This window comes from Pelophylax lessonae (genome assembly GCF_965119305.1).
Source record: "Pelophylax lessonae genome assembly, chromosome: 4".
NCBI classification, from domain to species: domain Eukaryota; kingdom Metazoa; phylum Chordata; class Amphibia; order Anura; family Ranidae; genus Pelophylax; species Pelophylax lessonae.
This window is the reverse complement of record NC_138771.1, coordinates 491,266,252-491,410,430: the sequence shown is the minus strand read 5'-3', so window position 1 is coordinate 491,410,430 and position 144,179 is coordinate 491,266,252. Positions and strand designations below refer to the sequence as shown.

Genomic DNA, 144,179 nt, shown 5'->3' with positions numbered 1-144,179 from the left:
GGATGCTGTAAACTTTACTATGTATACCCTTAGCTCAGATGTAGGCATCCTTTTTACAAAATCTATATATTAAATACATAAGTGGGACTTTAATTTTCAGCACAAACCATACCCATCATATCATAAAAGCTGTGTTCTAAAAATCTGGACACTTAATAAAATTGAAATATCAACTTTTGTAGATCAGCATACAATGTATAATCGCTGACCACATCTAATAGCCTTTTAGATTGTATTTTAACAATTCCAAGATCTTAGCAGAAAAGCAACAATGCGTTTCATGGACAGCGTCCGCTTCCTCAGGGCCAAAGTAGTCAGCAATTCCCAAATGATGGTAGTCAGTTGTTCTTACACAAATCTGTGATAGATACAGTAGCATAGAATCAATCCAAATAGTATATGGGCGTAGTGCTGCTAAACACAAAAATGAAACCTTAGTCCAAACTAGCAAATAAAATTCCCCCTATTTGTACAATTACTGTGTGGGGACTCCCCTTTTACAAAATGAAATCAAAAGTAATGCATATACTTATATATAATAATTTATTTTGTATTACATTGTTATTCATTTTGATTTAATCCTATGTAAGGGGAGTACCCACACAGTAATTGTACAATGGGGGGGGGGGGGGAGGCAGTGGGATTATTATTTGCTAGTTTGAAATAAGGTTTCATTTATATTTTAAGTTAGTGGAGGCACATGAATAAATTCTGTTACAACATTGAATGAATATCAAGATAACATCATGTCACTTATATAAAATAAGTACATACCTACTGTATTTGAAAAAAAAAATATATATATACACACTATATTGTCAAAAGTATTGGGACGGCTGCCTAAACACACATGAATTTAATGGCATCCCAGTCTTAGTCCGTAGAGTTCAATATTGAGTTGGCCCACCCTTTGCAGCTATAACAGCTTCAACTCTTCTGGGAAGGCTGTCCACAAGGTTTAGGAGTGTCTATGGGGATGTTTGACCATTCTTTCAGAAGCGCATTTGCAGGGGAGGACTGGGAAGGGGGGCAGGGTGGCAATTGCCCCCCGGGCCGCTCTGATTCTGGGTAAAAAGGCCGCACTAAGGGCTGGATTAATGTAGGGGCCAGACACTGAATAAGAAATAGCAAAAAAGGGGGATATATGGTGCAAGCAGAATGCCAGTGATCCTAGGGCAGTCTATGCTTGGGCTAGGAGGAGGAGGAGAAGGGGGGTTTTATAGTTCCAGTGAGAGTCCAAAAGGTTCTGGTCCATTTGGATGGCTGCTGGCGGTTGAAGAGAGAAGCAACTCTGTATGAAATACAAGGGGAGAGAGAGAGACCCAAAGGGCCGATCTAAGTGTAGCTGTTTAAAACCTTTAATGTAGGATAAAAGCAATATATAACTCACAAAAGTGAAGGGGTAACAGGCATCAAGTTATATGTGGAGGTCCTGGGCATTTCACATCCAGGGGGTCCCTTGGAGTCCTTAGCGAAGCCGGTCCTGGTGCAGGGGAGCGACGGTCTCCTGTGGGGGACAGGAGACAGTCCTGGTCCGTAGCTGCAGTGGGTTGCTGTTCCACGCGTGGAGGGGCCGTGATGTCACTTCCTGGTGTGCAAAGCCTAGGACAATCGGGGACGCATTGCGGAGCATGCACTCCTTTTTCAGGCCCTTCCACATGCAGAACAGCAACCCACTGCAGCTATGGACCAGGACTGTCTCCTGTCCCCCACAGGAGACCACCGCTCCCCTGCACCAGGTCCGGCTCCGCTAAGGACTCCATGGGACCCCCTGGATGTGAAATGCCCAGGACCTCCACATATAACTTGATGCCTGTTACCCCTTCACTTTTGTGGGTTATATTGCTTTTATCCTACATTAAAGGTTTTAAACTGCTACACTTAGATCGGCGCTTTGGGTCTCTCTCTCCCCTTGCCAGACACTGAGTACAGCTGCCGGTCGCCGCTACACAATGTTATATTTGCAGAGCTGCAGCGGAGCTGTATGAGTGTGCAGGGTACGCTACTGCACCCAGTCGGCACAATACTAACACAGTCCCTTCCCTGTCAGGCATAGTGATCTCTGCCTGACAGGAGCTTCCTAGGCCCTGGTGTAATGTCATATATTTTTTGGTAAACCTCCTTTGTTGCTATTAACATTTAATTATGTTACCACATTGCATCATGTTTGTCTTGCTTCATAACATCAATATCCATTATAAAACCAGGTGGGCATGAATGGTGAGCTGTTTCGATGGTTCAATGGGCCACTTGACTGGACTTGCCCCCTAGCCTGAGGCTGCCAGCCCTCCCCTGCGCATTTGTGAGGTCAGGCACTTGTGTTGGACGAGGAGGCTGGGCTTGTAGTCTCCACTCTAATTCATCCCAAAGGTGTTCTTTTCGGTTGAGGACAGGACAGTCAAGTTCCTCCACCCCAAACTTGCATAAACCGCTGTTGTCGCCATTAGGTAACCTGCCCTGAGAAATGTCATGCAGCCATTACTGGATTGCATGTATACAGGGAATGGCGGCAAAGAGGCTGCAGGAGATCAGGGTTGAGGTCAGACCAGTCAAGTTTCTCCACCCCAAACTCACTCATCCATGTCTTTATGGACCTTGCTTTGTGCACTGGTGCGCAGTCATGTTGCAACATTCACACTGCAATGCAGCCTAAACATGTTTTGCAGTGCACTGGCCCAAATTGCACTGCAATGTCAGGCAGTGCAGTATATCGCACTGCCTGGTGCAGTGAATAAAGTGTTCTACACTTCAAACTACACTTAAAACTAGAGGAAAACCTTAAAATACATGAGGGGTTCTTTACTGTCAGAGCAGTAAGGATGTGGAATTCTCTGCCACAAGCAGTCGTATCAGCAGGGAGCATCGATAGCTTAAAAAAACTATTAGATGGGCCCCTTAAAGACCACAACATAAGGGGGTATACGATGTACGGTTAACATCAAACACACACACACATCATAGGTTGAACTGGATGGACTGATGTATTTTTTCAACCTCACAAACTATGTAACTATGTAACTTCAAATAAAGCTGGTGCAAAACTAAAAAAAAAAGAAAAAAAAAAAAAGAAAAAAGGACAGAGTGGTGAGCTGAATCGTGCACCACATTGCCCCCTAGGCAGCCAGCAACTCAGAGCAGCCGAAAACATTGAATCGCTGCGACTGCTCTGCACTTCAGTGTGAATTCACCCTCCTTTCACACTCCAGCTTTGCAGTACAGGGACTGTAAGAGGCTGATACAAAACAAAATTCAGGTACCTACACTGCTTGCATTTAAAAAAATAAATGTATTTATTGAGCTGAATTAATTTGTGTCTTTTATACACCAATCAGCCAAAACATTATGATTACTGACTGGTAAAGGGAATAACATTGATTATCGTGTTACAATGGGTGGGATATATTAGGCAAGAAGTGAAAACTCCAAAACTGCAGCTCTTGTGGGATGTTCCCGGTCTGCAGTAGTCAGGACCTTCCAGAAGTGGTCCAGGGAAGGAAAACTGGCAAACTGCTGACAGGGTCATGGGTGACTAAAGGCCCGTACACACTTGACGAAAATCGGATGAAATATCCTCAGATTTTTCTCTCTCAGCAGTCATAAGTAACCCTTTTTAGTTGACAGTGCATAATGTTCGCGAAATTTCTCGTCCGATTATTTTTTGGGACGTTTGTTCATAGAGTGTGATGTAAGTACATATACGTGTGACCCCAGGGCCACGCCTTTGAGTGTCTGTATTCTGACATATCAATATTGGTGTATAGACTTCTATCCCCTGTATACTGAATGTGGGGATAGATGGAAATAGATAGAGAGAGAGAGAGAGTCGGTGCTCAGTTCATAGTGCAATGAATATAGATACGAATGATCCATTTCTGTTGTTTTTTTATGATAAACTTCCGGGTCATCAGCAACTTCCGATCATGCGCTGTCTTTCGTATCCGATTTTTCTCGGACGTACTGCATACACATTAAACTAAAATTGGTCGTGCTGGGGATGGACGATACAAATTTTGGTGTTTGTCCCTCCTTTTTTTTTTCGTTGAAAATGTCGGCATCAGCTGCTGAAAGTTGTGTACACACTAGCCGAAAATCCTACGATTTTACCTCGGATGGGAATATTCGGCAGATTTTCTACTAGTGTGTACCCCACTCAAGGCTCACTGATGTACATTGGGAGCAAAGGCTGGCCTCTGTGCTCTGATCCAATAGAAGATCTACTGTAATTGAAATTGCTGAAAAAGTTAATGCTGGTTCTGATAGAAAGGTGTCAGATCACACAGTTTGTTGTGTTTGGGGTTGCGTACCCTCAGATCAGTAAGGGTGCCCATACAGCCAAAAAGTGCCTACAATGGGCACATGGGCATCAGAACTGAACCACAGAGCAATGGAAGGTGGTGGACTGGTCTGATGAATTCAAGAATGGTTTGAGGAACACGACAATTAGTTTGAGGTATTGACTTGGCCTCCAAATTCTCCAGATCTCCATCAATTCAAGCATCTGTGGGATATGTTGGAAAAACAAGTCCGATCCATGAAGGCCCAACCCCACAACCTACAGGACTTAAAGTGATTGTAAATTATCACTTTGTAAAACAACCTATCCAGTTTAAAATAGAAATGAAAGGTTTTTGTCTATACAGTATTTCTATCTATCTATCTATCTATCTATCTATCTATCTATCTATCTATCTATCTATCTATCTATCTATCTATCTATCTATCTACCTATCTATCTATATAAACCAACATTATAAATACCTTTTTTCCCTTTTTTTTTTATACATTTTTACGTTCCCTCTGTTTTCAGCTCCATAAGAGCTGGGGGAGGAGAAGCAGCAGTACACTGAGCTTCCCAGTGAATGGCTACGAAGCGCAGGTGTGTCAGAACAATTCTGATCATTAGAGAAGAGCAGACTGAGTTCCCAGCACAGCTAGAGAACTGACCACAGTGTGTGCTTCTGCCTAGTGTGGTCAGTCTTTAACAGGAAAGCAGAGGCACTGGCAGGAATACCAGGGATTTCACACAAAGGAAGCAATACTAAGAGAACAAGATACTGTCTCATACAAGTCACAGCAGGCACATATCAGGAATATGAAGTGTTGTGGTAAAAGTGTTATTAAACTCAGGAGCCTGCATTCATTATATCTGGTCTCCCACAGTACACAGAACATGGAAATGCAATTATTTTAGTAAAAATAAACTCCTAAATACCTTTTCTCATCAGCAGTTAGAGCAGTCTTGTGATTTCTATTAGTGTTGGGTTAAAGCTTGTAGGAATTTTTATTCTCCCCTGATTGTCCTATGAGACTGCAGGACCCCTGACCCTCTGTCTGGACAGTGCTGATTGGCCCTGTGCCGATTACATGCACTCTCCCAAGAAAAAAATAAAAATATCTAGCACTACACACCAAACTGAGCATGTGTAGCATGCACCCAAGACTCTTTACTGTCAGCAGATGGATTGGGGACAGTAAAAGATGGGGAGGATCAGAGAAGACCGGATTAAACAGCCTTTTTACACAATGCAGAGGATTAACCCCTTAGGTTCCACAGCGAGTATAACATGCATGCTTTACTGCATATACAGACTGATTTTACTGTTGAGGGTTTATTAAGACTTTAAAGTGATTGTAAGTGATTTTCTGGGGTGCCCTGGCACCCCTTGTGGCTCCTCCTCTTCATCGGGTGCCCCCACGGAGAGCTGCTTTCCATGGGGCACCCGTGCGGGCGTGCTCACAAGTCCCGCTGCTGCGTCCATTGACACAGACAGCAGGACTCAGCCCTGCCCACTGCTCTCTTGTCACTGGATTTGATTGACAGCAGCGGGAGCCAATGGCTCCTGCTGCTATCAATCTATCCAATGAGGACCCAAGACAGCTACTGGAGCTGATGGGCTTGTGCTTGTGCTCGTTGCTGAAACGTTCGGGTTCAGGTAAGAATAACGAGGGGGGTCTGCGGGGCAGCAGCAACCAAGAAGGTTTTTCACCCTAATGCATAGAATACAAAAAGGTGAAAAACTTTGAGACTTTACAACTCCTTTAAAGAATCTACTACTGACAGCTTGGTGCCAGATACCACAGCATACCTTCTGAGGTCTAGTGGAGTCCATGGCTTGTTGGGTTATGGGGGGTGGTAATAATGTTATGGCTGACTGATTTATCTGCCAAGAGTCCAGTTTTAATATTTGTTTAACCACCTGCCGACCGCTCGCCGCAGATATACTGCGGCAGGCTGGCTCGGCTGCGCGAAGCGCCGTACCTGTAAGGCGGTTTGCGGAATTGCTCCTTGGGGCACGCGCCCACCCCCATTAGGAAGTATGGAAGCCGATCCATTGGGCCGGCTGCCGCGATTGCTGCCGGGCACCCACGATCGCTCCCTGGGGAGAGAGAAATAGTTTGCTGTTGTAAACACAACAGACCAATGTTCTCTCTGGAGTGAACACAGAGTGCCTGTGATCCCCTTATTTAGGATCACAGGAATCTGTGTTCATTTCACAAGTACCTCCCCCACACAGTTAGAAAACACCCCCTAGGCTCACACTTAACTCTTTGATCACCCCTGGGTTAACCCCTTCCCTGCCAGTGTCATTATTACAATAACAGTGCATATTTTTAGCACTGATTACTGTAGTAATGTCACTGATCCCCCCAAAAATGTCAGTTAGGGGTCCGATCTATCCGCCGCAATGTCGCAGCCCTGCTAAAAAATTTTGCCGCCATTACTAGTAGAAAAAAAAAAATAAATAAAAATGACATAAATCTTTCCCCTAGTTTGTAGACGCAATAACTTTTGCGCAAACCAATCAAAATACGCTTATTGTTTTTTTTTTTTTAACCAAAAATATGTAGTAGAATACAAATTGGCCTAAAAGGATGAAAAATGTTTACATTTTTTTTTAAGAATGTCATATAGCAGAATGTGGAAAATATATATATATATATTTTTCAGAATTGATGCTCTTTTTTTGTTTATAGCCAAAAAATTAAAATCGCACAGGTGATCAAATACCACCAAAATAAAGCTCTATTTGTGGGAAAAAAAGGACATCAATTTTATTAGGGTAAAGCATCGCATGACAGCGCAATTGTGAGGTAAAATAACGCAGTGCTAAATCGCAAAAAATGGCCTGGTCATTAAGGGGGCAAATCCTTCCGGTCCAGAAGTGGTTAACAAAGAAATTCTTAGAGACTCCATTGCCACGGCATTGGTCACATGGTGTCTCGTGTAAACATTCAGGGGTGAATGCCATGACTCAGTGGCAGTGCCCATGTGATGTCACCGCTTCCTTGTGAACTAATGGGCAGAATGTAGCTGATTTTCCCGTGTCACCTATGTTGGGTGACAGGTCCACTTTATACATAAAATCCAGTGCTGGAAAGGACACGACACCTCCCCCACTCAGCCTGCGCTGGCTGCGGCCAGGGGATTAATCTGGGGCTCCAAATCCGTCTCCTGAGTGCAGGAAGAGGAGGAGGGGGGGGAGAGCAATCTGCAAAAAATAAAACACATTTACTTGCACACACATATTTATTTATGTCTCTTATTGTTACATGTAAGCTGGGTGGAGACACCAAATATTTGGCAACATTAGAAAAGAATCTTCCTCCCGCTGCAGCTCTGTGTTTAGCTGGATTCTCAGCATAGAACTATGAAATGGGATCCTCAGAAGTTCTGTTTACATTAACATATAAACCAGGATAACATGAGCAGGATTTGCAAATGATCCAAAAAAAGGAGTGCTGGAGGTTTAATAACAGATATTTGGGCCCTCGTCACACGGGACACATTGCTGTGCACTCTGGGAAGAGCTACAGATAAGACAATATACAATGTATCCGCAAAGTATTCATAGCGCTTCACTTTTCCCACATTTTGTTATGTTACAGCCTTATTCCAATATGGATTAAATTAATTACTGTCCTCGGAATTCTACAACCAATACCCCATAATGACAACTTAAAAGAAATTTGTTTAAAATATATGCAAATTTATTAAAAATAAAAAATTCAAAAATGCCCATGTACATAAATATTCACATCCTTTGCTCAACACATTGTTGAAGCACCTTTGGCACCAATTACAGCCTCAAATCTTTTTGCGTATGATGCTACAAGCTTGGCACACCTATTTTTGGGCACTTTCTCCCATTCTTCTTTGTAGGACCTCTCAAGCTCCATCAGGTTGGATGGGGAGCGTCGGTGTACAGCCATTTCCAGATCTTTACAGAGATGTTTAATCGGGTTCAAGTCTGGGCTCTGGCTGGGCCACTCAAGGACATTCACAGAGTTGTCCCATAGCCACTCCTTTGTTATCTTGGCTGCCTTAGGCTCGGTTCACACTGCAAGTCGTGCGACTTGCAGTTCGACTTTGCCAGGCGACTTGAGTATTACTTTGATAAAAGTATAGAATAGAAGAGAATAAAAGTCGGATAGAAGTCTCCTTGAAGTAGTACAGGAAACTTTTCTGAAGTCGGAGCGATTTCAGTAGTGTTAATTAAGACAGCTTTCATTGACTAACGTGGGATTTAAAGCAGAGTTCCGGGCACAAAATCGACCTAATCGATTTTGTGCCCATCCGCTGGATCTTCTTCACCTGAAAAGGAATTGGATAGTTAGGTATATTTTTTTTTTTACTCACCTTGTAATTGTAGATAGAAAATACTCACCTATTCTCCACTTCCTCCCTCTGTGCCGCGGCTCCGCCGTCACTTCCTGGCTTGCAATGATTCCTGGGAGCTGAACGTCATCGCTCCCAGGAATCAATGCGACGGCACCGGCCTCGCTCATCACTTCCGGGGCGACGCCGCATTCCCTGCTAAACAGCTTCTGGGCATGCCCAGAAGCTGTGGAGGAATGCGGCGCCGCACCGGAAGTGACGAGAGGGGCCGGTGCAGGCGCATTCTGGGAGAAGAAGACACGGAAGAGGACGCAGAAGAGGATCGCGCCGGCTTCAGCTGCCCACAACAGAGATGGCAACACTGGAGAAGAAATTTTATAAGTATTTCTTCTTGCAGGTAAGTGCGAACCGGGACAGATCAGAGGCTAGCCATTGTGGAATGTACTAGCCCTGACTGTCCCGGGGGTATGTTTATTGAAAAAATGTTTTCGTGCCCGGAACTCCGCTTTAACATGTCACGCGACTTGGGCTCTCATAAGTCGGATCCCAAGTCGTGGCAGTGTGAACCAGCCTTTAGGGTCGTTGTCCTGTTGGGAGATGAGCCTTCGCCCCAGCCTTTTTTACTCTCTCTTTTTTCTCGGGATTTTTTCTTTCCTTATTTCCTTCTCTCACTTATGTCCTTGCATTTTTTAGCAATCTAGGTTCCATTTTCATTGGTCATGTTGCAACACTTTCTGCACTTTTTCACTCCTTGCACCCATTTGGGACCTTGTTCCCACTTCCAGACACTATGGCAATAGCATTTTGCATGGCATCACTGTTATACACTATTGACTCTTCCATAGGTGCGCCTGCAGGCTGTGAGCCTGCCACCACTGACCACCATCTTATTTTCATTTTCTCCCAGCTGTGCCGTGTTCGTGCCTTGCTTGCCCATATTTGTATGCCCCAACAGTTCCTGGGAGGGTCGCACTTTCAGCCGAGTTCAGCATTTTCATGTCTGCCTGTACCATTAGATCTGAGCTGTTTTGTAAGTGTATGAGATTTGGGTTTTTTCCCCTTTTTTTCAACTACTATACAACATTGGTACTTTTTGATATATATATATCTTTTGCAGATACGCATCAATTACCTGCTCCTGATGAAGTGGAATATGTTTCACAGAAATGCGTCGAGCTTATTCTGATGCAATTTATTTACATGTACTTAGAGCAAAATACACAACTATTTGCGCAAGACTGTGCGACTTTGGGATATACATACCAGCTCACATCTTTAGTGTCTTTTATTTAATACCAATATTTCATCATTATTTCTGTCAGATGTCATATTATTGTCATTGCAAAAAAAAAATATGTTTTTATTTCATTTGCCCGTGTCACATGCCCTCATTTAAAGTCTCAAATCCCCTTTTTCCTTATTCGCCCCAGTCCAGAGCGCTCTGGAGCAGGTTTTCATCAAGGATGTCTCTGTACATTGCTGCATTTGTCTTTCCCTCGATCCTGACTAGTCTCCCAGTCATTGATGGTAAAGGGGATAATATATGGTATTAAGAACTGGGGTATGTAAACTTTTGATCAGGGTCATTTGGGTAGCTTCTGTTGCCATTATGATTTAAAAAGAGTAAACACAGTTGATTGATAATACATGGCTTCAGCCAAACACTAACCATGAGTGAAAGAAAAGTTTTTGTTTTATCATTCATATTCTTGGAAAAATGGCCAAGAAATCATAAATCCTGCCAGGAAATGTAAACTTATGAGCACAACTGTATATGGAAGGGGATATGCAAACTGTGGCCCTCCAGCTGTTGCAAAACTACAGGTCCCATCATGCCTCTGCCTCTGTGTGTCATGCTTGTGGCTGTCAGAGTCTTGCAATGCACCATTGGACTTGTAGTTCTGCAACAGCTGGAGGGCCACAGTTGGCATATCCCTGGTATATGGTACCAGTTTAATTTGTTCAGAAAAGAGTCACCTTGAAAAGATTGCCTTTAAACTGAGGTCAAGTGCTTTTGCCTAGGCTGAAATTATGCCATCAATCTGCTGCAGGCAGGAGTAAGCATTTCCTCAGTCTCCTCTCCTCCAGACTGGTGAGAAGCTGCAGAAGGACCTGATCTGTGCCAGACATTTGTGAACACCACCAAGAACTACAGGGGCACCAGGATTTATATGATTGTGTCTTCTCAATCCAAAAAACAGTTGGTGACCCTGGATGATAGTTGTACAAAGATGGAGATAAAATAATTTTTTCAACATTTTTTGTATCAGAACCCCTGATACAGCCTCATGTCCCCTCCTCTGTGTGTGTCTCGGCTCTTGGGGTTGATGAATCGTTCACCTAACAGCCAGGAACGGAAACCGAAACTCTACATTATACACACTGATGTACTGCTCCTGCCTCAGCATAAATCTGTATCGTAAAAAACACTATTTCAAAATAAAAATATTAACTCTAAACGCACAGCTGCTGTATGATTGATAAAAAATCAACTATATACTGTATATTATGCTTAAAAAAAGCAATAGTGCCACTCAAATGTGCAAAAATATATGCCCATAGCAAATTATGGGTGAATCTGATAAACACAAATAACAAATGTGAATTAATACTTCTGTGATCAAAAATAACAGTGCAAAAACACCTAAATCTCATGTAAAAAGTGAAAAATCCTCTTATATATCAAAAATTATATCAATACAGATAGTAGAAAGAAAGTCCCAATTGCTATTAAACATTATTTCAAATTCTTAAATTAATGAGAAATCTTGAACCAATGTGAAAAAATCTTAGAATGATCAACACACCACCACGTGAATCCATCAACAGCTGAATTAAATGAACTCACCAGAGGTATATGCTGGTAAAAAAAAAAAAAACAGCCAGTAAAGCCTTTCCCTCTGGGAGTAATGTTCTGCAGTACCCCTAGTAGTCTCTTTCTCATAGGACCATTAAACTGTCCATCCAGGGATTTTTTTCTCAGAGAATAAGTGCAGGAACTCCCCCTTTCGGGAGTTCCTCCACCTATTCTGTCCCCACCCCTACCTACCTCTGAGCACCGTTCCTTCATTCCACCCCCTACTCACCTCCCAGCACTGCCACTTTTAGAGAATATAGAACCAGTGTTCCCTTTAAGGTGCGCGCGTGCGCGGACGCGCAGTGGAAATTACGTCCCGCGCAAGCACCTAGTTAGACGGCGCAGCCGCAGACGGAGCGGCCAGGGAGCAGAGCGTGCACCCCGAGAGCACGCCCATCGTGTGACAATAGCGAATGAAAATTCGCTATTGTCATACGGGTCCTCCTCCTGGCCAATCAGGGAGCGGGTCCTCCCGCTTCCTGATTGGCCGAAAGGCCAACTTCATGCCATTGGCCGAGGAGGAGGCGCCGGGACTCGGGAGGATGGAGACGCGGGAAGCTGGAAGCCGGGGACTGAAGACAGAGTGCCGTGACCGTCCGTGAGGTAAGTGCACGGGGTCGCGGGGGGGCATTGCTGTGGCACTCTGCAATTTATTGGGGGCATTGCTGTGGCACTCTGCAATGTATTGGGGGCAATGCTGTGGCACTCTGCATTTTATTGGGGGCATTGCTGTGGCACTCTGCAATGTATTGGGGGCATTGCTGTGGCACTCTGCAGTTTATTGGGGGCATTGCTGTGGCACTCTGCAGTTTATTGGGGGCATTGCTGTGGCACTCTGCAATTTATTGGGGGCATTGCTGTGGCACTCTGCAGTTTATTGGGGGCATTGCTGTGGCACTCTGCAATGTATTGGGGGCAATGCTGTGGCACTCTGCAATTTATTGGGGGCATTGCTGTGGCACTCTGCAGTTTATTGGGGGCAATGCTGTGGCACTCTGCAGTTTATTGGGGGCATTGCTGTGGCACTCTGCAATTTATTGGGGGCATTGCTGTGGCACTCTGCAGTTTATTGGGGGCAATGCTGTGGCACTCTGCATTTTATTGGGGGCAATGCTGTGGCACTCTGCATTTTATTGGGGGCATTGCTGTGGCACTCTGCAATTTATTGGGGGCATTGCTGTGGCACTCTGCAATTTATTGGGGGCAATGCTGTGGCACTCTGCAATTTATTGGGGGCATTGCTGTGGCACTCTGCAATTTATTGGGGGCATTGCTGTGGCACTCTGCATTTTATTGGGGGCATTGCTGTGGCACTCTGCAATTTATTGGGGGCATTGCTGTGGCACTCTGCATTTTATTGGGGGCATTGCTGTGACACTCTGCAATTTATTGGGGGCATTGCTGTGGCACTCTGCAGTTTATTGGGGGCATTGCTGTGGCACTCTGCAGTTTATTGGGGGCATTGCTGTGACACTCTGCAATTTATTGGGGGCATTGCTGTGGCACTCTGCAGTTTATTGGGGGCATTGCTGTGGCACTCTGCAATGTATTGGGGGCATTGCTGTGGCACTCTGCAATGTATTGGGGGCATTGCTGTGGCACTCTGCAGTTTATTGGGGGCATTGCTGTGACACTCTGCAATTTATTGGGGGCATTGCTGTGACACTCTGCAATTTATTGGGGGCATTGCTGTGACACTCTGCAATTTATTGGGGGCATTGCTGTGACACTCTGCAATTTATTGGGGGCATTGCTGTGACACTCTGCAATTTATTGGGGGCATTGCTGTGACACTCTGCAATTTATTGGGGGCATTGCTGTGGCACTCTGCAGTTTATTGGGGGCATTGCTGTGGCACTCTGCAGTTGATTGGGGCAAGCTGGTCACTCTGCATTGACGTCCCCCCCCCCCCCCCCATTGCTCAATCTAAAGGTTTGCGCTCAGAAATTTTTTTATTTGCTCAGCACAGTAAAAAATTAGAGGGAACATTGTATAGAACCAAGTAAAATTTTTGGTTCTAAGTAATTTGTATCGAATTTGTTAATGATAATAAGAAAATCAATAAAATAGATCCCCTGTAGCCAACAACAATAACCTAACAGCAACAATAACCCCCCCCAGCAACAATGGACCACCTGCAACAAAATAAACCCCCTCCCCAGCAACAGTAGACCCCTGGCAACAAAAACAGATTTCCCTGCAGACAGCATCTATAGACCCTCCAGAAGCCAGCTACAACAGACTGCTCCCTCAACAGTAGATCCCTCCCAGCAACAATAAATCCCCACCAGCAACAATAGACCACCCACTGCAAAACTAGATCCCTTACAGGGACAATATATCCTCCAGCAGCAACAATAGACCTCCATCGGCCCCAGTAAACCCTCCTGCAGAAACAGATCTCCTCCAGCAACAATAGATCCCCCAGAAGCCAGCATCAATAGACACTGTAGCACATCACAGAACCCCTTGCCATTACATACATTAAGTGCTGGAGGTGCCGGAACTGCATTCCCCTGAAAAAAAGCCCTGCGTCCATCCATATATCAGGGGAGAAGAGAGAAGCGTTCCCATGTTTATTTGAATTACATTGTAGTGTGTCTTCACTGACACCAGTATATTGTACAATCTGTTAAAAACAAAATAAATAAATAAGTGGTGCACTGTTTTCAAATGAATGATTGTGCATAAACATCAACAACATAATCAATATTCCTGTGCATTAGTGAAAAATGTGTTCCTTAAAAAATTAAAAATGATATATCAATTGTCCATCAGTCCATCGTGATAAAGTGCTTCAATCAAACAAAAATTAGCAAAACAACAACCTTTATTCCCAGGTGCTTGTAATCCACCATAGTGAGGTGCTCCACCTAAAGGCATGCCCCTGAGGAAGTCACGTGACTAGTGACGCAACACGTCGGGAGGAGCCTGTGATGTAATTTCTGGTGTCTCCAAGACTCGGAATAGCGGTGGGAGATTAGCAAGCTGCATTGTCTACAGATTTGTTTGTGTTTTTATTGGCAAATACACAAGATGTTATAAATGTGAGTGTAATCATGATGGAATTTTAATAACTTAGGAACATTTTTTACATACTGCACGATGAGAAGCTTCCATTTTATTTAAGCACCATTGTGGAAGGAGCCATATCCAATGCATTAGGGAAGCCATATGCAGAGGAAGACCAGAGGGCTGTATATTCAACTTACTCCATTGAATCACTATAATGTGATTGTTTGATCTATGGAAGGTGAGCGCGCATTGCACCTAGAGGTGAGTAAACGGTGACTGGAATTTAAGGTGGAATAGTCACTGATATAAGTTGTTTGGGAGCAAGAATTGACCTTTGAGTGGAGCACCTCACTACAGTGGATTACAAGCACTTAAGAAAAAATATTGTATTTTTCACAAATTTTTGTTTGATTGAAGCACTTTATCATGATGGACAGAAAATATTTTTCACTAATGCATGGGAATATTGCTTATGTTGTTGATGTTCATGCACAATCATTCATGTGAGAACAGCGCACCACTTATTTATCTATTTTACTTTATTACAAGTTAGTTGAGTACTTGTTTAAGTGGTAGCAGCAATTTACCGTTTTTATTATCAATATAGCACGGTTGTTTATTTCTATAGCAGCGCATACATTTTTGATAACAACTGTTTAAAACAAAGTCAGCTTCGGCCGCAAACTTTGCCCCCCGTGAATCCCAAGCTGTCAGTACGTAGTGACGTCACATCCACAGGCCCTGCCCTGCATGTTTCGTCATTAGACGTCTTGCAGGGAATGTCCAATGACGAAACGCGTAAGAAAGGGCTTGTGGTTGTGACGTCACCACGTACTGACAGCTGGGAGTTTGTGGCCACTATATGTATTTATATGAGTTTTGATACATAAGATGATTTTACACTTCGATATGTGTTCACATGAGATTTAGGCGTTTTTGCACTCTTATTTTTGATTACAGAAGTAATAATTCACATTTGTTATTTGTGTTTATCAGATTCACCCATAGAATTCGCTATGGACATATATTTTTGCAGATTTGAGTGGCACTAGTGGTGTTTTTAAGCATATTATACATCTGAATCCACTGACACTGTGCAGTCTCTATTTCCCTATATACAATGAGAACAAAATAACAGAAAATGCACATATTGCAACCTCTCTATACATATGTTTACATCTGTTGTCCTGCACTGACATAGGGAATGAGGCACACATAACTTCTTCTGTCTCTCTCTCTCTCTCTCCTTGTCCCCTATACACTGAATAACAATTACCCCCAGCTCCTCTGTAGATATAGGCCATGGGTGTCCAATCTTTTGGCTTCTCTGGGCCACATTTAGTGTAGAGAAATTTTCTCGGGCCGCATATAAAATATATACTATAGTTAAGGTATATAAGTAATAAAATGCCGCCGCGCCCTTCCCGCACTGCCGCCCCCCCCCCCCAGCACTAATTTAACGCAACTAGAGGATGATCTGCCTACAGTTAGTTGGAAGATGCTGACGCTGTGGCCATGCCTCCAACCCGCCTTCCTTCCTCCCCAGCAAAAAAATTAAAAATTGGCAGGGGGCAGTGGGCCGCATTGCCTGCGGTTCTGGGCCGCACGCGGCCCCCGGGCCGCAGGTTGGACATGCCTGATATAGGCACTTCAGTCTGCTGCAGGCAGGAGGAAGTGTTTCCTCACTCTCTTCTCCCCCAGTGATCAGATTGCAACGTTGTACCTTGGCAGCAAGATGAGAGGCTGCATCAGCGGCTGATCCATCTATGTCAGATATTTCTGAACGTAGCCAAGAATGGCACAGGCACCAGGAATAACATGGTAGACATGTGCGGTTCGTTTTGTCCTGAATAAATATTCGGACAACTTTTTCATTATTCGGAAATTCGGATATGTCCAAATATCCGGATTACAGTATAAACAACTTTTACTGAATGCTCAGAATAACAAAACGAAACTCATCCGAAAGTATAAAATTCTAATTGAAATTCGAATCTAATTTTACATAGAATTCCATTTGAATTCGAACTGTAAACATATTTCTGAAATCAAAGACTGTGTGTGTTATTAGAGTGCCATTTCAAAATAATGCTGTTTTTGTTAAACCAAAGATGATTTAATCAGATATTATAATCATTTAAAGATCTTTATTTTGTTTGTTCACTTTGCCGCATTCGAATAAAAAACAATTCAAAAATTTTCTATTCAACCGAATCAAAATGTATCGATTTGAATGTTTCAAAGTGTAAAAATCATTAAATTCGAAGAAAATTTGAAGACATAAAACAAAGTCCGAATATGAATTCTCAATACGAATCTCGACTAAAAATTTAAGGAATCAACCGAATTTAATGAAACAAAATAACTAGATTAAAGAAGCTAAAACGAAACAATTTTTTTCTTCATGCACATGTCTATAACATGGTCATATCATCTCTAAGCCGCTGTTCTGTTGATTGCTGCAGATCATCGGATAATGCCTCTGATGATCTGTACATGCACAGTAGTGACATCACTCCAGCTGATCTGCATGATGTTAACACTTCACATGTGCAGATCGCCGGAGGCATTATCCGATGATCAGCAAAGTGCAGAGGCAGAATCTGATCATCCGATTCTGCCTCGCTTTCTCTGCACATGCGCGAGACATCACCGATGACTCTGCGCTTTGCTGATCATCGGAAAATGCCTCAGACAATGCCTGTTGGGCAGATCAGCTGGATTGACATCACTACTGCGCATGCGCAGATCATCAGAGGCATTATCCGATGATCACCAAAGCAATCGTTTGATTCTGCCTCGCTCTCTCTGCACATGCGCGAGACATCACCGATGACTCTGCGCTTTGCTGATCATCGCAAAATGCCTCAGACAATGCCTGATGGGCAGATCAGCTGGATTGATGTCACTACTGCGCATGCGCAGATCATCAGAGGCATTATCCGACAATCAGCAAAGCACAGAGGCAGAATCTGATCGTTCGATTCTGCCTCGCTCTCTCTGCACATGCGCGAGACTTCACCGATGACTCTGCGCTTTGCTGATCATCGGATAATGCCTCAGACAATGCCTGATGGGCAGATCAGCTGGATTGACGTCACTACTGCGCATGCGCAGATCATTGGAGGCATTATCCGACAATCAGCAAAGCACAGAGGCAGAATCTGATCGTTCGATTCTGCCTCGCTCTCTCTGCACATGCGCAAGACTTTACCGATGACTCTGCGCTTTGCTTATCATCGGATAATGCCTCAGACGGTGCCTGATGGGCAGATCAGCTGGATTGACGTCACTACTGCGCATGTGCAGATCGTCGGAGGCATTATCCGACGATCTGCAGTAATCGACAAAACACCGGCATCTCAGTCCACAAAGTAGATAGTGACCCTGGATAATGCGTGAACAAAGATGGCGCCTTCTTTCTGGAGAGAAAAGCAGATAAGGGCCTTGTCAGGTGTCGCACTATGAAAGAGCAAGAGGTATTAAATACCTGGAAATGTTACACTGACATATAATTTAGTATGCATTCCTACATGTGCCTCTTCATACGTTGACACATATTGGAATAAGGGCCAGCTCACACCACAGAAACGCAGTCCAGATGCTTTTCTGCATGCGCGTTTTTGGTGCGTTTTGATGCAGTCCAGTGCTTTTTTTATCCCTTTTTTTCTTAACCACTTCAGGACTGGAAGGGTTTGCCCCCTTAATGACCAGGTTTTTTTTTTTTTTGGCACTGTGTTATTTTAACCAAAAATTGCGCAGTCGTGTGACGTTGTACCCAAATAAAATTGATGTCCTTTTTTTCCCACAAATAGAGCTTTCTTTTGATGGTATTTGATCACCTGTGCAATTTTTATTTTTTGAACTACAAAAAAAAGGAAAAGTGACAATTCGGAAAAAAAAAACGGAAAATTCCTATCATACTTACCGTAATTTTCCTTTCCTGATAGTCTCCATGGCAGCCTACGTGTGGGTTAACCCCGCCTCCACTCCAAGGGTATAGGACCCCCCTCCCATAAATTTCAGCTCTCAGGTACAGCAGGTGTTCCATATCTTAGCCGAATCCAAGACGAGAGGGTGGGTACTCCGGCTGCCATGGAGACTATCAGGAAAGGAAAATTACGGTAAGTATGATAGGAATTTTCCGTTTTCCTGTCTGTCTCCATGGCAGCCTACGTGTGGGAAATAACTAGCTCACTCCACACGGGTGGGAATGCTTTAGCAAAGAACATTTTAATTCATGCTATTTGCAGACAAAACAGTCAAACCAAAATTAACTGAGGACAGAGAAGCAGGCTCTACACAATAGTGGGTCATAAAAGTATTGACTGATGACCACGAAGCCGCTCTGCAAATCACATCTGGAGCCACGTGCCGCGAAGCCGCCCAGGAAGTAGAGATACTCCTTGTAGAGTGCGCCGTCACCGCCTCCAGAGGAGCCAGCCCCTCAGCTCTATAGGCCTGTTGGATAGCTGCCACTATCCATGAAGCGATAGTCCTAGATGAAGCAGGTTTACCTCTGTTCTTTCCCCAGAACAGGACAAAGAGGTTGTCAGACTGCCTGAATGGTGCAGTTGCTTGAAGATAGGCTTTTAAGGATTCTCCTACATCCAACGGATGAGGATTGGACTCATTAGATGAACGGAAAGTAGGCAGGACAATCTCCTGATTCTGGTGAAACACTGAGGTGACTTTCGGATTTGAATTCAGCCTGGGTATCAGTACTACCCGATCCGGGAAAAAAGTCAAGAATGGTTCTTTACATCCGAGAGAACTTAATTCAGAGACCCTTTTAGCCGAAGTAATGGCTACCAGGAAGACAGTTCGGATGGTCAGGTCCTTGATAGAAGAAGAGGAATCTATGCCCGATTTGGGGAGGGCATTTAGGACAAGAGGTAGATCCCATTTCAGGAACCTAGGTCTTCTCTGAGGATTGAGCCTGATTGCTCCCTTGAAAAATTGTTGAATTAGTGGGTGTTGGGCCCACATGACCCCGGAGAAGGCCGATAAGGCTGAAACTTGAACTCTAAGAGTTGCCACTGAAAGGGGCATATCCAGACCAGCCTGAAGAAAACTTAGTATTTCTTGAATCCCAGGGACTGAGGAAGACATACCTTCAGGATATGCAGACTCCATGAATCTTGCCCAGATTCTACAGTATACTTTATTAGTACTTGGTCGTCTAGCATTCATCAAGGTGGAAATGGCTGTAGATGGGCAGCCGAGCGATTCCAACCTTTCCCTCTCAAGAACCAGACCGTCAACCGGAGAATTGCAGGACAGGGGTGCACTGATGTTCCCTGAAGAAGCAAGTCTGGTCTGAGGGGAAGACGGACCGGGTCCCGGTAACTCAGTTGTAGGAGTAGCGGAAACCATGGCCTGTTCGGCCAGAAAGGCGCCACCATCTCTATCTCCACATCTTCCGCTTGAAGTCTTTGCAGGAATTTGAGAATGATGGGTAATGGAGGAAAGGCGTAAGCCCTGCTGAACTCCCACCTGTCGGTTAGTGCATCTGTCCCGTAAGCTTGAGGACACTTGCCTCTCGTGACATACTTCTCCAACTTGTGGTTGCAAGGGGAGGCGAACAGATCGACTTCGGGAGATACTCCCAACGACAGAATCCATTTGAACGACTCCACATGGAGCGACCATTCGTTGTGGTTCAACTGGACCCTGGACAGAAAATCCGCTTGAACATTCTGTGAACCTGGGATGTAAACTGCCGAGATGTTTACTAGGTGAGTCTGGGCCCAGGACATGATCGGGTCTAATTCTCGTAGCAGAGAGAGACTCCGTGTCCCACCTTGTCTCTTCACATAAGACACTGCCGTGGTGTTGTCCATCCGAATCATTACAGATTTCCCCTCTAGCAGGTGTTGGAAAGATCGAAGACCCTGGTAGGCTGCTCGGAGTTCCAGTATATTGGAGACTGGAGTGTGTCTCTGAAAAGACCATCTCCCCTGTGTCATCTCTGTCAGACAATGAGCCCCCCAACCTGAGTTGCTGGCGTCTGTTGTGATTATAGTCCATGAGACTGGAACCAGAGAATGACAGTTGAGCAGATTCCTGCGTTGCAGCCACCAAAGAAGACTGTATCTCATGCTGGAGGAGATATGAATGTACTGATCTTTCTCTTCTGTGTTCCATTGTTGTAGGAACCCTTTTTGGAAGGGCCTCATATGCCAGAGAGCCCATTTGACCATTGGAGCCGTGGACACCATGGTGCCAATGATTTTGAGGCATTGAGAGGCTTTCAGCCGAGGAGAGGAAAGAGCCGGAAGGATTCTCTCCCTCACTACCGGTATCTTCTCTAATGGGAGAGAGATTGAATTCTCGACGGTGTCGAATTGCGCCCCAAGATAGACTAGGCGCTGAGTGGGCTCCAGCTGACTCTTTTGTAGGTTTAGCAGCCAGCCAAACTCTTTGAGGGTCGATATGACCTGATCTCTGTGTGCCAATAACTGATCCTTTTCTTGAGACAGAAGCAGAAGATCGTCTAAGTAATGATGTAGACGTATACCTTTCAATCTTACGAAGGCTACCACTGCTAGAAGAACTTTGGTGAATACTCTGGGTGAGGTAGACAGGCCGAAGGGTAGGCAAATGAATTGCAGATGCTGATTCTGAACACAGAAGCGAAGATATTTGTGGAAGTCGGTTGCCACAGGTACATGAAAATACGCATCCTTTAAATCTATTGAGGCGAGCCAATCTCCCGGCAGTACTGCCCTTTGAATAGTTGAGAGTGTTTCCATCTTGAATTTTTCGTTCTTTATGAACTTGTTCAGGTATGTGAGATCTATAACAGGTCTCCAGGCCCCGTTCTTCTTCTGGACTAAGAAGAGGGGTGAGTAAACCCCTTGAAATTTTTCTTGTTCCGGAACCGGAGCTACCGCTCCTTGAGCCACCAAAGCGTCTACATAGGCGAGCAAGACTTCTCTTCTCTCTTCTAGACAGGGTAAATGAGTTGAGATGAATCTTGGAACTGGATCTGCCAGAAATGACCATCTGTGGCCTGTAGAGACCGTCCTGACGGTCCAAAAGTCCGTGATTGAGGCCGCCCAGACATGCTGAAAATGGAGAAGACGTGCCCCCACCTGACATGCCTGGACGGGCCCAATCTCAAAAAGATTTAGTGGAATCTTGTCCAGCAGGCGCTGGATTTTTTGATGACCTCCGAGTAGAGGATTGACCACCTCTCCAGTTTCTTCGGAAATCTCTATTAGGCTTGTAAGAGCGTGCATCTCTTGATCTCTCCGTGTATTGCCTCCTAGGTTGAGGCTTCTTCTGACCAAATAGTCGTCTGTCCTGCGGGAGGAAACCTGACTTTCCGCCAGTAGCCTTGGCAATGGCGCTGTCTAGTTTGTTTCCAAAAAGGGAAGTACCCTCAAAAGGGATCTTACACCATGCCTGTTTAGAAGCTGGATCTGCAATCCACGGGCGAAGCCACAAGGCCCTCTTTGCTGTTACTGAGGATAGCATCGATCTGGACAGAAGACGCAGAACATCAATAGATGCTTCTCCTAAAAACACTGAAGCCAGCTTGAGTTTGTGAATAGGGGAACTTTCTACGGCTTCTTCCGAGAGACTTCCAAGTTTGGATTCTATATCTGAAACCCAGACTTCCATGGCTTTAGACATTGTTGCTAATGCCATCACAGGTTTGCAGGCCGCGCCGGCCGTCACAAAGATCCTCTTTAGGTCCAGATCTATCTTCCTATCCAAAGGGTCTTTGAAAGAGACCGCGTCATCTAGTGGCAAAGTGACATGCTTTGCTAATCTTGTAACTGCCGCATCCACAAGAGGAGCAGATTCCAGACGGGCGACATCTTCAGGTTTAAAGGGATATAATTTCCCAAGTTTGGAGGATAAGGAAGACTTACTATCCCCTTTACTCCATTCTTCAGTAATCACCTCTTGTAATTCAGAGAGGGAAGGGAAGTTGATACGCTCCTTACCAAGGTGCTTGAAGAACTTCCGCTGCTTTTTCTGAGGAGACACAGGATCCTCCCATCTGAGAGCTTCTTTAATGGCTCTGATCAGGGGTGAAACTAGAGCGAAATCAAAGCCGCCTACAGCCCCTTCTTCTTCCGAATCACTGTCAGATGACTTTGCAGAAGTAATACTCGGTTGAGAGGGGCCTTGATCTTCCTGCACTTCCGCTGGAGAACTGGATGTGGTGGGACCAAGTGGTGGGACTGTACCCCATTCTTTCAGGGACTGTTGTACTATTCTCTTCACTAGAGATTCCAATCCTTGATCCTTTTGCCCCCTCTCACCGGCTGCATGAGCAAAACATGGCTCACATAGGGACTTGTCCTCCGGGACATGCGCCCCACAACCCCAACAGGCTCTCTGGTGTGTGCGGTGACTCTGGTATCGTGTATGGTGTCTGGGGGAGGAATTAGAGCGTCTCCCTTGCTGCCTACTCCCTGATGGAGATTCACGGCGTTTAGATCTGGAGGATGAACTCCCACGAGGTCTGACAGGGTCTCTTTCTTATGGTAAATCAGGCCTGGAAGAGCTGATAGAAAAAAAGAGAAAATCGGGGAGACACTGGATTTAGCCATGACCTAGGGACCAGCAAGCCCTCCCCGCCCCCCCCTCTGAAAAATGCCAGCACCCACCTGTTGTGAGAGGGCTGGCCACAGGAGGGCGGTGACGCAGGATCCATACTTCAGGCCAAACAACCAGACTGATAAAGAAAGGTAATACATATCAGACACCATGTCAGTGATACATTGTGAGGTGACAACCCTCCGCCCCCCCCCCCCCCCCCCTCTGCAGTTAAGTCTCCATTGCACATACCTGTAGCAAGGAATCCAGAGACACTGGGAAGCTGCCGCAACGCCCACAGTACATTCCCAAAGTACAGGGGAATCGTCAGCTGTTTAAATCTCCCGCCGGAATGACGTCAGCGGTGATGCGGCCACGATCGCTAATGCGCATGTGCGAACCAAGCCTCGACTTCGCTCGCGGCGCACTGCGCATGCGCGGGACCACAAAGCATCTACCGATTGGACGCTAGAAGCAGAGGAGGAAGAGGAAGGGCTTGTTGGAACGCAGGAAGGGTTTGCTGGAACGCAGGAAGCGTTCCAGCGCCATTGGGCCAATACAAACAAATTGTACAGTGATAGGAAAAGAGACAAACAAAGTGTACATAAATAACAAATACCGCTGCCATGAAGGAAAGCAATGCGAATCTTCAGACCCATGTCAGAGAATGCCGATCAAGCTTCAGTCAACCGCAGAGAGCAGGGGATTTTAAATGTCACTCACTCGCCCGTGGCTGGGCTCTGGACATGCAGACACCATCCAAAGTATCCTAAGGTAAGCTGGACGTAGCAAGACATCAGAAGTGTAGGTCCTTGGAGGAGGACAAAAAATGAACACCTGCTGTACCTGAGAGCTGAAATTTATGGGAGGGGGGTCCTATACCCTTGGAGTGGAGGCGGGGTTAACCCACACGTAGGCTGCCATGGAGACAGACAGGAAATATATTTTTCACATTTTGGTATCTAATGTCCCAAAAAAAAAAAATTTAAAAGTGAACATTTTTCCTCATTTTAGACCAATTTGTATTCTGCTACATATTTTTGGTAAAAAAAAAAAAATCCCAGTAAGCGTATTTTGATTGGGTTGCACAAAAGTTATCGTGTCTACAAACTAGGGGAAAGATTTATGTCATTTTTATTTATGTTTTACTAGTAATGGCGGGGATCTGAAATTTTTAGTGGGACTGCGACATTGCAGCGGACAGATTGGACACCTAACTGACTTTTTTTACTCTTTTGGGGGGGACCAGTGATATTACTACAGTAAAATATGCATTGTTACTGTAATAATGATACTGGCAGGGAAAATCTAGGGGTGAAAAATGGGTTAAGTGTGAGCCTAGGGGAGTGTTTTCTAACTGTTTGGGGGAGGGACTTGTGAAATGAATACAGAGACCTGGGATCCTATATAGAAGGATCACAGGTTCTCTGTGATCATTCCAGAGAGAAGAACAGTCAGTTGTGTTTACAACAGCTGACCGTCCCTCTCTCTCAGCGGGGAACGATCGTGGGTGCATGGTGACAATTGCGGCCGCTGGCTCTGTGCATCGGCATCCCCACTGCCTAGTGGGCGCTGGCGGCGTGCGCTTGTACCCCAGCAGCATGCGCGCGACCAATGTAGGACTACGTCGATTTGCACAGGAGAGGCTGCCTGCTGAAGTAAAGGTGCGGCGGGTGGTCTTAATGTGGTTAAAAAAGGACATGTGTGTTCCAGTGCGTTTTTGGAACATTCCAGTGCGTTTTTGATGCGTTTTACAGCGTTCCAGTACAGTTCAGTGCAAGAAAAATGCAGCATGTTCTACTTTTTTGGTTTTCTGGAACTGGAATGCACTGGAACTGCAAGCACTGGTGTGAACTATGCCATTTAAAACCATATAACCTACTATCCATGCGTTTTTTATGCAGAAAAAAACGCACTGGACTGCCTGTGGTGTGAACCTGCCCTAAGTGTGGTTTTTCTATGGACATTTTTTTCTGAGCCCTCATTGCACACCTATACTAAACTATATTAAAAAACACACATGACATTTTATTTTTCTCTGCTGTACAACAATGAAGGTGTCTATACATGTTTATGTTGTAGTTCAGTTGGTTGATGTGTGTTTTTTCTGATTCATTGCAATTAGGGTACATAGGAAATTACTGGACTCTCCCCCAAAACACATGAGCAATGTGCGTTTCTGTACATTACTTGTACAGGCGTGAATAGGCAGAAGGGATCCACAGCTATTTGTTGAAAAATCGCTTGTGTTTCCTCGCGGTTGCGGTTGCACGGTCACAGTAGCCCATTCAAATGAACATACCCGCTGAAAACACAGGGAAAAGGTCCCTGCGCCTTTTCAGAAAGCATGTGTGCAGGAAAACCGCACAGTGTGCGGGAGACTGCGCCACAGTTTCCAGTGTGTGGGAATGCCTTTAGGATCAATAATACCCCCATGCATCTCCTGAAATGCATTGCGGTTTTCTTCTGCGGGTGTGGAAGGCATGAGATCATGCGCCTCTCTACAGCCCGCACTAATGGGAACCTAGCCTGAGCGAGTTGTCTGCTGCAGATCGCATTATTTTGTTGCTGGGTTCTCCTCGCCAATAATTTGCTGCATTGTAAATAGTAATAAAACCTTTATCACATGGCATTTCATTATGGCATTTTCACCACCCGTATCGTTGTGATTATTAAAAAGGAATGACATTGTGAATTTTCACTTTGCTGATATATTGACAGTTTGGCTAAATTCATTGGTGTCAATGAGTGCCGGTTCACACATATGTGATGTCAGACATTGCATGTGATTCAAAGCGCACTGCCGTGCAAATCACATGCGATGTCTGTGCGATGCAAATTCAGTCATACAGATTGTATTGCTGAATTTCAGACCAAAGTCGCACAGGACCCTTTTTTTTGGTCCGCACCAGAATCGGATCACATGGGTGTTCACACCTATGAGATCCGATTCATGTCCGAATCAACAGTTCGCACTGTGATTATTTTTAAAGAGCAAACAGCAGCTTTTATTTTTAAAGCTTTTGTTAACCTAAAAAATAAAAAAATTAAAGCATGTTGTACAGCACAGTGCTTTACTGTGTAATTTGGCCCCTTCTATCACCTAAAATACCTGGCTGATCCTGCCTGGCTATGTCCTCCCCTCGGTAAACTGACCACGGTATACCATCGCTGCTGAGCCTCAACACTGTGGTCAGTATACGTGCCTCCGTCATTCGCAGCCCTTCTGTGCTCCTCTGTCCTCTCTCCCCTCTCCCTCCCTCCCTGTCTGCTCCTGTGTCAGTGCCCCCCCCCCCCCCTGCTGCTGTAGTTTCATTTAAAGTTTCATATCCTGTCTACAGTCTGTTTAATAATCCTGTGTGCCCCTATGTCTGTGTTTTATAAAAATACAGAAATTAATTCTTTACAAGTTTTCAGAGCGCCACTCGTCGCTCACGTGACCCACCGCCTCTCTCCTCCCCACCCCCTCTCTCCTCCCCACCCCCTCCCCTCCTGACCGACATCAGTGAGGAATCCTTGGCCCCACCCGCTGCAGGCAGCTGTCAGATGGGGAGAGGAGAGAGCCAACGGGTCACGTGAGCGGCGCTCGGCCCTCTGAAAACTGGTAAAGAACGGCTTACTTTTTTAAAATACATACACAGGCACACAGGGTTATTAAACAGACCAGAAAGGATGGTATAAGGTAGCATATCAACCACTTGAAAAGGGAAGTTGAGATTCCAGGGGGAGGGCATTTGCCCCCCCTTGACCCCACCTGTGGACGCCCATGGCACAGCGGGAGGGATTCCCCAATCACCACTGACTGTGTTAATGAGGGAATTGTGCGATTTTCTTTGCTTCAGCCCGTGGTTGAAGAAAAAAATAATAAATAATGTATGAACAGCTTATAGGCTAGTACACACTATTCGTTTTTTTTTTTCCGTTCAACAAAGCAGGGCTAAAAAAAAAAATAAATTACAGCTCCGGAGGAGCCACTATACTAACCATTCTATGTTAGTACAGCAATCTCCCTTGCTATTGTGTTCTGACAGCGGGGTGGCCTCCCCCACCAGAACATTCCGGTCAGCGCTCTCAGCCATTGGCTGAGAGTGCTGATCGGGAGTCGATCGGGAGACCTTTTTCGGTCATGCCTCATCGATCGGCTGCAGTACACACGGGCCGAATGTGTGCTGGTTTCTATTGAACTGACAGCGTCTGCCTGACATTCAGCCTGTGTGTACTGGGCTTAAAGTGTTACTAAACCCAGGAGCCTGAATTCACTATATCTGGTCTCCCACAGTACACAGAATATGGAAATGCAATAGTTTTAGTCAATTTAAATTGCTAAATGCCTTTTCTCATTAGCAGTATATATAGAAGTCTTGTGACTTCTATCAGTGTCTGGTAAAAACTTGTAGGAGTTTTCATTCTCCTCTGACTGTCCTATGAGGCTGCAGGACCCCTGACCCTTTGTCTTAACAGTGCTGATTGGCCCTGTGCTGATCACATGCACCCTCCCAAAAAAAAAAAAAAAAAAAAACTCTCTAGCAATACACACCAAACTGAGCATGTGCAGAGTGACTCCAAGGCTCTGTATTATCAGGAGATGGATTGGGGGTAGTGGAAGAAAGGGAGGATCAGAGAAGACAGGATCAAACAGCCTTTTTGCACAATGCAAGGGATTAACCCTTTAAGTTCCACAGTGAGTATAACAAGCATGCTTTACTGCATATACAGACTGATTTTACTGTTGTGGGTTTACTAACACTGTAAGGATGAAATTTGCTGTAAATGGCTCATGTACTAGGATTAAGCCTCGTACACGCAATAAAATTATCGGACGAATGATTGTCTGCTTCTTTTTTTTTTCGCATGCTAATCTCATATTGAAAACCAATAAGTTTCTAAAGTTAGGAAAATTCTCGTACGACAGAATTCAACTTCGGAAGTGATATATTGTATTGTATTGTATTGTATTGTATTCTTTTCTTTTCTGATAGAAAACATGCGTGATAAAAAAAACTAGATTTTTTTCTGATAAAAAACATGATTTTTTCCGTACAAACACTATACTAATTACAGGAAAATCATTTGTTCTGTTATTGTACGAGAAAAAAATGTTGTGCCTGTCCCTTCGGATATTTTCCGCATGAAATGTTGTGATCGGCTCTTGAAAGCTGTGTACTAATAAATAGATTATCAGGCGATCACTCCGAATGTGTTTTTTTTTTTTTTTTGTCCAATATTCTCATTGTGTGTACTTGCCATTAGGGAAGCTCCTTTCAAAAACCTTGGATTTGTTCTTGTGTTAAAAACAGCCTCTAGTCTAGCAGCTGGGAATATGACAATAGAAACCAAGGAACTGGTTACAGTAAAGCTGGCCATACACTAGTAGAATTTTGTCAGAAAATCTTTTATATGAATGTTTGTTTGATTTTTCAATCATTAGTCGTGATGAGAATATTCAAAGGGAAAGTTTTTCTCAAACGGGCAAATTCCTAACAGTCAGGGCTGGCCCTATCATGGGTCCCACTGGGTCCATTGGACCCAGGCGGCACTTTGGGAGAGGCAGCAAATTGACCCCCAAGGGTTTTTTTTCTAGTGTCATCAGTTTGCGGCGCCTTTACGGGCGGCATTTCCCCATCTCATACTCCCCCGGCAGTGCAAACTGATGAGTATGAGAAGGCGAAGCGTCTCCTCCTGGGAACTTCTTACATGTAATAGTGCTGTGGGCAGTGCTTTAAGTGGCCCAAAAGAAGTGCCGGTACTCTATTATAGCCTATAAATTCCGACCCCCCCCCACCCCACATCAGGGTCCCCACAGAGCACCCCCCCCCTGGCCTGGGCTGGGACTCCGGAGCAGGGGGACTCACTGGTGGTGACTGGTCTGGCTCTGGAGTGGGAAATATTCTTGGGGGGACAATTGAGGGCGCAGATGTCCAAAATGAGCGTACTGGTACGCTAAGGCGCACGAGAGGTGGCGGTATGCTCAAGAGCCATATTTGGAAGTGGCGGTACTGAGTACCAGTGCATACCGGCCCACTTAAAGCACTGGGTGTGGGCAATGTCAGACATCAGCGCACTCCATCTCACACAGGGCAGGCTGGATCTTCTAGGGCGTTGGCCGCGGCAGACACAGGAGTGTAAGGAGGACTTAGGACAGACAGTGGGTGTTTGGTGGACCAGTCTGGTGGTGAGTTATGGAAAACGATAACAGTATATATAATATATTCGAAATGTTATATTTATATAAAATAATGGATGTGGGGGCCCTTTGGAGGGCATGAATTTTTTTTTTTTTTGTGGAGGGGGGCAGCATTTCATTCTTGGACCCAGGCGGCACAATTTTGGGGCCAGCCCTGCTAACAATGTATGTAGTTTTGATTCAGGAAAGATCATTCACTCTAAAATTAAGTGCTGGTCCACACTAGCGCGACTTGTCAGGTGACTTGTCAGCCTGACAAGTCGCGCTCCCTGGCGGTCCATTGACCGCTACAGGACCCGTTCTAATAGGAGCGACACAAGTCACTCCGACTTAGAAAAAGGGTCCTGTACTACTTCGGGGCGACCTTGGAGCGACTTGCATAGACTTCCATTATGTGAAGTCCCTGCAAGTCGCGCCGAAGTTGTGGTGCATGGTAATGCACAAGTCACCCCCGAAGTAGTAAGGAGTCGTGTCGCCCCAGTGTGAACCGACTCTAAATGTTACAAAACAAATTAAACTGACAATTATCAAATCATCGAATGAACTGATCAGAATTTTCATAAGAATGTTTATACGAGCATTCCTTCACAAATCTACTAATGGCCGACTCAAAGAGTAAGCAGTATTTGTCAACTTTGTACCACGAGGAACCCTTTAAACAGTGAACTGGTAAGACAAATATTACTTCTACAGGTGACAGTACATTGGGGTGATCAGTAAGTTGCAGAACCTTTTAAATAAAAGAAAAAAAAAAAGTATTTGACTTCCCGACAGAATTAGTTTGCAACACTCCCCTGCTCTTTACAGCAGTAAGAATTGAATGAACATAATAATTGTGGCCAGAAAAGAAACACTGACTATGAATATCGTGGTGTCCCCTTGCAGGAGTTGTCAGTGCAAGTGTCCCAGTTTATTGGGGGGTCAATGGAAAAATTCCCTCTCACATTAGTGGTCACAGGGGGGAAAGCACCTATACATTGGTGATCAGGGTTGAAGTAACCCTTTACACTGGACATCAGTGGGAAGTTGCCCCCTACATTAGTGGTCATTGTGGATGTAAAAAAAAATCTGCCACAGCTCAAGGAACCCCTAGCACTCTCTGGATGAATCCTACAGTTCCATGAAGTCCTGCTTGAGAAAGCCAGAATTAGAGTAAGGGATTATATTGTGGTTAGGGTTAGTGTAGGATTTGGAGTTGGGATAAGTGGGTTTAGAATTAGGGGTAGTGTTGGGGTTACAGTAAGGGATAGTGTTTGGGTTGGTGTTGGGTTTAAAGTTAGGGTTAGTGATGGTATTAGAGTTAAGGGAGGTGTTGGGGTTAGAGTTAGGGTTGGTATTAGGGTTAGAGTTAGGGGTAGTGTTGGGGTTAGAGTTTGGGTTGGTGTTGGGTTTAAAGTTAGGGTTAGTGTTGGTATTACAGTTAAGGGTAGTGTTGGGGTTAGAATTAGGGTTGGCATTAGGGTTAGAGTTAGGGGTAGTGTTGGGGTTAGAGTTTGGGTTGGTGTTGGGTTTAAAGTTAGGGTTAGTGATGGTATTAGAGTTAAGGGAGGTGTTGGGGTTAGAATTAGGGTTGGTATTAGGGTTAGAGTTAGGGGTAGTGTTGGGGTTAGAGTTTGGGTTGGTGTTGGGTTTAAAGTTAGTGTTAGTGTTGGTATTACAGTTAAGGGTAGTGTTGGGGTTAGAATTAGGGTTGGCATTAGGGTTAGAGTTAGGGGTAGTGTTGGGGTTAGAGTTTGGGTTGGTGTTGGGTTTAAAGTTAGGGTTAGTGATTGTATTAGAGTTAAGGGAGGTGTTGGGGTTAGAGTTAGGGTTGGCATTAGGGTTAGAGTTAGGGGTAGTGTTGGGGTTAGAGTTTGGGTTGGTGTTGGGTTTAAAGTTAGGGTTAGTGTTGGTATTACAGTTAAGGGTAGTGTTGGGGTTAGAATTAGGGTTGGCATTAGGGTTAGAGTTAGGGCTAGTGTTGGGGTTAGAGTTTGGGTTGGTGTTGGGTTTAAAGTTAGGGTTAGTGTTGGTATTAGATTTAAGGGTAGTGTTGGGGTTAGAATTAGGGTTGGCATTAGGGTTAGAGTTTGGGTAGCGTTGGGGTTAGAGTTTGGGTTGGTGTTGGGTTTAAAGTTAGGGTTAGTGTTGGTATCACAGTTAAGGGTAGTGTTATGGTTAGAATTAGGGTTGGCATTAGGGTTAGAGTTAGGGGTAGTGTTGGGGTTAGAGTTTGGGTTGGTGTTGGGTTTAAAGTTAGGGTTAGTGTTGGCATTAGGGTTAGAGTTAGGGGTAGGTAGTGTTGGGGTTAGAGTTTGGGTTGGTGTTGGGTTTAAAGTTAGGATTAGTGTTGGTATTAGAGTTAGGGGTAATATTGAGGTTAGAGTTAGGGTTAGTGTTGGTATTAGAGTTAGGGGTAATATTGAAGTTAGAGTTAAGGTTAGCATTAGGATTAGAGTTAGGGGTAGTGTTGGGTTTAGAGTTAGGGATAATGTGTTTAGAATTAGTGCCAGGTTTGGAATTAAATCTAGAGTTGAGCATTCATCTTAGGGTTAGAGTTATTGTTGGGGGTAGAGTTAGGGTACACATTGCAACTGGAATTAGGGTTAGTGTTGAGTTTAGAGTTGGGGTTTGGGGTAACAATGGGGTTAGAGTTGGGGTTTATGTTGGGTTTAGAGTAAGGGTTAGTTTTATCATTATCTCAGGGCTGACATGGTGATTTTTTTTTCTATCTAAGCAGTCCACATAGAGGCTAATTTCTTTTACACAGGATTTATTGAAGGTTTTTCTTTTTTTGTACAGAGAAATAAACATAGACTGCATAAAAAAGGCAATAACTGTATGAAATGACACAAATAACAACATAGTAAAACAAGTCACAAAACAAGGTATTTTTTAGTAGCAAAGGCATAAAAAAATAACCACAATTAGCAGCAAGGTGGCCAAGGTAGGGCCGTAAAGAGTCCCAACACATAGAGACTAATTTTAAATGAGTTCACAAAGGCTAAATCTGCTGCAAGATAATTTTCAGACAAATGATATAATAGTAACTAAAGCGTGGTAAAGTAGCTATTGGAATAAGACGCAGGCACCTAATGCCACCAATTTTGACAAGGAATACCCTGGCAAAATCTTATGCTGGCTCATCCTATGGTGACAACAATCCCTCAGGTTACATATACAACAGGAGATCATCACCAGTCTTGCCTGAATTTTGCCAACGCAGGAGTAGATACTACAACTCATCACAAAGCATTCAGTGAGAGCACTGGGGTATATGATATAACTATATACAGTAAATATATAATAATAATAGTGTGTAACTGTGGTTAGAATGTAAGCTCCTCTGGTGTAGAGACGGATGTGACTGGCTCAGTGTTCTCTGTACAGCACTTCAGAATATGTCAGGGCTATATAAATGTATAATAATATTGTGTGATGGTGGTGAGACATTAGAATGTAAGCTCCTCCAGTGCAGAGGCTGATGTTACTGGCTCAGTTTTCTCTGTATGTCACTGCAGAATATGCCAGGGCTATATACAGTAAATGTGTAATAATAATAGTGTATGACATTAGAATGTAAGCTCTTGTGTTGCAAAGTTATGAGAATGTCTGAGTGTTCTCTGTACAGCACTGAACAATAGATCAGAGCTATTTAAATGTAATATTAATGCCCCCCCCCCCCATGATGGCTGATTCAAGTGTGTTGGTTAAACAGAGTATGTCAGAGTTATATAAATGGATAATAATTTTAGCGTGTGACTATGGTAGGACATTAGAATGTAAGCTCCTCTGGTGCAGAGTTTTGTGAATGGCTGGGTGTTTCCTGTTCAACACTGCACAATATGCCAGGGTTATATAAACATTTATTAATAACATCAATAATAATAAGACTGTGGTAGGCAGGGCCAGGACAAGGGGTGGGCAGGAGGGATGGCTGCCCTGGGCACAATAGTTTATTGCAGGGATGGCCCTGCCCCTATATAATAAAATACTCTGTTGCTTAATTTAATTAACACCAGTGCTGGGTGATACCCCACTTCCTAGGGGGGTATTGTGATGAATGATATTAAGTGCTAATTGTGCAGACCAAGTACAAATGGATACCAAATTCTCTAGTGCTAAGTGCTAGACAGTGGGGTGTCCAGTTACTCCTGGTGAAACGTAAATCAACCGGGTCCCGTGCAGGTGTTCCAGTGCGTTTACCTGTGGCCCCCCACTAGGTATTGCATTCACCACATGGAACTCCCCTTTCAACAGGGGTGCAGGCTGTGTATACTCAGTTTCTGGTCCTGCTTGCAAAGGGTCCCTTTTTTGGATATCCAGGGTGTCTGTTGCCTCAGTAGCTTTAAGTCCCCCTCGGCATCTACTGGGTCTGGCAGGCTCAAAATAAAAACAAAGGATTCCCCATAGTGTAGTATTTCAAGACTAGGAAAAAAGTGCAGATAAATTCACAGTTAGAAGTATGAAGTTCACAGTTCAGCGGGGATAGCCGGAACGCTTCCGCGTTCCACGGACCGGATCCCCTAACCGGAAGTGACGTGTGACGCTATACTCCGCCCTATGCATTTCGTTTCACGTTTCGTCACTTCGTACTTCTAACTGTGAGTTTATCTACACTTTTTGCCTAATCTTGAAATACTACATTATGGGGAATCCTTTGTTTTTATTTTGAGCCTGCCAGACCCAGTAGATGCCGAGGGATATCCAAAAAAGGGACCCTTTGCAAGCAGGACCAGAAACTGAGTATATCAATTTTGATAAGTATCTGATTCACATATTATAAATTGAGCAGCAGCACTTGCACAAAGCATGCAGCACTTTCTTAGGGGTATCAATAGACACCCAGCAAGCTGACACTTTCTCTCCACTTAGCACGGTGCACTGTCATATAATCTTTGTATTATTGTTTATGTTTACTACAACATGGTGATTGGTGGATTATGTATCTAAACAATCTCAGTTTATACATACACACAATCTGTGCACCAAGTCACTTTACTCCCATTCCCCTTGAGCAGATAGCGCCACATACCAACCCCTCACTGTACTTATCTTTGTACCCCTAATACCTCGGGGGTAGGTTGGTGGCAGCTTACACCTGACTAATTTACCTAGGCCCTCCATAGCGCTGGTTACACCCGGTTTTTACCTGACTGGCTCAGTGTTCATTGTACAGCACTGCAGAATATGCCAGGACTATATAAATGCCTAATAATGTATGACTGTAATAGGGACAGTAGAGTGTAAGCTCCTCTGGTGCAGAGTTTTGCGACTTGCTCAGTTTTCTCTGTACAGCACTAAGGAATATGTCAGAGTTACTGTATATAAATGTATAATAAAACTGACTATGGTAGGACATTAGAATGTAAGCTCCACTGGTGCAGAGTTATGAGAATGGCTGAGTGTTCCGTGCAACACCGCACAATATGTCACAGTTATTTAAATATGTATTATTATTATTAATAATAATCATATGACTGGTAGGACATTAGAATGTAAGATCCTCTAGTACAGAGTTATGTAGTGGCTGAGTGTTCCCTGTGCAACACTGCACACTATGTCAGAGCTATATAAACCTTTATTATATTTACTATTATTAATAATAATAATAATATTATTAGTAATAATAATATGACTGTGGTAGGACATTAGAGTGTAAGCTCCTCTAATGCAGAGACTGATGTGACTGGCTTGGTGTTCTCTGTACAACACTGCATAATATGTCAGAGCTATATAAATATATACAAAAATAATAATGGAATCTACCTATACATTAGAACAACAATAATAATAATAATAATAGTAACATAATCTACCTATACATTACAATAATAATTTTAGAATCTGCCTATACATCACAATAATAATATCATAATCTACCTATACATTACAATAATAATAATAGAATATGCCTATACATTACAATAATAATAATCATAGAATCTGTCTATACATTACAATAATAATAGAATTTGCCTATATGTTTCAATAATAATAATAATAGAATCTGCCTATATATTACAATAATAATAATAATAATAGAATTGGCCTATACATTACAATAATATCAATAATATAATCTGTCTGTACATTACAATGATATTAATAATATAATCTCCCTATACATTACATTAATAATATATTCTGCCTATACCTTACAATAATAATAATAATATAATAATAATAATAATAATATAATCTGCCTATACATTACAATAATAATAATAATAATAATAATAATAATAATAATAATAATAATAATAATAATAATAATATAATCTGCCTATATATTACAATAATAATAATAATAATAATAATGATAATAGAATCTGACTATACATTACAATATGAATAATAGAATCTGCCTGTACATTAGAATAATATAATCTGCCTATACATTGCATAATTAATAATAATAATATTAGAATCTGCCTATACATTGCAATAATAATAGTAGTAATAGAATCTGCCTATATATTACAATAATAATAATGATATAATCTGCCTATACATTACATTAATAACAATAATAACATTATAATCTGCCTATACATTACAACAATAATAATAATATAATAATCTGCCTATACATTACAACAATAATAATAATATAATAATCTGCCTATACATTAGAATAATAATATTATAATCTGCCTATACATTACAATAATAATAATAATATAATAATCTGCCTATACATTACATTAATATTATAATCTGCCTATACATTACAATAATAATAATAATATAATAATCTGCCTATACATTACAATAATAATAATAATATAATAATCTGCCTATACATTACAACAATAATAATAATATAATAATCTGCCTATACATTACAACAATAATAATAATATAATAATCTGCCTATACATTAGAATAATAATAATAATATTATAATCTGCCTATACATTACAATAATAATAATAATATAATAATCTGCCTATACATTACATTAATATTATAATCTGCCTATACATTACAATAATAATAATAATATAATAATCTGCCTATACATTACAATAATAATAATAATATAATAATCTGCCTATACATTACATTAATATTATAATCTGCCTATACATTACAATAATAATAATAATATAATAATCTGCCTATACATTACAATAATAATAATAATATAATAATCTGCCTATACATTACAATAATAATAATAATATAATAATCTGCCTATACATTAGAATAATAATAATATTATAATCTGCCTATACATTAGAATAATAATAATAATATAATAATCTGCCTATACATTACAATAATAATAATAATATAATAATCTGCCTATACATTAGGATAATAACTGTCTATAGAGATGGGATTATGATGTAATGATGATTATTTGTTACATTGTATGAGCAATGATTGGATACATTGTAGGTGTGCAGTGTGCCCCAGCACCCCGGATGTGTCACCTCTTGTTAATAATCATATGATGCCCCCCCATGATGGCTGATTGAAGTGTGTTGGTTAAACAGAAGAGAGGAGGGGGGAGCCCTGACAGCCCAGCTCCCCCCCCCCCCCCCCCCTGCACGTCATCCATGAGATGGGCGTTTGATTGCTCTTCGGAGCAGAGAAGAAAAGGCTCCGGCTCTCTCCTCTCCTCTCCTCTCCTCCTCCTCCTCTGCCTTTTCTCTTCTAAACCCAACTTTTACCAAGCTCCCTGTTGGCTGTGTGCGGGGACCCTGCATGGGGGTGCAGAGGGGGGAGCTCCTAGGGGGCTGCAGTCTCTTCCCTACAGATTAGGTGCCAGGGACCCCCCCCCCCTCTTTTCCCTGCTATAGGGCCCAGCCTGTGCACCCTCTGAATGTAGGATCCCCCAGACATGGGGGTGCAGCTAGTGACTACCAGGGGAGCCCACTAAGCACCCCCCCAGCATGGCACAAGTCAATCCTGAGAAGCAGCTGTGACCCCCCCAGGACTGCACCAAGGATCTGCCATGAAGCTCTTCGTCTCCTGCCCCGGTGACCCCTGTGTGTGGAGGTAAGATTGGGCAATCAATGCCCTCCCTGCCCCCAACCCTAAAAAAATGCAGACCCCCCCCCCCTCCCCCTATTAACCCTTGCTGTCCTGGGATCAGCCTGTACAGGGGACATTGCAGCCATTGTGCAGTGACATGTTTGTAGAATACATGTTATATAAATATGATGTTGCTGTCTGTGGATGGGGGGTTGTTGTGTCCTAGAAGAAAATAGATTTGTACACAGAGCTTGCTGGGGATCTATTATGTAATGCCTTGGGGGGAGGGGAAGGGGCAGTTTTTAGGGTTAATCTGAACTGGGCTTGACTTTTGTAAGGAAGGATGGGGTGGGGAGAGGAGAGGTGCCTATTGTGTATCTACTATCTGCAAGAAATATTCTCCCAAAAATTGCTGCATCCCCCCCTTCCTGCAGGAAAAATGCTTAACCCTTGAGTGGCCCTGGTGGGGGAGGGGCATGCATGAAACTTGTAGCACTGAGGCCTCTTGCAGGGGATTAGACATTAACTGCCTTTATGGCTCTCATCAGGCTGGGCTGGTGGAAGATTCCAATGGCAACCTTTAATCGGATTGAAGTTAGTTTGATTTAACCCCTTCCAGGGCTTGCCAAGCCTCTTACTGCAAAGACCCCCCCCTCCCCCACAATGTAGAATGGGGAGGATGTTTTACCTTCCCCCCCCCCCCCCCCCATCTGTGGCCCATAACTTTAGGGCCTATGGCTTGTGAATGCTACCTCTGGACAACATTCAGGGTACCCCAGTAGAAGAGGGGAATAGGCAGCTGAAGGTGATTTTTATTGTTCAAACATAAACAGGCCCTCTTTTCTCTCTGTCTCTCTTGTCTGGGTGGAAATTCAGTACAGTAATCTGAACTGAACGGCTGGGAGCGGCGCCCTCTGCCGGCTTTGCGGCGTCAGAGCAGGTATCTGGGAGCTAAAATAGATTACAGGGCTATTCTATTCTAGGGGGAGAATGTGGGAAGGATGGCAAGCTGTGTTAATGGATGAGCTTCAGAGGATGCCTATGGATGGGGGTACAGGCATAGCATAAACATTACATCTATTTTATATAGATGTATGGGGGTATATAGATATATGGAGTCCACATATAGATGTATGGGGGAGGGGGTATATAGATGTATGGAGTCCACATATAGATGTATGGGGGAGGGGGGTATATAGATGTATGGAGTCCACATATAGATGTATGAGGGAGGGGGTATATAGATGTATGGAGTCCACATATAAATGTATGGGGGAGGGGTATATAGATGTATGGGGGAGGGGTATATAGATATATGGAGTCCACATATAGATGTATGGGGGAAGGGAGTATAGTATGGGGGAGGGATATATAGATGAATGGGGGAGGGGGGTATATAGATATATGGAGTCCACATATAGATGTATGGGGGAAGGGAGTATAGTATGGGGGAGGGATATATAGATGAATGGGGGAGGGGGGTATATAGATGTATGGAGTCCACATATAGATGTATGGGGGAGGGGAGTATATAGATGTATGGAGTCCACATATAGATGTATGAGGGAGGGGGTATATAGATGTATGGAGTCCGCATATAGATGTATGGGGGAGGGGGTATATAGATGTATGGAGTCCACATATAGATGTATGGGGGAGGGGGGTATATAGATATATGGAGTCCACATATAGATGTATGGGAGAGGGGGTATATAGATATATGGAGTCCACATATAGATGTATGGGGGAGGGGGTATATAGATATATGGAGTCCACATATAGATGTATGGGGGAGGGGGTATATAGATGTATGGGGGAGGGGTATATAGATGTATGGGGGAGGGGTATATAGATATATGGAGTCCACATATAGATGTATGGGGGAGTGCGGTATATAGATATATGGAGTCCACATATAGATGTATGGGGGAGGGGGTATATAGATATATGGAGTCCACATATAGATGTATGGGGGAGGGGGTATATAGATGTATGGGGGAGGGTTATATAGATGTATGGAGTCCACATATAGATGTGTGGGGGGTATATAGATATATGGAGTCCACATATAGATGTATAGGGGAGGGAGAGGTATATAGATATATGGAGTCCACATATAGATGTGTGGGGGGTATATAGATATATGGAGTCCACATATAGATGTATGGGGGAGGGGTATATAGATATATGGAGTCCACATATAGATGTGTGGGGGGTATATAGATATATGGAGTCCACATATAGATGTATGGGGGAGGGGAGTATATAGATATATGGAGTCCACATATAGATGTATGGGGGAGGGGAGTATATAGATGTACGGGGGAGAGGTATATAGATATATGGAGTCCACATATAGATGTATGGGGGAGAGGTATACAGTGTAGATAAATAGAGTCCACATATAGATCTATGGAGGAGGGAGAGGTATATAGATATATGGAGTCCACATATAGATGTATGGGGCGGGGTTATATAGATATATGGAGTCCACATATAGATGTATGGGGCGGGGGTATATAGATATATGGAGTCCACATATAGATGTATGGGAGAGGGGGTATATAGATATATGGAGTCCACATATAGATGTATGGGGGAGGGAGAGGTATATAGATATATAGAGTCCACATATAGATATATGGGGTATATAGATATATGGAGTCCACATATAGATGTATGGGGGAAGGGGGTATATAGATATATGGAGTCCACATATAGATGTATGGGGGAGGGAGAGGTATATAGATATATGGAGTCCACATATAGATGTATGGGGGAGGGGGTATATAGATATATGGAGTCCACATATAGATGTATGGGGAGGGGGTATATAGATATATGGAGTCCACATATAGATGTATGGGAGAGGGGGTATATAGATATATGGAGTCCACATATAGATGTATGGGGAGGGGGTATATAGATATATGGAGTCCACATATAGATGTATTGGGGAGAGGTGTATATAGATATATGGAGTCCACATATAGATATATGGAGTCCACATATATATGTATGGGGGAGGGGGTTATATAGATATATGGAGTCCACATATAGATGTATGGGAAGGGGGTATATAGATATATGGAGTCCACATATAGATATATGGACAATGTACTGTTTTACCAGGACCTATACAGCTATATGTAGATTCCATACATCCTTTTCATGGCCCCCCATGTATCCATACATGGCCACCACACATACATACACAGACCCCACATATCTATAGGTGGACATTATTTATCGATATGTAGACTCCATACATATATACATGACCCCCACAGATCTTTACATGGCAACCATACATATTCAGACACCACATATCTAGAGGTGGTCCCCATGCATCTCTAGGTGGACCCCATACATCTGTAGTTGTACTCCATGCATCTATAGGTAGACCCTTATACATCTGGGTCTACAGAAAATTACTGTGAGCCTCCAGATGTTGCATATCTATAGGTGAACTCTGTGTATCTATACAGTACAGTGCCCCATACATCTGTACATGACCCCCCGTGTGCCTATTTCTGGCCAGATTGTACTGCATAGATGTTTGTGGTCCATGTATAGATGTGTGGGGCTATGTATTACATAAATGCATAGGGCCCACCTATTGATGTGTGAGGGCTATGTTTTGTATAGATGTAGATGTGCAGGGGCCATGTATAGATGTTGGGGTACATTTACTGTATAGATGTGTGGGGCTCACATATTGACATGTGGTGGCTGTGTAAAGATGGCTTGGGCCCATGTACTGTATAGATGTCTGGAGGCAATGTGTAGATGTATAGGGTCCATGTACTGTATAGATGCTTGGGCTCCATGTATAGATGTATGGGGCCATGTACTATATAGATGAATAGGGTTCACCTATGATGTGTCAGGCCGTTTACCTTCTAGATGTGTGGGGCATTTACTGTATAGATGTATAGGATCAGTATATCCTCTAGATGTGTGAGGCCCTGTACTGTATAGATGTATGGGGTCTGTCTACCTTATAGGTATGTGGGGCCATGTATAAGGTCTTTGTACTGTATATATGTATAAGGCCCATGTAATAATGTGTGGGACCCTGTTTAAATGTGTGGGGTCTATGCAACATATGCTCTCCCATGGTGTTTATAGCTAGATCAGTGGTCTCCAAGCTGCGGCCCGGGGACTAGATGTGGCCCTTTGCTTGCTTTTATCCAGCCCTTGGGGCACTTTTTCATTAACTGATACCAACAATGGGGCATAATTCCCTTCACTGACACCAATGAAGAGGCACAATTCTTCCATATAACACGAACGATGGGGCACAATTCCTCTCAATGACACCAAAGATGGGGCAAAATTTCTCCTAACGAAACTAAAGATGGGACACAATTCCTCCCAACAACATTAATGATGGGGCACAATTTCTCCCAATGACGGGAAATAATTTCTCCCAATGTCAATAAAGATGGGGCACAATTTCTCCCAATGACACTAACCATGATGAGACACAAATCCTCTCAATGAAACCAATGATGGGGCTCAATTTCTCCCAATGGCACTAATGATGGGACACAATTTCTCCCAATGACACTAAGAATGATGGGACACCATTCCTCCCAATGACATTAATGATGGGATACAATTTCTCCCAATGACACTAACAATGATGGGGCACAATTCATCCCAATGAAATCAACAATGGGGCCCAATGACACCAATGATGGAACACAATTCCTCCCAATGATGGAGCACATATTCTCCCAACGACACCAACAATGGGGCCCAACGACACTAATGATGCAATTCTTCCCACTCACACCAATGATGGGGCACAATTCCTCCCACTGACACCAGCATTGGGGCATTGTTTTTTCCCACTGCCATTGGGACCTTTTCTACTCCCAGTGGCCACAATCTGGTCCCCCTAAAGTCTGAAGGACCGTAAACTGGCCCTTTGTTTAGAAAGTTTTGAGACCACTGAGCTAGATGAAAGATAGTCACTCTGACCATCTCCCAGAAGAACATCTGGGAGAAGACAGAATCTTACTATGAGGTTTCAGATGTTTATATCCACATCAGAATCTGATGGTTTATTCCCCAACTATGTTTAAAAAAATGTTTATATGTTCTCCTGTCCCTGTTTGTGGCTTGTAGACATACTCCAATGTTATGTACACACAGGCACTTTATCCTATTTGTTACTACAGTCAGGAGACATCGGTAAGCATATACCAAACTTTAGCTGGCAGTTAAAGCCTTTAGGCTCCATGTACACGGGACGTTGTTAAAAGTCCCTTGAATGCTGGAATTTTTTTATTTTTTTTTAGGACGTTTAAAACGTCCGTTGTGTCGCGTTTGCACCAGCGTTTAGCGGGCGTTTGCGTTTAAAACCGTTCCTAGAGGTAAAAAAAATCATTCCCCTTTAAAATGGAAAAACACGAGCGCCAAACGCGGGTCATCATGTTCGGTCGCGTTTTTGCGTTTGAAAAGTCGGGAAACACACGTTCGAACCCAAATAATTGCGTTCCAAAAAACGTCCCTGAACTCAACTGCCTGCAAATGACTGTGAACGACTCAGTGTACATGGACAGATAAGATAACATGTTGGTGGGTTAAGCCCCCGTTCACACTGGGGCGACCTGGCAGGCGACCTGGTCGCCTGACCGGTCGCCGTAGGTCGCCTGGCATAGAGAAGCTGTGGACCCGTTCTAATAGGAGCGACACAAGTCGCTCCGACTTAGAAAAAGGGTCCGGAGCTTCTTTGGGGCAACCTGGAGCGACCTGCATTGACTTCAATGTTATGAAGTCCGTGCCGGCCGCTCCGAGGTCGCGGTGCGAGCAGCGCGCCGCGACCTGTGAGGTCGCCCCGGGAAGTCGGATCGCCCCAGTGTGAACGGGGCCTTAGGCTTCTGAAAAAAACGCCCAACTGCTCCTAAACGGCCGTTTACAAGTTGCAGTGTACATGGAGCCTTGCAAAGCTCGGCCCAGTGTTCCTCTTACAGCTTGCTAAATGCCTGTTTAAAGCTGTAAATGCTTTGATGTTCTGTAGATTAGGGTTTGCATTGCCTTTTGGGTTCCAAGTTTTGGAATGGGCTTTAGACATTTCTTTTTAAATGCTTTGTAAATTCTTGCTGAATTAGACTAAAATTTACAAGACTAAAAAATGCCTGTAGATAAATCCAACAAAAAGCCGGCAACTCGGTGCTTCTTCTTAAAAGATCCTTTATGGATGCACAACAGCAAATACAATGTCCATAGATGCTAATGCGTTTCGGCCTCAGCCTTCCTCATAGCATGCATGGAAAATAATAAAAACCACATACTGTATATATGTTTCCAAATGCAGCCACTCCCATGGACTGGGGTGGACTGACCAATTAAAATCCTGAAAGGTGTATAATTAAAGCCATGTGAGAATGATCAACCTGCGAACAAAGATCCTCATATAGCCAGACAATGCTGAAGAAACAAAAGAAACATTTAAACCCATAATGCACAATATGCAACAATGGATGAATAACAGAACTTAATCGTGTCTTCACATCATTTATATGGCGGTAGAGCTTGGGTGAGTCTTGTATATAAAAAATGCCTGTGTCTACTCGATTTTCCATGGCTGCCAAAAACTGCCAACTGGGCTACAAGAAACGCAAACCAAGCTCCTGTTTACATCAGTAAGGGGAAATCTCAATGTTTGTAACATGAGCAAATTGCTGACCACTCCGGGCTCTGGTTATATGACAAGATCATCAACTCCCCATCCCCCTCCATAAGGCTGACCATGGAATCTTCACAGTGAAAAAGGATCTTGAGTCATCTCCTATTTACAAAATATTCCACCGCATATCAGGAGCAATACATTTATATCAATAGCAGATAATACCGACTCAGTACTTCTACCTTGTAGCACTGGCCCCCCTTCCGGCCAGGAAACGATCTGCTTTGCATGTTCTCCCTGTGCCTGCGTGGGTTTCCCTCGGGTACTCTGGTTTCCTCCTACACTCATGTTTGTAGGTTAATTGGATCCTGTCTAAAGCTGGATACACACTATACAATTCTCTTTAGATTTTTTCCTTTAGATTTACCAAAACCATATAATATGAGGTCAGACCTAAACACTTTCAATTTGTATGCAATCAGGCAGGACCTTGCGCTACATAGTGAAGGTAAATCTAACAACAAAAGTTGTATAGTGTGTGTCCAGCCTAAGGCCCCTTTCACACCGGCTTTCCGATCCGGTCCGCCTTTTCAGGCGGGCCTGATTGGATGCTCCATGCATCTCTATGGAGCAGAGGATGTCAGGGGTGACATGTCTGCTGACACCCGCTACTTTTCAATCCGATCCTATCCGTGAAATCCAGGCGGATGGAAACCCTGAAGGATAAGATCGGATGAAAATGGACAGGCGGTCCGTTTTCATCAAATCTCCCATAGAGGAGAGCGGGGATCTGACAGGTCCGTCTCTGCAAAAGCGGAGACGGAGCTGTCATCCGCCTGCTCAGCGGGGATCGGCGGAGCAAAACTGAGTCCGCTGGGCGCACCGCCCGTGTCACAGGACCCTTAGGGCTCTTTCCCCCTGATCAGTTTTTGCCTTACATTTTCAAGAAAAAAAAATGCATGACCATTAAATCCCACAGAGCTGTATGGATCTCTTCATACAAGTCAGTTGTGTTTTTAAAAGTCCTGCACTCTGCATTTTTGGTGCATGTTTGGTGCAGTAAAAAAAAACACACCAAAAATGCACCTCCTCATTGGAATGAATGGAAAACCCATAAAAAACGTGGCAAAAACCAGCAATTGTGTTTTTGATGCATTTTTTTTCACAGGTGCAAAATGCACCAGAAACACAACATAAACACATATGCGTTCTTACAGCGTTTTTGAAATGCAGTAGTGTGAAAGTAGCCCAAATCAGCCCTCATATGTATATATGTAAGATAGGCCATACACAGTGTGAATTCTTTTCCTGCCACCACGGGTTGCAAAAATTTGCTCAATTCCTCCATCAGCTCAGACAATGTTGACAGGGGAATCCCTCCTGCTCCTCCTGCAGGAGGGGAAGACATCCCCGCAGGGAGAAGACAGTGATTATTGCTAGTGGCTATAACAGCGGCTAGCGATAATCGCATGTAAAATCCGGCAAGCTGGTTGCACCCAAGTTGATCGATCGACCAACTTGGTACATTCAGCCTGGCCATGCATGGTTTGAATCTCGGCCATTTCAGAGATTCAATTCAATCTTATGGCCAGCCTAAGATTGTGAGCTCCTCAAAGCGGTGTTTCGCCCAAAACTGGAGCTTCCGCTCATCTGCTTCCTCCGCCCTCTGGTGACACATTTGGCACATTTCAGGGAGGAAGGGAGAACGGGTACCTGTTTTTGACAGGTACCCTTCCCCACTTCCAGAGGACAGTGCCGCCATCCCCTTTCTCCTTCCCCCGCCGCTGAGCCAATGAGAATGCGCACCGTGCTTCACGCATGCGCAGTTGGGAACCGGCTGTGAAGCCCGAAAGGTTTAATTGTCGGTTACCCTTAGAGTGAATGGCGGCGCCAGCACCTGGCACCCGATCTGAAAACCGGCTGGGGCGCTGACATTGCGGGCTCCCTAGACAGGTAAGTGTCTATATCAGGGATTCCCAAACTACGGCCCCCCCAGCTGTTGCAGAACTACACATCCCATGAGGCATTCACATACATGACTAGGCATGATGGGAATTGTAGTTCCTGAATAACTGCAGGGCCGTAGTTTGGGAATCCCTGGTCTATATAATAAAAGTCAGCAGCGGCAGTATTTGTAGCTGCTGACTTTTCATTTTTTTTTTTTTTTTTTTTTTGCACAGCTGGAACACCGCTTTAATGGCAGGGAATGATGTGTATGTAAAGCGCTGCGTAAATTGCTGGCGCTATATAAAGGGCTGTAATAAATAAAACCTGGTTACTCTGCAAAGAAATTTACAGTTGCGGTCTTCATGTAAGGATTGATTACCGCTGTAACAGTGGGGGTGTATATATATATATATATATATATATATATATATATATATATATATATATATATATATATATATATGTGTATGTATGTATATGTGTGTGTATGTATGTGTGTGTGTATATATATATATATATATATATAGGCCCGCTATCCTGGTTAGGCCCAGTGCTGGCAGTGGAAAGGTTACCAGCGAGAGCTCCTGCTGGGTTTGCTGTGTCCTATGTGACATTCCCTTTCTGAAATCCGGAGTGATGCGAGATTATAATTAATGCGAGATTATTATTAATTATTATTAATCCTGGGTAGGATGGCTTCATTGTCAGCCGTGCACATGGAGAACATGTTAGTCTACCTGGGTGACCTTGAGAAATGACAATACCTGCATAATAGGGGCGCCATAAGGGCAATGTCAGATGGGCGATTAATCGCTAATGGCAGCAATCAACAGCGATTTGTAGCTAGAGATCTCATTGCTAGGGTCACTGGCAATATAACGCACAGAATCGATTTGCTGCTGCTACAAGTTAAACTTGTGTTACAACATTGGGTTGGTGTGCTCTGCAACAACTTGTTCTCTATCAGCAATTTGTAGCTAAACCATAGAGGAGAATGCAGAGCGATTGTCACTGGCGATCTTGTCATTGACGTAAGGGGGGAGATTTACTAAAACTGGAGCATGCAAAGCTGGTGCAGCTCTGCATAGAAACCAATCAGCTTCCAGGTTTTATTGTCAAAGCTTAGTTGAAGAAGTGGAAGTTAGAAGCTGATTGGCTACCATGCACAGCTGCACCAGATTTGGCACTATCCAGTTTTAGTAAATCCCCCCCAGCTCAATCTTAGGCTGGCCATACATTATACAATTTTCTTGATCAGTTTTCCTTTAGATTTATCAAAACCATATAATATGAGGTCAAACCTAAATACTTTCAATTTGTATGGAATCAGGCAGGCCCTTGCACTTCACAGTTTAAGGTAAATCTAAAGGACATTGAACAAGAAAATTGTATACTAGTGTATGGCCCATCGCTGATCAACTGAGATAAAAATTCCTGTAAATTAATTAGTGATTCCATAGAAAATATCTCTGATTTCCTTAGGGAGAATTTGTTTTAAATAGAAAAAAAAAAAAATCATAATTAAAAAAAAAAAAAAAAGGGGAGAGGATCGCTACAATAAATCACCCGTCTGACATTGCCCTTACAATGTAACTTAAACATTTTCATATCAAGTATTGAACCCACTTATTGGGGGATAGCAGTGTGCAGGATGGTGTTTTCCATCAGATGTGATTGAAGTTTCCAACAAAATCCAGCAAGATATCGATCAAATGATGTATGTCATTGGATAGGAATGAAATAAAAACTATGAATGGCCATTGTGTGTGGAGAGCACTTTATTAGAGTGACAGCTCTGTGGGTCAGAAAGCTTTGTCGTAAGATATTTAAAGATGTGATATCCGTCAACATGAATACATTCCTGACATATCCCAATATACAGCAACATTATATTTTTTTTTAATAGAAAAGCTCAACTTTTTATCATTAAAAAAGTCACCCTGGACCTCCAATCAGTGACTTTGCCTAAGCTAAGATGACGTTATCAGTTTGCTGCAGGCAGGAAGAAGCATTTCCTCAGTCTCCCCTCCCCCCCTCTGATCAGACTGCAACATTATAGCAAGTTACAAGGTTAGAGCACAGGCTGATCTGTGTCAGACATTTGTGAACACAGCCAAGAACTACACAGTCACCAGGATTTACATGATTGTGTCATCTCCGATCCGGCGTCTCAGTCCAGGAAGTAAATGGTGACTCTGGATGATGCCTGAACAAGGATGGCTCTGTTCTTTTGGAGAGAAAAGCATATGTAGGCATGATTGGGAGGAGTACTGTGATATTTGAGAGAAGTAATACATATCTGGACGTGTTACACTTACACATTACTGAGCATGCACCAGGGCCATCTTTAATATTGATTGGGCTCCGGGCAAACATTTTCTTGGGCCCTCCCGAATCCACTTGTCAACTTTTTGCGGGCAGTTCGGGCTCAAGGGGCAGCTGGTTTGGACCCCACAACAAAGACTGGGCCCTGGGCAGCTGCCCTTTTTGCCCTGTGTTAAAGACGGCCCTGGCATGCACGGACATGAAAAATTATATTGGATACTAGGTCCAATTTTTAACCACTTCATGCCCACGCTATAGCCGAAAGACGGCGTACATGGACGTCCTCCCATAATTGGACTGCCCACCCCCCCCCTGCCCCCTGCGGTGCGCTTCCTGATCACTGAGTCCTTCGGACACAGGTGATAAAAGATCAGGGTAAAGGGCCAATCACAGTGGCCCTTTACCATGTGATCAACTGTGTCCAAAGACAGCTGATTACAGAAGTAAACTCAAATCGGCTTTTCATCCCTCACGCTGAGAGCATAAGGAGAGAAAAGGAGAGCCGATAGCCAGCTTGTGACACTAATAGGGCACTGATTATCAGTGCAATCCCGACAGTGCCCACCAGTGCTGCCTATCAGTGCTGTCAACCAGTTCGTATCAATGCTGTCCATCAGTGCCACCCATCAGTGTCCATCAGTGCCACCCATCAGTGCAGCCTCATCAGTGCCCATCAGTGCAGCCTCATTAGTGCCCATCAGTGCCACCTATCAGTGCAGCCTCATCAGTGCAGCCTCATCAGTGCACATCAGTGCAGCCTCATCAGTGCCCATCAGTGCAGCCTCATCAGTGCCCAACAGTGCCACCTATCAGTGCCCATCAGTGCAGCCTCATCAGTGTCACCTATCAGTGCAGCCTCATCAGTGCCCATCAGTGCCACCTATCAGTGCCCATCAGTGCAGCCTCATCAGTGCACATTAGTGCCACCTATCAGTGCAGCCTCATCAGTGCCACCTATCAGTGCCCATCAGTGCAGCCTCATCAGTGCACATCAGTGCCACCTATCAGTGCCCTTCAGTGCAGCCTCATCAGTGCACATTAGTGAAGTAGAAAAATTATCTGTTTGCAAAATTTTATAACACACTATAAATATTTTTATTTATTTTTTTCAAAATGTTCGTTTTTTTTTTTGTTTGTTTAGCAAAGAATAAAAAAACCCAGCAGTGATTAAATACAATGCACTCTTCTAAGAAAAAAAACTCTCTAGCAATTCACACCAAACTGAGCATGTGCAGCCCGTCCCCTGGCTCTGTAAATATCAGGCTATGTTTAGAAAACAGTGAAAGAAGAGGAGGATCAGAGAAGACAGGATCAAACAGCCTTTATACACAATGCAAAGGATTAACCCCTTAGGTTCCACAATGAGTATACCAAGCGTGCTTTACTGCATATACAGACTGATTTTAGTAACACTTTAAGTGTTAATGCGTCCCTAATATTGATTTCATTTGCTATCAAAATTACAAAAGAACTGGACTAATTATCTCCATTATTTTTTCTGCTGGGCAACTTAATGAAAGAAATTCTGACCAAACTCGTTAGATAATCTGATTGATTTCTGCGACCGGTTGCTGTTTCAGTCGATTTCTATTTATTTGATGCAATAGATCTACTTCAGTGTATAAAATTGATCCAGGTTTGCCATAAAAGCCGTAAGGTAGGTTGTTTTTTTTCTTGCAACAATTTTTACCAAATTATAGGTTGAAGCTGGATGAAAGTCATTGAAATGATCTGAAAATTGCTCCATCCATGGCTGGCCTTGTCTTCAAGGAAGCAAGTGACATGTAGAATGGTAGGCTACAGACAACAGTCCTGCTCAGGGGCACTGGGAAAGCCCTGCTCAGTTTTATATTCCCAATTTATACAGAAACTGGTCGGATGGCTGTGTTGTTATGACAGTTCACTAGTTGATTTGCTGTTTAAAGATTGCAGCAAATGGTGGCTGGTCGGCATACCAGTATAAAGTGTTGTGTAAACGTGGGGGGAGGGGGTATTTACTGTAACTGAGATAAACAGAGAAAATGGTCTTTCAATCAGATATTTCCCTGTTTGGGGACACATCAACATAACAATATAAACAAAGTTTAACAATGAAATCTGGAGAGAAATACAGTGAATTCTATTGAATTGACTGTTTTGGAAACACAGACATTAAGGCTAAGTTCACATGTAGGCATTTTGGGGCGTTTTTCTGCTCTAGGATCCGCTCAAAAAAAACGCCCAACAAGACAAATCCTATTCATATCAATGGCCCCTGTTCACATCTGAGTGTTTTGACGTTTTAAGCAAAACGCCCAACGCTCAAAAAAGTACATGAGCTTCTTTTTGGGTAGATTACAGGCGTTTTTATTTTTTTCCATTGGTCACTTATCAACCTAAACACGCCTGCACAAAAACACCTGAAAAAACGCCCATAAAAACGCCTAAAAAACACCTGTAAATAGCAACGCCAAGATGTGAACGTAGCCTTACACCCCCCCCGAATGGTATTACAGCTTAAAGGCCCTGTTCACATCTGAGCGTTTTTCAGCTCGCTTATTTTTGAAGTCTCAAGCAAAATCCCATTCATTTTACTGGCCCCTGTTCACATCTGAGCGTTTTGTCGCCTGAAGCAAAATGCCTGAAGCTCAAAAAAGTACATGAGCTTCTTTTTTGGCAGAATACAAGCGCCTGAAAAACGCCTGAAAAAAGCCCCAAAAATGCCTGAAAACGATACGCTCAGGTGTGAATGGAGCCAAAGTGAACCTGTCACCTGTCAAACTGAATAAATGGATTCCTTTATGTCAAAACAATGATTCAGATATGCAGGCAGCTGAAGTTCTGTGCAGATCTCCCCTTTCCCTTTAATCAGCTGTACGTGTGATCATTATCAGACAAATCAAACCATTTTGCAACGGCAGTTGTGATCGAAGGAACTGAACATCCAAACCGAAGAACAGGAAACTTACTATATCGCCACTTTTATTTTCACCTGGTGATCCAGATTGTATGGCTGAAGTCACATTGGATTCGGACACAACACGCACAGGACCCTTTTTTGGGTCCGCACCAGAATTGGATCGCATGGTGATTCACACCTATGCGATCCGATTTATGTCTGAACTGACAGTTTGCACTGCGATATGCCAACTGATCTGTGGGTTAGCTTTGTATTGACACCCCCAGTGATTCGCATATGGCAGTGTGAACTGCCTGTGATTTCAATGCAATGCGGGAACCCGCAATGGATACGCAGGGTTCCCGCATTGCATATGTGTGAACCGCCACTTAGGGCTGGTTTACACCTAATGCATTCAGGTGAGTTTTTAAATGCAGCAAAAACACGGTGTTAACGCATGTGCAAGAAAAATGAATGTATTCAAATGTACCTAGGTAACACCATTGCAGCTCTTTCATGTGCGTTTAAAAAGTACAGCATGCGGCATTTTTCTGCACCAAAACACACTACAAATGCACATGAATGCATGTAAATGTGTGTAAAAGTAAAAAGAAAATAAATTAAAAATTATTCCAAAAAAAAGCACCACAAATGCCTGTAAACTCGTTGAAAACATGCAAAACACGCATGCAGAAACGCACAGAGATAGTGTAAATGGGTCCTTAAAGCGGAGTTCCGGCCACATTTTAAACTTCCCATCATACATTACATTATCACATTCTAAAAACAAATTGGATATTTTTTTTTTGGTTTGCTTACCTTATTTTTAATGAAAAATCGCTGCACTTCCTCCTTATGCGGCCGCCGACGTCATTTCCTGCTTTGCATTGACTCCTGGGAGATGAGCGTCATCAATCCCAGGAGTCAATGAGCCTGCACCGGTGTCCCTTGTCACTTTGGGTGCAGGCGTGTCATTCTCTGCCGATGGATGGAGAACAGCCTCTGGGCATACGCAATGATGCGGAACCAGGTGTGGGATGACGCGCCTGCCCCGGAAGTGACGAGGGTATAGCATTCTGGGACTCTCAAAATCCAGGAAGAGGGACACTGCGGCTTCATCTGCCCACACAGATGGCGGCACTGGACAAGAATTTCACAGTAATTCATGCTGCATGTACACTAAGGCTCCGTTCACATGTGAGCGTATGCGGGCAGAACCGCCGCGGTTCCGCCCGCAATCCGGAGATTTATGCAAATCGCAGGACGCCTAGCGTTGCCCGTTGATTTGCAATGGCCCCCCAAACGCCACGCGATGTTGCCGCGATTTCCGCCTGCCGAATCGCGGCAACATCGCGCAAACAAAATCGCAGGACGCAATACGCTCCAAAAAAGTACAAGAGCTTCTTTGGAGCGTATTGCGCGATGTTGCCGCGATTCGGCAGGCGGAAATTGCGGCAACATCGCTCGGCGTTTGGGGGGCTATTGAAAATCAACGGGCAACGCTAGGCGTCCCGCGATTTGCATAAATCTCCGGATCGCGATCCATACGCTCACATGTGAACGGAGCCTTACTGGGGACAGTTTAGAGGATATCGTTGTTTAAATGCACTAACCCTGACTATTTTAGGGGTATTTTTGCCTAAAAAAAAAAAAAAAAAATTGTCCGGAACTCCGCTTTAATATAAAAATGCCCCAAAGTTGCATTTAGAGAGGCATTTATGAGCATCATTTACACTTGTACGCACATTAGCGTGTCTAAGGCCCCATTCACATGGGGCGATTAGCTCCATACATCATGCAGGTCTGTCTTTTACCTGATAGACTAAAATGAGATGCTGTCATGGGGGATGCATGTGGCACCTGTGTATCCCATTTTAGTCTATAGGGACACAGGGTGAGTTCGGGGTCCCGCACCTGCATGTCATATAAGGACACAGCGGTTGTGTCTGTTCACCCGTGTGTCCCCATAGACTAATGCCCCGTACACACGTGCAGATTATCTGAAGACTTTTGTCTTCAGATTTACCTTTTCTATGTAGTGCAAGGGCCTGCCGGATTGCATACAAATTGAAAGTGTTTAGGTTTGACCTCATATTATATGGTTTTGGTAAGTCTGCAGACAAAAGTCTTCAGATAATCTGCACGTGTGTACGGGGCATAAAATGGGATGCACACAGCACCTGTACATTCCTGTGCTGGTAAAAGATGGACCTGCATGGGGCAAGGAGCTAATCACCCCGTGTGAACGAGGCCTAAACACGCATAAATACTCTAGCCTAGTGGTCTCCAAACTGCTATATATATATATATACACAGAGTATACACAAAACATTTGCCTTGCATTTCTATTTTAAACTGAACGGGTTGTTTTACAAGGTAAGGGTTCACATATACTTTAAGTGCAGCACGCTCAGTAATGTGTGAGTGTAACACTTCCAGTGTCGGGACATCTTCTGGAGCCCAGGACAAACATGCCAAACTGGATGTGTCCCCCCCCCCTCCCACAAGATGAGCATTATGTGTCAGCAAAAATCTCCCCATAAAAACACTGAGCACTAATCTGCATGCTTACCCCTAAGCATAATCCCCCCCCCCCAGTATAAATCTGCCCCTCTACTGAAATCCCCCATCTCAGCACAAATCTTTGCTCCCTCATCCCCCAAGTCCGCCCCCCCGCAAAAAAATATTCACCCCTCCTAGCACAAATACTCTATCCCTCCTAGTACACGTCTTCTCCCCCAACTTCAAACCCCCCCCCCCCTTAGCACAAATTCCTCCCCCAAATCCCCCCACCTAGCACAAATCTTCTTTGCCCAATCCCCCCTCTCAACATAGCTTAGCATTCCCCCAACCCTCCCCCCCCCGCACAAATTCCTCCCCCCAAATCCCCCCACCTAGCACAAATCTTCTTTGTCCAATCCCCCTCTCAACCCCAAATTCCCCTTTCCAACAAAATTCCCCTCCCAAATCATCTTGTGATCCCCCCCCACCACCTCATGACACCACAGTGCCCAGGACAGCCGTCCCGCCTGTGCACCCCTTGTCCTGGCCCTGCTTCCAGATATTAATACCGCTCCCAGGGATCACAGTACTCCTCCTGGCAAAGCCTTCACCTGCTTTTCTCTCCCAAAAAGGAAGTTCATCTTTGTTCAGCCATCATCCAGGGTCACCATCTACTTCCTGGTCATTGAATCTTGTATCTAAGATAAATAAATATTGAGTGAAACATTGATAAAAAGAGCCCTGTGAGTGTGCCATTCATTGTCCAAACAGTATACATATTGGGGATGATTTACTCAAGGCAAATACACTGTGCACATGTAAGTGCAGTTGCTCCAGAGCTTAGTAAATGAGGTGAAGCTTTACTTTTCAAAGAGTAGCCAATCACATTCAAGGGAAAAAAAAACTTCAACTTGTTCAATAAACCTATGACAGTAAAACCTGCTGATTGGTTACTATGCACAGCCGCAGCAGACTTTGCACTCAGCAGTTTTAGTAAATGTTCTCAAATGTTTGACAGATAACTCAAATCATCTGTGGGGTCTACTTATTAATGTTTCCACCAAAGATGTACACAGCGTTCACCCAAGATGTACACAGCGTTCACCCAAGATGTACACAGCGTTCACCCAAGATGTATACAGCGTTCACCCAAGATGTACACAGCGCTCACCCAAGATGTATACAGCGTTCACCCAAGATGTACACAGCGCTCACCCAAGATGTACACAGCGCTCACCCAAGATGTACACAGCACTCACCCAAGATGTACACAGCGTTCACCCAAGATGTACACAGCGTTCACCCAAGATGTACACAGCGTTCACCCAAGATGTACACAGCGTTCACCCAAGATGTACACAGCGTTCGCCCAAAATGTACACAGCGTTCATCAAAGATATACATAGAGTTCACCCAAGATGTACACAGCGTTCACCCAAGATGTATACAGCGCTCACCCAAGATGTACACAGCACTCACCCAAGATGTACACAGTGTTCACCCAAGATGTATACAGTGTTCACCCAAGATGTATACAGCGTTCACCCAAGATGTATACAGCGTTCACCCAAGACATATACAGCATTCGCCCAAGATGTAAACAGCATGCGCCCAAGATGTATAGAGCGTTCGCCCAAAATGTACACAGCGTTCATCAAAGATATACATAGAGTTCACCCAAGATGTATACAGCGTTCACCCAAGATGCACACAGGGTTCACCCAAGATGTACACAGCGTTCACCCAAGATGTATACAGCGCTCACCCAAGATGTACACAGCGTTCACCCAAGATGTATACAGCGTTCACCCAAGATGTACACAGCACTCACCCAAGATGTACACAGTGTTCACCCAAGATGTACACAGTGTTCACCCAAGATGTATACAGCGTTCACCCAAGACATATACAGCATTCACCCAAGATGTACACAGCATTCACCCAAGATGTACACAGCGTTCGCCCAAGATGTATAGAGCGTTCACCCAAGATGTACACAGCGTTCGCCCAAGATGTATAGAGCGTTCACCCAAGCTGTACACAGCGTTCACCAAAGATGTACATAGAGTTCACCCAAGATGTATACAGCGTTCACCCAAGATGTATAGAGCGTTCACCAAAGATGTACATAGAGTTCACCCAAGATGTATACAGCGCTCACCCAAGATGTATACAGCGTTCACCCAAGATGTACACAGCGCTCACCCAAGATGTACACAGCGCTCACCCAAGATGTACACAGCGCTCACCCAAGATGTACACAGTGTTCACCCAAGATGTATACAGCGTTCACCCAAGATGTACACAGCACTCACCCAAGATGTACACAGTGTTCACCCAAGATGTATACAGTGTTCACACAAGACGTATACAGCATTCACCCAAGATGCACACAATGTTTACCTAAGAGTCAGACCATTTCTTAAAAACTGAGTCTTGGGTAAGGCCCCTTTCACATGGGGCGGATGCGTTTTGTTGGACTCTGCTTGTTCAGTGGGTATCTCTCCGCTAATCCCTACTGAGCAGGAGGATGACGGGTCCATCCCCACTCACTGTGCAGAGACGGACCAGTCAGAGTCCGTGGGGAGATTGGAAGAAAATGAACAGCCTGTCCGTTTTTATCCCATCCGACCCGCTGGACATATGGCGAATGTATCGCCATCCATCTGTTTTCAGTGGATCTTGTCAGATCAGATGCCAGGTGGGTGTCAGCAGACACATGTCCACTGGCATCCGCCTTACCATAGAGGAGAATGGGTGGCCTGATCGAGTCTGCCAGAAAAATGGACAGGCGGACCCGATCGGTCCAATCGTATGAAAGGGGCCTAAACGTTTATTTAATATTTCTGAAATGCATTTTTATAGCACTGACAATTTACATAGTGCTTGGCATACAGTATATTTACATCACTCCCTACCCTAAAGGAGCTTACAATCTAAGGTCCCTAACTCACATTCATATATACACATACTAGGAGCCTATTACCCTACGAGCAGGTCTTTGTGTGAATATTAGGTGAAAACATTGATAACAGACCCCTAGGTGTAATTATCCGCCTGACATGGAGTTCTCCAGTAATGAACAATCAGACAATGGCTGGAGGATCATTTTGAGCGTCTCCTTAGATGGAGCCATGTCTGCAGCCCCCCCCCAACCCACTTCTTCCTGGTGTCTGCAGAACAGGTTCTCCCACTCCAGAGACTGACGCTCTCCCCGGCCGTGCCGCATCCTGCTTTTGATGGCAGGATTTTCCAGCATCTCAGCAGCTTCAGGGAGGAGAGGGCTGTAATATGGCTTCTTCTGCCAATTGTCTGTACAGGAAACAATGGAGGCACAGCAGCTCCCGTCCACAATACCGGCTCCAATGTCTGCACCAGCCCTGAATGTGGAGGGATGCCATCTGTCACTATCTATAGTAAAAGGGGACCCTGTCCTAGCTGATGTCACAGCTGGGGCTGACATTGTCCGACCCCCCTGACGGGGCAGAGATGCACTGAGCCCCCCAATAATGTTGTACGGCACCCTAACAGGATGACATTTACTTTGCTCTGTGCACTCTGTACCATATTCAATTAGCAATTCTTAAAAATATAATCCTGTTTTCACTTTTTTTAAAGCTTTGTTCCATCTCAGTGCTGCTTATCGCCCACGGCCTCTTTTTAGACACTTCAGTATTTACTAAAACGGAAGCATGCAGAATTCGTTGCATGGTAGCCAATCAGCTTCTAACTTCAGCTTCTTCAGTTAAAGAGGAAGTAAAATCTAAAAAAAAAATGAGAAAAAAAAAGCCCTGTAAAGAGAAAGGCATAATGAGCTAGTATGCATCACATACTAGCTCATTATGAAGTACTTACCTTAAAACGAAGCCCCCGCCGTGCTGCCCGCTCAACAACAGGACGGCCGACATGTCCGGCCGTCCTGCTTCCGGGTTCGCTCCTCCGGCCATCTGATTGGCCGGAGGCGCGATTACATCACTCCCGCGCCTGAGCGCGGGAGCCGTCGTTCACGGCACTGAGCTCTGAAGGAACGGCACGGGTGGCCGTTCCTTCAGAGCGCATGCACCGATGACGTCATCGGCAGTATGCACTCTAAATATCTCCTAAACGGTGCAAGTTTGGGAGATATTTATAGCACCTATAGGTAAGCCTTTAATATAGGCTTACCTATAGGTAAAAGTGAGGTGGGTTTACAACCTCTTTAAGCTTTGACAATAAAAGCTGGAAGCTGATTGGTCTCTATGCAGAGCTGCAGCAGATTTTGCACTCTCCGGGTTTTAGTAAATCAGCCCCTTCATGTCCACATGCACTCCGGTGATGGCTCTATGGCATTTGTCAGGCCAGGTTTGTGAGGGTGACAACGGTGGACCATGCTTGTGTGATGTGCGTTGAACTGGCCACTAGTTGTCTTCATCAGAAACCCATCAAACAGGGTGACAACGCAGAAGAACAATTGGGAGACCGAGGCAGAGTGTTGTCACCTTTTAGTATCTGAACAAGGACCTTATGGCAGATCAATAGGGATTATTTTAATGAACCTGCAGATTTAAAAATGGGAATTCAGGACAGGAATGGTAGGAACTACAATAAAAAGAAATGTAACAATTCCTTTAGCAAACTATATTTCCCATGATGCTCATGCACTCTGTAGTGTAGTGGAGCATCATGGGAAATGTAGTTCCGAAACATCTGGGGTGCCAAGGTTCGCCATCACTGGCCTAGGTTCATACTGAATGTGGTGCATTGCAGTGCGATTTTCATGCGGTTCGGAGTGTAGATTTGTGGTGTAATTTGTGCTTGAAAGCTGCAATTGTAATGCGATTTTAGGTCTTTGAAACTTAAAATTGCACCACACCGCACTATACATGCACAGGACCCTTTTTTTAACTGCATCAGAATGGCACAGCATAGATCTAAACGGCCCTCATAGAAAACAATGGGGTTGATTTACTCAAATTGGAGCACTCAGAATGTGGTGCTGCTATGCATGGTAGCCAATCAGCTTCTAACATCAGCTTGTTAATTTAGGCTTTGCCACTAAAACCTGGAAGCTGATTGGTTTCTCTGCAGAGGTGCACCAGATTGTGTGCTCTTCAGTGTTAGTAGATCACCCCAAATGTTATTTCACTTGACATGGGAGTCTATGCATTCTGAATCGCATCAGTGTGAACCAGGGCTCCAGGTATTTCCTCCTGCAGGTGCTGTCATCTGTACTGATCCCTAGCCTGTATAGTGTTGACAGTGGCATCACACTGTATAGAACTTTGGGGTCAGTGATATGGAGACTTCCAGCTATTATTCAGCTGAATGACAATTCAACTTAAAACCAAAAATCATTAGATGTGGTGGCTGCTTTCGTTTTCTTTTTTTTTTTTGGGCTTGTTCTCTTTTTTCAACTGGAGATTTGGCCAGTAACACACCTCTGTGTCCCCACTCTGGATGAAGGGGCACCAGCATTGTCAGTCTGGCGGGAGGGGAGTGTAAGGCCCCTTTCACACAGATCGGGTCCATCTGGCTGTGTTTTAGGCGGACCCGATCAGAACCTCCATTCTTCTCTATGGAGTGGAGGGTGTAAATGGACATGTCTGTTTACACCCGCTTATATCCATTCTGATCTGCCAAAAACAGCCAGGTGTGGATACATTCCCCTTCCGTCCAGCTGATTGGATCGGATGGCAGTCGGGTGTAAATGTACAGGCCGCCCGTTTACATCCTGTCACCCATAGAGGAGAGTGGGCTGTGTCCATGTCCGCTCTGCATAAGCGGAGCAGACAGGGACCTGTCATCTGCCTGCTCAGCGGGAATCAGCAGAAAGATACCCTGCTCAGCAAGGAGATCGCAGCCACTGCACCGCTGTCCGCCCGCAGTCCGTCGATTCATACACAGAGCTGCAGTTTGGCCCTGACCCTCTTTCTCCTCATTGGCTTACTGACTGACAGCAGCGGGGGCCAGTGGCACAACTGCTGTATCTCAGCCAATCTGGAGGGAGAGACCCGGACGGCCGAGGCACTTGTGCACATCGTTGGATCGAGATGGGGCTCAGGTAAGTATTAGGGGGCTGAGGGAGGTACTGCACACAGAAGGTTTTTTTGACTTAAAGGGATTGTAAAGACAGAAGGTTTTTTTTATCTTAATCCATTCTATGCATTACGATAAAAAAAACCTGTGTGTGCAGCACTCCTCAGCCCCCCTATTACTTACCTGAGCACGTCTTTATCCAGCGATGTTGCAGAAGTTTCTCAGCTGCCCCGGACTTCCCTCCTCATTGGCTGAGACAGCAGCACAGTGTGGCACGCTTGGCCCCTGCAGCTGTCATAAATGTCAGTCAGCCAATCAGTAGAGAGGCGGGGCCAGGTCTGGGCTCTGTTTCTGAATGGACACAGAGAGCTGTGACTTGGCTCGGGTGCCCTCATAGCAAGCTGCTTGCTGTGGGGGTCACTCAACAGGAGGGAGGAGCCAGGAGCACAGAACCACTACACAGAGCAGGTAAGTATAACATGTTTTTATTATTTTTTAGTAAAACTAGAAGAGACTTTACAATCCCTTTCATGCAGAGAATGCATTAAAATAAAAAAACTTCTCCCTTTAGCATCACTTTAACTGCTACATCGTCAGAAGAGCCGGTTCTGTGGAAAAATACCAGTCTTACTGGTGCAATCATCAGATGGAAATAAAAGAGAGAAAACAAATGCAGCTATCACATCTAAGCTGTAATATATTAAATGTTTGCTTTTGGGTTTAATACTGCTTTAAGGACTGTCAGGAGTTGATAAGAGAGCTGAGTTCTGGATGTGATACTTTGGGGTTGATTTACTAAAGGCAAATAGACTGTGCACTTTGGAAAGTGCAATTGCACACTGCAAGTGCAATTTCTCCAGAGCTTAGTAAATGAGGCGAGGCTTCACTTTGCCAAGAATAATCACATCTGCAAGGTAAAAAAATAAAAACATTTTTTGCTTGCACATGATTGGACGATGGAAATCAGCAGAGCTCTCCTTCATTTACTTAGCTTTGGAGTAACTGGTCTTTGCAAAGTGCACAGTCTATTTGCCTTTAGTAAATCACCCCCTTTGTATCTGCACTCCTCAGGACCAGCAGATCACTTCTCCTCCTCTTGCCCCAGCAGATCACTTCTCCTCCTCTTGCCCCAGCAGATTACTTCTCCTCCTCTTGCCCCAGCAGATTACTTCTCCTCCTCTTGCCCCAGTAGATCGCTTCTCCTCCTCTTGCCCCAGCAGATCGCTTCTCCTCCTCTTGCCCCAGCAGATCGCTTCTCCTCCTCTTTCCCTAGCAGATCGCTTCTCCTCCTCTTGCCCCAGCAGATTGCTTCTCCTCCTTTTGCCCCAGCAGATCGCTTCTCCTCCTCTTGCCCCAGCAGATCGCTTCTCCTCCTCTTGCCCCAGCAGATCGCTTCTCCTCCTCTTGCCCCAGCAGATCGCTTCTCCTCCTCTTGCCCCAGCAGATCGCTTCTCCTCCTCTTGCCCCAGCAGATCGCTTCTCCTCCTCTTGCCCCAGCAGATTGCTTCTCCTCCTCTTGCCCCAGCAGATCGCTTCTCCTCCTCTTGCCCCAGCAGATCGCTTCTCCTCCTCTTTCCCTAGCAGATCGCTTCTCCTCCTCTTGCCCCAGCAGATTGCTTCTCCTCCTTTTGCCCCAGCAGATTGCTTCTCCTCCTCTTGCCCCAGCAGATTGCTTCTCCTCCTCTTGCCCCAGCAGATTGCTTCTCCTCCTTTTGCCCCAGCAGATTGCTTCTCCTCCTCTTGCCCCAGCAGATTGCTTCTCCTCCTCTTGCCCCAGCAGATTGCTTCTCCTCCTCTTGCCCCAGCAGATTGCTTTCTCCTCCTCTTGCCCCAGCAGATTGCTTCTCCTCCTCTTGCCCCAGCAGATTGCTTCTCCTCCTCTTGCCCCAGCAGATTGCTTCTCCTCCTCTTGCCCCAGCAGATTGCTTCTCCTCCTCTTGCCCCAGCAGATTGCTTCTCCTCCTCTTTCCCTAGCAGATCCCTTCTCCTCCTCTTGCCCCAGCAGATCACTTCTCCTCCTCTTGCCCCAGCAGATCGCTTCTCCTCCTCTTGCCCCAGCAGATTACTTCTCCTCCTCTTGCCCCAGCAGATCACTTCTCCTCCTCTTTCCCTAGCAGATCGCTTCTCCTCCTCTTGCCCCAGCAGATCGCTTCTCCTCCTCTTTCCCTAGCAGATCGCTTCTCCTCCTCTTTCCCTAGCAGATCGCTTCTCCTCCTCTTGCCCCAACAGATCGCTTCTCCTCCTCTTGCCCCAGCAGATCACTTCTCCTCCTCTTTCCCCTAGCAGTGCTGGTACACAGAGGGTGAGCAGAAAAGCCCCGGGGCTCACAATTTGTGATCTAACCCCAAAAAAGAAAATATTTTTAATAGACATGCTACATTTTCATTGCTGAGGGAGGCAGCACAGAGAATTCTACTTTGTATTTGTAAACTAAAATATGTCAAGAATTCCAGATATTTTATAAACAGGATACACTAACAATTTGGAGACTTCAGCATGTCTTAATATAAATAAAACTGAAGAACAAAAGAAGATTTGATATCCAACACCGAGGAGCATTAATAGCACGCTCTTCTTTATCCTGGGCTGGCCATGGAAAGACGGTTCAGGAGACAACAGACACTATTTCTCTGCAGAATCGGAGCATCCAGGACATGAAGGATGCAACACGCCGTGCGCAGAGCAAATGGACCGCTCCTTGTGATATGATAGCGTTCACTGGACACGTAACGTAGTGGCTTATGTATGTAGGAATCATTGAACAATTCCCAATCAGTTCATTGGCCCATACTGAAATGGCTTTCTCTGTTTTTTGCTGGGATCTTCGGTCCTGGCAATTTTTTCCTTTTTTAAATAGAATTGTTTCCTATCTTTGTTATTTTGTTCCTGTGAGAATCTGCAACAACTGCTGGACTGGGCGACGGACTGTAAATTTTTTACAAAATCCAGAGGGTCCCCCCAGTCTGGCCAGCGAGCGTGAACAGGCCTCAGCTCCAGACTAGATCGGCCGCGATATCGCCCCACTGGATGGGGGCTGGCCTGCAAGTTAAAAATCTTGCGAGGGTGCATACGACCTGGCCTCAGCCTGAGTCGCAGTGTTCCTTCTGATGGAGAGGTAGTCTGTCTGGAGCAGTGGGTTGGGTTCCCCCCCCCCCAACCCCTCTAAATTTCAGGGGTCATCGTGGGTCTGCCTCCCTGGGTGAGGTTATGTGCTGGCTTTTGCCACATGCTCTTAAGGGGGGCTTGTTGGGGTTGCTGCTGGCCGGGTTTTTTCCTGGTGCGCAATGGGGGGCTGAGCAGGGTTTCCCACCACCCTGGGGTGACTAGGGCAGGGATGTCCTCTGGGCTTCCTTGCTGCAGTTGTTGGGCTGGGGGAGCAGATGGTTTTGCATCTGCGGGTCTGCACCTCATGTGGCCGGATCTGGCCAAAAAATTAGGCCGCGACTTTGCAGCCTACTGGTTGGAAGCTTTGTGGGGCAGCCCCATTGAGGGTGGCTGAAGCCACTATCTTCCGTTTGGGCATCCACCCTCCCCTCCGCTGCCCCTGTGTGATCGTTTCCGCTGGGGCTCGCGCCCAAGCGGCTGGGCGTCCACAGAAGTTTAGACCGTGGTTTGCGGTCTACTAGGCCATGCAGCCGAGTTGGGCGCCGCCGTTGAGGGGGTGGCCCCAACGAGGTTAACTAAATACTCTGCTCTTCCTTTGGGTATTTGCTTTTTCCTATTTGCCCTATTGGCTGGGATCCGTGCACTGGCGACTGGGCCTCCACAAAAATTTGGGCCGTGGCTTGCGACCTACTTGGCGCCTCCTTTGGAAGGGGTAGCGCTGTAGGGGTGGTCTAATTTTTTGATGGCAGCCATGCCAAAGTAGCTGGCGACCGGGTGGTGATGCCAGCATGGTGGGGGTGTTCCTTGGCAGTGTTTTTACACTTCTCTGTGTGTCCCCCCTAGTGGCTAATGAAGAATATTCAGATAGTGAGGAAGATTCCTCCACGTATGCAACCGCGCACGAAAAGGCGCTGGTGGACGCACTGATTGTATTTGTGCGTGAGCCTCTAAAGATGGGAGATGCAGCTGTGACTGCGACAGGGGCGCAGGTTCCCTTTGGCACTCACAAACCACCCAGAGCAGCAAAAGGTGTTTCCCTTTCTCCGCCTAATTTAACAGAATTGTTGCGAAAAAGTGAGGACGACTGATGCATCTCCTTGGGGTCCGCTAGCTTTTACGCCATGACCAAGAGGGAGAACAGCTCCCACCTGTCTTTGCTGAGCTGGCGGACCAGCTATACCAGGGGCAGCAGATTATCTGTGCTGCATCTTCGGATGCGGCTCCCCTAGTGGCTCGGCTCTCTGTTTTGGCAGTGATACTTCTGCGTGTTCTTTGGCTAAAATGCTGGTCTGGTCCACAATCCTGGACTTCAAGGCACTGAACTGCTTTGTGCGTTTGCAGAAGTTTAGCATGGAGTCCATTCGTGCAGTGGTGGTTTCTCTGTATCAGGGGGATTTTCTTGCCTTCATAGACATCAAAGATGCCTACCTTCACATTCCAATATGTGTCGTCACCAACGCTTCCCCCGCTTTGCAGCGGGAGAGGAAATTTATCAGTTTGGGACGTTACCATTTGGTCTCGCCTACGCTCCCCGGGTCTTCACTAAAGTGTTGGTCCCGGTACTGGCATTTTTATGTCAGAGAGGGTTCGAAGTCCGTGGGAAACTAGAGTATCTGGAAGTGACTCTGGACTTGGCCTTAGCCAGAGTATTTCTTCCTCTGGACAAACTTTAGACATGGCAGGTTGCAGTTCATCTCCTGCTGACCAGTAGTTGGTCGTCCTTACGGATGCAGGTGCTGGGCCTGATGACGTCAACCTTTGAGGCGGTCCAGTTTGCACAGTTCCATACGAGGTCCTTGCAACGGGAGATTCTCATCACATGGGACAAGAATCCGCAGTCTCTGGATAACCAAATCCAGCTGAGCCGGGGTACGAGAGAGTCCCTGATTTAGTGGCTTTGTTCTCTGGCGCTCCTGCAGCAGGGCAAAATTCTTTCTACCCATGTATTGAACAGTGGTCACCACGGATGTAAGCCTGTCCAGGTGGGGAGGCATCCTCTGCAGAAGTTCTGCTCAGGGGGTCTAGACTTTGGAAGAATTCAGACTACTGATCAATGTCCTGAGTTACGAGCAATCAGGCTGTGCCTGGAACATTTGATGGATCGTCTACAAGGCTGTCCAGTGCGCATTCATTCTGACAATGCCACGGCTGTGACTTATGTCAATCTCTAAGGGGGCACAAGTGTCCTGCTGGCTCTGGAGGTAGCCGGCATTCTCAGATAGGCAGAAGGTATTGTTCAATCCCTCTCCGCCATTCTCTTTCCCAGAGTGGAACATTGGCAGGCGGATTACCTCAGTCAGCAGGCGTTAGATCAGGGGGAATGGTCTCTTCATCTGGAAGTTTTTCATCAGTTGTATAACTGGTGGGGCACCCCCGAGGAGGATCTGTTGGCCTCAGCTCAACAGAAAGGTACATAGGTTCATGGCTCGTTCACGGGATCCTTTGGCGGACGCCACAGACGCGCTGGTGGCCCCATGGGGTCAGTATTGTCTGATTTACGCCTTCCCTCCTCTCAAGCTTCTGCCAAGACTTCTACAGTATGGAGGCAGAAGATTTTCTGGTCATTTTAGTGGCCCCAGACTGGCATTGCTGGGCCTGGTACGCCAACCTTTTGCGGCTGGTTGCCGACGTTTTCTTGGTGGCTTCCCCTCAGGGAGGACCTGCTGTTTCAAGGGTCAATCTTCCAGCCTGCTTTAGGGCTCTTTCACACGGAGTGGACCGCATTGTGTCATCCACTCAGTATGTCCGCATATCATCCCATCCGTTTGCGGATGATATACGGACATATTGTAAGTCTATGGGCATTGCGGATGTCAGCGGATGACATATTGCAAAATATTGAGAAATATTGCACACATCATATCTGCGACTGTAAGGGCCCTTTCACACGGGCGCTCCGTATGTCTGCAAATCATCCTATTATTTTGCAGATGATTTACGGACATAATGTAAGTCAATGGCATTGCGGATGTCAACGGAATACCATCCGCTGACATCCGATTTTGCTTCCTTTCCGTTTTTTGTACGGAGGAAAAATAGGGTTCTGTTCCGTTCCAAAAAACGGAACAGAACTGAAAGGAAGAAAATCGGATGTCAGCGGATGGTATTCCGTTGACATCCGCAATGCCATTGACTTACATTATGTCCGTAAATCATCTGCAAAATAATAGGATGATTTGCAGACATACGGAGCGCCCGTGTGAAAGGGCCCTTACAGTCGCAGATATGATGTGTGCAATATTTCTCAGACTCGTCAGTATTTCTTGTTGCTTTGTTATCACAGCAGTTGTGATTGGTAATAAATATCCTCCCTCTACTCAATTACCGTTTGCGAATCTCATAATTCGCAGCTCAGGTCAGCTCCATTCACCCCGCTCACCCTCTGTGTATATCACCTTCAGGCTCCATTCACATATAGGCGTTTCGGATCGCGGGCAGAATTGTCTCGATTCTGCCTGCGATCAGGACCCATTGCAAGTCGCGGGGCGCCCATGCGATTTGCGGGACTTGCAATGGCACCCCAAATGTGGCGCGATTTTGCCGCGCTTGTCGCCTGATGAAACGCGGTAAAGTCACGCAAACACAATCGCGGGAATCCTGTCACCCAAAAGAAGTACAAGAACTTCCTTTGGGTGACAGATGTTCCGCGATTTTACCGATATTCATCGGGAGACAATCGCGGCAAAATTGTGCTGCGTTTGGGTGCCATTGCAAGTCACGGGAATCGCACGGGCGCCCGCGACTTGCAATGGTACAGGATCGCAACAATTCTGCCCGCGATCCAAAATGCCTATATGTGAATGGAGCCCTAGTTATTTCAGATCTGCTTAAAAAAAAAGAAACAAGAAATTCCACCTCATTATGCGAGTTTGTATTTGTTTAGGAAAGCTAATTAGACTGTGAAATTTTTCTAGGATTTTTTCTTTATTTTCCCCTTTCCTGCCGAATAGATAGAAATCGTACTTAACGCTACCCCAGACGCAAGCCGTGTGTCTCAGGCATTTTGGGATGGTTAATGGACTGAGTTTTGTTTAGCTCTGACCTAAATCTTAACAAAAAAAGACCAATAAACCTTTGTTACCGTCTTGTGTGCCTGACTGCTTTCCATGGCGGCTGCCCGCTGTGCCGAGGAAATGCTGCTAAAGGAATCGCTGGCTGGTATCTGATGGGCATGAAGCACGGCAGGCCTGGAAAAGATTTTGTGATTTACTTATTGTTCTTTTGTTTAATTTATGAATGTAAAGATGTCAGATGTTTCTTGTCTAGTATTGGGCCGGAGTGGGGGATAATCGGAGGTGAGTAGCCCATGGTAGGAAACCATCCAAGACTGAATGATGGGGAAGAAAACTGATTTAGCAGCCAAAATGGTTCTCCACCTTTATTAAAGCTAAACTCTGGGCACAAGGATATAAAAATATTTTTTATAATAAGGATATAAATCCACTGTGCACCAAATGGCTTTGCTGACACAGATATTACCTTGTAAATGTAGCAGTGACATCATCACTGTGCTGTACATAGCCTGAATTAGCATGAATTACATAAAGCACAGCAAGGTCCTTTTTTTTATTTTTATTTTTTTTAACAATCAAATCTTTATTAAAAGTAGAGAAGAATATAACATTGTACATGGTAATATATAACTTGTACAGTTAGAGAGTTTAAATTTGCATACAGTACTAGCATATATAAGCACAAGGTAATCATGGTTGTAATAGGAAAACTACACAAAAGGAAATTGTATTTATGGAAAGGAAAAATAATAGGATAAAACAGAATATGATATCTTAGGATGACATACACAAGTAAAAATAAAATAAAATAAATGGCCTATTTGTTATGAGGAATAAATGGAATATAAGTAAAGGGTCAATGTAGTGCTATTGATATGAGTACATCTACACTCAAAAGAGGTATACAACTGGTATTAAAGGTGTATGAACCTCAAATATGAGATCTTAAGTGAATGTACATATAATCCCAGAAGGTGTAATGTGAAAAAACTAAAATTATTGATGAACGTATGGGCTTTGCAGCTCTTAGTCATTAACTGCTTGGTAGTCCTCAGACAAGGTACCGTATATACGCGAGTATAAGTCGACCCAAATATAAGCCGAGGCCCAGAGGCAATTTTACCACAAAAAAACTGGGAAAACGTATTGACTCGAGAATAAGCCTAGGGTGGGAAATGCAGCAGCTACTGGACCCAACTGGATCACTACGAGACCCAAAACCGGGGCTGCAGGCATGGTGCAGGAGCTGGGGACATGGTACAGGAGATGCAGGGCTGTGGGCATGGTACAGGAGATGGTACAGGCATGGTACAGGAGATGGTTCAGGCATGGTACAGGAGCTGGTTCAGGCATGGTACAGGAGATGGTTCAGGCATGGCACAGGAGATGGTACAGGCATGGAACAGGCAGGGCACAGATGGTAAAGGCATGGTACAAGAGATGCAGTGCTGCCGGCATGGTACAGGAGAATCTCCTGTACCATGCCCGCAGTACTGCATCTCCTGAGGAGATGCAGGGGCTGCGGAGGAGTCTCACTTACCTTTCTGCCTTACATTTAAAAATGTCGCCGCCCCGGCACCAACACGTCACTGCACATGCGCTGTCTGCCCGGGAATAGCCGAATGTGTACGGGCTTTCCCGAGCAGCGGCGGCGCATGCTCACTGACCGGGGAAAAGATAAAGCGAGACAGTGACTTGAGTATAAGCCGAGGGGGGCTTTTTCAGCATAAAAAACATGCTAAAAAGGTTGGCTTATAATCGAGTATATAGGGTAAGTAGAAACCAATTTCTCCCATGTTTTGTGGAATCTGGTGGTGGACTCTTTTAGCATAGCCAGGGTTTCTTCCATATTATAATACAGTACTGTTTACTTTCGACATCCAATCTTTAATTGTCGGGATACATGAGGATTGGAGTTGGAATTAAAGCTTCTGCTGCATTTAAAAGGTGCCTAGTTAGCGACATCTTATATTTTCTGTATGTATAGGAATTTATGTGTAGCAGACATGCAGCAGGGTTCAAATCCAATGTAGTTCCAGTAATGTGTCTGATCCATTTTTTGATCTGTTGCCAAAAATTAAAGTTTGGGAGGGAAGTCCACCACATATGTAGAAAAGTACCCTTGCTCATGTGACATCTCCTCCAGCATGTATCATCAAGGTTCTAACCTTGTACAAGTCAGCCCTGGCTATCAAGGTAGAGTAAAACCAGCCTGTAATGGAGGGAATTTCAACTGGTTTAACAGGGACCTAATGAATTTTGATTCATATGTGGGCAGGGAGGTTGTACAGAAGTCAATTGGTCAATTGGTAGATCCGCCCTGTCAAATTTTCCCCGCTCGATCAGTGCTGCTGGCTATAGCCTGCAACACTGATCAGTGTATTCTGTCAGTGTGGATGTCCCCCAACTGTCAGAATACATTAGCTCAGTATGGAGATCCCCCCCTTCCACATCAATTATGTGGATGGGGAAACTGAGTTAGCTCGTTGAATGAAAAAAACTGTTTTATCTATGGACTGCCTAATACATATATCAGCAGCAACAGGAGGGTTTACACATACTCCTGGATGGAATACAACCACCTGGTTGCTTTCACAGACCCCCGGAATGCACACCTTCCCCTGTGATGTTTCCCGGGCTCTTCTATTCCACCTGCAGGCCCAAGACTGACATAGTGGGCGTCCTCATGTAGAGGGGAGGAAGATCGGCGAACGTCAGGTCACTGATCTCCCTTTATCTAGAAAGAACCCATAAGCGAGGTGTATTATTTAATTTCTGGTTTTCACAATCCTTCCATGGGCTTTGTGGCTGTAGAAGAATCTGTGCTCCATTGTAGTCAGTGGAGGGCAGGGAAGACATCAAGGGTCTTAGTGAAGAGAACCTATGACACAAAATGCTATCTCGTAGAGTGCTTCTCAGTCCCCCATGTGAGCCCAATAAAGTGAAGTTAAAAAATAAAGTGTAAAAAACCTAAGTGGCACCCTGGCTCCTAAAAAGAACATCAAAAATATTTAGAGCCTTTCCCATACCCACGTACATACGAATAGAAACACATGCCCAGGAGACACATTCCCATACCCACGTACATACGAATAGAAACACATGCCCAGGAGACACCTATATACAAAATCAGCAATTACTTCACACAACAGAGTGGGTGCAATAATACTAGGGCTATAACTTATGCTTAAAGTGATACTAAAGACTCTAATTCTTTGTTTAAAATAACAAACCTGGGATACTTGCCTGCTCTGTGTAATGGTTTTCGCACAGAGAAACTTCTTGGCCCCCCCCCCCCCACTCCTGGCTGCTGCTCCCTGAGTGCCCCCATAGCAAGCCACTTGCTATGGGGGCACGGGTGCGTGCTTGCTTTTCGAGTCCCACTCTGTAGGTCCATCAGAAACACAGAACGGGGCTCGGCACCGCCCACTGGTCCCTCCTCACTGCATGTGATTGACAGCAGTGGGAGCCAATAAGGGGCAGAGACCCGGGATAGCAGCTGCTCTCCTGCACTTCATTGGATTGAGATTAGGTATCTATTTGGGGGGGGGGGGGGGGCTGCAGGGGGAAGCTGCATACTGAGCATAGAATGCAGGAAGGTAAAAAACCTTCAGCCTTTACAACCACTTTAAAGAGATTGTAAAGGCAGAAGGTTTTTTAACTTAACGCATTCTATGCAATAAGATAAAAAAACTTTCTGTGTGCAGCACACCCCCTAATACTTATTAGAGTCCATCCAGCGATGTTGCAGGAAAGACTCGGCTGCCTGTGATGCCCATTGGCTCCCGCTGCTGTTAATCAAAATCAGTGAGCCAATGAGGTGAGAGAGGGGGCGGGGGTCTAGCTGGGGCTCCATGTCTGAATGGACACATGGAGCTATGACTCGGTTCAGGTGCCCCCATAGCAAGCTGCTTGCTGTGGGGACACTCATCAGGAGGGAAGGGCCAGGAGCTCTAAAGAGGGACCCGAGAAGAGGAAGATTGGGGCTGCTCTGTGCAAAACCAACTGCACAGAGGAGGTAAGTGTAACATGTTTGTTATGAACAAGACTTTAGTATCACTTTAACTATAAACCAATGACCTAAAGGAGCTTTAAAAACATCACCTATGTATAAAAAATTTTACCTTTACTGTATTTTTTTCTGAAAATATACATTTGAAAAAGCGTCATGCTAAAATCTTGTGACGTAAAATGAAAAAAATAGCGCATTGGCCCCCTTTTTGCTTTCTAAAAAATGGCACTACCACCATTTTATTCTCCAGGGTCTCTGCTTTCAGAAAACATATGGGGGTTTTAGCCAATCTTTAGGCCTAAAATACGCATTTTAACATATGGGGAAAAAAAGGTAAAAATGTCTCTGGCAGCGAAAGGGCAGTTTGTCAATAATGTGACTAATATTGCAGCTCTCAGGTCTTTGCTAGGCACTGAACATATGTCTAAGGGTGGCTAACTAAAAATAAAGACTATTTTGAGGGGTTAATATGTTCCTCTCACATTCTCATTGACCTGTATGAAAAGAAAAGCAGTTCTGGAGTGAACAAAGCCTGTGCACACAGGACCGGAAGTAATCCCAGAAAATGCATGGCAATGCCAGGACTGGCAGGACAGAAAAGGCCTGGGGGTAAATTTGGGCATTCTGTCATCCATGTCCAAATGATGAGACTTATTTTTTGATGTCTTAGGTATAGTTTGGCCTATTCATTGTATGTTGTGCTGATAACAAATAAACTGAGCCTCCTTAGAGTTACATTACTGGTGCAGCCACAGTAATTAGTATATTGAATTACCAGTATTTTGCATTTAGTTTTGTAAACGGCTTGTAATTCACGGCGTGCAAAATATTTTCTCGTATTTCATGTCATGCAAAACGTTCTCATGCTGGAAAAATGTACACTGTGCTACTGTGCTACAGGGCTACATTGCTCCATTTAGCGAGACAACATTTTCTAAGCCTGAAATGATCCCTCCATATGGCTAAGTTTAGATCTGCGTCGGAACTGCCAGGCCTCTGAAAAGTGATCTGCGTTCGGATTGCTTTGGAGAGTGGTTTGACAGGCAGTGAGGAAGCAATGTAACACCTTCTCACTACCTGTTTCAGCCCCGTTGCTGAACCAATCCATCGCAATTGCGTGCAATGCTTGCGGTTGAATAAATATCAATAGTGCTGCGCCAGAAAAAATCGCCAAAAAATGCTAATAATTCAACAATAATCGCATCCAATATTAATCGCATCAAATATTAATAAATAATGTAAATAAATAGTCCATAAAGTGCAAAAAAGTGCAAAGCGCTAGCAATAATAATATTAATAATGTAAAGAAATAGTCCATAAAGTGCAAAAAAGTGGGAGGTGCTAGCAATAAAAATATTAATAAATACCATGAAAAATATTACAATGTGCAAAAAATAGTCCATAAAATCTCAGTGGGTGATAATATTTTTCATGGAATTTATTAATAATATTTTTATTGCTAGCACCTTCCACTTTTTTGCACTTTAGGGACTATTTCTTTATATTATTGATTAATTTATATCATTAATGCTAGCACCTTCCACTTTTTGTTGCACTTTATGGACTATTTCTTTACATTAGTAATATTATTATTGCTAGCCCCTTCCACTTTTTTCGCACTTTTTGGACTATTTCTTTACATTAATAATATTATTATTGCTAGCACTTTGTACTTTTTTGCACTTTATGGACTATTTCTTTATATTATTGATTATTATTATTATTGCTAGCACTTTATGGGCTAGCACTTTGCACTTTATGGACTATTTCTTTATATTATTGATTATTATTATTATTGCTAGCACTTTGCACTTTTTTTGCACTTTATGGACTATTTCTTTACTTTATTTATTAATATTTGATGCGATTATTGTTGAATTATTAGCACTTTTTGCTGTTTTTTTTTTTCTGGCGCAGCACTATTTGATATTTATTCATTATGTCTATGCAAAGTGGTTTACACATACAGCGTTGGTAGCCGGATATTTATGCACTATACAGTACACTTCATAGACATTGTTTTTAGGTTGCGCTGATTGATATTTGTTTTCAGATTTTGAATGCTCGCGCTTGCAGTCTTTGTGGCTCCTCCCCTTTCATTTGAATGGATTGTGTTCAGTGGGCAGTTAGCGTCTATCCTGTGTACTAATTTGTGAGCTCTGTCTGGTCTTGATAGACTCCCATCCAATTTCTGTACCTGAAACATGAGGCTATCAGATCTGCTGTCAATAGAACTACACATAGGGGTTTGGGGGGAGATTTACTAAAACTAGAGAGTGCAAACTCTGGTGCAGCTCTGCAAAGAAACCAATCGGCTTCCAGGTTTTTTTTGCCAAAGCTTAATTGAACAAGCTGAAGTTAGAAGCTGATTGGTTACCATGCACAGCTGCACCATTTCTAAGTGCTCAGGTTTTAGTAAATCTCCCCCTTTGTGTCAATGTCTGATGTTTTTTTTTCTAGCACTTTGTTACGAGTTGGAATGAGACTCTCTATTGCACTGCAGGGATAAAATGGGTTTATAGAATAAAATTCCGTCTAATGTATTGCGTTATTCATGAGGACAGAGGCTTGAGTTCGGTCAATTAGGTCTCCTCTGCCTCCCAAGTTTTTGGAAGAAAAACCTAAAAAATCAATTTTATGGAACAAGCCGGTTCCCCCCGTGGAAAGACAGAGGATGGCGCATTTCCCTGCGGACGAATCTACGGCGTGCCGCGTGCCTGCTTTCATTAACTTTGAGTATTTCTTCCCATCGCTGGGCCAGAAATTTAGATACATCCAAACTGGTGAGCTCATTTTTCACAGATTGGAATGCTTGTCGAAGCTGACGCAAACTTTTCTAAGATGGAAAAAGTTATGAGGAAGCCACGGTTTTTTAGAAGGCCTCTTTATGCAAAAAGCAAAAAATAAAGATATGAAAATAAGCCAACTCCAGCTGAAAAGCTAAACACACAAATGAAACCCAGATACAGGAATCATTTTACCTGCCAGAAGTCAATGCCCCTACTTTTATGATTTCCCCCTCCCTTTGCTGTGCTGCTATTCTGCATAGCTTGTGCCACTGCCCCGCCTCCTCAATGCCTTATTGGTCAGCACATTAACAACACCCCACCTGAGCTCTCTCTCCATCCTATAAGCTGGCTTTCTTACCACCCGCCTCCCGCCCACTAGCTTACTGCCATTCTCCCTTCAAGCCTAATTTTAACTTTCAGCGGGTCTGTGGCAACTCAGTATAAAGAGAGATTTCAGGTCATTATACTGTTTGAGCTGCACACCACATGCAGTCCAGTGCGTTTTTTTTCTTCATCAAAAATGCATGGATAGTAGGTTATATGGTTTTCAATCGCATATTTAATGCCTGTACGGTCAATTCCAGCGCATTCCAGCTCTAGAAAAAAAAGTAGACCGTGCTGCATTTTTTCTGCACTGGAATGTCCTGGAACATGATCAAACGCATCAAAAACTGCACAGGAACGCACTGGAACACACGTCCATTATTTGGCCCTTTTCACTCTTGTGCGATTTGTCTTGTGACTTGGGACTGCATAGTTGCATGACAAGTCGTGCCCCATGATTTCCAATGAGTACCGTTCATATCTGTGCGACTTCAAGTCGCAGCGACTTCAAAGTAGTAGTTTCTGCATTACTTTGGTCTGACTTTGATGTGACTTGAGGTCCATAGACCTCAAGATTACACAGGCATTGCTTCAAGTCACGTCAAAGTCGCCTTTTTGCATTTTTCCCATTCTTTTTTCTTAACCTTAAATAAGGACGTGTGTTCCAATGCGTTTTTGGTGCGTTTAGGTGCTTTCTGTGCATTTTTGATGCATTTTTAACATGTTCCACTACACTCCATTGCAGAAAAAATGCAGCATGTTCTACTTTTTTTTTTTTCTGGAACTGGAATGCACTGGAACTTACTGCACTGGTGTGAACTATGCCATTGAAAACCAAATAACCTACTATCCATGCGTTTTTGATGCAGAAAAAAAACGCACTGGACTGCATGTGGTGTGTACTGGCCCAAAAGCTTGTGTGTTTTATATATATATATATATATATATAATGTGTGTGTGTGTGTGTATATCTATCCTATATCTATCTATCTATATATATATATATATATATATATATATATATATATATATACAGTATATATATATATATATATATATATATATATAATATATATGTGTATATATATCGATATATATATTCTTGTAGTTTTAAAACCAATATATCAGCCTCGTATACTTTGATTATGTGGAGTGATTTTTACCGGTAAGTTTTAAATCACAGCTCCAGGCAGAAGTTTTACATGTAGTTTTAAATGGAAGGGGAAGGATTAAAAAGGGCTTTTGTTGTTGTCTCCGCCCTCGATTAGATATCTCACTTCCTGTTCTGGTGACACCCAGGATGTCAGGGTTTCACAGGGAGTCACCAGCACAGGACGTGAGGGAAAATTTCAGGGGGGCTCTAATTTCGAACCTTTCCCTTCCACTCCCTCCTATACTAGAAAAGGTCCTGACTGGAGCTGAGCCGTACATTTTGCAGATCTGGTTTTGGATAGATGACACACAAGATTTCAGACCTAAGGAGAAAATGCTGCATAGAGAGGAGCTTATTTTTCTCTGACGCAGGACACAATCCTATCTAGAAAATGTTGCGTAATGATAAGGAAAGGCTGAAAATTTCCTCTCCAACTCCCCTCCCTTTTCATGAAGAGTTCTCGGCCAGCTGTATTCATTTAGTCATTGGTTCCATGCTCTTCGCTATGCGATGTCCCGTGTCCATGTTAGTCAGGAGGGTCGGTGACTCAGTATGACATCACAGTGACATCACCAGACTTCGTGCTTACAGGGAAATAGACACGGCTGACTCCCCGTTCCTGAAAATGTCACACAAAGACATGTTGTTTCTATTATTAAACGGACGCTCTGTTCTTAGATTGCACTGCATGAAATCATCTGTCTGATGAGCAGATCGTCTGACTACAGAGTACACAGAGAGAGAGCGATATATATATATATATATATATATATATATATATCGAGAGAGAGAGAGAGATGGATAGATATATATAAAGAGAGAGAGATAGAGATATAGAGAGAGTGAGATGGAGATATATATATATATACATACACACACACTAGGTTACCAAAAGTACTGAGACGCCTGCCTTTACACGCACATGAACTTTAATGGCATCCCAGTCTTAGTCTGTAGGGTTCAATATTGAGTTGGCCCACCCATTGCAGCTATAACAGCTTCAACTCTTCTGGGAAGGCTGTCCACAAGGTTTAGGAGTGTGTCTATGGGAATGTTTGACCATTCTTCCAGAAGCGCATTGTGATGTTGGACGAGAAGGCCTGGCTCACAGCCTCAACTCGAATTCATCCCAAAGGTGCTATGGGGTTGAGGTCAGGACCCTGTGCGGGCCGTCTCATTTCTGCAGTGCTAGGGTTGGTGGAGGTAGAAGTGAGGTGCTCAATACAAATCTTTAGCCAGCGGGTAAAAAATTCTTGTTAAAAGCGGAGTTATACCCAAAAGTGGAACTTCAGCTTATTTGCTTCCTCCCCCCCCTCCGGTGCCACAATTGGCACCTTTCAGGGAGGTGGGGTGAACAGGTACCTGTTTTTGACAGGTACCCTTCCCCACTTCCGGGGGACAGCGCTGCAGTGCCATCCCTCGGATGCTCTCCTTCCCCCGCCGCCGAGCCAATCAGAATGCGCAACGCACTTTGCGTATGCGCAGTAGGGAACCGGCTGTGAACCCGAAAGGCTTCATTGCTGGTTTCCCTTAGTGCCAGTTCAAACATATGCGATGTCTGATATGCGCTGTCTGTGATTCACAGCGCACTGCTCTGCAAACCACATGCGATGTCTGTGCATTGCAAATTCAGACATACAGATTGTATAGCTGAATTTGTATTGCATTTGGATCAAAGTCGCACAGGACCATTTTTTGGTCCACACCAGAATCGGATCCCATGGGTATTCACACACCTATGCGATCCGATTCATGTCCAAATTGACAGTTTGCACTGCGACATGCGCACTGATCTGGGGGTGTCATTATCTTTGTATTGACACCCCCAGCGATTCTCATATGGCAGTGTGAACTGCCTGCCAGTTGAGTGCGATGCTGGGTTCTCACAGTGGATTCGCAGGGTTCCCACATCACAGTGAATGGTGGCAGTAGCACCCGGCAGCCGATCCGAAAATCTGCTGGAGTGCTGACATTGCGGGCTCCCTGGACAGGTAAGTGTCTGTATATTAAAAGTCAGCAGCGGCAGTATTTGTAGCGGCTGACTTTACTTTAGGTGGGATAGGCTGAGCTGGCCGATGGGAGTCGCCCCAAGAGATAGGGATCACCTGGCTTAAGGAGCCCCTAAAACATGCATTGAGAATCCGGAAATTTTTTGTATTGATTCCCCAGATGGCCCCAAGAAAACAAATAACTTCCAACACATTTTGGGTCCAAACAATCCCTTTCATCAGGGCTTAGTAATTGTCACAGTAGCTAATGATGCGGGAAAACCTGCGAATCAGTGCCATCGCACCAGAATCGCACAGTGGTTCAAAATGAGATCTGCGAATCGCTGGGGGTGTCAATGTAAAGTTAATGACACCCCCAGATTGGTTCGCAGATCACAGTGCAAACACCCATGCGATCCGATTCCAGTGCAAACCAAAAAAGGGTCCTGCACCATTTTGGTGCAAATGCAATGCGATTTTTAGCCATACAGTTTGTATGGCTGAAATCTCATCGCATGTGATCTGCACAGAAATACGGTGCGAATCACATGCGATGTCTGGCATCGCACTAGTGTGTGCCTGCACTAAATGTTCGGATCTAATGAAAGGGGAATTCATGAAAACTGGGGAAATCAGAATTTTGGAGCAGCTGTGCAGGGCAACCAATCAGCATCTAGCTTTCATTTTTAAAGCCTAAGGGCTCTTTCACACTTGTAGTCTGTCAAACGGATTCCGCTTTTCTCAGCGGGGGATCGATCCGCCGATCCCCCACTGAGCAGGAGGATGACAGCTGTGTCTCTGCGCTGTGTGCGGAGACACAGCTGTCAGTTCTCCATGCATCTCTATGGGGGAAATCGGATGGGAACGGACCATCAGTCCGTTCTCATCCGATCCGATCCACTGGACGGATGGAAAATAGGGTTTCCATCCGTCCAGATTTGACGGATCAGATCGGGTCGGATGTCAGCGGACATGTCTCCGCTGACATCCAATGCCCCATAGGAATGCATGGGGGGACCGTTCCGATCCACCTAAAAAACAAACAGGCGGATCTGAACAGTTCGCCTGTGTGAAAGGGGCCTTAGGTCCCTTTCACAAAGGCGGTCCGTTCAGTTCATCAGTTCAGTCACGTCAAAATGTATCAGTTTTCCATCCTTTTTCATCCGTTTTTCGTCAGTTGTTATCCGTTGTTCATCCATTTTTCGTCAGTTGTTATCTGTTTTTCATCCGTTTTTCGTCCGATCCGTTTTTTTTTTTTTGACGGATGAAAAATGGGGCATTCATCTGTTCAAAAAAACAGACATTGACGGAAGCGAGTGAAAACAGATGTTAACTGATGATCATCCGTTGTCATCTGTTTTTTCATAGAGATACATTGATGTCCTTTTTCATCCGTCAACGGATGGATGAAAAACGGATAAACGGACCGTATGTGTGAAAGGGGCCTAAGTGAGGATAGAAGCTGATTGGTTGCCATGCACAGCTGCTCCAAATTCCATCTGCTTTGGTTTGGATACATTCTCCCCAATGTAGCTGCCATAGGTGTGCACAGCCTATTGCATCAAGCCCCGTACACACGTACCGATTGTCGGCCGTAAATATTCGGCCGCCGACCGATCGGCTGATTGTAGGCTTGTTAGTATAATGCTTCCGACAGCTGACAGCGCATTTTCGGCCGAACAGAATCTGTCCTGCAGACTTTAAAATATTTGTTGGCCGTCACCAGAACGGCCGATTGTTCCTCATGCCCCGTACACACGTGCAGATTATCTGAAGACTTTTGTCTTCAGATTTACCTTTTCTATGTAGTGCAAGGGCCTGCCGGATTGCATACAAATTGAAAATGTTTAGGTTTGACCTCATATTATATGGTTTTGGTAAGTCTGCAGACAAAAGTCTTCAGATAATCTGCACGTGTGTACGGGGCATAAGTCAGTACAGATTTCGGCCGACAGACAGCAGATTAGCAAGACTGGGCATGCTCAGAGAAGAAAAAAAGACAAGGAAAGTAAATCACATCACTTCTGCAGTCGGCTGTTGTTGGCCGACAAAATTCGTTTGCAGTCTTTTGCAGTTTTCAACCGACAGGACAGCACCGGACAATCGGCTGACGATCAGTACGTGTGTACGGGGCTTTAGACTCAAGCACCTGTGTGTGTGTGCATGTGTATATATATGCTGACGGTGTCGGTAGAGCAGTGGACAGTGTCAGTAGTTATATTTTTTACAATTGTATTTTTTACATTTTTTAGGAGCTCCATTAGGGGGCTTTGGTGAAATATCAGGGGTCTAAACAAGGGGAATCTGCACCACACAGGTTGATTATGGTGTGCCCAGGCACCCCTGGCGCACCCTGTGCACACACCTATGGTAGCTGCAGTGTGTATGTTCTGTACTGTCTGGAATAAACTGATTATACAGAATTTCACTGCAATCTAAATGTTTTGTCTATACACAGATAGATGAATAACATATTTTCACAGGCTGGAAATGTTGTTTTTCTCTTTTCCCTCACAAGCACCCCAGAGGCCTTCCAGGTTCAAGTCATAAAAGCAGCTTTCTATATAAAACAGCACAAGCTATGTTGTGTTTGAACTCATAATAATATATAAGACATACAGAATTATAATGGGCAGAGCCAAACATGTACTAGCTGGAGACAGAAAGGATTTTATTAAAACAGAGGGCTGTAAGGAAAGACGGCACCGCGGCGTTGTGGGCCCATACCGCGACAACACGCAGTTTTTTTTTGGATGAAATTATAAATCTGCCCCGAAAAACACTTATATACATTATATTACCAAATGTTTTGGGATATCTGCCTTTACACACATGTGAGCTTTAATGGCATCCCAGTCTTATGGTGTGAATTCACGATTAGAATATCGCCCGATCATTCGACCACCGACTATTGAAAAAGTATTTGTCGGTCGAAAACGTTGCCAATATACACGGTCCGAATATCGCCCGACCGTTGCCCGCCGACCATCGAAACAGTGTTCCTCGGTCCTCATGTGTGATGAGGTTGTGGTCGGTAAATTAATGATGATAGGAAACTGCGAGTCTGGTTAAGTCGGTGTGGTGTGCCAGAACCGACGTAGGGGGTAGGCCTGTAGATAAAAGAGGGCCACCCGAGGGATAGTGTACCATGGAAAAAAGGGTGAAGGTGGGTGGGGTGACAGCGAGTGACGCGGCAGGCGGGGAAGGGAGGAGCAGCGTCTTAAAGGCACGCTAACTCCTCCCACAAATACAGGCCTGCGGCCTAACACTTATACAGATTTAAACTGAACAACCTCAACACCATAGTATAGAATATCTTTCACTCGCAAACGAGACGACAGAATTTTTCGGGTTTTTCAAACGGTATTTTTTGTTCACAAAATCGATATCGCTCATTGATGGCTGGGCGTTAATGAGTAGAATATCGTCCGACCGCTCGCCGAACGGAAATTTTCGGCCGATTTTCTTATCATGTATTCCAGCCATTAGTCCGTAGGGTTCTATATTGAGTTGGCCCACCATTTGCAGCTATAACAGCTTCAACTCTTCTGGGAAGGCTGTCCACAAGGTTTAGGAGTGTGTCTATGGGAATGTTTGATCATTCTTTCAGAAGCGCATTTGTGAGGTCAAGCACTGATGTTGGACGAGAAGGCCTGGCTCGCAGTCTCCGCTCTAATTCATCCCAAAGGTGTTCTTTTTGGTTGAGGACAGGACAGTCAAGTTCCTCCACCCCAAACTTGCATAAACCGCTGTTGTTGCCATTAGGTAACCTGCCCTGAGAAATGTCATGCAGCCATTACTGGATTGCATGTAGACAGGGAATGGCGGCAAAGAGGCTGCAGGAGATCAGCAGTACCGAGATAGAAAAAAAAGGATAAAAGAGGTCAACGCTACTACTTTATTAAAAGCAAATATGGCAACAGTTTCTGATATACAGAGCGAAGTAAAAGTGATTCAGTTAGGACTTACATCTACTTTATTGCTTTGGTTGGTTTATATTCCCAAAGAAAACAAACCATTCATATTTCAATGAACATTCTTTTTCCTCGCTGACTTTGGGACATCTCAATTAGCCTTCAGTGTGTATATATCTCAGCCATTCTAAAGGTATTTGTGTTGTGCCATGTTTACTGCCAGGAACGGTGCCCTTCCCCAGGGCCGCTTTGTGTGGGAACAATGGGGCACGTCTCGGGTGTATGAATTCACAGTCACATAGCCGGCTCTATGAGAGACGTTTATATCACAGCAACAAGCACATGACAAAAGCTTCCTCCGCCTGGGGCTCATTGTCCTCCCAGCGGCAGATAAAACGTAACCCTTTCCGGGGTACAAACATTGCACTGACAGGCAGACACCATGGCCAGACCAACAGCCAATGATTCCCCTTAAGCTGCAGCATATACACTGTAATACCAAAAGTATTGGGACGCCTGCCTTTACACGCACATGAACTTTAATGGCATCCCAGTCTTATTACGTAGGGTTCAATATTGAGTTGGCCCACCCATTGCAGCTATAACAGCTTCAACTCTTCTAGGAAGGCTGTCCACAAGGTTTAGGAGTGTGTCTATGGGAATGTTTGACCATTCTTTCAGAAGCACATTTGTAAAGGTCAGGCACTGATGTGGACGAGAAGGCCTTTGTGCAGGCTAGCCAAGTTCGTCCACCCCAAACGCTCTCATCCATGGCTTTTTAGACCTTGCTTTGTGCAATGGTCCAAATCATTTGATGGAGGGAGAATTATGGTGTGAGGTTGTTTTTCAGGGATTGGGCTTGGCCCCTTAGTTTTAGTAAAGAAAACTCTTAAAGCGTCAGCATACCAAGATATTTTGAACAATTTCATGCTCCCAACTTTGTATGAACAGTTTGGGGATGGTCCCTTCCTGTTCCAACATGACTGCGCACCAGTGCACAAAGCGAAGTCTATAAAGATATGGATGAGTGAGTTTGGGGTGGAGGAACTTGACTGACCTGCACAGAGTCCTGACCTCATCCCGATAGAACACCTTTGGGATGAATTAGAGTGGAGACTGCGAGCCAGGCCTTCTCGTCCACATCAGTGCCTTACAAAAGCGCTTCTGGAAGAATGGTCAAACATTCCCATAGACACACTCCTAAAACTTGTGGACAGCCTTCTCAGAAGAGTTGAAGCTGTTATAGCTGCAAAGGCTGGGCCAATTCACTATTGAACCCTACAGACTAAGACTGGGGTGCCATTAAAGCGGTTGTAAACCCAAAATAAATAAAAAAAAACCTGCAAGATAAAGGCATAATGAGCTAGTATGCATCGCATACTAGCTCATTATGAATTACTAACCTTAGAACGAAGCCCCGACACGGACCCCCGGGCACACCACTGCGGGCGCTGACATGATCCCATGGCGTCTCTTCCGGGTTCGGCGTATCCGGCGCTGTGATTGGCCGGAGCCGCGATGACGTCATGCACGTGGGAGTCATTTTCCGGCAAGCTTCCGGCAAGGGAAGCTGAAGCTGCACTGCAAATATCTCCTAAACTGTGCTGGTATAGGAGATATTAATTGTACCTACAGGTAAGCCTTATTATAGGCTTACCTGTAGTTAAAAGTGAAAAAAAGCTGGATACTACCGCTTTAAAGTTCATGTGGGTGTGAGGCAGGCATCCTAATACTTTTGGTAATATAGTGTATTTTTAGCCTACTTCTATTAATCTGAATGCTCTTGAAGCTTGTAAACTGACTTTATGAAACTCCCCACTATTAACTTCCCTAAATTCCATGTTGTCACTATGCCCTGTGGGTAGGCACTGCTGTGTCACACATTTCTTAGAGCCTGCCTTCTGAACTACAGAGGTACTGATAGGAGGAGTTTCAGGAGGTGGAATCAGTACAGGAATCACTGCTTGCAGGTAGCATGGTATCATGGGATATGTAGTCACATAGCAGAAGGAGAAGCTGGAGAGCATGCAGGGAATCCAGGAAGTTGAAAAAAGAGATGGCCAGCAGACAGGCAGAACTTACAACATGAAAGGAGAGTTTTAAAGTAAGCTTATATTGGGTATATTTATTTATTTTATTTATTTCAGGTACTTATATAGCGCTGTCAATTTACTCAGCGCTTTACATATACATTGCACATTCACATCAGTCCCTGCCCTCAAGGAGCGTACAATATAAGGTCCCTAACTCACATTCATACATACATAGTAGGGCCAGTTTTTTATATAGGATCCAATTGGTTGGATATTAGATTGGATTGGATATTATATTAATATATTGGATATTATGAAGTATAACTATTGTTTGTATTTTTATTCTAATGATGATGTTGTGTTATGAAAATGTATGCTGCGACTATAGATTTCCTTCAAAGATTATATGGGATTGTAACGGTTGGGTTTACATCTTCTCTAACATTTCTATTTTAGTTTCCTCCCATAAATAGGACCTTGGATAAATGTGGCACCAACGTAATTTCTCTTCTTGTCTTGGCAGGTATGGCCTCACCACTGCAAATCTTATCATCCCACATCCTCCCGTTGAGCTCCTATTGTAGCTTGAACAAGCCAAAGTTGGAATCAAGCTCCACCTGGGATATGACTGGTTACGGCTGCCACAGCAAGGTCTACAACCCAGGCAAGAGCAACTCCACGACTGGCCAAGCCGTGCTCGCCCACGCTTCCCTGCTTAAAGCACCATACGAGCAAACCGTCATCTTCCCCACCAGTGCAGGTCACATCGTGGTGACCTCATCCAGCAGCGGGTCTTCAGCAGCAGCGAGCGCTCAGTCGCTCGGTGGCCCTCAGACCAACCTGATGAGGCGCAGCACTGTCAGCCTTCTGGACACATACCAGAAGTGCGGGCTGAAGAGGAAGTGTGAGGAGCTAGATAACGGCAGTGTCCAGATTGTAGACGAACACCCTCCCATGACCCAGAACAATGCCAGCGGGGCCACGGCTGCCACCAACTCTACAGCCACCTCCAAGAACAGTGGCTCCAATAGCGAAGGGGACTACCAGCTGGTGCAGCATGAGGTCCTCTGCTCCATGACCAACACCTACGAGGTTCTGGAGTTTCTGGGCAGGGGCACTTTCGGGCAGGTGGTTAAGTGCTGGAAAAGGGGAACCAATGAAATTGTGGCAATCAAGATCTTAAAGAACCACCCCTCCTATGCCAGGCAAGGGCAGATCGAGGTCAGCATCTTGGCGCGGCTCAGCACGGAGAGCGCAGATGACTTCAACTTTGTCAGGGCGTACGAGTGTTTCCAGCACAAGAATCACACCTGCCTTGTGTTTGAGATGTTGGAACAGAACCTGTATGACTTCCTGAAGCAGAACAAGTTCAGTCCGCTGCCTCTTAAGTACATCAGGCCTGTGCTACAGCAGGTGGCTACTGCGCTCATGAAGCTCAAGAGTTTGGGACTGATCCATGCAGACCTGAAACCGGAGAACATCATGTTGGTGGACCCTTCCAGGCAACCATACAGGGTGAAGGTCATAGACTTTGGTTCAGCAAGTCATGTGTCGAAAGCTGTGTGTTCCACCTACCTGCAGTCCAGATATTACAGGTAAGTACTTACCTCCAATTCTACAAAAATACTTTTTTTTAAAGACATTTTGTTAAAGGCAAGTGCTATTCAAAAGTAAGAAATAAACCTTAACCACTTGCCAACCGCCGCAAGTACATATACTGCGGCGGTCAGCCCCGGCCAGGCAAAGTGACGTACCGGTACGTCACTAGCCTGTCACTGGCTTATGGAGCCGCAAGCGGGCGAGCGCGCCCGCTGAGGCGCGCGCCCGCCCCGGCTCGTTCCCGAACAAGTCAGTGCGTGTGACTGGCGGACCCAATGTCCGCCGGTCACTCGCGATCGTTCGCCGGGAAGGGAGAAAGGCAGGCGGCTAATGTAAACAAGCCGCCTGTCATTCTCCCCTATGTAAGAATGGTGATCACACGGTTCTACTATGTAGGACCGTTGATCTCTGTTCTTACACTAGTAGCCACAGCCAATCACAGTTAGAAGCACGCCCCTAGGGACACACTTAACCCCTCCTTCTCCAATAAAGTTAACCCCTTCCCTGCCAGTGTAATTTTTACAGTAACAGTGCATATGTATAGCACTGATTACTGCAGTAATGTCACTGGTACCCCCAAAAGTGTCAAAAATATCAGTCAAGGGTCCGATCTGTTCGCCGCAATGTCGCAGTACCGCAAAAAAAATCGCAGATCGCCGCCATTACTCGTTAAAAAAAAAACAATAAAAATGACAAAAATCTTTCCCTTAGTTAGTAAACGCAATAACTTTTGCGCAAACCAATCAAAATACGCTTTTTGCGATTTTTTATTTTTTTTTATTTTTTTTTATTTACCAAACATATGGTAAAAAAAAATTGGCCCAAAATGTTAAAAAATTTAGATTTTTAAATTTTTTTGGGGGGGAATTTCGTATAAAAAAAAGTGAAAAATATTGTTATTTTTGCAAAATTGTCGCACTTTTTTTGTTTATAGCGCATGATCAAAAAATCGCACAGGGGATCAAATACCACCAAAAGAAAGCTCTGTTTGTGGGAAAAAAAGGACATCAAATTCGTTTAGGTATAGCGTCGCACTACCGCGCAATTGTCCGTTAAAGTCACGCAGTGCCGAATCTCAAAATACCCCCTGGTCAGAATGGGGGTAAAATCTTCCCGGGACTTAAGTGGTTAAAGTCCAACTCTAGGGAGAGTAAAAATCCTTCTTAGTGAGGCTGCAAGGCTCAGATGCTCGTTTAGGTCTAGAGGTTTTATTTACCCGATACTGCTCAGGCAGCAACCAGTGGTGGTTCCTTGGTGTCCTCCCATCCAATGCAGGACTTTGGGGTCTGCATTAGACTTGATGTCAGGGGACCTGAGACTGTCACAGCAAAGAGAAGAGGATGTGGGGAATGGTCTTGGAGTGCAGGGAGAGCCTTTGGAAGTGGAGGATTGGGTAAGCAGAACTGGCTTTCTTGTTCCCCTAGACTTGGGATCACTAAATAGCAGAGCCGTTTCCAGCCAGGAGGACACACAGTGATTAGCTGGCAATAATCGCATGAAAAATCCAACAGGCTGGTTGTATCCAAGTTGATCAATCGATCAACTTGGGTAAAACCAGCAGTCCATACATTGTTCAAATGTCGGCCGGACCCTGCTGAACCAGCCTAGATTGGAACTGTCAATGGCTGGTTTTCGTTGGTGCCCAGACTTGAGCCATTTTGTAGCCCTGGATAACAGTCTTATGTCAGAGCTCCTGTTTACATAATAAGATTAAACTAGATCTGTCACTCCTCCATAAAAAGGAGACAGTAAAGCATGAATTCAAGTGTTACTAAACCCAAAACAGTAAAACTAGTCTATATAATGCAGTAAAGCATGCTTGCTATACTTACTGTGGAACCTAAGGGGTTAAACCTTTGCATTATGTAAAAAGGCTGTTTGATCCTGTCTTCTCTGATTCTCCCCTTCTTACACTGTTCCCAAAATATCTCCTGATAGAACAGAGCATTTGGAGTCACTCTGCACATGCTCAGTTTGGTGTGTAGTGAGAGTTTTTTTTTATCATGGGATGGTGCATGTGCAGTGGCGGAGCCAGCGGGCTAGCTGGGGTGGCAATTACCACCCCAGACGAAGTCCTTGCCACCCCACTCATGGGCGTCCGCAATTCCAAATTCCACACACAATATCGGTTTGCTTTCGTGCAGCGCTGATCGCCGTCAAATCACAAACTTGGTCCGCCCGCCGGCTCTGTCTCCCTCCTCTCTCTGTCTTCTGCTGCCCTGCCGACAGCTGTAGGGGGCGGGCTGGGGATTCCCTGCTGCTGATGTCAGTCAGGAGGGGGCGGAGCTGCAGCCCGTGGAGGATAGGAGCCTCAGCATGCCCTGGAGAGGAAGCGGGACTGGGAGTGACCTGACACGTGACCTGAGCGGTGGCGGTGAAGAGTTGTAAGTCTGATTGTCACTGTCACTGAACTCCAGCTGCCCTATATATACTGCTCACCAAGCTCCATCCTGCCAAAACCCCATAATTCCTGCCTACTCAACTCCATCCTTATTGCCTGCCTACTCGACTGCATTCACTAGGAATGCCTGCTTACTAAACTCCACCCTGCCCCCACTTCATACTGCCTCCAACCAAACTCCATCTTACGCTGACCCTACCTACTGCCTGCCTACCCAGCTTTCTACTGCCAACCTAAATCCATCCTGCACCAAACCTGTACTGCCTGCCTATCCAACTGCCCTATATAGACTTCTCACCCATCTCCATAGTGGCCCCACTCTATACTGCCTGCCTACTCAACTCTATCCTGCCCCCACCCCATACTTCATCCACCCAGAATGACTGCCTCCTTACGCAAGTCCATCCTAACCTGACCCTGTACTGTCTACCTACCCAGCTCTATACTAGAACCCTAAATCCATCCTAACCCCACCCTGTACTGCCTGCCTAACCACCTGCCCTATATAGACCGCCTACCTACGTCCATCCTGCCTCCACCTCCACCTCATTCTGCCTGCCAACCCAATGCTATATAGACTTCCCACCAACATACCCTGTTCACTAATCTTCTTTCTGTCTCTGCGCAACATTGCCACCAATTTTCACCTTATATAGCCTGCCCACCCAAATATATTCTGCCTCCGCATACCCTTTCCATTTCTGCCCACCTCCCATTTATAGAATATCCATCCACCTCCATCCTGCCCCTACAAAACCTGTCTTCCTGACTTCATCTTGCCTTCCTTTCCCTATATACTGTAGTGTGCCTATCCACCTCCATCCTGCCTCTACATAACCTGACCATCCATCTTCACCTTTCTCATCTCCTTTATATAGACTGCCCACACACCTTCAGGCTTACCATCTATTTTTATCCTGCCACTTTGTATATTGACCCCCCAAAATAATACCTTGCCACCCCTGTTTTAAAAGTCTAGCTCCACCACTGTGCATGTGATCAGCACAGGGCCAATCAGCAGTGTCCAGACAGAGGGTCAGGGGTCCAGCAGCCTCATAGGACAGTCAGAGTAGAATGAAAACTCCTCCTAAAGCTTTAACCAGACACTGATATAAGTCACAAGACTGCTATATGCTGCCAATGAGAAAAGGTATTTTGCAGTATATATTTACTAAAATAATAACATTTCCATGTTCTGTGTACTGTGGGAGACCAGATATAGTGATTGCAGACTCCTGGGTTTAGTAACACTATAAACAACAATATAAGTTTCCTAGCCGCTATACTGGTTATACCAGTAAGTGATACCACTCAGCAGGCTGTGATAGGCAATCCCTTATCTTAGATAATGATTAACATTGTACTAAACCCAGGAACCTGCAATCGCTATATCTGGTCTCCCACAGTACACAGAACATGGAAATGCAATTATTTTAGTAAATATAAACTGCTAAATACCTTTTCTCATCAGCAGTATATAGCAGCCCTGTGACTTTCTATCAGAAGAGTTTTCATTCTACTCTGACTGTCCTATGAGGCTGCAGGACCCCTGACCCTCTGCCTGGACAGTGTTGATTGGCCCTGTGCTGATCACATGCCTCCTCCCAAGAAAATGAAAACTCTCTAGCAATACACACCAAACTGAGCATGTGCAGCCTGACTCCACCAACTCTGTCCTATCAGGACGTGTTATGGGGACAATGCAAGAAGGGGAGGATCTGAGCATACGTGATCACACAGCCTTTATACACAATGCAGAGGATTAACCCCTTAGGTTCCCCTAAGGGGAGGAGCATATTGATAAGACAGAGGAACCAGGGAAGGCCAAATATAGGCAAATTAAACTTTATATTTAAAGATATGAACATGACAGTATGAATGTTTTAAATTATGAGGACTTTTACGTTTTTTTTTTTTTTTAAATAATGGAGGTTAAAAAGTAACAATGCCTAATATAAACGCATAGAATGTGAAGTTTGTTCATTTTATTTTTTATTTTTTTGGGGGGAGGGGGGTCAAACCAGATAATATCCTTTTATTTTCTGTCTGATAAATTTGGCATAACCCGTTATGTGCCAGAGCGATGCACACCGCCATGTCTGCAGAGACTAGCGCGGAGCTTAATTAGGTTAATAAGAGTCTTGATTCTGTCTGTTCTCGCTCTGCCGCGCTGCGTCCCCCCCCCCCCCCTCCTCCTGCCTGCACAAATCTTGTCCTCCTTTTCCCTCCGTCTCTCATTGTCATCTCCCTGTTTCTGCACCCTGATCACGACTGTCTGCTAAAACTGGGATTTTTTTTTTCCTCCCAAGTCTCTGCAACGCGGTGCGGAGTGGTCTGCACCCCCTGCTGGTCAGAAAAAATAGGAAAAAAATACAGACAAAAAGAAAACAAAAATGTATTATACCAGGGGTGTAAAAGTCAATTTAATCGCAGGATGCATCAGCATTATTATTACCCACACAAGGACCAGTTGTATATGTAAGACTAGATGTCCAGAGCATCCCAACCCCTACATAAGTCATCAAGAGCCTCTTCACCATCAGGGGTTGAGTCCCCCACCCTCTCTTACACCGCAGTGCACCCCCCCTTACCTTGTGCTGCTGCTGGGAAAAAGCTGGAGGCATTGCTGGAAAGCAGAAAGTGCAGGGTCTGGAGAAGGACCAGAGGAGGGCTGCAGGAGAGGTGCGAGGGCCACATAAAAAGGCCTGGAGGGCCGGTTTAGGCCCGCGGGCCTTGTGTTTGACACATCTGTATTATACTTTTTTTTGCTCATTGTTGTGTCATTGTAATATTTACCTATGTGTGTGTGTTTGTGTATATACAGTGTGTGTGTATATATATATATATATATATATATATATATATATATATATATACAAACCGACACACACACGGTTATGAATAAATGTAAACAAACATTTAATAATTTATAAAAACATGGACGGTGTCAGTAGAGCAGTGGGCCCTGGACAATAGGGGCAATCTGCGCCGCACTGGGCTCCATTCACATATAGACGTTTCGGATCCTGCCCGCGATTCCGAACCATTGCAAGTCATGGGACGCCCGAGCAATTCCCGTGACTTGCAATGGCGCCCCAAACGCGCCACAATTTCGCCGCGATTGTCGCCCGACAAATTGCTGTAAAATTGCGCAAATAGAATCGCGGGAGGCCTGATGCCCAAAAGAAGTACAAGAACTTTTTTTGGGCGTCAGGCGTCCCGCAATTCGGTTTGTGCAATTTTACTGCGAATCGTCGGGCGACAATCGCGGCAAAAAGGCGCTGCTTTTGGGGTGGCATTGCAAGTCATAGAAATCGCTCAGACTCACGGGCAGAATCGCGGCAATCCTGCCTGCGATCCGAAATGCTTATATGTGAGCGGAGCCTTTTAACCTCCCTGGCGGTATGATTATGTCAGGAATTCTGTACCAAAAGCGGTACAATTGTTTTCATGGAAATTTGGCGTTATGTATTATAGGCCTACAATTCTTAGTAATTACTGACTTAAACCTGACCAAAACAAGACTCTAGTAGACATCCCAGATGTGATAAATTTGAAACACAAACGCGTGAATTATAATCGAATCAATAATATTATTTAATATATAATATATATAATAAAATTATATTATTGATTAGATTATAATTCATGCATTATATACTATATATAGATATATGTGTGTATATATATATATATATATATATATATATATATATATATATATATATATATATATATATAACGCATGAATTATAATTGAATCAATAATATAATTTTATATATATGTGTGTGTGTGCATATATATATATATATATATATATATATATATATATATATATATACCGGTGTATATATATATATATATATATATATATATATATATATATATATATGCGCATATATATATATTTTTTTTAATTTCCCTCCCTAGTTCCGCTCCCATGCAGCATTGCTGCTGCAGGGAACGGAACTAGGAAGTAATCACACCGACGGAGGACGGAGGAGCGGCAGGACTCTTGGCTGGCGGTCACAGCAATGAGAGATCATCGCTGGATCGCCAGGAGAAGGTAAGAGAACACCGCTGCGCTCTCTGCACATCCACCCCGAGCGTGACTCGGGGATACTGCTCCTGATAGAAAAAATCCACCCCGAGTCACACTCGGGATTGCCGCCAAGGTGGTTAAGTAATTTTAAAGGTTGGATTTAAAAAAAATGCCTGCTCTGTGTAATGGTTTTGTATAGAGCAGCCCTGATCCTCTTCTTTTATGGTCCCCCGCCAGCGGTTCTGGCTCCTCCCCCCTGCTGAGTGCCCCCCCCCCCCCCCCCCAATAGCATGCCTCTTGCTATGGGTGCAGGCTCCCTCCTGATTCACACACGGAGTGTGACTTGGAATTGCCCACCCTCCACCCCCCACTCTGTCCTCATTGGCTTACTGGCTGTTATTGAGACCAGCAGGAGCCAATGGCTCTTACTGCTGTTTGAACCAATGAGGAGAGACTGACCCAGGAGAGTCCCTGCTCTCATGCACATTACTGGATCAAGATGGGGCTCAGGTATAAGGGGGGGCTGAATGAGGGCGGGGGGAGCTGCACCCAGAAGGTTTTTTTTTACCTTATTGCATAGAATGTATTAAGGTAAAAGACTCTCTACCTTTCAGAACTCCTTGAGTGCAGGTTCACACTGTTCCGACTTGTCAGGCGACTTGGTCGCCTGACAAGTAGCGGACCATGCTGTGCAATTGGAACCGTTCTAATAGGAGCGACTCAAGTCGCTCCGACTTAGAAAAAGGTTTCTGTACTACTTCGGGGCGACATCGTAGCGACTTGCATTGACTTCCATTATGTGAAGTCGTTGCAAGCCGCGATGAAGTCGCAGTGCACGGGCGACGGCATAACTCGCCCGAAGTCGTGTCGCCCTAGTGTGAACCGACACTTAATGATTATAGGCGAAGCTTCTTTGAAAAATGATACTGTTACTGTATGTTGTAACATATCAGGAATTGTAAAGTTACAAAAAAAAAAATGTAAGCATTTCTAAAGGAATTTTTTTTAATTTAAAAAAAATAAACATCTTAAAGCAGAGTTCCACCCAAAAGTGGAACTTTTGCTTTAAGTAGTCCTAACCCCCTGACATGCCACATTTGCCATGTCATTTTTTTGAGGGGGGGTTTGACAGGTATCCACTCCCACTTCAGCTTGGAGCGCCGCGGTGCCCTGAGCGGAGGTTCTCCTCTCCCCCTCCCTCTCTGCAATCTTCTGGAAAATGTCAGAGGTCCCAGAAGATTGCCCCCCAATCAAGATGCGCAGCGTGACTCCCGCATATGCAGTGCGCACCCGGCTGTGAAGCCGCAAGCTGTCACAGCCGGGTGCCCACACTAGTGATGCCGGCGCCATCTAAGCTTCGGGCGGCTGCATCGTGGGACAGGTGAGTGTGTGTTTATTAAAGGTCAGCAGCTAAACATTTTGTAGCTGCTGACTTTTAACAAACACAGAAAAGGCTGGAACACCGCTTTAAACGTATTTGCTCTGTGCTATAGTATTGCACAGAGCGGCCTCAAACCACCTCTTCTGGGGTCCCCTGCCAGTGCTGTTGGCAACTCCTCTTCTGTGTCTGCCCCCATACCAAGCTGCTTGCTATGGTGGCACACCTGAGGGTTGGATCCTTAACTAGGCTGTGCGTGTCAATAGACACACACAACCCAGCTTGGCCCTGCCCCCTGATCCCTCCTTACAGCATTGGGTTAATAGCAGCAAGAGCTGAGGTAGTGGACGGTCCTACCGGCAGTGGGTTTCCCTATTTCCAGGTTGATTAAGGCAACTGGTGGTTGTATCCCCAGCTTTTAGGAATCCGGCCAATAGGTGGGCAGAATCTCTAAGGCCCGTTCCATGTTTACTATGGCTGGTTTCTTATTGCGGCCTGTTTTGGCCTCCGCTCTGGTGGCTCAGGCACTGACAGTGTGGGCGACGCTTTTGCGTCTGGCCATGGGGGCAGCCAATATCCCCCCACCTATGGTGAACTGGCAGATGGGTTGTTCCAGGCTCTGCAGTTTGTCTGCGATGCATCTTTGGATGCGATTCTGTGAGTCTCTAAGCTATCTGTCTCGGCAGTGGTGTTTAGGCGTTTTTTGTGGCTGAAGTGTTGGTCTGCGGATCAAACCTTCAAGAAGGCCCTGACTAAATTGCCTGTTCGGGGCTACCCTGGATGACATCATTAGGAGTCTGACAGGGGGGTAAGAGTACCTTCTTTCCACGGTCTGGGAAAGGCATGGTGCCTCGCTGGCGGCGTGAGACTTCCTTTTCAGCCCATAAGGAGTTTTTTCATCCCTCAGGGACTTCAGATAAAGGTTCCAAGCCCCTCAAAGCCTCTTCGGGCCTGGGTCTGGCAATCAGAGGGCAGACTTTTCCAGACTTGCTGACAGGACCCCTTCAGCATGAAGGTTTGCACCCATCCATATCTGAGGTGAGGGAACGTCTTGTTGGTCCTGGGGCTGTAGCCATACGGGATTGTATCTGGTTCCAAGATAGAATGCCACTGCTGCCTCAGGCCCTGTGATTGGAGGGAGAAGGGAGAGGAGAGATGCAGTCAGACACAGCGCTGGATCAATTAAGGACTCAGGTAAGTATTTAGGGAGGTAGCAAGTTGTAAATAATTTTTTCCCTAATGCATGGAATGCATTAAGGTAAAGAAATGTTTTAGCTTTAGAACCACTTTAAGTGCATTTCCTCCACGTATTGTATTGTATTCTCAGTCCAGGGTTGTAAATGCACTTATATTAGACCATAGTGATTACACTGCGCTTCCTGCAGCAGAGGAGTATGAGAAAAAGGCAGAGGTGATGATTTTGTAGATCAGCAGCTTTATCTTCTTGTATGAAAGTCATGTCGGTGACTTTGCCCTGTCCTCCGGAACTGGAATGCTCTATTGTATGGTTGAGGAACATCAGTAAAGCAATCATATAGGTGCTGATGGATGACTGAGACCTTATCAGGGCTCCTCATAACCTAATTTGAAGGCCAGGAAATAAATTGTCCTAGTAAATATGAAGGGAGATATGGACACAAACACACCAATTGTTTGTATGGATACAGATAGCTTTAAGGCTACGTTCACATGTGGGCGTAGCGGATCGCGGGCAGAATCACTGCGATTCTGCCCACGATCCGGAAATCATTGCAAATCGCGGGACGCCTGTGTGTTGCCTGTGATTTGCAATGGCACCCCAAACGCTGTGCGATGTTGCCGCGATTTCCGCCTGCCGAATCGCGGTAATATCGTGCAAACAAAATCGCGGTTTTGTTTACGCGATTTGGCAGGCGGAAATCGCGGCAACATCGAACAGCGTTTGGGGTGCCATTGCAAATAACAGGCAATGCACAGGTGTCCCGCGATTTGCAATGATTTCCGGATCGCGGGCAGAATCGCGGTGATTCTGCCCGCGATCCGCTACGCCCACATGTGAACGTAGCCTAAAGTGTTACTAAACCCAGGACCCTGCTTTCACAATATTTGGTCTCCCACAGTACACAGAACATGGAAATGCAATTATTTTAGTAAATATAAACTGCTAAATACCTTTTCTCATCAGCAGTATATAGCAGTCTTGTGATTTCTATGAGTGTTGGGTTAAAGCTTGCTGGAGGAGTTTTCATTCTATTCTGACCTATGAGGCTTGCAGGAACCTGACCCTCTCTCTGGACAGTGCCGATTGGCCTTGTGCTGATCACATGCACCCTCCCAAGAAGGAAAAAAAAAAACTCTCTAGGAATTAATGCGAAACTGAGCATGTGCAGAGTGCTCCCAAGGCTCTGTACTATCAGCAGATGGATTGGGGACAGTAAAAGAAGGGGAGGATCAGAGGAGACAGAATCTTCTCACAGTGCGGAGGATTAACCCAATAGGTTCCACTGTGAGTATAACAAGCATGCTTTACTGCAAATACACACTGATTTTACTGTTGTGTGTTTAGTAACACTTTAACTTTTAACCATTTTAAACGCAGCTTAAACACGGATTGTAGTCAGATGTTACTGATGGGTTATTTTCAGTGTCTACTTGAGTAAGGTTGGAACTTTCTGCTTGGGGCTAGCAGACCCAGCTTGTCTTTAGACGGACAATGGAAGTATTTAAATACCAACTGTCATGAACTGTCAGAAGCACTCAGAATAGCAACAGCCAATATTGTAAAGTGGTACCATGAGTCACCCATGTAACCGTTGTATTCCCTGTTGATCCTGCTAGTAGAGTCATTATTTGTTCACTGCCATTTTACGGGGGGCCAGCGCTGTTCGCTCTGCTGTGAAATCGTTCCTTGTCTTAGATGGACATATAGATTTCAGTCAAAGTTAAACAATAACTAAAGGCAAAACTTCTGCCCTCTCTATTATCATGAAAAGTTTAAGTAAAAGAAAATCCCAAATTATGAGTTGTCCCCAGAACAGTAATAGAGGGGAAATCTTCCAATGGGGACACTAGTTCTGGCGACCTGGGGGGAGCCCAATGGATTCCCTTAGTTTGTAGGGAATTCCTCCCACTTCCTGTTTTGGGTATGGGACAGGAAGTGAGGGTAAATTTCTCCAATGGGACACGGATGACAAAAATAAAGTGACAGGAGTTATAACCCTTCTTTTCTCTATCCAAAGTTTTGCCTATAGTTCTACTTTAGGTGACAAATAAATTAAAGACAAACTTCAGTTAACCCTTTCGAAGCAGTTATAGGAACAGGTTTATTTTTATTGGGGAAAATTGTAAACCATAGAAATAAAAGCTGATCGCTGTAAGCAGCCCTGGTAGTGTTAAATGGTTTCTATCACCCTCTGGGACCGTCACTTTTGCTGGACAGTTTGGCCCGTATGTAAATGTGGAGAAAAAATATAGATAAATATATGTGAAATAAAAAAAGGAATTCATATACAGTACAAGATACTATCATTAAAGATAACTTCATACAGATAAGATGTTACAGATTTTTCACTATATTAAGACTGCATGTATGAACAACTAGCTTGTTACTGGATATCTAAACCCAAAAACAAAAATGCAGAAGACTAGTCCTTGGATGCAGTGGCTTCATTAGTTTTCATTTTTCAGGCCAAACTATTTTTTAGCAACCTGTTGATCTTACAAGAAACCCAGCAGTCACGTCACACAGGAATACCGGGCAGTATTAGCGGGTTCAATAGAAACCAGCCGACATTCATTCTGCCCATGTGTACAGCAGCTGGTCCAACAGAAGCTGGCCAAACATCTGGCTTCTGTCGAAGAGGCATGACCTGAAAGGCCTGCCAATTGGCATTCGATCAGTGCTCTCAGCCATTGGCTGACCAGTATGTTCTGGCGGGGGTCACCCTGTCAGAACACATTAGCTCAGCAGGGAGATTGTTGTACTAACATTGGATAGTTAGTACAGGATCTCCTTCTGAGATCTTCAGGTTTTTTTTTCGTTCCGCTTGCTGGGTTGAACGAAGAAAAACTGATAGTTTGTATCAGGCTTAATTGTGAGACTGAAAGCACAAACAATGTTATCTTCCTTCTGTGAACTTTTCCCTCAAATAATGGAAAGAAAGAGAAGAAGACATGTTCGAAGGCCAGCATGGGTGACAACCGTGACTCTCTCCATAGATATAGTACCATGTCTGAGCGTTGTCACCCAGGGACTGGAAGTGTGTTATCTATAAGATCACCGGGTACCAGTAAAGGAAACAAAAATCAGAAGTAAAATGAATGCAGCCACCACATCTAAGCGTATCTCACCCTCCCTCAAATAATGGAAAGAAAGAGAAGAAGACATGTTCAAAGGCCAGCATGGGTGACAACCATGACTCTCTCCATAGATATACAGTAGTACCATGTCTGAGCGTTGTCACCCAGGGACTGGAAGTGTGTTATTCACAAGATCACCGGGTACCAATAAAGGAAAACAAAAATCAGAAATAAAATGAATGCAGCCACCACATCTAAGCGTATCTCACCCACCCTCAAATAATGGAAAGAAAGAGGAGAAGACATGTTCGAAGTCCAGCATGGGTGACAACCATGGCTCTCCCCATAGATATAGTATCATGACTGAGCGTTGTCACCCAGGGATTGGAAGTGTGCTATTCACAACATCACCGGTACCAATAAAGGAAAACAAAAATCAGAAATAAAATGAATGCAGCCACCACATCTAAGCGTATCTTACCCTCCCTCAAATAATGGAAAGAAAGAGAAGAAGACATGTTCGAAGGCCAGCATGGGTGACAACCATGACTCTCTCCATAGATATAGTACCATGACTGAGCGTTGTCACACAAGGACTGGAAGTGTGTTATTCACAAGATCACCGGGTACCAATTAAGGAAACGAAACTCAGAAATAAAATGGATGCAGCCACCACATCTAATCTGCAGTGTATTAGCTTTAAATCCATTAGGCCGCAGGTTTCACCAGTCGTTGTTTGGCATTAAAGAGAAGCTAACCTCTGAAAAGTTCCGTCACACTGTAGTTCAGCCACACTTTTTAAAAATGAACGAACCTCTAAAATTTGGAATTCTTGAACTAAAAGTCTCATTGAAGTCAATTAAAATTCGAACCAGACACCAAAAAAAGTGGGCATTACAGAGCTGCAAATGATGCAAAAATTTAGTAGAATGGTTTGGGAAGCTCCTGGCAGCCTGATGAGATGATGGAGCCATTTCTCTTAAACATGCTATGAGGGATAGAAGGGAGGACCTGGTGTTGCGTTCAAGGTTATGCTGGCCATACACTATACAAAAAATCGTTCAAACTCATTTTCGAAAAACAAACACTCGGCCGTGAGAGCAAACATGCGTGCCATCATGTAATGATGACCAATAAATCGTTCAATGGCCATAAATGAATCTGTTTTTTGTTCGTTTTGTCACATATATTCCTAGTGCAAACAGTTTGGATGAGAAACACATTAACCTATCAATTTATTGTTCGTTCAGCAGAAATCCTTCTTATTTTCGGTCCAAAAATGTCACAACCGATTACCAATTTGTGCCCATTAACTGGCCAAATGACCGAATTTTGACCGATTTTCACATAGTGTATGGCCAGCACAAGGGTGCTCAGGGAACAGCAGAATCACATATAAGGCAGAAACAGCCTTTGGAGCAGTCCTTGGCATGCAGAAACCTATTGGCAATCCAAATTGTCAAAAAGTAACACTGAAATTTAGATTTTGAGACATCCAAATTCATAACACTTGGTCCAAACCTAACGTCATTGGATTTGCAGGATCGGTTCTGCTTGGCATACATTTATAATGTTTAGTAGATTTGCATTTTTTTAATTGGTTTCTATGCTGCCCCCATATTGTACTCCCAGGGGGGGAGGAGGGCGTCGTATAGCGGAAGTGTTTTTCTCCCCATTAAGGAAGCATTCGCCTTGCAGAGACAAAGTCGTGTTCCCCCTTAGACGCCCCCTCTCCCTCCTCCTCCTCTACTCTGTGCTGGTTTTGCGGTTACAGACAGGGTCAGGAAAAGTTCCCACATGGAAAAGACTAAAAAAAATCATTTTCTCAGCTTTGTTAACACTGCAGCGGCCGCACGGCACTGCATCGCTCTGGCAGAACAGAAGAGAAATCGCCCTGGAATGGGGCTGTGACTGCGCTGTCGGTGCAGAGCCAAAACAAACAAAAACGTATTTCTGGCAGGGAAAGCATTTTCCTTATAGCTGAGCTGTGCATCAAAGAGGACCTGTGTTCCTTTTGGAATTTCACAGTTCAATGAGGCTGCATTGGAGACCAGTAGGGCACTGTCATTGGATAAGATGATAGCAGTTAGTGGAGATTAGCCTTGAAGTCAGGCACCAGTGACATAGCGAAACTAAATCATTGAGGGGCACCAGAGAGTATTTTCTGTTAGGCATCCTTTGCCGTCTTCTCCTAAGCCGGGGGGTGTCAAACTGACACCCCCGGGCCCCATCAGCATCACGGTTGCCCTCAAAAGGCCGGTTGTATCTGTAAGGCTGAATGTCCAGAGCACCCCATCAGAAGTCAAGAGTCCCCCACCCTCCTTTACATAACCGTGCACCCCCTTTAACTTGTGCTGCTGCACGGAAGAAACTGTGGGAGAGCTGGAAAGCAGAAAGTTCAGGGGCTGGAGGAGGAACAGAGGAGGGCTGAAATTAATTGCCAGAGTCTGCTGAATGCTGAGGGGGAGGAGGAGGAGACAAGGGGGTGCTGTGGCTGCACAGAGAGATGCAGGATCTGGTGGGGGTGTTTAGTCCTCCTCTCTGCTGCTGACTAGTGAAACGAGGTGGGGGTAGGGATGAGAGAGGTGCTGCAGCTGCAGGAGAGGTGCGAGGGCCACATGAAATGGCTTGGAGGGCCACATTTGGCCCTCGGCCTTGTGTTTGACACATGTGTCCTAAGCAGAACCTTTACCTTTAAAGCGAACCCATACTAATGGTGCTCCGAAATGAAATTATTGGTGCTGAATCCAAAAATTCAGATCGCACTTGGCCGCAACCTAAATCGAAATTGACGGTTTCAAAAATAAAAATATTTTTTTATAAATAATTGTATCATATTCAACTTTTTAATTACTATAATGAATTTAAATGAATATGAATTCATTGTCGGTCATTATCGGCACCTTAACCACTAGCCACTGTGCTGCTACTGCGGCACAGTGGCTCGTTATCGTCTAGCGACGTAGACCTACGTCGCTAGACTCCTCCCCCTGTAGGCGGCGCTCGCGCGCCGCTGGAGGCACGCTCCCGCTGTTTTCATTCACAGCGGGAGTCGGGCCAGGTGAGGAGCGGCGGCGATCGCCGCTGCTCTGCCCCGATCGTCGGGGAATCCAGTTTGGAGATCCGCCTGTGTAAACAGAGCGGGCGGATCTCCTAAGTGACAGGGAGTGACAGATCGGAGTGTTCAGCATAGCTGAACATCCAATCTGTCCCTGGCTCACACAGTCACCTCCCCCCCCCACACGTCAGTAAGCACCAGGCATACATTAACCCCTCCCTCTCCAATAAAATTGACCCCTTCCCTGCCAGTGTCATTTTTACAGTAACAGTGCATATATATAGCACTGATTACTGCAGTAATGTCACTGGTACCCCCAAAAGTGTCAAAAATGTCAGTCAAGGCTCCGATCTGTCTGCCGTAATGTCGCAGTCCCGCAAAAAAAATCGCAGATCGCCGCCATTACTCGTTAAAAAAAACACCAAAAATGACAGAAATCTTTCCCTTAGTTAGTAAACGCAATAACTTTTGCGCAAACCAATCAAAATACGCTTATTACGATTTTTTTTCACCAAACATAGGTAGCAGAAAACAAATTGGCCAAAAATGTAAAAAAAAATTGGTTTTTACATCTTTTTTTGGGGGGAATTTCATATAAAAAAATGTTAAAAATATTGTTATTTTTTCAAAATAAACACTCTTTTTTTGTTTATAGCGCAAAAAGTAAAAATCGCACAGGTGATCAAACACCACCAAAAGAAAGCTCTGTTTGTGGGAAAAAAAGGACGTAAATTTCGTTTGGGTACGGCGTCGTTCAGTTAAAGTCGCACAGCGCCGAATCGCAAAAAGTGGCCCAGACGTAAGACAGCAAAATGCTCTAGTGGTAAAGTGGTTAAAAGTGGTTAAAAATGCTTTCTGCTGCCGACTACTGAAACAAGGTAGGGATAGGGATGAGAGAGGTGCTGCAGCTGCAGGAGAGGTGCGAGGGCCACATGAAATGGCCTGGCGGGCCACATTCGGCCCACCTTAATAATGCAGCTTGCTGCAGTTTTGGTGCACATTTGGCAAACTCCCCCATTGAAATGCATTGGAAACGCTGCAAGAACGCATAAAAACTGTTGCTTTTTTGATGCATTTTTCTAAAATCACCTATGGAAAAGGCCTCATGCACACTGGACGTTTTTACAGCGGCTGTTTTTGGCGTCAGGCGTTTTTTTCTGCAGCCAGTAAATTCCCCAGCATGTTCTCCTATGTGTCCATGCACACATAGGCTGCTATCAGCAATTTTAGGCAGGGGAGTTTTCTGGCTGGAAAAAACCCAGAACTAACTCTAATAAAAGCTTAAAAATGCTGAAAAATTCGGCTTTTTGGCATTTATCAGCGTTTTTGAGCCATAAGCTTCTGTGGGGGTATAGTTTTGCTTAACCACTTTACCACCGGAGGATTTTGCTGTCTTCCGTCCAGGCCACTTTTTGCGATTCGGCGCTGTGCGACTTCAACTGACAATTGCGCGGTCGTGCGACGCCGTACCCAAACGAAATTTACGTCCTTTTTTTCCCACAAACAGAGCTTTCTTTTGGTGGTATTTGATCACCTGTGCGATTTTTACTTTTTGCGCTATAAACAAAAAAAGAGCGTTTATTTTGAAAAAATAACAATATTTTTAACATTTTTTTATATGAAATTCCCCCCAAAAAAGATGTAAAAACCAATTTTTTTAAAAATTTTTGGCCAATTTGTTTTATGCTACATATGTTTGGTAAAAAAAATCGCAATAAGCGTATTTTGATTGGTTTGCGCAAAAGTTATTGCGTTTACTAACAAAGGGAAAGATTTCTGTAATTTTTGGTGGGTTTTTTTTAACGCGTAATGGCGGCGATCTGCGATTTTTTTTGCGGGACTGCGACATTGCGGCGGACAGACCGGACCCCTGACTGACATTTTTGACACTTTTGGGGGTACCAGTGACATTACTGCAGTAATCAGTGCTATATATATGCACTGTTACTGTAAAAATGACACTGGCAGGGAAGGGGTTAATTTTATTGGAGAGGGAGGGGTTAATGTATGCCTGGTGCTTACTGACGTGTGGGGGGGGAGGTGACTATGTGATTCATGGACAGATCGGATGTCCAGCTATGCTGAACAGTCCGATCTGTCACTCCCTGTCACTATGGAGATCCGCCCGCTGTGTTTACACACAGCGGGCGGATCTCCAGACTCGATCCCCGACGATCGGGTAAGAGCAGCGGCGATCGCCGCTGCTCCTCCCCTGGCCTGACTCCCGCTGTGAATGAAAACAGCGGGAGCGAGCCTCCGGCGGCGCGCAAGCGCCGCCCAGAAGGGGGAGTGTCCAGTCACGTTAATACTACGTGGCTGGACGATAACGAACCACTCTGCCGCAGTAGTATTACTGTGAGCGGTTGCAGAGTGGTTAAAGAAAAAAAAGCTAAAAACGCTACGGCTAAAAAAAATTCTAAAAACCGCTGAAAAACGCTACTGTAAAAAAGCTGAAAAACTCCTTCTACAGCTACAGCTTTCTACTGCCGTTTTGATAATATCTAGCCTGCATGAGACCTTAAGAGGAATTTTTCAGCTGTAAAAATGCTCCAATGCTTATAAAAGCTAAAAGAAACGTGACTTTTCAGCATTTGTCGGCTTTCTTGAGCCCTAAGCTTTTATGGGAGTATAGCATTCCTAAAAAACACTACTGCAAAAAAGCTGAAAAACTCCCTCTACAGCTTCAGCTTTCTACTGCCGTTTTGATAACGTCCAGTGTGCATGAGGCCTTAAGAGGAGTTTTTCAGCTGTAAAAACCCTCCAACGCTAATAAAAGTTGAAAAACGCAGCTATTCAGCGTTTATCGGCTTTCTTGAGCCCTAAGATTTTGTGAGAGAATAGCATTACTAAAAAACGCTTCAGCTATAAAAAGATGAAAAATGCCACTACAATAACACTGAAAAACGAATTCTACAGCTACAGCTTTTTACAGCTAACGCTACTGGCGGTTTTATAACGTTCTGTGTGCTTGAGGCTTTAGGAGGAGTTTTTCAGCTGTAAAAACGCTCTAACACTGATAAAAGCTGAAAAACGCCGAAAAACACCGCTATTCGTCGTTTATCAGTGTTTTTGAGACATAAATTTTGGGAGAGTACACACAAGCTATAAAAACGCTGAAAAATGCTGGAAAACGCTACTTCAAAAATGCTGCAAAACTCATTCTACAGCTAACGCTACTTGCGTTTTTATAATGTCCAGTGTGCATGAGGTCAAACACACCATAAGCAAGGTAAAATTGCGGCAAAATTTCGGTCGTTTTTGGCAGCCACTTTTTTTTTCTTTTGGCACAACGCTAAAAACCCTATTTTCGGCTGATAATTTTTTGGCAGCTGCATTTTGCTGTGTCACTAACCCATACCTTACCAATTTAGGGCAAATACTCACCTTCCACCCACTGCCTGCCCAGTGTCCTGTTTGGCCACCAATGCTGGTGACTTTTCCACATCTTCGCAATAAAAAGTTCAGCGTGTTAGGGGTGAGTCGCTGTCGCATGGATGGGGCTTCAGTGGGTTGGTGGAGTATCTGTTGTAAAGCAAATTAGTTACTTTCCCCTTTTGAGCACAAGTCCTGGTTCTCTCAAAGTAGAACTATACCGTCCTTATCCTTTACAGCCTAGGAAGCTGCCATCTTAGCCTCAGTGTGATCTGCGGTTGTCATGGTGCTGCATATGTTATCAGTTATGACACCAACCATTTGATGGTTTGACAGTTTGATTGGGAAAATAAGTGACTGTGACAGTTATCATTTATGGCATGTAACTATTTTAGGAAACCAATCAATCTTTCGGTTTAATTTCGACTTTTATGGAGAACAGGTTTACAGCAGTTCCACTTACGTGGCAGTTACTTACATTATTACAGTATTTACATTTCATGTCTGTGCTGACAAAATGACAGAACAAGTCAAGTTGAATGCGAATAACTGTAATGATATTCAATGATCTCGATAAATGAGGACCTCCAGGGACAATACTGTACATACCCCTCTGAACACGCTCTAGGCTGACAAGCCACACATTCTGCTTTGTTGTTGCATCAGTCAGGAACAATTCAGGTAATGGCGCCACTTGCAGCTCTAGAGCAGCTAATTTTGAATTCTTGTAAAATAAATCTGCTGCAATTGTTGCCCATCTTTTACATAAAGTGTTACTAAACCCACAAACAGTAAAATCAGTCTGTATATGCAGTAAAGCATGCTTGTTATACTCACTGTGAAACCTAATCATCTGCATTGATTAAAAGAGCCGTTTGATCCTGTCTTCTCTGATCCTCTGCTCCTTCCACTGTCCCCAATATATTTACTGATAATACAGAGCCAGGGGACGGACTGCACATGCTCAGTTTGGTGTGTATTGCTAGTGAGGTTTTTTTTTTGTTCTTGGTAGAGTGCATGTGATCAGCACAGGGCCAATCAGCACTGTCCAGAGGGTCAGGGGTCCTACATCCTGATAGGACAGTCAGAGGAGAGTGAAAATTCCTCCTACAAGCTTTAACCAGGCACTGACAGAAGTCACAAGACTGCTATATACTGCTGATGAGGAAAGGTATTTAGCAGTTTATATTTACTAAAATAATTGCATTTCCATGTTCTGTGTACTGTGGGAGACCAGATATAGTGAATGCAGGTTCCTGGGTTTAGTGACACATTTTTACCACTTGCCAACCGCCGCACGACTATTTACTGCGGCAGTCAGCCACCTACAGGCAAAATGACGTAGGGGTACTTCGCTCACCCACGAGCCTGTAGGGGGCGAGCACTCGTTCCCTGCCTAGCCGGCGCGTGTGACCAGCGGCTCCGATGTCCGCCGGCCACTCACAATCTCCCTCAGGAGTGGGAGAAAGACAGACGGCTGATGTAAACACAGCCGTCTGTCATTCTCCCTGAAGTAATGACAGAGGCTATACGATCCTGCTATGTAGGATCATATATCTCTGTGATTACATCACAAGCCACGCCCCCTAACAGTTAGAATCACGCCCCTAGGGACACACTTAACCCCTTGATCACCAATAAAGTTAACCCCTTCCCTGCCAGTGTCATTTTTACAGTAACAGTGCATATTTATAGCACTGATTACTGTAGTAATGTCGCTGGTACCCCCAAAAGTGTCAAAAATGTCAGTCAGGGGTCTGATCTGTCCGCCACAATGTTGCAGTCACGCAAAAAAAAATCGCAGATCGCCGCCATTACTAGTTTAAAAAAAAAAAAAACAATAAAAATGACAGAAATCTTTCCCTTTGTTAGTAAACGCAGTAACTTTTGCGTAAACCAATCAAAATACGCTTATTGCGATTTTTTTTTCTGTAGCAGAAAACAAATTGGCCTAAAATGTTAAAATTAGATTTTTACATTTTTTTTGAGAATTTCATATAAAAAATTGTGAAAAATATTGTTATTTTTTCAAAATTGCACAGGTGATTAAATACCACCAAAAGAAAGCTCTGTTTGTGGGGAAAAAAAGGACGTCAATTTCATTTGGGTACAGCGTCGCACGACCGCGCAATTGTCAGTTAAATTCACGCAGTGCCGAATTGCAAAATAGGGCCTGGTCATTGAGCAGCCAAATCCTCCGGGGCTTAAGTGGTTAAATCTATAAGGGCATAATGGCAGCTCACCACTACCCCTGTCATGACAAGAGAGGATTTATTAAGCAGCAAATCCCAGAGTGGCCCAGTTGCTTATCTTCCTGTTTAGATGGATCGAAATAAAAAAAAAAAAAATCACTACTTTTTTTATGTAAACCAAACTTTTTATTGTTTAAAAAAAAAAAAAAAACTGTGACATCAGAAATGCCCATGCAGGGGCTATAGCAGTGATGGTGAACCATGGCACCCCAGATGTTTTGGAACTATATTTTCCATGATGCTCAACTACACTGCAGAGTGCATTAGCATCATGGTAAATGTAGTTCCAAAACATCTGGGGTGCCAAAGTTCGCCATCACTGGGCTGTAGCAAGCCAACAAATCCAGAATGAGGAACAAAGTGTAGGTCCAGGATAATGTGATTTTTTTCATGTGCCGTATGCAGACCAAAATGTTCTTACTCCGTTCCTCTCTCCCTCTTCCCTTCATCATTCTTTAACTCCGTTATCGCTTTGTTCTGCAGGGCTCCGGAGATCATACTGGGGTTGCCGTTTTGCGAAGCCATCGACATGTGGTCTCTGGGCTGTGTCATCGCGGAGCTGTTCTTGGGGTGGCCTCTGTATCCCGGAGCCTCTGAGTATGACCAGGTGAGTTCAGGGCTCAGGGAATGTCCAGAATGATGCATTAACATGATTAAAGTAAAGCCAAATTTATTTTCATTCTTTTTTTAGAGCGTGGAGAGGTTAAAACCTCTGTCAGGTTTTTATTGCTGCCTGTGTCTCCATTGGAGGGATCTATTCTCACTATTATTCCTGCAAAAAGACAGTAAAGAAGTGAGAGTGTCAACTCATTTTAATAGGTCCAGTTGAAGTTTATTTGCCAAAGTGAGAGTCACCGGAGTATCCAACACATTTCTGAAGCTCACCAGTCCTCCTTCATCAGGGCTTTATTTTCAGTCCGGTGTAGCACACCAGACTGCAATTAAATTGTTTATTTTATTTATTTAGTTATTACAGGTTCTTATATAGCACCTTCATTTTACGCAGTGCTTTACATATATATATATATATATATATATATATATATATATATATATATATATATACACGCACTGGCCACTTTATTAGGTACATAGTGCTAGTACCAGGTTGGACCCTCTTTTGCCTTCGGAATTGTCTTAATTCTTCATGGCATAGATTCATCAAGGTGTTGGAAACATTCCTCAGAGATTATGGTCCATACTGACATGATAGCATCACGCAGTTGCTGCAGATTTGTTGGCTGCACATCCATGATGCGAATCTCTCATTCCACCACATCCCAAAGGTGCTCTATTGGACTGAGATCTGGTGACTGTGGAGGCCATTGGAGTACAGTGACCTCATTGTCATGGTGAAGAAACCAGTTTGAGGTGATTTGAGATTTGTGACATGGTGCATTATCCTGCTGGAAGGAGCCATCAGAAGATGGGTACACTGTAGTCATAAAGGGATGGACATGGTCATCAACAATACTCAGGTAGGCGGTGGTGTTTAAACAATGCTCAATTGGTACTAGGGGGCCCAAAGTGTGCCAGGAAAATATCCTCTACATCACCACCTCCAGCCTGAACCGTTGATATAAGGCAGGATGGATCCATGTGCCAAATTCTGACCCTACCATCTGAATGTCGCAGCTGAAATCGAGACTCCTCAGATCAGGCAACGTTTTTCTAACCTTCTGTTGTCCAATTTTGGTGAGCCTGTGCGAACTGTAGCCTCAGTTTCCTGTTCTTGGCACCCGGTGTGGTATAGTGAAGCCGCCTTCTTGCCCTCGGTTTAATCTGCAACTGCCATGATGCTGCACTTGTGATCAGTTATGACACCAGCCATTGGATGGTTTGACAGTTTGGTTGAAAGCACAAGCAATGGGAGTGTTACATTTCTAGCATGTGCCGGAGATGTAACTGTTTTTTTTTTTGATACTGGTAAATGGATTGGTTTACTTCTGCTATAAGGAGCTTACAATCTAAGGTCCCTAACTCACATTCATACATACACCTACTAGGGCCAATTTAGACAGGGTCCAATTAACCTACTAGCATGTCTTTGGAGTGTGGCAGGAAACCGGAGTACCCGGAGAAAGAACATGGTTTAAAAAATCTAATAACGTGTAGGAAGGCTCATTCAGGGTACTGGTCACACAGGCAGACCAGCACCCAGATAGCCAGACTGGGGATTGGTGACCCCCCAAAACGCATTGGCTACTCCAGTGACTTTCATTTTGGCAAATAGAAACAATGAGATCTGTTAATTCTAGTTGGCACACTCTTACCCTTGCCATCTTTTTTCCATCACCTGTACAGCAACCGATGTTGGGTTCACCTATTTTCAGAGAGCTGCCCCCACCACATACCTAAAATAGTGTCCAGCACTCGGCCAACACTTCAGTCTCACTACAAGTGAGGGAGAATCCAAAATTTGTCATGGTACTGCAATAGCGGTGGAAGGGGAATCTTCCAATGGGAACACTATTTCAAGTGACATTTGTCAGAGGTGGGATTGCCACTTATTTGGGAGAGATTTGAACTAATTTGCTGTATGAAAACCTGTCAGATAGGGACATAGACAGCAGCAAAAACCTGATGGGCATTAGGCCCCTTTCACACTTGTGTGACTTGTCATGCGATTTGGGACTGCAAAATCGCAGGACAAGTCGTTCTCCATTATTTCCAATGAGTACCGTTCATATCTGTGCGACTTGAAGTTGCACCCACTTCAAAGTAGCCACTGCACTACTTTGGCCCATTTTTAATGCGTTTTGAGGTCCAAAGACATCGACATTGCTTCAAGCCCAGTCAAAATTGCGGCAACAAAATTGCGGTAAAATCGTGCGACTTTGCAGTCGCACAAGTGTGAAAGGGGCCTTCTAACCCTTCCCATACTGTCTGTAAACAACAAAAAAGATTTGGCTCGAGTCCAATAAATGTGTGATACATATCTTTATGAAATGCAATAATCCACGTTAATGCAATACTTCCTGTATCTGTGCAGAATCAGAGCTACATTGTATTTGCAGTGAAGTTATCAGTCATCTTAGACTAAAGGAGGCTTTACCAGGGGCTTCCTGCAGTGTCCCTGAATGTCACCAGACATTAGTGGGAAATTACTCATCTCATTTAGCTCTCAAAAACGTCTATGTATTCATACGGAAATGTTACTCACTGATAATTCCATAAGGCAGTGCATATTTCCACTTTATTGACCATTTAATTATTGCACAAAGGCTGCTTTCACACTGCTCTGTTGTAAAAAATGCATCAAAAATGCATGTGCATTTTTAATGAGTTTCTGGTGCATTTTCTGGTTGCATATTACCCAGCATGCACCTGTGAATCTTGGACTTGTTCCTAAAAAAACAAACACACCAAAAATGCAATTCAGGTGCGTTTTTTTGCATTGTTGCCATGTTTTTGATGCATGTTCTATTCATTTCATTGGGGACTTGCAACAAACTGTACCAAACATGGCACATACAGGACTTTTAAAATGCACCACACCCACAGTCCAGTGGTGTAAAGAGTCTCCTAGGATTTAAAGGGTTTGAGTTTTTGTTGCGTATTTAGCATGGTAAAAACGCCGCAAGAACGCATCAGTGCAAAAGCAGCCTAAAGTTTATTGTACCAGACTCTATATATTTTGGGATAATGGGAGCTCCCATTATCATATTTTACATGCCATTAACCTGTATTCAGAGTATGGCATTAGGCAGTATCCTTGTGTAGGACTGATTATGCCTGGAGGCAAGGTTTTTAAGTGTACATGTCAGAACTTGCAATACTTGCTGCCCCTCTAGCAGGCTCAATCGATATTTAGACACAATACAGAATGGATTGGCGCTAGTTCTGATTGTTATGACGTCCTTGATGGAACTTACAGTGTCCTGTGGAATTTGAAAGGCACCATTAGGGCTCTTTCACACAGGCGGCCCGTTCAGATCCACCTGTTCGTTTTTTTTGCGGATCTGAACGGTCCCCCCATGCATCTCTACGGGGCATCGGATGTCAGCGGAGACATGTCCGCTGACATCCGATCCGTCAAATTTGGACGGATGGAAACCCTATTTTCCATCCGTCCAGCGGATCTGATGGGATCGGATGAGGATGGACCATCGGTCCGTTCCCATCCGATTTCCCCCATAGGGATGCATGGGAACTGACTGCTGTGTCTCCGCACACATCGCGGACACACAGCTGTCATCCTCCTGCTCAGCGGGGGGATTGGCGGATCGATCCCCCCGCTGAGAAAAACGGACTCCCTCCAACGGACGGCGTGTGTGAAAGGGGCCCAAGGGGATGAGTCCACAAGTCTCTAGGCAGCCATTGGTAGGTGGGGGGAAAAAGACTGAAGCGATTCTTCCAGATATGTAAAAAAAGAGAAGACCACAAGGCACCTCTAAATGCAGTCTGTAGACAATTTATTAAGCATAACACATATAGATGCACTCACATGTTCCAAAAAGTACATGAGCCTGAAGATTGGGGAGCAATCAGTCCCTCTATGGCGTCCTGGGCAGATTGGTTCTGGTGCCTGCAGCGGATCCGGTAATCTGTTATCCTCTTCCTTCCTCCGTGTGTGTGCCAGCCGGCTTCCGGGAGCGAGGACGAGAATGAGGGCCGGACCGCAAAGTGATTCGCAACCAAGCGCCAACGTCATTGACATCACTTGTTGTCTTCTCTTTTTTTTTCAATCAATATTTAACATATATAGTCAAAGGCAACAGGTGACTTTACATACCTCCCAACGGACTGACCCCTGGCACGCCAGTTGGTAGCTATGTGGTATGGTATGTACAGTGGCAGCTTCCTGAGGGTACTGCAGGGATCTATCTCTGAGATATCCTGGATACAACATGGTCAGAGTTTTAGTCCAGAGCTGAGCAGAAGGATGGCCTGCTGTTCTCTATGGCCTGCAAAGTGACAAAGATGGTGGAATCCAACAAAGACCACCCTAGACGCACCGCTACCTTACATAGGATTAATTTTTTTGCTCCATATAAAGATATTTAGATTTATTATACTTTTCAAATAGATAGCGGCTTTACCCAATGACAAACAGTTTGTTCTGTGAATTGTGTATCATTACCAATTGCCATGTTTTTTTTTTTTTTTTTAATTACCATTTGTTAAATACATTTTTCCATATCCGTGCTAAAAAGTATCTCTCTTTCCCATTTTAGAAGGTTCAGAGGTATGATTCAACTCTTATAGTAGCTGTAGGCCGTATAGATTGGCCTGGCCACCATTGGCAATCAGTGAACTTGTATTATATTGTTTTTCTGCCATTGTGAAATTGTGTGTCCCCCTCACAGATCCGGTACATCTCACAAACCCAAGGACTTCCCGCTGAATACCTCCTTAGTTCTGGAACCAAAACCACAAGGTTCTTCAATCGTGATGGTGACTCGCCTTATCCTCTGTGGAGATTGAAGGTGAGAACACGATGACATGGCGATTCTTGATGGCAATTGATTTAATCTCACCTTTAAAGAGGACCTTTTTCAGCAGACAGTAATTTTGCATGTACTTCTAGGAATTAAATACATTGCATGGATTTAATAAAGATTCCTGCACCACATTGACTAGCAAATAGACCTATTTGAAGTCTCTCTTCGCCACCCATGCCAAAAACAGAAACTGGCACAAGTTGTGCTCTTCTGTGGCTGAGCAGATCCCCACCAGATTGGACCTGGCATAAGTGATGTGAACTGGCTGCCGTGATTATATTGAGCAGAGCCCCTAGGGTTAACAATCCTCCTCTTCCGACGTGCATTCAATTGAGCAGGAGAGTGGGCAGAGGGACCTGGAGCTTGCAGCATAGAACAGGGAGCAAAGCTTGCACCCCTTTTGTTAATTAGCAGCAGCATCTGCTCCTTTTTTCTCAGCTTAGAAGAGTGTTACATTCATTAAGCATGCGCCCCCTTTTTTAATTATCCCAATTTAGGGGAATTTACTAAAACTGGAGTTCACAGAAACTGGAACAGTTTTACATGGCAATCAATCCGCTTTGGGTTTCAGTTTCAAAATTTAGAGCAGAACAAAAGTAAGGTTGATATATGTTATGATCTACTTTAGTGTAACTAGTAAGAACAAAAAATAACATAAATAGTCATAGTCAGGCAAAAAAATAAAATAAATGTAATTTCTCTTATGTCCTCTGACAGACGCAGCCCTTCCAATTTTCATCACTATTGGGTAATGGCGCCCTCTGCAGGAGCAGGCTAGGTAGTGAAAACTTAATTTAAAAAAGCTTAGACTAGACACACCCTTAAAAGCTGTCCCTCCAGACATTACCCAGACACATAGAGCTTACTAATCAGTTTCTTGCTGCCTAGCTCAGGAGTAGGACCTAGGTTACCCTGCTGGGACCCCGGTCTCAGTTTATTCTTTTTCTTTGAGAAATGTTTATTTTATTTTCTTCAATCACTATCGCTAGCTAGTCTAGATCCTCCTGGTGAACTACAAGCGACAGCCGGGCTGGGCTTCGCACTGGATAATCTAGATCCTTATGGTACCCCAACCTGGCCAATAAGCCAATAATTAAAATATTTAATACAAAATGCTTGGCACAGCCCATGTTTTATTGTTTTGCTTTTTCCTTTGTGTTAGACCCCTGAGGATCATGAATCAGAGACCGGCATTAAATCCAAAGAAGCCAGAAAGTACATCTTTAATTGCTTGGATGACATGGCGCAGGTAAGGACAAGCACAGGGTGGTCGGGCTGTGTAGGTTTATGCATAAGTCATAATGTGACCTATTAATGTATGCAAACTCTTTACACTGATAGCTTTCAGTGTCACTCTGTTTCCTTTGTATGATCACACAATATCATCCCACTCAAAGTCACTGCTGCATTGTCCCTAAAGGATGACACCATCATATTGCCACCTCTGGCTCGTATCCTTGTAGTTATGGTTTTTAGGTTACCATTTTTTCTTTCGCAGTTACAGCCTAACCACTAAGGGGTTTTATCTTTAGTTTTGCACAGTGTCAGGAACGGTTAGGACTGCTGTCAGCTTTTTATTGCTGCCTGTGTTGCTTACTGTGTGGTCATTAGGAAAAGAATGGGGGAAATCTCCCCAAAGTGGGGCAAAGCCTGCTATAAGGACCTTCCAAGATATACATGTTGGTAGAAGGTATGTAAGATAGGGCTTGAAAATACAACTTTTAGAGAAAGCTCTAAAACCATGGTTAGCTTTGAGGTCCTCAGAGAAGGTCTAAAGCTTGTAGAAAGGATGGGAAAGCCAAAGATCTAATGTGAGTCCAGTATTTGTTGCACATGACAAGAGGTCAGAAGAGAAGGTCAGCATGTTCTGGGGGCTTAAAACTTCTCCTTTACCAAAATATTGCATAACAAATTGCAAAAAAAAAAGGATACAACTAGTGCTAATTTGGGTCACTAGTCACGCAGCCAATTAGCACTACCCATTTCCTTTTATTTTGCGATTTGTTGTCCTATATTATCTTCATTTGCTTCCAGCATCTAAGCCAGGGTTTCTCGACCAGGGTTCCGTGGAACCCTAGGTTTCCTCCTGAGGGTGCTGGGGGTTCCTTGAGCAATGGGCAATTTCTGCCTCTCAGATATGTTCCCAATGACACCATTGTTCCTTTTAGATATCTATAAGGGGATATTTATTTCCAATGATGACAAGAGTAAGGAGCATTCTTCCCACTGACTGTCACACTAATGTGTCATGAGTTGTAGATTTTTAATTTTCTCCGAGAGCAGAAATTTATTTCAAGGGTTCCTCTGTGTTGAAAAGGTTGAGAAAGGCTGATCTAAGCCATAAAAATAAGAGAACTTTTAGGTCCTGAAACTCATTGGTCTCACATTAGATCTATGTATCTAAAGTGTGTTCACCTTTTCTACACTCTTTACCAATAAGAACCTTAAAAAGCTTGAATATTCCTCACTTTTATTCAAAGACGTCTTGAGATGTGTTATAACAAACCATCATCTTTACATTTGTGCAGGTGAACATGACCTCGGATCTCGAAGGCAGTGACATGCTCGTAGAGAAGGCTGACAGACGAGAGTTTATTGACCTGCTGAAGAAGATGTTGACCATTGATGCGGATAAGAGAATAACTCCTATCGAGACCCTCAACCATCCCTTTGTCACCATGACCCATCTCCTGGACTTTCCGCACAGCTCTCAGTACGGCCTCTTACTGGTGTCTGCTTTAGGGGCATAGGCATAAGTGGGAACGGGCTGGGGGTGGAGGCGGGTGATAAATTTTAGTTTACTAGGAATCATCTGGTTTGGCTTGCCTGTCACCTAGAACAGAAGGATCTAAACTTGTGCATTAGTTTCAGTTGGGAAAATTCTGGCGTATTCACTGAAAAAGTAAAGAAAGTTACTACAAAATTATAATTTTAAGTGCTTAGACTCTACTGTACAGCTAAGCTTTATTCGTGTAAAGGCTGTGTGACACACAGGGGTTGATTTACTAAAGGCAAATAGACTGTGCAGTTTACAAAGTGCATATGCAAGTGCAGTGGCTCCAGAGCTTAGTAAATGAGCAGAAGCTCTGCTGACTTCCATCATCCAATCATGTGCAAACAAAAATGCATTTTGTTTTTATTTTACTTGCACGTGGTTGGGTATTATTTGCAAAGTGAAGCTACCTCATTTATTAAGCTCTGGTGCAACTGCACTGAAAAGTGCACAGTCTATTTGCCTTTTGTAAATCAACCCCACAGTATTTAAATAATCCTGCTAAACAGATAAACTATGCACAATCTGTCTTTCAAAGACACATCTTCCTGTTCCTAGTGACACTGCCTTACCTTGAGGGAGGGAAAGACTTTTAAAGGATAAGTTCACCTTTTTTTTTTTTTTTTTTTTAGGAGCTGCGAAAGCATTGCACTCACATTTAACAGATCGGGGTGCAATGCAGGACTCCTGCAGACTGTCAGTGTAAGCTGTCTGCTCTTACATCGTATGGGCAGACAGCTACACAAAGACAGGAAGAATCAATGAACTGCCTAAAGCGCTCTCCAGCACCCTGGTAGTTCATTGAGAGCTACAATCCAACAGCCGCAAAGGCTGCCGGTAGTTGTAGTTCCTTCATTCACAGAACTCTGGGCAGAGCCCCACATGGCTACGCTATTTTCAAATAGTGACAGCGGGGAAAAGATCCCCGGCCCACTGTCACACATGGGGGGGGGGGGGATTCAGGGAGCGGCTGCAGGAGCAGAGCCAGGTTACATGTTCCACCCGTTTTTACAGGTGGAACATGTAACATGTTACCAAATGTGAACTTATCCTTTAATCTTAGATACACTGGTTAGGCCTGTGAGGTTGGGACCCCTATAGACTTCCTAGTAGTTCTACAGAGCTAGATGGCAGACACTGAGGGGGAAATTTACTAAAACTTGAGAGTGCAAAATCTGGTGCAGGTCTGCATAGAAACCAATCAGATTCCAAATAATTTATGTCAAAGCTTAATTGAGCAAGCTAAAGTTAGAAGCTGATTGGCTACCATGCAGAGCTACAGCTATACCAGATTTTGCACTCTCTAGTTTAAGTAAATCAACCCCTGAGGCTGGGTTCACACTAGTGCGATCACAGACATCGCATGTGATTTGCACAGCACAGTATCTGTGCGATGCGAATTCAGCCATACAAACTGTATGGCTGAAATTGCATCGCATTTGCTCCAAAATGGTGCAGGACCCTTTTTTTGGTCCACACTGGAATCGGATCACATGGGTGTTCACACCTATGCAATCCTATTCCTGCACCATTTGACAGTTCACACTGCGATCTGCGAACCGATCTGTGGGTGTCATTAAAGCATTTGTAACCCTAAAAAAAAAAATGGATCCTGTTACTTTAAAGCATGTTATACAGCACAGTGCTTGTGCTGTGTAATTTGGCCCTTTCTATCACCTAAAATACCTGGCTGACCCTGCCCGGTTCTGCCCTCCCCCCTGTAAACTGACCATGGTTTATCATGGCTGCTTAGCCCTGACACCGTGGTCATTTTACGTGCTTCCGTCATCCGCTTTCTCACCTCTGTCCTCCTCTCCCTCCCTTCCCTGCCTGTCAGCTCCGATCTGCTCCCCGATCCTCCCCTTGTGCTGGAAAAATAACTGTGTTTTCTTAGTATAGTTCCCTGTGTTAGATGATGTTCCCCGGTGTATGTGATTTATAAAAATATGCTGCCTAATATCTTATTTCAGAGCATCACTTGGCGCTCACGTGACCGCCCACCAGTCTCTTTTTCTCCCCTCCTCCCGGCTGACATCAACGGAGGATTCTAAGCCCCTCCCCCTGCAGCTATCAGATCTGGAGAGGAGACCAGCGGGCAGTCACGTGAGCGCCAAGCGGCGCTCTGAAATAAGGTATTTGGCAGCATATTTTTTTTAAAAATCACATACACTGGGGAACTGCCCCAGTTTACAACCTCTTTAACTTTACATTGACACCCCCGGCGGTTCGCAGATGTCAGTGTGAACCAGTGTGCGATTCAGGCGCGATGCGGGGCCTGGCACGGAATCGCAGGTCTACCTGCATCGCACCAGTGTGAACTGGGACTGAATGCCTTTAAGTAATATTATAGATGGGCTATGTGTTATCTGTTAGCAGGTCTTAGCAATACAATAGAGAGGGTCAGATTGTAATGATATATTTAGTAACAGTAGATAGGCTTTAATGCTAGAGCTCTACTGTGTTCCTATACGATATTCTGTTTTACCACATCAGCTTTAATAGATGGGAATAGGCTCAGACTATGATATGTTTTGTTATAGTAGATAGGGTTTAATGTTAGAGCTCTCTTGTGATCTTAGGGAATTTTTATAAATTGGCACATAAACCTTGATAGAGAACTCACACTGTAATGGCATGTTGAATATGCTTTATGCTAGAGCATTTTATGTTGTAAAATTATATTCTATATTATTACATAAGCTTTAATAGATAAGCTCAGATTGTAATGATATATATTGAATATACTATAATGCTTGAGCTATTTTATATTCTAAGGGCATATTCTATATTACACACAGCTTTACTAGATAGGCTCTAGAATCAGATGTACAGTATTTTAGTTGTGTTCTTGGGCAGAGTGCTTTCTGCAGCTTTCTTCTTCCTCATGTAGCTATGTGTACATTCATTAATTTTGCATCTTTCTCTATTTTCTTCTTTTTCCACTCCACCACCCATTCTCCAACCTGTGACTGTGGGTCTCCTGCTCATCCCCTCCCATCTTCCCCGCTGTCTTCTCTGTCTTGCCCTTCCCTTCTGTCTCCGCAGTGTAAAGTCTTGTTTCCAGAACATGGAGATCTGTAAGAGGCGAGTGAACATGTATGACACTGTGAACCACAGCAAAACGCCCTTCATCACGCATGTGGCACCCAGCACTTCCACTAACCTCACTATGACCTTCAACAACCAGCTGAACACTGTGCACAGCCAGGTGAGCCCTGCCTTCTGAGACTTGTGACTACTCTCACCCTTGGTATAATTTATTGAGCCTCTAACCAGCTGTTGTCTTCCATCAGCCCTCTGCTGCATCCATGGCAGCTGTTGCCCAGAGGAGCATGCCCCTGCAAACTGGAACTACACAGATCTGTGCCCGTCCTGATCCCTTTCAGCAGGCTCTGATTGTCTGCCCACCGGCCTTCCAAGGTGAGGACTTAATTAGTGCCACTAGTGGAGGCTTAGAGGGGATGAGAGGGCCTAAGGGCCCTGTATGCCACCAAGTTTTCAAGAGGTCTCTTATCCTCCTAGGGCAGTATGATGGCTTGGTGGTTAGTGCGGTGGCTGGCAGTACTGGGGTTCTGGGTGCAGTTCCTGCCAGGAATATCTGTATGAAGTTTTTATATGCTCCCTTTGTTGGTGTGGATCAGATATAACCAGTTCTGTGTTCTTTTATTAGGCATGATAAATTAGGTTGATGCTTTGGAAATTAAATAAACGATATAAATAGATTAATGGCAAGGTCTTTGACTGCACACATAAACCTATTAAGGGATACATTTCTCTGTGGGATGCACTAATCCTTTTCTTCTGTTTGACCAGGACTGCAGACCTCTCCTTCCAAACATGGTGGCTACTCTGTGCGTATGGATAACACTGTGCCCCTCGTGACCCAGACCGCTGGGGCCCAAGCCCTGCAGATCCAGTCAGGTCTCCTGACACAGGTATGGGCTGTCGGTTTACCAACATTTAGTAAGTCATTACATAGAGACTTTATGGGGGGCCAAAGGACAGTAATCCAACCAATAAGATTTCACATTCTGTCATGCAAGATGATTATTATTGGTTGATATGGGTTAGTGCAATTATTAAATAATCCCAAAGTACAGAAAAATTGTGCATGAGGGGCAAAGGACAGTAATCCAACCAATAGGATTTCACATTCTGTCATGCAAGATGATTATTATTGGTTGATATGGGTTAGTGCAATTATTAAATAATCCCAAAATACAGAATAATTGTGCATGAGGGGCAAAGGTCTGTAATCCAACCAATAAGATTTCACATTCTGTCATGCTAGGTGATTATTATTGGTTGATATGTGTTACTGCAATTATTAAATAATCCAAAATTAAAGAATAATTGTGCATGAGGGGCAAAAGACAGTAATCCAACGAATAGCATTTTACATTCTGTCATGCAGGGTGATTATTATTGGTTGATATAGGTTAATGCAAATATTAAATAATCCCAAATTAAAGAATAATTGTGCATGAGGGGCAAAGGACAGTAATCCAACTAATAGTATTTTACATCCTGTCCTATAGGATGATTATCATTGACTGATATGGGCTACTGCAAATATTAAATAATCTAAAATTAAAGAATAATTAGGCATGAGGGGCAAAAGACAGTAATCCAGCTAGTATTTTACATCCTGTCATGCAGGATGATTATCATTGGTTGATATGGGTTAGTGCGATTATTAAATAATCCCAAATTAAAGAATAATTGTGCATTTGTGATAAAAATACAATTTAGCCCTGGTGCTGCTTTGAAATTGTGCTACTTCAGCGCAATTTCAAAGCAGCAGATCAGTGCGATTTGCACCTCCTGATTTTATTTCAGCTTGCAACTTCATTTAACAGAAGCCTATGCAGGTCGCAATGAAATTGGCAAAAAGTAGTGCAGGAACCTTTTTCATAATTGCTGCAACATGAGCCACGGCAAATTTGAACGGTTACATTGCCAACAAAGGGGAGCGAGTTGTCATGTGATTTGGAACGGTCAAATTGCTTGACAAATCGCACCGGTGTGAAGGAGGGGCTTAAGGGTATATATACACCAGATGCGGTGGGACTGCATTTGGTGGCTATTTCAGAGCAGCTCCACTGCAAGACAAGGCAAAATGCCATGTCTCCTGTATGCCCAGTTCACACCACTGTATTGTGGTTGTGTGCAGGTGGCATGCACTGAAAAAAATACTGCGTGCAATATATTTTTTCAGCACAATGCAGTGTGAGGCAATCCACCACTTCGGACCAGGTGGCTTGGCAGTTGAACTTTGTGACATTTCAATAAAGTTCATTAAAAAAGAAAAACACTGAACAGTTGTACACTGGTGTGAATTAGCCCTGACTGTTACATTTAGCTGTTATACACCTGATTCAGCTGATTCAATACCAACAGCCCTATAATCATGACTTCTACAAAGCACCTGCACTGTGAAAAGTGACAACGATGTAAAAAAATAAATGCAGGCTGTGGAAAGAGCAGTTGCTGTTTTTTTTCCAAAGTTTTTATATACACATCTATCCATTGAGGTGTGCATAGCCCCCGCTGATCCCTGTCAGCCAGCTTGGAGATCAGACATATCTGAAGTCATCCCAGTAATACTTTTCCTGATATAACTCTCATATACAGAAAAGCAATTGTCTGTAGAAATTTGAACCAACAGAATCTTCGATGAATGCAGTGTAATTCTGCAAGGACAGCAAGACAGGTGGAAAAGATTTAAAAGGATATGCTTGCCGACTTGCTTGATTTTCTTGATAAGGCTTTTTTTATCTTATGCTTAATATTTAAAGAGAAATGTGCATAAAAGGCAAGCTTTTACACTCCTCTTTTGTGTGCTGTGTACTCCAAAAGTTTATTATTTATGTAACTGGTTCTCTTTAAGACGTCACCTTTTCAGAAGGCACAATTTGGTGTTCTTTCTTCACATTTGCTGAATGCTTTCTGGGTTCGGGGGCTGAAAGGGTGTTGAATTGTCTAGTGCACAACAATAATAAGCAAGTAAAGCTGGATACACACTATACAATTTTCTATAGATTTTTTCCTTTAGATTTACCAAAACCATATAATATGAGGTCAGACCTAAACACTTTCACTTTATATACAATCAGGCAGGCCCTTGCACTACATAGTTGAAGGTAAATCTAATGGAAATCTACCAACAAAAGTTGTATAGTGTGTATCCAGCTTAAGAAAGGAGCCTGGAATGTCTGAAAGGTAGTGACACTTCAGCTCCTGATTATCCAAATGGCTCCACCTAGTGGGCACTCTTGATAGCACCATGAGAGCTTTAAAAACCACACTTAGGGGTTGATTTACTAAAGGCAAATACACTGATCAGCCATAACATGCCATCACCCACCCACCTAATATTAGTATGGCCCCCTTTTGCTAAAACAGCCCTGACCCAATAGAGGCATGGACACCAAAGTAACATCCACATGAATGGCAGGACCCAAGGTTTCCCAGCAGAACATTGCCCAAAGCATCGCACTGCCTCTGCCAACTTGCCTTCTTATACCGCATTCTGGTGCCAACTCATCCCCAGGTGACGCAACCACACCCGGCCATCCACATGATGTAAAAGAAAACGTGATTTATCAGACCAGGCCACCTTCTTCCATTGCTCTGTAGTCTAGTTCTGATGTTCATGTGACCATTGTAAAAGCTTTTTGGCTGTGGACATGGGTCACCATGGGCTTCACAGCCCCATACAAACTGCGATGGACATTTTTTTCTGCTTTCGCCACATCAACTTCATGGACAACATGTTTACTTGCTGCCTAACATATTGCACCAATTTTCAGATGACACTGTAACAAGATATTCTCTTTACCTGTCTGTGGTCATAATGTTATGGCTAATTGGTGTAGAGTGTGCACTCTGCAAGAGCAGTTGCTGCAGAGCTTAGTAAATGAGCAGAAGCTATGCTGACTTCCATCCTCCAATCACGTGCAAGCGAAAAAAAGCTTTTTTTTTTTTTTCTTGCACTTGATTGGGTAGCTTTTGCAGAATGAAGCTTTACCTCATTTACTAAACTCTGATGCAACTGCCCTTGCAGAATGCAACTGCACTTTGCAAAGTGCACAGTCTATTTGCCTTTAGTAAATGAACCTCTACGTCAGTGCACTGCCACTGATTTCAGTCTGCGCACATATTAAAATGTTAGGAAAAGTACATTTTCTGTTCTATTTCTCTAGTCATACGCTGTAATAATCTGCAACCTAAATATACAGAAAATGCCTTTAGAAAATGCATTATATTCAGCAATTCTTTCACAATATTTTTATTGAATCAAAGCAAACTCACAAAACTGTGAACAGACGCCAAGGCCAGCGACTGAGAGTAGTTTGAGAATGAAAACAGATATACCACAGACAAATAGGCTATATTTAGCAATTCAAGTAAAGACCAGAAATAAAAGGATCTGAGATATTGAGAAGTTAGCAAGTATAATGTGTGATGGGGAGAATACGTTTAAAGTGGACCTGTCAGTAGTTGTACAGGGCTACATGTATAACTCCCTAAAAAAAATCACTATATACAGCAACAGTATACTTTTCCAGAAAAGCTTTACCTTTTGCCGTTCGTTAAAAAAAGCCATTCCTTTTTCTTTTAAAGAAAAAATAAAAAATCTTTGACCTCCGGTCAGTGACATTGCCTAAACTGAGATGATAAAATTAGTCTTCTGCAGCCGGGGGCAGGAGGAAACATTTTCTCATTCTCTCATTCAAGTCACAAAGCGAGGGGGTGCAGCAGTGCTTATCTGTGTCAGACATTTGTGAACACAACCAAGAGCTGCACAGGCATCAGGATTTACATGATTGTGTCATCTCTGAGCCAGCATCTCAGTCCTGGAAGTAGATGGTGACCCTGGATGATGCCTGAACAAAGATGGCTCTGTCCTTTTAAAGGGGAAACAGATGAATGCATTGTCAAGAGAAGCACTATGGTTATACAGTGGATCTGCTCAAATCTGAACATTCCATGTTGATATGCTTACAATAATATATTTTACCTGGCTTTGCTGAATTAACTTTTTTTTTTTTTCTTTTCTTTGCAGCAGGCTTGGCCAAGTGGCACTCAGCAGATCCTCCTTCCACCAGCCTGGCAGCAGTTGGCAGGAGTTGCTGCCCACACATCTGTCCAGCATGCCACGGTCATCCCAGACAGCATGACGGGCACCCAGCAGCTGGCAGACTGGCGGTAAGTCTGTCCTATCAGGTCTGTTGCTGGGGAGCTTAAGGTTTTGTTTTTAAGTTGAACTCCAGACAGACAGCTACATTTCAAGTTAAAATACAATTCAGAAAGCTAATTTACCTGCCCAAAGATTTGTAATTCTACCCAGCCAGTCTCCCAGGGGAAACAATGATATTGGGGGACTCCACCCCACAAATCTGTTCAAAACTAGAATTTGGAGTGCCTATTTAGATAGATAGATAGATAGATAGATAGATAGATATGAAATAGATAGATAGATAGATAGATAGATAGATAGATAGATAGATAGATAGATAGATAGATAGATAGATAGATAGATATGAAATAGATAGATAGATAGATAGATAGATAGATAGATAGATAGATAGATAGATAGATAGATAGATAGATAGATAGATAGATAGATAGATTAGGTAGATAATTATATGTATTGGATAGATAGATACTGTAGATGGATAGATAGAGTTGATAGATTAGGTAGATAATTATATGTAATAGATGGATAGATAGATGGATATATAGATAGATAGATAGATACAGTGCCTTGCGAAAGTATTCGGCCCCCTTGAAATTTGCGACCTTTTGCCACATTTTAGGCTTCAAACATAAAGATATAAAACTGTACTTTTTTGTGAACAATCAACAACAAGTGGGACACAATCATGAAGTGGAACGAAATTTATTGGATATTTCAAACTTTGTTAACAAATAAAAAACTGAAAAATTGTGCGTGCAAAATTTATTCAGCCCCTTTACTTTCAGTGCAGCAAACTCTCTCCAGAAGTTCAGTGAGGATCTCTGAATGATCCAATGTTGACCTAAATGACTAATGATGATAAGTAGAATCCACCTGTGTGTAATCAAGTCTCCGTATAAATGCACCTGCACTGTGATAGTCTCAGAGGTCCGTTTAAAGCGCAGAGAGCATCATGAAGAACAAGGAACACACCAGGCAGGTCCGAGATACTGTTATGGAGAAGTTTAAAGCCGGATTTGGATACAAAAAGATTTCCCAAGCTTTAAGCATCCCAAGGAGCACTGTGCAAGCGATAATATTGAAATGGAAGGAGTATCAGACCACTGCAAATCTACGAAGACCTGGCCGTCCCTCTAAACTTTCAGCTCATACAAGGAGAAGACTGATCAGAGATGCAGCCAAGAGGCCCATGATCACTCTGGATGAACTGCAGAGATCTACAGCTGAGGTGGGAGACTCTGTCCATAGGACAACAATCAGTCGTACACTGCACAAATCTGGCCTTTATGGAAGAGTGGCAAGAAGAAAGCCATTTCTTAAAGATATCCATAAAAAGTGTTGTTGAAAGTTTGCCACAAGCCACCTGGGAGACACACCAAACATGTGGAAGAAGGTGCTCTGGTCAGATGAAACCAAAATTGAACTTTTTGGCAACAATGCAAAACGTTATGTTTGGTGTAAAAGCAACACAGCTCATCACCCTGAACACACCATCCCCACTGTCAAACATGGTGGTGGCAGCATCATGGTTTGGGCCTGCTTTTCTTCAGCAGGGACAGGGAAGATGGTTAAAATTGATGGGAAGATGGATGGAGCCAAATACAGGACCATTCTGGAAGAAAACCTGATGGAGTCTGCAAAAGACCTGAGACTGGGACGGAGATTTGTCTTCCAACAAGACAATGATACAAAACATAAAGCAAAATCTACAATGGAATGGTTCACAAATAAACATATCCAGGTGTTAGAATGGCCAAGTCAAAGTCCAGACCTGAATCCAATCGAGAATCTGTGGAAAGAACTGAAAACTGCTGTTCCGTCCAACCTCACTGAGCTCGAGCTGTTTTGCAAGGAGGAATGGGCAAAAATGTCAGTCTCTCGATGTGCAAAACTGATAGAGACATACCCCAAGCGACTTACAGCTGTAATCGTAGCAAAAGGTGGCGCTACAAAGTATTAACTTAAGGGGGCTGAATAATTTTGCACGCCCAATTTTTCAGTTTTTTATTTGTTAAAAAAGTTTGAAATATCCAATAAATTCCGTTCCACTTCATGATTGTGTCCTACTTGTTGTTTATTCTTCACAAAAAAATTACAGTTTTATATCTTTACGTTTGAAGCCTGAAATGTGGCAAAAGGTCGCAAAGTTCAAGGGGGCCGAATACTTTCGCAAGGCACTGTAGATAGATAGATAGATAGATAGATAGATAGATAGATAGATAGATAGATAGATAGATAGATAGATAGATAGATAGATAGATAGATAGATTGGATATATATAGATAGCTAGATACAGATTAAGTAGCTAAATAAATGTATTAGTAAGCTAGATATAGAGCTTTAGATAGGTAGATAATTATATGTATTAGGTAGATAGGTATAGTAGAGAGAGAGAGAGAGAGAGAGAGAGAGGCATAGATAGACAGATTGAATTATATATTTAGATATGTATCAGATAGACAGACATAACAGATAAATAGATAGATAGCTTAGATAGATACATATATGTATTAGGGGAGAGACAGATTTGATATATACTGTAAATATATTAGATAGATAGATAGATAGATAGATAGATAGATAGATAGATAGATAGATAGATAGATAGATAGATAGACAATGCTTAGCCTGGGTAACTTTGTATCAGTCATTCTGATTGTGTTCTTTCCTCCCTCTAGGAACAGCCATGCCCATGGTGCCCACTACAACCCCATCATGCAGCAGCCCGCCCTCCTGGCTGGTCATGTGACCCTACCCTCTGCCCAACCTCTAAATGTGGGCGTGGCTCATGTCATGAGACAGCAGCCAACCAGTGCTTCCTCTTCGCGCAAAAAACAGCACCACTCCTCAACCAGGTCAGCCGCCAGGCTGGTGGGCGGGGCTTATCGGTGAGAGTGAATAATCGGATTGTATGAATGGAATATATCTGTCATAATAATGTTCAATTACCTCTAGCCAAAAAACTACTTTAAGTAAAACTCCAAAATGTATTTTTCCATGTTTTGCAATGAACATGGAAGGGTTAGATCTTTTGTCGCATGTTTATTGCTGTCTGTGTCCTCTTTGGGAAACATTTTCACTTCCTGTCTCAGTAGTGGTGGTCCCCAAAACAGATCTGTCCAATGGTGACACATACAACAATTAAAACGCTATATTATAACAGAATGGTGAAGGGGGTTTTATTGCTGTCTGCATTGCAGTTGGTTAGATGTTCCCTCACTTACTTCCCAGGGTGGGTACTCACCTTCCACATTATGTCCTAAACTAACACATAGAAATGTCAATGGGTTTCCAACCACTTCACAGCCCATGAGAATACCACCTCGGAAAATCAGATGCCGGCTGCAAAAGACTCCACTGCATCTGTGCCTCCTATTGAAAGCCAATATAACAGAGGAAACGCGACAGTCCCACCTAAAGACTGCCCTTGCTGATTCATTTTGCAAAATGCATCAGCAAGGGCAAACTTAAGGTGGGACTGTCTAGCTTCTTGTGTCATGTCTGGCTTGGAAGCATTGGAATGTGACCACTTTTTCATACACTAACAAATAAAATTGTTTTAGTGGCAGTTCCATTTCATTAGCATTTCACTCTCATATAAATGTATACTGCTCATAGTGTCTCTTCTGCCTGGGCACCCCTGAAAAATGCTCCCCAAGGCAAACGCCTTGTTTGCCTCGCGGTAAATACACCCCTGGCTGTGTCCCAATATGACATCTGTATGGGTGCGGGTCCCTAAACGCACACAGGGTGAGTTTGTGGCACATATCCTGTACCCACGTGTATGTCATATTGGGACACACTGGCTGTGTCCCAGCAGACATCAATGGACATCAATGGAACAACTGTGCATCCCAATGTGGATACACACAGCCGTGCCCGGGCGTTCAGTATTGTACACCCTCTGCGAATGAGGCCTAAAAGTTTGCATACCTTTTTGTTTTACTGCAGGCCTGACATGTATTTAGTCAATTCAAACTGAAAGTTCCGTTGGGTTTAACCTAATGACTGCGCTTTCAAAAGTTTATTTTTAAGTGTTAATAAAGCATGGCATAACATAAAAACACCCCGCAGATTTCTAGGGTATTCAATTGATGATCAGAGATGTATGTTTTACTCATTAGTATCTGTATGCTGTTTACACAGCTATCCACATACATTATGTCAGTCACTGGGATCGAGCCTTATCACACACATTCAGAGGGGAGAGCAGGTGGAGGCTGCAATAGTCTAAGGAAAGAAATGCATGGTTTAAAGAACATGCATCCTGTTTATTTTGAGTTGATCATTTTAGCAGGCGGAGGTATATTTTCTAACATTTGTTATTGCCAGGACTCCTGTATATGTCACATTTATTGTCAGTTTACCTGTTTAACTATTATATGCAGGGCTTTTTTTCTCACAGAATAGGTGCAGGAACTCTCCCTTGTCTCCGCACCCGCCATCCCTTAGTTCCACCCCCTACACACCTCCCAGTACTGCCCCAAATATCACTTTGTCGTGCTAAATAATTTGTATGCAATTTGTTCTTGTCTAATAACAAGAAAAGCAGTAAAGTAGATCCCCCTGGAGCCAGCAACAATAGAACCCCCAATAACAATAGAACTCACCCCAGCAACAATAGATCCCTCACACAACGATAGACTCCCCATCAGCAATGAACCTCACCCAGACCCCACCCCACCCCAGCAACAATAGCTCACCTACAAAACAATAGACCCCCACACATAACAACATTTGACCACCCACAACAAAATACCACCCCAAGAAACAAAAAATACACCCCAGCAACATTAGAGCCCCCAACAGCAGCAACAACAGATCTCCCAGCAGCCAGGATCACTAGACCCTCCAGCAGCCAGCAACAATAGACTTCTCTCTCAACAGTAGATCCTACCAGCAACATAAGACCCCCAGCAACAATAGATTCTCCACCAGCAATAATAGACTCTCACACAAAAACATATCCCCACCGGTGACAATAGATCCCCCAGGAGCCAGAATTTATAGGCACTCCAGTATACCCCACACCCCTTACTGTTACATACATTCAGTGCTGGAGGTCCCACGGTCCCGCTGAAAAAAGCCCTGATTATTTGGTATCTAATATTCTTGGGTTGAGTGATTCTTTAAAGGCACTTTAAAAATGTTGCTTTGGTGAAAGTATAGAAGAGTTTGAAGTCGTTATTTTATAATAAAACAAGACAATTTAGATCAGTCATGTAATATACTCTGAGCCCTCAGTCATATAATAAACTCCTCTGGGCCCTCAGCGGTAGGATAGGATATAAGATGACTCCCTCCTTAGTAGTCCTATAGGGCCTTGGTGTGCTATAAGCCCTGGTTCACACTGGATCCCACTTTGAAATCATGCGACTTCACTCAGTTGCGATTTGAAAGACATCTGTGCAACTTCATGCAGAAATGTCCATGCAAGTTGCAACTGAAATCGCAAAAGTGGACAGAGTCAGAGTTGCACCAGTTTGAACAGTTCCATTGCGGACAATAGGGTGCGACCTGTCATGCGATTTAAAACTGTCAAATTGCATGACAAATCGCACCGGTGTGAACCAGGGCTAAAGGATTATTTCATTGACAGCTATAAATGTAACGTTTAATAATAATAATTGTGTGTTATGATGATATCACTGTTCTTTGTAAAACAAAGACACTAGGAATGACCCACTATTTAACGCTGTCTCTCTTTTCTCCTCTATTCCTTTCTCTCTCTACGTTGCTGGTTCTGCCCATCAGAAACTCCTCTTCCTACGAGGTTACCTCCTCCCAATCACACACCTCCCCCCAGCGCTCCAAACGGGTGAAGGAAAACACGCCTCCTCGCTGCTCTGTGCCACAGAGCTCCGCCCCCTGTGTCCCCTCTATCACCTGCGGTTGGGGGGACAGTTCTGTGGCCCCATCCCGTGTTGACCATCAGCGCCAAACAATCGTCATCCCTGATACGCCCAGCCCGGCTGTGAGCGTCATCACTATCAGCAGTGACACTGACGAAGAGGAGGAGCAGAAACACGTTGCCCCCAGGTGAGTGCCATATACCTGGAGCATTGATATCATTGTTGTTTCAGCCAGACAGTATCAGTTGTATTTAATTAAATGGACCTCCCAAACATTCTCCTGCTTGGTTATAGTGCAGGAAGTTTAGCAATAGGCAAAATAAGTAACTCCTTATTTGGATGGACCTTATAATTATTCTCTGTGGGAGTTATGGGTGTATGCAAAGCCACTTATCATGCCATATCCTGCTATGGAGGGATTTGGGAACATTTAGAAGTAAGCTTAAAGAGGAACTGCAGTCTGCTCACATAATTTGTAATAAAAAACATCTTTGCCATTCTGAAGCCTCACTCTAACCACTTTGCATATTATTTTATATATACTGTGATTCTGTATTTGCCAAATATGCTGCAGAAATTTCCACTTAGTCTGGCTGCCACCATTTTAACTGTGGGCATCTGAAGTCGCTGCCTGTTCACTTCCTAGATTTACACAGACACACAGAGGCGCACACACACACATATATATACAGACACACACCACTGCTTGCCTGCACATTTCTCCTCTCTGGATGAATAGATCTCCAGTGTCTCCTGTTATCTCTGCCCTCATCCAGCCCCTCCAGCTCTGCAGTTCTCATTGGCTCTCCTATGACTCATCCCCTCCTCCCTTGCTGGCAAACACTCACAAGAGTTAGAGAGAGCTGTGCATGATGTCATTAGCCTAGGCTAATTACCAGACAAGAAAGAGGAAGTTGGCTGTATAAGTTATTTACTGGCAGAAAAAAAAAAATGTTTTATTATCCATTATTATTAAAAAAACAAGGGCAGGGGATTTAATAGATGGAAAGATGAAAAAATGACTGAAGAGCTTCTTTAGGTAGCTTCACATTGTCAGCCTGCAAGAGGAGGAGTTGTTACTCGCTCCCACTCTATAAGTCACAGAGAGCAAGGCTCAGCCCCGCTGCCACCTTGCCAGCTGTGATTGACAGCAGCGGGAGTAAATGGCTCCCACTGCTGCATCTCAGGCAATCAGGAGGGAGAGACCTGGGAGAGCCTTGGGTTTCGTGCACATCGCTGGATCGAGATCAGGCTCAGGGAAGCATTGGGGGGCTGAGAGGGGAGCTGCACACTAAAGGTTTTTTACCTTCATGCACAGAATTACAGCCTTTACAACCACTTTAAAGTGTATGTCATTCCCTGAATAAACATGTAAAAAATTGCAGCTTAGAAGGCTTTTGATGTGCTGGTTGCCTTAGTTTTCTCTTTTTCAGACTTTTTTCCTTATTCTCATCTAGTGATCCTGCCCGTAACACACTTCCTTTCCTAGGGTGACAACACTCGTGTCAGGGTCCGGACTAGCGGCCAAAGAAGACACTAGGGGTGGATCCTCTGTGTCAGTGAGGGAATGGCGTGGACCGTACCAGGGGACCGGTTCTAAGTTACTACCGGTTTTCACCAGAGCCCGCCGCAAGGCGGGATGGACTTGCTGCGGCGGTAGCAACCAGGTCGTATCCTCCGGTAACGGCTCAACCTCATGGACAGCTGATTCAGGCGTGGTACAGAAGGACAAGGCAAAGGCAGGGTCAGACGAAGCAGAAGGTCAAGGCAGGCGGCAACGGTTCGTAGTCAGGGGCAACGGCAGAAGGTCAGATACACAGGCAGGGAAAATACACCAAACGCTTTCTCAAGGCACAATGGCAACAAGATCCGGCAAGGACAGGAAGGGGAAGTGGGTTTTTATATGTTTTGGGCTGATTGGGTCAGGCACCAATTAGTGGTGCATTGGCCCTTTAAATTCCAGAGCAGCGGCGAGCGCGCGCCCTAGGGAGCGGGGCCGCGCGCGCTGGGAGGAAGCCAGGGCGGGAGCCGAGCGGGAGGTGAGTGGAGTCCGCGGACGGGAACGTCCCGCCGCGCGGACCGACTGTGTGAGAGCTGCGGGGGAGCGGTGCTCACGGTCGGGGAAGGTGACCGGAGCGCCGCTACCCACAGCACGCCTCGAGTGCTCTGGGGACGCTGCAGGACCCGGAGCGCTCGGCGTGACAACTCGTACTGTATCTCTGAAGGAACAGAGTTGTCACCCTAGGACAAAAAAGAGGTTGATTTACTAAAACTGAAGAGTGCAAAATCTGGTGCAGCTGTGCATGGTAGACAATCAGCTTCTAACTTCAGCTTGTTCAATTAAGCTTTGACAAAAAAAACTGGAAAGTGAATGGTTTCTTTGCAGAGCTGCACCAGATTTTGCACTCTCCAGTTTTAGGAAATCAAACTCGAAGTGTGTTAGGACTACAAAACCCCTCCCCATCTCCACATGTTCACCACAAAAGAGGGAAGTATACTGTAGTTCACAGAGAGAACTAGGCAGAGCTTTAAAATACTGCTTGAGATTTCAGTGCAGCTATATCAACTCACTACAGGAAGTTAAGTGGTTCTAAAGGCTCAAAGTTTTTTTAACCTTTATGCATTCCATGTATGAAGGTAAAAAACCTCTATGCAGTAGCCCCCCCAGTCCCCCCTATACTTACCTGAGCCCCATCGTGTTCCAGCGATATGCATGAGAGCCTCGGCTCTCCAGGGACTCTCATTCCTCATTTGCTTGGTTCCCGCTGCTGTCAATCACAGCCATTGACCCAATGAGGAAAGAGAAGGGGCGATCTGAGCAGCAGATCTATGTGTGAATGGACACACAGAGCAGCGGGTCGGGAGCGAGCCAGCTTGGGTGCGTCCATTGCAAGCTGCTTGCTCTGGGGGCACTCGGCAGGAGGGAGGGGCCAGGAACACCAGTGGGTGACTTGAGAAGAGGAGGATCCGGGCTGCTCTTTGCAAAACCACTGCACAGAGCAGGTAAGTATAACATGAAAAAAAACAAGCCTTCAATATCACTTAAGGAGCTCACGGGAACTCTGGCAGTATCTAAAAATATTTTTTTAAACTTATTGAACAGTTATATCAAAAATGCTTTTAATGCTAAATTTAACAGACCAAAAAAAAGAGTCATTCATTATTAGCGTTTACATATTTTTTAACTGTAGGCCTTTAGTCATTACTGTCACGTGTCGTTGTTGCTCTGCCTTGGTATAGACCAGGGGTGTCAAACTCAATTTCATCAAAGGGCAGCATAAGCAGTATAATTGCCCTCAAAAGGCCAGATGTATTTAAGGTGTGCTACGTACAGAGAGCAGAGTTTAGGAGTGCATTAGCTACAGAGTGTAGGGTTTAGGGGTGCACTATGCACAGTGTGCAACCCAACCCCCCCAAAGCTTTCTTGCATCTCTCTCCTACCTGGCCTGGCTCTAGTACCTACCTGTGTAGGCAGCTCTGCCTCACCTTTCAAAGAGGTCTTTCTCTCTTTCAGCTTCTGGAAAATCTGTCCCTGCCATTAGTGTGTGCAAGGAGCTGTGACTTCTGGGAGCTGCTGTGTTTGCAAGTGACAGTGGAGAGCGGCAGGCCAGAGCCAGAGCCAGAGGTGCTAGAATGGATTTTCACCATGTTCTGGCTGCAGAACTGGGTTCGAGGGCCACTTGATAAGGCCTGGAGGGCCAGATTCGGCCTGCGGGCCTTGTGTTTGACATGCGTGGTATATAGACGCTCAAATCTGACATCTGTTCCCACAGTGCATTGCTTCAGTAACTGTCAAGTTTGTGTATGCTCAGTGGCAGTTATGCATGGCAATTTCCCAGCAGGTTCAAACACTTTAAACCTGCTTTTCATTGCTAATAATAAAACAATGGAAGGCTGTGATCTACCACCAATAGTTTTTATTAACACTGTCAAATGATGTTAAAGGGTGTATTTAAAAAAAAAACATTCCTAGCTATTTTACGTGCAAAACTGCTGGTCCATTCGTTCTGTGGACATGGGGGGAAAATCAAATGTTCTCTTTTTACTTGCTCTACAGGTCAAACGTTATTCATTCATAAAAAGTGATTTGGGAAAATGCTGCATTATGGCTACAAAATGGAGCTGAGGATCTTAGGAGACAAATACTTAGTTCGTATAATATTGAGCTCCATCTTGTGGCCATAATGTGGTGTTTTCACAAACCACTCTTTTTTTAAAGCGGAAATAGATTGCATCTGAGCACCACAAACACTATTTAATTACATATATAATATCTTCCTATCAGTTTGCTAATAATAGCAGCATAAGAATTAAAATGAGTCAATGTTGATTTAGAGAATGAATGTCCTCTTTAATAAAGAGAAAAACATTGGACCTGTGGAGGAAGTAGCCTAAGTACATTCAATTTTGCCCCTTTTTGCACAGAATGATTGTGCCAGCAGTTTCGCGGAACAAATAACTAGACACATCTCTTATATACACCCTAAATGTTGGTCATTTTTTTTTACAGTTGAAAGTTGGTTGACACTGGTTGAAATATGCCATAGGTGTGACTACAATGTAGACAGTCAATGCAATGAAGGAAAAGCCTTCATTCTAGTGGCTATAATGTGGTGTTTTCCCGATCCACTCTTTTTTTAAAGCAGAACTAGACTGCATTTGAGCACCACAAAACAAAAACACTATTAAGGCCCCTTTCACACTTGTGTGACTTGTCCTGCAATTTGGGACTTTAAACTCGCATGACAAGTCGTGCCCCATGATTTCCAATGAGTACCATTTATATGTGTACGACTTCAAGTCGCAACGACTTCAGAGTAGTCCCTGCACTACTTTGGAACCCATTTTAATGCGTTTTGAGGTCCATAGACATAGGCATTGCTTCAAGTCCAGTCAAAATCGCAGCAAAAAACAAAATTTGCGGCAAAATCGCACGACTTTTGGTAGCACAAGTGTGAAAGGGGCCTTAATTACATAGTTATTCTGGTTGAAAAGAGACACAAGTCCACCCAGTTCAACCAACAGAATTCTTTTTTATTATTCAAAGAAAACTCCTCCATCCATGTCTCCATCTCCAATTCATGCAATGCAATGAAGGAGAAGCCTTCATAAAAAATCACAAAGACTGTCTCCTAGCTGGCTGCAATTTTTTTTTTTACAAACAAAAGAGGCAGGTTTCATAATTCACCAGATTTTGGGCCTGTTTACATGTGTTTTTTTGCAACGTTAAAACGCACCTGCTTCACGCATCAGAAGCATAATATCCCCTTTGCATGCTATGTAACTATTCACATCTGCATTTTTATACAGTGTGTTGTGCTTTTAAAAAGTCCTGCTTGTTGCTTCTTTAGTACATTTTGTGAAAAACACACCAAAATTGCACCTTCCATTATAGTTAATAATAGCTCAAAAAAGCACCAAAAATGCATCATGCTTGTCATGTTTTTATTAGTGCCTTTTTGAGTCACATGTCCATTTTTCCCAGATGATTGAGGGAGGAAAACACGCAAAACGCATTATGCGTTGCTTTAAAATTCAATTCAACACATTAAAAACCTAATAAAAACACGATATGCATTCTTGTGAGTGGGACCTTAGGGAAAGAAGGCTTAAATAAATAAATAAATAAATTAAAAAAAATATATATATATTTATATATTATTAATATATAAATTAAATATATTAAATATATTTATTTTATATATATTTATGTTAAAAAAACTGTTGTGTAGTTATGCTGCTTTTATCACTAATACTGTATTAAAACTGTGTTAAATCTTACTTGAAATTTGCATTGAGAGCATTTCGGCTACTATGTGGAGCCTGGCTTCCCTCTAAATGTTGGCATAAATGCCATCAATAAACCTAACAGTGAAACGCGACTGGAGGCAGTGCGGCATTTCTCGGCGAGCTGATAAAACAGATTTTCTATGGCGCATTTTGAGTTCCAGGATTGTCGTCAGCTGAGAGTGTCATCACTGGAGCCTCAGGAAAATGAAGAAGCGATCCTATAGCAAGAAATTGTCCTTCACTAATAATCACAGCCCCTTTTCTCCTAGCCGTCTGGCTGGGGACCGCAGCCGCTCTCTAGAAAGAACAAGGGAGTAAGTGTCTGCGTTGGGTGCGGGAAGGAGGGGGACTGCATGTGACTATCGGCTTCCAAGAGCACCGACAGCTATCAAAGCGTCCTGACAACATTTGAGAACACTCTGCGCTTGTTTGTTTTAAAGGGCATTCGAGTCAGATTATTGCAGCAGGAAAAACATAACTTGAGGTATCTCGTAGGAAAGGTGCCTCCCTGTCTAAGCCATCGGTCCCGACCTAAAATAACAAATATACCAAATAACAGCTATTTTCCTATTTTAAACCTTTATTTAGGGCTCATTTAGATGGGCTCTGAGACCCGTCCTGAGCTGCTTTTTGCACAGGCAGCCCATAGAAGTGGATGCAGACGGAGCGGCTGCGTGGTCACAGTCCAATGTCAAAATTTGACACGACGGCAGGAGTAGATGTACGGATCAGAACTGTCTGTGTTCAGATACATGCACCCGCTTATTCCTTGTTTTTCTGGCAAAAATTGAGTTACAATGTATTTATGAATGAATCCTGCAAACATGGGTTGCAGAGTTTATTCATATAGGATCTCATATAGAGATGCTCAATGAGTGTAACCTGCAGGGCTCAGCTGTCGGTTGGACAAGGGGTCCTGATATGGGGCTCAAGAGCAGCTGGCAGCTCTCCTAATCTTCTGCCTGGTACACACTAGTAGTTTTTTTTTTTTTTTTTCTGTTTAACCCAGTGCACTGAATGAAAAAAAAAATGAGCTCAGAATGAGCTGCTGTACTAACAGTCTGATGTTAGTACAGTGATCCCCCCCTGCGGAGCTATTGCCCCTCCCACCAAAACACACTGGTCAGTGCTCTGAGCCATTGGCTGATCAGCAGACCTTTTTCAGTCATGCCCCTTTGGACTGGCTGCCGTATACATGGGAGTGTACAAGTGGTTGTACCGGGGTGATGCCTGCAGCTAGAGGCATCACCCCGGTACCTTTTTTAGAGCCAGTGGTCGGCTTTCTGGAGATAACAACCAACGCGGTTCAGCAGCTGCTCAGCTGTTAACCCAGCGAGCAAAGGGGAGACGTCCCCCCCACCGCCTTCCGCGGCTCTGCCTGGGTCTCCCATCCCACCAGGAGACCCGAGCAACCAGCTGGCACGTCCGCCAGCTGGTTGGAGTCCCAAACTAAGGCAGATTCGGCTTTGATCGGGTCTTTGATCATGTAAGCCGGAAGCGACGTCACTTCCGGTTTACTCTGCTCCCAATGGCGCCGATTTAAAAAAACTGACAGTATTCAAAAATGGCGATTTCGGCGTTTTTAATAATTTGAAATGCAGTGGAGTGGTCTGGGGTCTTTAAGGAACCCAAATCCCTCCATAAAGAGTACCTGTCACTGCCTATTACTGTCACAAGGGATGTTTACATGCCTTGTGACAGCAATAAAAATGATCATTATTTTTTTTTCTAAATAGTGTTAAAAATAAAATAAATACATTTTAAAGCACCCCCTTCCCCGTGAGCTCGCGCACCAAAGAAAACGCATACGTAAGTCGAGCCTGCAAATGAAAATGGTGTTCAAATCACACATGTGAGGTATCGCCGCTATTGTCAGAGCGAGAGTAATAATTCTAACATAAGACCACCTCTAACTCTAAACTGGTAACCGTTAAAAATTTAAAGCGTCGCCTATGGAGATTTTTAAGTACTTTGTTGCCATTCCACGAGTGTGCGCAACTTTAAACCGTAACATGTTAGGTATCTATTTACTCGGCGTGGCATCATCTTTCACAATATACAAAAAAATTGGACTAACTTTACTGTTTAGGTTTATTATTTATTTAAGTGTATTTATTTAAGTGTATTTTTTCCAAAAAAATTGTGTTTGAAAGACCGCTGCGCAAATACAGCGTGACAAAATATACTGCAACGACAGCCATTTTATTCCCCAAAGTCTTTGCTAAAAATATATATATATTTATAATGTTTGGGGGTTCTAAGTAATTTTCTAGCAAAAAATACTGATTTTAACTTGTAAACAACAAGTGTCAGAACTAGCCCCCTGCCATAGGACATAAAGCAAGTCGCCTTGTGCCCAATGCAGCCCCCTACCAAAGCAAACCCCAAAAGTATCACTTGTTGAATGAGAGATTTTTTATTTTATTTAATGTACTTTCTCAAATTGTACGACGATGATCTCATATCATTAGCAGAACAGCAATGACTCCTGAAAATATTTTGGGTGGATTGATCTCTTGATCTCCTATTTTTATTTTTGTTAAACCTCCCATTTTTCTATTTATATACAGTATATATATTTGATAATTTTAATGTTACTCGGCCACCATTTGGAAGAAAACAAAAACAATGGCTGCCGATCTAGCATTGATTTGGTGTCCTTTGTGCCGAGCGGAGAGAAGGGTCCTTTGTGTCTCTGTGAAATGTCTCGTTCTCTCAGCATTGATATATAGAGCTGTCTGCGTCTCCTGGATGCGGCCCGATGATTACCGCCATCCATTCTGCACTCTGACTCCCAAACTTCAGTTGCCATGGAGACATAACGCAATCAGCGGGAAAAGCATCTATTCTCAGTCTCTCTCTCTGCCTGGGGCCTGTGTGTGCCCCTCCCCCCCTCCCAACCCAAAGACCCATCCACCTTTCCAAAAGCAACATCCTGGGGTGTAACTATGGGAGATTACAGAGGGTAGAACAGGCCTCGGGCCTGTGACGTTAGGGGGCTTCACCCTATATAAAATATAATTTTTTTTTTAACCTCCTGAGTTCCGGCATTTGTATACCCTTATGGACCACAGCAATGTATTTCTGTGCCTATTGATTCAGAAAATACATTTTCATCATTTATGGCACTGAAGTAAAACATATCTATTTTTTTTTGGGGGGGGGGGGGGGGGACAAACAATGCTTTACACTAATTTCAGTGGAGATTTACGTTTTTTTTCCGACATTGATAAACTGATCCTGTTATCAAAAATGTATTTATTTACTATGCAATGTTTTAGGTAAAAAAGTAAAAAAAAAAAATAAGTTTCTCTCAAATGTGATAAGTGATCATTTTAAAACAGCTAGATTTACTGTAGATTAACCATGCACAATTTCACACTTTTACAACTTCTTCCATTTATAAAGACACTAATATTAAATGTCTACAAAGCAAAGCAAAGTTATTTGCAAATGCAATAACATTTTTTTTTAATTGTGTCATTTTTTTATGTATCCACACAAAAACAAACAAGACGCAAAATAAAAAAAAAATGTCAAATGAAAGGTAAAAAAAATTACAAAAATAAAACAGCTTTAAAGAGTTTTTTTTCATATATATATATATATATATATATATATATATATAATCTTTATTTTTAAACATGTTACATAGCATAAAGTCAAGGTGATCATGGTCATCCACTGCTCGTGCGAGTCCAAGCATATGATTAAAACATACATCACAAATCACCTTGATGGTGTACAAGATAAATATAGAGTAAAATAAAATAAATAACTTAACATAAAAGAGTACAAAACCCAAAACCGTGATACAAACTCAAGTGTTGCTTAACCTGGCCTGGGATCGGGACCAGGAGTTAGCGATATTTCAGGGAACAATGTTGGTCAAAGGCTGACCCAGCAGGAAAGGGAGGCCACATTGACCCCATAGTGATCAGGAAGATAATCGATGGACCATAGGATGGGAGCACCAAATGGGGGGTTTGCCCTGGTGTCCATGATACGGTCCTTTGGGTACCAGGGGCCACCAAATTAACTGTGAGATTGTCTTTGACAAATTGAGTAAATTTCCCTAGCATCTTACAATTGCAACATAGGTAATAAACAAACGAAAGAGTAAAGAGGGGGGGGGGGGTGACAGGTATGGGAGGTAGGGAAGGGTTGGACGCCTTCTTATACCTGCTTAGATTCTCGAGACCACTCACACCTGCATGTACCATTATACAGACAAGGATTAATGCAATCTAAAAGAGTTTTTAAATAAAATGCACCTATTCTCTTTCCATCCCACCCTCGGCCTTACTCCAGCTATAATGTGTATGGAGGAACATCTCTTATTTGCTCCACTTTGGTCTGGTAATATACCATTGAAGCTGTTTTGTTGTATCTGTTTAATAAGTGGTAAACAAAAGCCTCTTGGTCCTGCCAGAATTTTTGCGAGCTGATAACTTCCTGTACTCTCTGCCTGTGCTGCATTTTTTTCCAGCTATCTCAGAGTACTACAGAGCACCTCCTACCTATGCTATGGAGGGGAGGAGAGAGGGATGTGTTTGTAGTGCTGCTCCTTTTCAGATACAATGCAGCGAGTGAGTGTAGTGACCCTAGGACAGGGAGTGTGTTACTGTTGGATCACCAGGTAAAAATAAAGGGGAAAAAAAATGAAAAAACAAATGGAGTCCCAGCATTTATAGACTGCAACGCTGCAAAATATTACATTTGTGTAAATCACCGTCTCCACAGATGCTTACTTACATGTATTCCACTGCCACTTGTATTTATTTATCTACATCGGTTACACATACTCTTCTATGCGTTGGCTGCGTCTGCGCAGTATTTCTTTCTGTAGGAGGTAATAAATATCCGGAAGTATTACTGAGCGCACTGCACTTAACATACAAATACTTATTTGATGACAGGAGCACTTTCAATCTACTGTACAATCCGGTTATATAGTGTTGGCTATATTAAAGAAAAAGGAAGTCATTAAATTGTATCATTATGTATCAGCATCCTCAAAGTTCTCACTCTGTCTCCTTATTTTTCAGCCTTCCCAAACAGCGCCGGAATGTTATCAGCTGCGTCACCGTACATGACTCGCCTATCTCAGACTCCTCAAGCAACACCAGCCCTTATGCTGCCAACGGACAGCGGCGAGCTGCCAACGCGGCTGCCCATGAGAGCAAATGCCAGCCAGAGGTTCCTTGCTCCACCAACTCTCGCAACATTATTGTGCCACCTCTGAAGACCCAGGCCAGTGAAGGGCGTCTGGAATGCGAGCGGCGACAGCCAGGTAAAGGACGGGAAAGGGTGCTGTTTCTATATGGAGAATCTCTCAACGTGTCTATTTTTTTTACTTCTGAACGTTAAACGTTTTTACATGGGTGCTACTTTGCCCCACCCCCTGTATAATAAACCTCTCCTATTTATGAATGGTCGTGGTTGTGGAGAAGTTAGGTGTCATGGCTCTCTGATAAGTGATTATTGAGTCTATTCACATCTAGCTGTTCCACAACCTGATCTGCAAATGCCGTCCATGTACAGTATTATGTCCGTATGCACAGTGCTGATTAATAACAGTCTCCTGGCTCATCTTTTTAAAATGGACCTCTCAAGTCTGCAAGAATACATTTCTGACATGTAAAAATATACAGTGACAGTATTGTTTTTTTAGAAAAGATCCACAGTTTTATGATTAAAAAAGTCATACTTGGCTCCAGTCAGGGACTATACCTAGCCTAAGATGATGTCATCAGTCTGCTGCAGGCAGGAGGAAGCATCAGACTGGATCATTGTAATTTTGTAGCAAGTCATAAGGCGAGAGGCTGATCTGTGTGATTTATGAACACAGAAATTACACAGGCACCAGGGCAGGGCCATCTTACCGAATGGGCACGCTGGGATTGCCCGGGGGCCCCTCCTGCCCAGTGACCCAGCCCCAGCCAAGCATTAATCCCAATTCCCGTGTGTGTCCTGCCGCTGAACTTAGCAGGTGGCAAGCGCCTGTCAGTCCTGCGCTGCTGTCAGTCCACTTGGGTCGTGGAGGGGGAGCCCACAACTGCAGGAATGCCTGTCCACCTCCACAGGAACAGGCGCACACAGGACAGTCGAGTCTGACTCGTCTGTGTGTGTGTTCACCCAGCCGCCAAACTTGGAAGTTGTCATTAGCCTGGCACTCCTGTACCAGGAAATATCGCCTTATCGATAATTTGCATTTTTATTCTCGTGGGTGATTGTTTAAGCAGGGCCCCAATGCACTGCATTGCCCGGGGTAATGCTCTTAAGATGGCACTGCACCAGGGTTGACGTGATTGTGTTTTTGAGTTAGCATCTCAGTCCAGGAAGTAGATGATGACCCTGTATAATTTCTGAACAAGGGTGGCATTGTCCTTGAGAGATAGAGCAAATTAAGGCATTGTTAGCGGAGGTACTTTGATCTCTCTGAGAGGGAATAAATACCTGTAAGTGTTACAATTACAAATTACTTTGCAAGAAAATGTATATCTGATGCAGGGGCGTAACTACAGGGGTTGCAGGGGTTGCAATTGCTACCGGGCCCCATGCTCCAGGGGGCCCGGTAGCAAACCAGTGGGTGAACTTCCAGGATCGCAAAGGTCACACTTGCGACCGGACCCTGGCATTGCACCACTGTGGGGAGGCCCCAAGATTGCAGGAAGTGGGCCCACAAGATTGCAGGAAGGGGGCCCACTGCAGAACTTGTGAAAGAATCCTGCTGCGGGACTGTAATAAAAGGCCATGCAACGAGTGTAAAGAGCCCCAGGATTAGTGGGAAGAGCCCTGGGCTTGAAGGTAAGGGCCCCGGCCAGGGGTCTGGGGGGCCCTTCATGGTTTCTTGCATCAGGGCCCTTAAGGTTCTAGTTACGCCTCTGATCTGATGACAGGTCTACTTTAGTCTATCATTTCGGTAAGGGCTCTTTTAGACAAAGTCGGCTCCATTCAGCAGGGGATCCATTAGCTGATTCCTTGCTGAATCTGGGCTGAATGGGACGGATGTCAGTGTTTTGACATTCGTGCCTGTTCAGTGTGTCCACATTTTGACAGCGTGCACGGTATGGCTCTATGGGTGGCTTGATATAAACGTACTTCTGTCCATTTACATTAGGCTACCTCCATTCTGCCGTGTTTTGGTCCTGAAAAAGTAGGCCCAGTCCATTTTTTTTTTTGGCTTTGTTTCTAACTACGAGATGTTGATGTTCATTGTTTTTTCTCTTTTCCCAATCTAGATACAACCAGCCACCACTCATATAAACCTAAATCCTCCACCTCCTCCACCGTGGCTTCCAGCACACATTCCTCCAGCAGCTCCACCTCAACCTCCACAGCTTCCTACCGCCAGTCCAGGACCACCGGACACTCGTTCCAGCAGCAGCCGCTCAATCTCAGCCAGGTACCCAGATCAATGCTAAATCCTCTCACTAACTGCAAACATAACACTATAAATAAATATATACTGACTGTGCAAAACGTCCAATGTGTAAACTGTGCAAATTAGCTTAAAATTAACAGTACATCAAATATATAATAAATAATTGCTGTGCTAATATAAAGTGCTAGTAAAGGCCAATATATCATGCTAGTTTAGTGCCATATACAAAGTGCAAAATATAGCAAATATACTAAGTGCAAAAAATAGCAACAGATATTGCCACAATAAAGTGCTTAAGTCCAAATCATATAAATATTGGTAAAGTTCGTGGCTGTGAAGACACAGATTAGTGCATATATGAGTGAATCCTTAGTACAAAAATTGGATCAACTGAATCAGGTGACTGTGCATGTGCGTCAGGATGTGGTAAGATTGCACACTTACCAGATATTGTTGATCCAAGCTGGCATACGCCGGCTATAGATCAAAATAGGCTTAGGGGTCTCCTCTCACTGGCAGACCGGAATCTCAGAGAATAGGTGGATGGATGTCCTTATGCTTCTCCTGTATGTGCTCTTGGAGGACAAAAAATGAAGAGGGCTCCAGTGCAGTATTGTTAAAACACTCCATCTTTATTTAAAAACTCTGCAAATACTATGTAAAAAGTTTCTCCGCAAACACTGTTAAAAATCCAAAAGCTGGTTCCCTTACTATGCTCCCGTGTGGGTCCGGTACCTTGCGGTAGTCCGTTACAGCTATCCTGGGAGCCGCGCCGTTCCTGCAAGTGGGGCAGTCGGCGTGCGGTTCACAGTAGGGCCCAGAGCGAGGCAGGGGGCGGGCCTCAGCTCTGTGTCTGAATGAACACAGGGAGCTGTGACTTGGCTCGGGTGCCCCCATAGCAAGCTGCTTACTGTGGGGGCACTCAACGGGAGGGAGGGGCCAGGAGCACCGAAGAGGAACTTGAGCAGAGGAGGATCTGGGCTGCTCTGTGCAAAACCACTGCACTGGGCAGGTAAGTGTAACATGTTTGTTGTTTTTTAACTATAAAAAAAATAGACTTTACAATCACTTTAAATCCAATGTAATGCAAGCTAGTAGTATTATGTGGTCATGCAATCTTTCAGAAGCAATGTAGAGAACATTGGTAGTGAAACGAAGGCATGTGACCACTCATATCCAATGTAATGCAAGCTAGTAGTATGATGTGGTCATGTGATCATTTAGAGCCAATGTAGAGAACACTGGCAGTGAAACAAAAGCACGTGACCACTTATGTCCAATGTAATGCAATCTAGTAGCATGATGTGGTCATGTGATCATTCAGAGCCAATGAGGGTAACACTGGTGAAACAAAAGCTAGTAGTATGATGTGGTCATGTGATGATTCAAAGGCAATGCAGGGAAAACTGCCAGTAGAATGAGGTCACGTGATCACTCACAACTCTTCTAAGGCAAGCCAACAGTCTTATAAGGTGATATAACCCCTTAAAGTAAACTTTAAAGAAGCACAGAGACCATGCAGTTAAACCATGCAAAAGCACAGAAACCAGCATATGAATGCTCATTTTTATAGACAAGGACTTAGTAAAACATTTTCTGTTACCCTCTCATTGCAGGTATCTCAGCACATGAACACCGAGCGATCGGCCAGCCATCGAAGACAGCAGGCCTACATAGCACCCACACTTGCCCAGGCCCCATATTCTTTCCCGCACAACAGCCCCAGCCATGGGGCGGTACACCCTCACCTGGCAGCCACTGCCCACCTCCCCAGCCAACCTCACCTGTACACCTACACCGCTCCTGCTGCTCTCGGTTCCACGGGCACTGTTGCCCACCTGGTGGCATCTCAAGGTTCTGCACGTCACGCTGCTTATCCTGCCAGCATCGTTCCGGTCAACATGGCGTCACGACTGCTTCCGTCTCCCAGCCTCCATCCTAGCCAATACCAGGCACAATTCACCCATCAAACTTATATCCCAGCATCCCCCACTTCCACTGTATACACTGGCTACCCTCTGAGTCCACCCAAAGTCAATCAGTACCCCTACATCTAAGTTCTCAATGGAGGATCAACTGAGGGAGAGCGACTCAACAGAGGGGGACAGGTGAACTTCCAGAGCTTTTTAATCTGAAAGTTTATGAAAGTAGAAGTTGACAATTTTCAGAACTTTTTTTATTTTATTTGGAATAACACCACCTACGTTGGGTTCCAGAGGGATGGGTGAACCCATGCACGCAGAGACTTGGAACTGTAGACTTCTTTGAGCCCAAAACTGTTTCTGCACAACTGTCTTTTTAGGAGATCGAGACCTCATCCCATAAATAGTTGTGGTCTCCTCTCTTCACTGGATCTTAGAACTGTTCTAGAAGAGCGTGAAGACTATGCTGGAGAGAAGTCACCCACTGGGTTATAAAAATGCTGTATTTATTAATCCAATTGACTAAAAACACGCCAGGATCTGGTGATGTAGCGCAAATATAGGAGATTATACAGAGTCTATAGAATTTAGGGGGGTGGTGACAATACTGTAATTTTAGTTTTTAATTTCTTCTTTTACTTTGATATTTGCGAAGAAAAAAAAATGGAACCGCGTGCGTTTTTTTCTGCGTCACAGGGAGGTCCCACTTCCTTCTTCAACTTCTTCCTTCTCATGCCCTCCTCAAGGACAGGGGGGGCACTGCGGATACCTCTGATAACAACTTATTTGCACCGCTTTTAGGTTTTGACTCTGTTATTTTATTTTTGTTCTGTTTTTTCCCCTCTTGCCGCACTAATTGTAATAATTTTAAGTTTTAGAGGGTTGTAATTTTTAACAAATGATTTTTCAAGTGTATAGAAGGATAACAAACTCTCCAGGGTTTTAAGATACCAAAAAAGAAAAAAAAGAAAAAAAAAGTTGAAAAAAAAAATCGACAAAACAGGCAGTGTTTTAACTCGCATAGAGGGTTTCCGGGATGTCGTGAAGGGGCGCGAGTAGGAATGACCGTGGAGCGGCAGAGGGACTACAGGCCACTCGGCGTATGTGAGAAGATGGAAAAACGCTTGGATGTTTTTGGAAGGACTGAAACAGACACAGCTGCTACGTTTTTGTGTGTTTTTTTTTGTTTTTTTCCCAAGTCACTTTAATGTGTTTTAGAAAGGGACAGCTCCTCCTCCTGCGCTACAGTGTAGCACAGACAGATGTGCTCTGTTTTATACTCCTCTCTGATAGATCTCTCTCTAATTTTTGTTTTACTCTTATTTTAGAATTGCACAACACAAATAGAAGTCTTGAATTTTTTTCCTTTTCCAACAAGAAGCCCAAAACACTAACAAACTGTGGTCTAAGATTACTACGATACTGGCATGTAACTAGATGATGTCCTGACACGTGTGTGTATGTGTGTGTTCCCGCCATTCCACCCTTTGTCCTTCGCTCCCAGTGCCTTACAAACTGCTGAAAATGTCTGCTTCCCATTGTATCTCTAATAACGTCCTTTGTTGGTTGTTGAGAAGACCTGGTGGCCTTCAAGC

General features: G+C 44.1%; 1 protein-coding gene across 3 annotated transcripts; it reads left to right on the top strand.

The window, feature by feature from the left end:
* Nucleotides 1–37,167: 37,167 nt before the first annotated feature.
* HIPK2 (homeodomain interacting protein kinase 2) lies at nt 37,168–143,947 on the top strand. 3 transcript variants are annotated; one of them, XM_082255253.1, is made up of 15 exons: nt 37,168–37,218; nt 83,356–84,427; nt 105,697–105,820; nt 110,523–110,642; nt 111,820–111,906; nt 113,186–113,370; nt 116,476–116,638; nt 116,724–116,850; nt 117,244–117,365; nt 121,502–121,641; nt 124,312–124,521; nt 127,388–127,672; nt 138,324–138,568; nt 140,520–140,683; nt 142,279–143,947. In XM_082255253.1, exons 2-15 carry the CDS (start codon nt 83,358–83,360, stop codon nt 142,717–142,719), a joined length of 3,483 nt encoding a protein of 1,160 aa, XP_082111379.1. In that variant the 5' UTR covers nt 37,168–37,218; nt 83,356–83,357; the 3' UTR covers nt 142,720–143,947. The 3 variants fall into 3 exon arrangements, with proteins under 3 accessions (XP_082111379.1, XP_082111380.1, XP_082111378.1); XM_082255254.1 differs by having other exon boundaries at nt 121,499–121,641; nt 124,312–124,488; XM_082255252.1 differs by having other exon boundaries at nt 121,499–121,641.
* Nucleotides 143,948–144,179: the final 232 nt, after the last annotated feature.

What these genes read in the sequence shown, in the direction of transcription:
- HIPK2 (XM_082255252.1), top strand. Translation starts at nt 83,358, where the DNA reads ATGGCCTCACCACTGCAAATCTTATCATCCCACATCCTCCCGTTGAGC. An exon ending in GCTTGGATGACATGGCGCAG is followed by an intron (nt 111,907 to 113,185) that starts GTAAGGACAAGC and finishes ACATTTGTGCAG; the next exon opens with GTGAACATGACCTCGGATCT. An exon ending in ATGCGAGCGGCGACAGCCAG is followed by an intron (nt 138,569 to 140,519) that starts GTAAAGGACGGG and finishes TTCCCAATCTAG; the next exon opens with ATACAACCAGCCACCACTCA.